Consider the following 127387-nt stretch of genomic DNA (forward strand, 5'->3'; position numbering starts at 1 on the left):
TTCCAAAGATTCAATAAAGGATCTGCACTATAGGTCGCATCAAATACTCTATTTCGGGGGGTTTTCCTACTTAGATAAAATACCAACGTATATATCAAAATCGCCTACTTTTTTGAATGAAAATTTCCAAATATTCCATTAAAACATGTGCACTATACATCACTGAATCTAATAAAAGCCCAAGCTCCCACATCCTCCCCCTCTCGGTTGTTGCTCATAGTCTATATCATCTTTAAATGATAATGCGTAGAAGAAAGTCACGCAGAGACTAAAGAGTTTGGTTGTGTGTTTTGTTTTTTTTTTTCATTTCCTGCACAATTTGAATTCAATCATCGTCTTATCTTCTTCAGTAAAAAAAAAAAAAAAAAAATCGGAATACTTGCCCAAAAAATGCACCAGATTGTTGAATTTCAATTCTTGAAAGCAAAAAAAACAACAACAACAAACAAACAAAAAACTCCCCAGTGTGGGACGAGATATACCCTTGCACCCCCCAACACACACACACGCACACACACACACACACACACACACACACACAAGCACATGCATTCAAGACGGTTGCCATTAGGTATATGGTTTTCAAATAATGAGCAGTAGATTAGAAAACGACGCAACAACTACAGAATTACATTTCTGTTGTTTTGCAATGTTAATAAATAGACAACGTATCGTCTAGCTTTTTTGTTTTATTTTGAATATTCTAAATTTTATTCCATTTAAGTGTTATGGGGGCCAGATAGTTGATTTTTAATTGTCTCCCAAAGTGCAAAAGCTCCCTCGTCTACGCGATTAAACATATCCCCCCCCCCCCCCCACCCCTCACGTTCATGCGACACGACCACTATATACACCTTCATTGAGTTGTTGTTGGCGTGAGCATGTGTGTATGTGTGTGCAGAAATGTGTGTGTGCTTGTGTGTTTTAAGATAGGTTCCTTGCAGGTATAGCTGTCCTTCGATCCATTGACATATTATTGGTTCTGAAAGATGATGACATCGTGAAATTCGCCAAAGTTGAATATCAGGCTAACTTTCAACATCCCCTTTCAGTTTTCAGACCATACTCGTACTATTTCGCTATTCAGTATGATGACATATAAGTATTTCTAAGTCTATGTGTTACTAAATGCTGACGATATGATAGTTATGGCTGAGCCTGCTGACGAACTGCAAACTGCTTTATCAACTGTACACCAGTACCGTGAGCTTTTGAAATTGTCTGTTAACACAAGCAAACAAAGATTTTTTTTTTCTCTCGTAAAAGTGCGCAGATACCCCTAGCTTATACTTTTGGCGATAGTTCCCTTAATGTTGTTTGCAGTTGATGATTATATATACCTCGGAACTACTTTCAATTATAATGGTTCCTTTAATAAAGCTATCAATAAACAGGTTAATCAAGCGAGAAGAGCTATGTTTGCTTTAATTAGCAAAGCGAAGAAATTGTGCTTACCTGTGCGATATTCAGTAGGAGCTTTTCTGATCAGCTTGTTGTTCCGATTTTATTGTATAGTAGTGAAGTGTGGGATTTTCAGAAGCTAGATTGTATATTTCATAGGAAATTAAAACGTGGCACTGCCAAATGCATGGTGTACTGCGAAGTTGGTAGATTTGCCCTCGCAAGTAGGGTGGAGATGCGTATTATTATGGTTAATTTTTGGGCAAAGATTAGTCAAGGTAATAAATCTAAACTCTTTACACCGTCTACAATTTGTTACGAAAACTTCATGAAAACTGTGATTTTCATTCCAGATGGATCTTAAAAATTAACAGTATTTTAGACAAAATGTCACATGGAATGAAAGTCATCATGCAGTGGACCGTAGATTACATAATATAGATTATCAAAACTGGAATGAAGAAGTTAATAGAAGTCGTTTATGTTTCAATTCCAGAATTTTTAAACAGGAAGCTGGTTTAGAAAAATATATGTTAAATTTGGAGGTAGGGGATATGATATCTTTATGTAAATTTCGATAGGGTAACCATATTCTGCCAGTTGCCAAATGTCGTTATTCATCTGATCTACCTCTTGAAATATGTTCGTTGTGTAGCCATGAAGTAGGGCCTACATTATTATATAGGGTGATGAATTTCATAAGTCCATCATTTTAATCAATTCTTGCCTTTACGTGTTTGCTGTTAGAGCTTATATAACAACAAAAAATTATACATCTTTTATCTCTCTCTCTCTCTCTTTTAATGTATAATTTATTTATATTTGTTGAAAAGTGAAGATTGTTGATACTCAAATGTATTTCTTCCATGCCCCTGAAGGTGCAGTTCAACAAATAAAAATCACTGTATCACTGTAAATCACTGTAGGATATTGACTCCCTCAACGTCGAAAACTGGTATAGTTTGAGGTGGTTTTATCCACAGAACTCTTTCTGTGGTTTTATCCTGTCGACCATCGTATCAGAGTCCGGTTGGCAAATTAAGGGTCAGGAAACCAAAGCTAGGGGGTGTTTCATCAACGTTTGACAATCACCAAAGTAACAGTCAGTGACCAGAGCATCTCATCCAATCAAAACCAACTATTCTGCTGAAATTGTCAGCGCTGCTGACCAACGTTGATGAAACACCCCGCAGACTAGTTGTCTGGCTGAGCTGTTCGTAGGCTGGGTGACCTGCCTGTCCTGTGATGTCGATGGTGAGCAGAGCTAGCAGACGACATCATACAGTGGAGAAATGGATTTACAAACCAAGGCCAAGGGTTCCATGAATGTGCCTCTGTTTGGTTGTAAGTGTTCGAATAATTTTTCTTTCTGATCCTTCTGAAAATTGTAGCCAGCAAGCACGGCAGTTCTGTAAATATCGGTGTGCACATTATCGCTATCGATCGTCTTTTGTTGCTCTGAAAACTGACCACTCATTCGGCCTTGGCGCATGGCGGATCTCGTGACTCGATCTTATATTAAATTATATACACTGTAGGCCCATATACGTTAATTTGTGTTGGATAATGCCCCTCACACCCCATTCCTTTTCACCCCGCAAATTATGTCAAACCTTAGTCAAATTAACAGTTATACAGTCTATGTAGCCATATTATGAGCGCGATGTTAACTTTGTCGCTATCCTGGGTTTTAGGGGGCTAATTTATCTTCGGCTTTTAATTCAGCACAACCGCTGCTCGCAGTTAGGAGGCCTAAGTTTAACCATGTAACGTTAGTATTACTAGTCTATTAAGTCCTGAATGTAGCATTACATTTTCACTATTACCTAGTAAAATTATGGCCTAAATTTAGCCCTAACCTATTCCCTAACTAAATTAACCTCATAAGCTCAAACATTAAGTTACCCTAACCCACATTTATATAACAATTCTAACCCTGCCTGTTAAACTCTGACCTCGACCGACAAGTATGTCTAATTCCTCGAAAAACTTCTCATTTATGACAATGACATTTGCTGGGTCAGTTTTTAAAAACTAACCCAGCATAAATGAGAAGTTTTTCGTGGAATTAGACATACTTGTCGGTCAAACTCCAACATTGCAAAGGCCACCTAAATTCAGTCATGTTAATTTGAATGCGATCACTTCACTTTTTTTCAGGTTTAGCAGAGGTGAATTATGTCTAACGACTAACTTCAATTAATTTTACCATTGTATGTCGCCACTACATAAAGTCGCCAGACATTCACATTGCATGTAACGTGCGCCACGATCAGAAATCAGCTGGGGTGAGTAGAGGATTTTTACCTGCACACTGTACACCCAGCACTTGACAAGCACAAGGTACGATAATACGCCAGAGGCGGACTGTACCAGACTGGAAGAAGAAGAAGAAGAAGAAGGGTGACAGATTTTCACGGCTTCAAAAGACATTCCTAGTTCACCTTTTTCCTCCATAAAAACACAAATAGGTGTAGAGTAGAAAGGCCTAATTCATCTCCAATCCAAATGTATTTTATCATATGTAACAAGTGACAAAACCATTTTTAATGCAAGAATGTTTTTGATTTCAAATGGATTTCAGGTGGCAGATTAACACCGGTTGGCCCCTACAAGGGGTGTTGGACAGTAAACTAGAAGAAGAACACAGTTTTTCAAACGCGATGATGCACAATGCATCCTACATGGAAGTGTGTGTGTAACACACACGCTAATAATGCGTGGCGCGTTATGGGCAGCGAACTAATTCAGTGCCTATCATTTGTTCGCCAACCCGGGAGTGCGTAGGAAATACACACAAGTGGTGACTGTCAATATGATAATTGATGTTACAGATCATATATGGCTATGTAACTGCGACCCCCAACTAACCCCAACTAACGCGTAGTATAACTGTGTACAAGGAGCGCCCCGGGGATAATGGCTGTCCTGAAGTCAGAAGCCTAAAATAACGTGTTTAGTTAACACTCCAGTGACACTTATACATGTTAGATCTTGTATTTTATTGTCTATTCTGGAGAAAACAATCCATTAATGCATTGTCATTATATATGTAGCATCCCGTAGCCTGGGCTGTAGTAACGAATTGATAACCCTTCTTCTCCCTAGCCCTACCAGACAACCAGACGCCCGAACACTTGTGTACAGCGACAGGGCTGTGTATAGTTACTTCTCCCTGCAGATGAGCATGAGCAACTGCAATCGACTAGATGCTGGTCTTTTCCTGATGAAAAAATTATACATTAACATGCATTGTACTGTAGTGTTCTTATGAAGTTTAATGAGATGTAGACTCTAGATCTGCTACTAGAAGTTTAAGTACCATACTAGAGTGCTTGATTACAGCCCAGCTGTAGAGGCTAGCCCGACCAGACGCCATGCGACTTCTGTACAGCGGAAGGGCTGTGTATAGAAGTTACCCAGATGCCTAGGTTTTGTTGCACTCTGAATTCCATACTCAGGGATAATATTTTGAGCAAAAATGATTCTAATTATTTACAAAGTCCTGAAAATTATAAGTTTTGCAAAATTTTTTGAATTATTAATTTCAGTTTTGTGAAAAATACTTCAAGTTAACCCCTCTTCAAATGGCTTTTTAATAGGCCCTATTGTTTTGTTGTTGTAAGCTTTCTTTTTCTTTTTTCGCTTGTCAGCTAGTTAAACCCGGAAGTGGCACCAGAAATATACTGGGCCCCACACCCACTTTTAAAATGCAGCATCCGCCCTTGTATGACAGAGCTTATGCTAGTCTACAGAAAAAAATGGGGAAAAAAATGTTAATGTATAAGCTTTGATTACACTTACAGATGGCACATTCCAACTAAAGGGGTTTGACACCATACACAAGTGCCTGGATACAGCTCTGCAGAATGGATACCGCTTGATAGGTGAGTGGTAATTTGGATTTTATTCTTTGCATTTACAAAATACCAAAAGGAGACTCTTGCCAAAAATGAAACTACTTTTGCAGAGCTGCCAACTAATGTGCTATGTTAATTATAATGATGTCGAAGTCTACATATGATGTTATTTTTCTTTCCCTCTACCCTCTATATTTCTGTGCTGATGCAATGATATTTCCACCCTTTGTGTAATATTTTACTCTCAATGTATAACATAGATACTGCTGCAGTGTATAAGAATGAAGAAGACATTGGGATTTGCCTGAAAGAATTGCTTCCAAAGTACGGTCTGACACGAGCAGATGTCTTCATAACAAGTAAGCTCGGTAAGTGACAAGGTAATTGATGTAGCCTTTGGAGGGCACAAGTGATCAAAAGTCAGGAAGACTAGAATACATTGGCAAGACTACAAGAAGTGAGAGCAAGAATCCCATACCATTTTTGTTTAATTTCTACAAAAATTGCCAATAACTGCAATTATTCTGTTTTTGTGAAATCTATAAATTTGGAAAAACAATTTGGTATCAAAAAAAGAAAACTGTTATTGAAAAAAGACACAAATTGATTTCATTCAGAAGCAACGTAATGTGGTTTCACAGTTTCAGAAATGTGTTGTGACATGTGTTCTCTTTAATTTGAACCAAGATCCTGGAGATCAAGGTCCAGGAGCCTATGAAGCATGCATAGAGTCCATGAAGAGACTACAACTGGACTATCTGGACCTGTACCTCATCCACTGGCCAGGGACCAAGAAGTTGAAAGCAGATGATCCCAAAAATGCTGAGATGAGAAGAGAGAGCTGGAAAGCTCTTGAGAGAGCTCATAGGGAAGGTAGTAAAATTGTGATTATGAATTATCATATGTGTATATATATATATATGTATATATATATATATATATATATATATATATATGTGTATATACATTGTATATATATACATATATATATATATGATGCATCACGCATTACCCCGGGGTACCATAGTACCCATAATACCCCGGGTTACCGCGTCGTGTAGCGCCACCTCACGTCCACTGGAGGACAGCCGCAGAGAAATGCATGCATTGTGTGTGCGTGTACATAGTCACTCCCGTGCCACTGCACGATGCATGCATGGCACGCTGTGCTAGCAATAGCATGTGCTTCAGTGCACTGCACTGTAGTGGCTAGCGCCACTAGCTCCAGCACCAAAATAATTTCCACTTTTTGGCAACCCAGGTTACAACCTTTTTAAAAAAACAAATAATTCAACAAAATTACTGATTTTCATTTGGTACCCCCCGGATACCAGTTATGTCATCAGATACATAAATGAATTTTGCATGTATATGAAGGGGGGCACTGTATGCATGGGTGTATGCAAGGGGGGGTCGAGAGGGTCGTACGACCCCCCCCCCCCCCAAAAAAAAAAAAAATTTTCAAAAGGTCCACTTTTTGTAAAGACATTTTTGTTTTTCGAGGACTTATTACCCTATATACAACAGGAAAAAAAAGTGACCAAGTGGTGTTCCAGCAAATTGGCAAAAACCTCGTAAATTTCGTAACTTAGTTTTAATATGCCATAAAAGTTTGCCTTATTTCTAAGCCGCACTGCCATGCCGAAAAAGTCACTTTCGTATGCACCAAATGGCCTCATTTTAAGATATAAGATTCAAAAACTCCCTACCGTCCACACCCTCCCCCCGCTCGGTAGCTCCACTCCCTCGCAAAGGTAAAGGTCCAAAAATTTTGATTACGACCCCCCCCCCCCCCCCCCCCCCCAGAAAAAATCCTTGATACACCCCTGGTATGTGTATGTATTGTAAAATATGAATATGAGTAACTTTGTGTGTAGATCATGTAAATATTGGTAGTCACTATGACAATGACAGTGGCTTCATATAAGTATGAAATGATCAATCAGAAGTGAGAAAAGTAAAGGTCTTATCTTGAACTAGATCTTTCAGTAATCCTGCCATCATTCAATCGACTAAAATAAGCAGATTTCTCCAACACAGAATAGTAATTGTCACTCCATGTCTTTTTTTTGTGTGTGTGTCCTCAACAAGTTTTGTTCATGGGGAAGGTAATTTGTCTGTTACCCTGCTTATATGTTTGCTTTATTATCTTGTAGGGAAATGCAAGCAGATTGGAATTTCAAACTACCTCGTCCACCATATGGAAGAACTATTTATGTATGCAGAAGTCAAGCCTGTTGTAAATCAGGTATGTTTTAAGTTGTGAAAAGTTGTTCTACTGTATGTGCAGTGTATTTGTCCAGATGTTAGCACATGATTGCTTATCCTTATTCTAAATGAGGGCAAATGGTGAATATAGATGGTTCTTAAGCTCATGTTGTGTAATGAGCATGTTGTAATCATATTACAAGAGATTAGGTGTGAACTACCTTCTTTGTAACTCCCAAATTTGTTTGCTTTTCTAGAGACATCAGTACCAGGTATGATTCACAAGACAAAATGTTCAAAGGTAACCATTAGATTTGCTTCATTTGAAAGAAGGCAGATGAGATGCTATCTTCAGTGTCTGTTGACATTGGAGCTATAATACTATAAAAATGTTATTTATAGAAGTGTTCATACATGAGATGACTATCTCGCAACATTTATCATTCCAGTTACCTAGCAGAAAAGGGGTAACTTGTTTGAGCACACAAGTTCAGTTTTAGCCACCTGTGTTCATTTTCTTTTTCACTGTTTTACCAAACTGGAGTAGAAATGTGCCAATCTATACTTCTGGTATACACAAATGAGAAATTTCCTTTTCTTTCACTTTATGACCTGTACTCACGGAGAGACTCTGACTATGGAAATGATGATCTTGATGCATGCTACAAATGATTGACTGATTTGGATGACACTACATGTATTAAACAATGTCAATTCTAACTGTTTTTATGCCTCCGCCAACGAAGTGGCCGGAGGCATTATGTTTTCGGGTCGTCCGTCCGTCCGTCCGTCCGTCCGTCCGTCCCATTTTGTTTTTGTCGATATCTCAAGAACCGTGAGGTGGTTTTGCATCAAACTTGGCATGAGGGTATATCCTGGGGGGATGATACTTTGTTCGGATTTTAGGGTCACGGGGTCAAAGGTCAAAGGTCACAGGTTATTTTGTGAAAAAAGGTTGAAATTTCATGTTTTTCTCCATATCTTGCAAATGGTTCAAGGTATCTTCATGGAACTTAGTATATATGCATGTACCGATGAGCAGTGATTATCTAGGGAAGTTGGGGGCCATGGGTCAAAGGTCAGGGGGTCAAGGGTCAAGGTCAACTCCTCAAAATATCACTACTTTCCTTATATTTATACAATGCCTGAAGGATTTTTTTTTAGAACTTGATGTATGCATGTATAACCCAATATATATTCTGTGGGAAGTTTCTTGCCAAAAGGTCAAAGGTCAAAAGTTCAAAGGTCAAGTGAAAGTGCTAAATTGCACTTCTTCCTCCATATCTCAAAAGTAACTCAAGGTATTATCATGAAACTTACATATTTATACATGTTCTACCTACCAGTGATTCTCTTTGGAACTGTGAGGTCAAAGGTCAAAGGCCAGGTTTAGATAATAGTATTTTACCATTTGATACTGAAATTATACTTTTTCTCAATACCTTGAAAATTACTCAATGCATAAACTTATAAAAGGGTCAAAAGTCAAGTAAAAATCATCAGTTCCCCCAAATACCTGCACTCTGACGTTTTAATCATTCATCCAATTGAACCTAGTTCTAGGAAAGTGAACATTCAGCACATTTGTTGCAAACCTGTCATTTTAATATTTTGCCAATTGTGTGAAACTGTCATCACACATTGTCAAGACATTGTACTATAGACCTACCTGTATTAGGAGAACCATGCATTATGGCGGAGGCATACACCAGTCGCTGTAGCGACATTTCTAGTTTTGCGTGCATTTTGATTTTGCAAATTTTGCGAGCGCCAAGATTCGCGAAATCAAAATGCACACAAAAATTCTTGTCTACACTATATGCATTGAACGCCAGTGGCAATTAACAAAAACTCCATGCCATGGAAAAGGCAGTCAGCTCCAGTTCGCAAAAATTCAGTGCTGCGAATATATCATGTTTTACAGAATCATAACTTGTGGCATTCTTTTAAGTGATGTAATATAGCAGGTTGACAAGGAAACCTATTGAAGGAAATATCTACAGGTCATGAGTTAGTTTGTATATGATGTAATTGTTCACAAAGGGCTGGATTTTCAGTTGTTACTGAAGGTAACCAAATGCAATTCTAGAAAGTGGCAAACATTTGATCACATCACAGGGGAAATATTTCTCCACCAGTTTATATTGTTAGTGGACACAAAGGAGAAAACAAAAATTTAACGTAACTCGTAGGATTGTGGGCAAAGAGAGACACGTGGGAATTTCAAAATAAGTTTCATAATTTTCAAGGATTTTACAGTGCACAGTATCATGTATACCATATTTTCTTGATTTGATAGTCATGTTTACTCAATTGTAAAAATTCAGTGTTTTAGTGTGTTCAAATTTTTGTTACAGGTATTGTTTGGCTAATGATTGCACAAAATATTCAAGGGGTAAACCTTGTGTATGTCACACATGGCAACATTCAAGAATTTGGGATCCTGACTTTAATGACTGTCAAACTGAGAATGTGATATTCTTAACCTTTTAAAACCCTGTGTTTATGCACCTATGTATTTACAGAGTGAGTACCATCCCTATTTGCTGAATGAAGATGTGGTATCATGGTGTCAGAAGAATGGCATACAGTTCCAGGCATACACATCTCTAGGGAAGGGAGAGGTAAATATTGTTCTTGACTGCAGCTTATGAAAGAACTCAAACAGTATATTTTTATGTACCCTTAGATGTGAGGAGAATGTTGTGTTGAATATCAGTAACTGAATTAACACAATATACTGCATATCAATTCCTTGAAGCCCTATGTTGAAAATAAACATAAAGCTTTCAGTCATATTTCACATGAGTGCTGTGGAACAGATCTTTCATTGTTCGATTTCATAGGCCAGACTCTCTTTTTAGCCCACGTCACTGAGATATACATGTATTCTTAGGAATGATGTTGTAACAGTTGCCACTCATGTTTAATAGCACAATGTATATTTACAGGAGTGTGCATTGTAAAAAGTGATAATGAATGCCATATCAAAATAGTGTTTGATAGAGCTCAGTAGTGTAATGAAACAAATGAAGTCAACCCACTGAGCTGAGAAACTATCTTAGGTAAGGTTTAGTGTCACTCTGAGAATTATTACAATGAGTATTTCTACATGGAGATAATTTCCATGGAACCTGACAGCATTATTATCTTTCTCAATACAGCTTCTCAAGAACCCTCAGTTAGTGTCCATCGCAGAGAGAATGCAGCGGAAACCATGCCAAGTGGCCTTGAAGTTTGCTATGCAGGATGGCATTGGTATGTCACAACTCACATACGTATTCGCTACATGTGTACAGTGTACATGACATCATATGTATTGACTGGTGGATTAGGGATGAGCTATTAACATCTTTTAATGAATCCTTGTGCCAACTAAAGGTTGTTTATACACTCTGATCACATAATTGACAAGCTAATGAATTTCAGTGCTTTGACTGGCATTTTGTTCCCAGACACTAGCTATTCAAATATTTATAAGACAACTCCAGTACACTCTACTGCCTTTAGCGGCATGACGCCATTCTTGTCAAGCCTGGCAAAAGCATGAGATCAGAGAAACCGCATGGAGTTAACACCCTCTGACATGCAGGTGAACTGTACATTTCTAGGTCACATGCAACATCTACCATAAACATGTTCTTGCAGTTATGACATGAATGCGATAATACACTCTCTAAATTCTTTGTCCCCCCTATATTTTGTGTTGCCCTCATAATCACTACTTGATCTCTTTCACCGCGAGATAAATCAAATTGACCTTTAATCATTCCATTGTTTCATATGATATTCTCTCTCTCTCTGCCAATTCTTTATCACAGGAGTCCTACCAATGTCATCCAAGCCAGAGCACATCATTGATAACTGTGGTGTGTGGGGCTGGTCACTGTCTGAGGAGGATATGAGAACACTACGAAGCTTGAAAATCTACCACAGATACGCCTGGGATCCCACACCTATTGTTTAGCTTTAATGTTTGGTTTCATCCTCCCTCTCTGCTATGTTATAATAATTTGAGAAAAATTAGACATGTCTCGGGTATATTCCACAAATATAGCAAACATAATACTCAGGGTATTGGTACTTTTTAACCATAGCCTTCTACAATGTGAATCCCACTTAAGAATCAGATTTTCAAGTTTCAGGAACATTTCAAAAATATCAATTGTGTGTTAAAAGTACAGAAATTTGCCTTCCACTGGCATGCAAGATACAAATGATATCATGATATCAAGCTATTCTACATAGTTTGTAGAATATAAAGTAAAACAAGAAAGAAAATGTTGAAGTGTATTTAAAACGACAGTTGGAAGACCACCTGTGATCATGAAGCAACAGAAATTTTTTGTTTGTGCGAGAGTCAGAAATTGTACTTTGTATGTTATAAATCATATGAATAGCATAATTTGAGTGTCCCGCTGTACACACTACGTCACTGAAATTCTATGAAATTCTTCTCACATCCAGTGAAACTGCTGAAGATTCTAATGGAATAACAAGTTCAGTGATTGTTACCAAATGCAAAGTGTCATTTAGTAAGTTGTACGCTCACTGGAAGGGCCTACACCTCGCCACCCCACTTTCCATATAGACAGTGCAGACGAGCACAGGGACAGTGATCACCATTATTGAGGGTTTGAAGCAAAATATCTGCCAGACTAGATAAAAGTAAGCTAACTCGTCACAATAATTGGAGCCGACGCTCAAGCTTTCACATGCAACAGTCATTTATGTGATTGTAAGAACACTCACTCATTTATCATGCTCTTGAGCGCGGATGACGGCATACTTGCCAACTAATAAGATTTTATCAGATTAAGTAAGATTTTTAACATTAAAAATAGCAAAATAAGATTTTCTGTCAGAGAAATAAGATTTTTAAAAAAATATTTAGTTATGCCTTTCATGTGTATTTTCTGAAGATTTGACTGAAAGTAAGATTTTTAACTTCAGTTTGCATATAAGATAAGATTTTTGCAGTCCACAAGTAAGATATTTCATCTTGAAATGTTGGCAGGTATGTGATGGCAGTGAAATACTGTTCAATTCAATTCAATTCAATTTCAGTTTATTCAAAAACCAAATATAGATAACAAGATAACACAAATCGCTGATACAAAAATTCACATGGTTCTTAGGACCCCGAAAGAAGCAATTCAGGCTTGTGAGTGGGGCCCTATACAAGGTACAAATAAGTTGGGACTCACATCACAAAGGCCGACCGCCAATGATGTAAAGTGACATTCCCCATCATAATAATCAGTTGAGTGAACATTCAGATCAGTCACTGAAACCACCGACAGCAGACCAAGGTACCACGTAAGTTCACACACTAACACTACGACATGGCAAGTATATATCAGAACAATCATAATGTGTATACAATGGCAACAGGTAAACCTACATAAAAAAGGAGACCATAAACACACTAAGACACACACACACACACCCACACCCTCACACCCCCATACACAACCACACCACACAGAGCACTCAAAACTAAAGTAGGGTGGCCTATCTACATAACATCAAATAAATGTTTAACATGTAGTTTAACAAATTCATTTCAAATTGTCTAATAGATATTTTTCACACTGAACTTTGAACCTAGAAAATGTTGTACTGTTCCTAATGTCAACAGGTAGTTGGTTCCACTCTTTAATACAAGTGGTCAAGAAAGAATTCAAGGAAACAGTAGTCCTTACATGAGGACGATGGAAGAGGTTTCTTTGACGTGTGTTGTAATCATTAATCCGTGAGTTCAGGGCAAATAATTCTTTTTAACTGGCAAAATTGTGGCACTTATCTTCGAAGCTCAATAATATTCAGATTTTATACAAAATTCTTATACAATGTATGATTTTCAAGACAAACTGGGCTGTTTTGCCTCATTCTGCTTGGTTGTGGTAGTCTTGCAGAGTTCCAAGTATGGAGCGCTCTGTCCTACGTGTACATTTGTGTTCAATGCACTTTCAGCCATTTTACGCAGGGTGGCGGTTTTAGGGCCCCTGGTGATGTGCAGGTACCCAACTATATGATCTTGCATGCACTGTACTACATTATATGTTCAACAAATGCATAATTAGCCCAAGTGCAGTTTTCTTTCTCCGAGGCCAAAGGTCATGATGGAGTAGAATTGCATGAGAGCTAATTATGCATTATTTGCAGTGTATATTGGTTAACAACAGTGCATGAAAGAGCATGACTGTACCATTTTTTATAATGACAAATATTTTTAACATTCACTTATAACATGCCTTAGGTACTATTTCCTTAACACAGGATTTTTTGTGCAAGAATCAAAAAGTATAGTTAATGACTGTGAACTATAGAGAATCAACTTAACAACTGAAACATCTTCTTTTTCCTGCAAAAGTCAGAATATAAATTTTGTTTATTTTTATACATTGTGTATGTGTAAATAGTTCATGATCTTGAATGCACTGTACTAGATTACAGGGGCAGATCCAGGAATTCCTTGAAGAGGGGGCACCTTTACAAAATTAAAGGGGGGGGGGGCGCAGGCACCCCTCCCCTATTTTTTTTCGCTTTATTTCTTTTGTTTTGACAAAAAATAAACGGGGACACATGCCCGGTGCGCTCCCCCGTGGATTCGCCACCGAGATTATAGCTCAAATGCAGTTATTTCACCGAGGCCTATAGTTGGATAGTGACAAAAATACATCATGTAATAATCTTGGAGCGTACTCAATCATGATCACTGTGTAATATTCCATAATCAAGTACAAATCAAGCTATAGCAGTATCCATAGATCTTCAGCATGAGAGTGGATCGCATGCATGAAATGCCTGTACTACCATCATATGATCATATAGGTAGATGCAAAATTGGTGAAAAAACCTTGGACAGAAAAAAAGTCTGTTGAGAAGTTTTGGCACAAGATGTTGAAGTATAATTTAACTTACAAATCAGTTTGTGTTGCTGATATCTCATAAAGATGATATCTTGTCAGAAAATAATTGTACTGAGATAATATTCTATGTCAATTTGTTACAGCTTGTACAGGGCTGCACACTAACCCATTCTTTCTGCCGGTCCGACCTGTCTCTGTCGGACCGGTAAATGCCCCGTTTTACCATTTTTTACCGGTCCGAACAGAAAATTTACCGGTCAACAACGACAATTTAAAAAACATTAAATGACTTGCAAACTTATTTTCTTGGTTTTTTTTTATGGACGTACCCCCCGCCCCCAAATTTACATTGTACAGATTAATATTTTTTTTTAAACCTGCGTTATTTATTGCACAAGAAATTTAAAAAAAGATAAGAAAAAAAAATAGAATGTTTGTTTGTGAATTACAGTGTAAAATGGTAATGAACAAAATCAGATTGTATCAAATGCGTGCAAGTGACTTTTTCTAAACATCGGCGCACGAACTTGCTGCGTAATCTGCTTTTGGTGCTCAGTTGGATTGCGATGATTTAATGAATTATTTTAGCTGTGATATTTTGTGATGCACGCGCTACAAGGGGTTCTTTATTTTTCTCCCGATAAGCTCTTCGCATTTGTGCATGCGTTCTTGAAAGATACACGACATGTAGGGCCGAATCCTTTTTGCGCCCATTTCTACCTCAAATATTAGCGGGATTGTGACGATTTCATAAATTACTTCGGCTGTAATATTTTATGATGCACGCGCCAAAAGGGGTTGAAAATGTGTCCTTTAATTTTCCCCGATAAACTTTTCGAATTTCGTAGGTGCGTTCTGAAAAGACGTTCAACACGGCCGAATTCATGATACTTTTTGCGTCTATTTCAACCTCAAATATCAGCGGAAATGTGGCGATTTCATGAATTACTTCGGATGTAATCTTTTGTGATGCACGCACCAGCTAGAATGGTTGAAAATGCGTTCTCCATTTTTCTCCCCATAATCTCTTCGCATTTCCGTACATGCGTTCTTGAAAGGTATATGACACGGCCGGATTCACGATCCTTTTTGCGCCTATTTCTACCTCAAATATCAGCGTGATTGTGATGATTTCATGAATTACTTCGGCTGTAATCTTTTATGATACACGCGCCAAAAGGGGTTGATGATGATGATGATGATGAAACTGCATTTATGTAGCGCCCTTTATCCGTAGAAACATTCAAAGGCGCCCAGCTCCCACAATGTGTCACACATCATTCACAAAGTTGCTGGAAACTAGGTCTTCAGTTCAGACTTGAAGGTATTGAGGCTGTTGCAATTTCGAAGCTGGGTTGAAAATGTGTCCTTTATCTTTTCCCCGATAAATTCTTCGCATTTCGTAAATGCGTTCTTAAAGTATTAACACGGCCAAAAATCATGATTCTTTTTGCACCTATTGTTTCCTCAACTTCAACGGGACTGCGGTGATTTTATGAATTATCATTCGGCTGTAATCTTTATGATGCACGCGCCAAAAGGGGTTGAACATGTGTGTCCTGTATTTTTCTCCCAATAATCTCTTCGCATTTCGTACATGCGTTCTTAAAAGGTAGGCCTATACGACACGGCCGAATTCACGATCCTTTTAGGCCTTGTACAATGTGTTACCTTTGAACTAATGTACATGCATTATCTCTGAAGCTTTCCCATTTATCATGGTTGTGGATGTCCCAGGGTTCAGTCACATACAACCGTCTCAGTCAGTTCCCCCCCCCCCCCCCAACATTCTCATGATGTCAAAGATCTGATGTGGAAAAAAAATCATCTGATGTACTATGGAATAAATTGTTCATCAAAGAAATAAAAATAAATACACGTAGTATGTTGTGATCATTTATTTACCACAGTAGAATACATGAACATTGTAGTTCAATAGATGCACACTATTTTGTGCATGAAGCATGCAGTGAAATGGGAGTGTTAATATTTGACTTTGACTCAACATCACAAATGCATGATCATTATTCATCGAAAAGAAATCAATAAATCAACTGCAGTCATGAATGTACATGTATTCTATTACTGTAGTATACTTCACATAGTGATGTGAAATTATTTGTGTTTGATATGACTGTTTGATCCACTGTTTTGGAAAGGGTGAATGGTATTGTCCCAGGTTTAATGAAGAAGGGGTGTCATATGACTACTTTGTGTAATCTAAATTATAGTCCCACCTATGCATGCATTTTGATGGGTAAGTGTGATACAGATGCACATGTCTGTACCAAGGCAATGGCCTCTGGATCTGGCGCTCAAATTTTATTATGATCGATATACAAACTCTGTAATACTCTTCTTCAAACCGGGCTCTCACTATATACCTAACCATATAAAGCCCAAGGCCCCCCCCCCCCCCCCCACCATGTTTTCATTTGCCACTCCTACATGCTTTACCCAATTTCAACCCAATTTGGTGACTTTTCCTAAAATTTTATTGCATTTTGATAAGTAATTTAGCTATATCTGATTTTGCTCATTGTCATAGCAACCTTAAACTGACAACCATGTCCATCAGATTTTGTGAAGTAATTATGGTAGTGATATGATCTTATCATTTCCTTTATTTTCATATGACAGAGGCATCAAACAATAAATATGATAAAAATAATTGAAAATACAGCATTTTCAAAAGTTGAAAAATTTGTTTATCATGTTATCAATCTGTAAACTCAAAATTCCAATATCATAGAAATATGAAATGTGATACCATATAATACGAACCTATCCCAAATACGTCTCGTGTATTTAATAAATAGCGCCCCAATATGTCGACCTTGTGAAATTTCAACCATAACAAAGAGTGAAGGTTGACTTCCTTTTCCTTTTCGGCAAATATAAATATGATTGGTGTAAAATAAAATCATTCATTTTGGGGATTAAAGAATATAAAGAAAAACATGATATTTTCGCACATATCCTATGTATTTCTTATACTTTGGTAAATAGCACCCTCAATGGGTGACATTGAGAAATTTCAAATGTTGGATCATGAACGTGTATGTGTTGTTCTGCCAAAGAGATTTTCCCCAGTGGTGGGGAGGAGAAAAATCTCTGTGTGTTCTGCCCATGTGCCAAATATGACGGTGATACATCATATGGGGGCACAATGTGCCCCCCCCCCCCCCTTGGGCCTGGAAGGGGTCGCAAAATAGCTTGGGCTTTATAGGGTTAAAGGGATGGTACAGTATTGGTGGAGATGAAAATAGGGCTTCAACTTTTTTGCGAGATACCAAGAAAACACCTATGAAATAGTACAGAGCATACCATTTTAAGAGGAATTCAAAGTTTGTTTGAAAAAAAAAATCAGGTTTGGAAAAGCTGAAACATCCAAAAACAAAGTAAAACAAATTGATTGTAATAGAATGTGGGTCCCACACTTTATTAGGATTGCTCTGTTTTATCTCGGCCATTTCAAAACCAATTTTTATCAAATAAACATTGGATCCCTCATGGAATTACATGCTCTTTCATATTTCATAAGAAGTTTCTCACTATCTCACCAAAAAATGATAAAAACCTGAAGTTAAGTCTCAACCAATACTATACAATCCCTTTAAAGGGATGGTACGTACAGTTTTGGTTTAGATGGGGCTGCAGGTTTTCAATTTTTGTGTGTATGTTTGTGAGATAATGAGAAACCTTTTATGAAATATAAAAGAAAATGTATTTCTTATACAGGAATTCAAAGTTTATTTGATGAAAAGTGGTCTTGAAGTGGCAATCAAGATGTCCAAACAAAGCGATCCTATTAAAATGCAACAGGCCACAACTTTTTATTGATATCGCTTTGATTAACTTTGTTTTTGGTCATCAAATAAACTTTTAATCCCCCTTTGAATAAATTGTATGCCCTTTAAATTTCATAGAGTGATTTCTAAATTTATGTACAGCGCTGTACATGTTTCTCGCAAGCAATCAAGAGTCACTGCACTCACAGTAAGAGTTCTGTGCACTGCACTACATGTACTATTCATAAATTTGCATGAAAAGCTCTACAGAGGGCGACATCGTTGTTCTCTCCGCCGTGCATTCACAGAACTCTTGCGCAGAGTGCTCTGTACATGCATTACGTACCGCTTTGGAGAACGTTTCGCACACGTTCTGTACTTGACCAACGAAAGACATAGAAAAGCTAGAAATCACTGTTGTTGTTGACCATGGGGTCTTCAAAAAAGCATAAAGAGAAGGACAAGGATCGTGACGGGAAGAAACACAAGCATAAAGATCGTGACAAGGATCGAGACAGAGACCGAAAACATCGCAGTAAACATCGACACCGTGATCGTGACCGACATGCAGAAAAAGACGCCGGACAAGGACTTGAAGCTGGTGAATTGTCTTCACCTGAACACCAACAAAAATCGGACAGGAAACGCCGGAGAACCAGTCCATCTCCTCCTCATGTGCGCATCAAAGTTGAGAAAGATTTAGAAGTAAAAAGTGAGTAGAAAAAGTATTCTAGAAACTTCAGCAAGTCTTGGTTGGTCCACTGCACTGTTACTGTTAATGTATTATCTCTTCCTTTGCGTGTAACATGAATAAGTATATGTGGGACTGAGTAGTGTGCTGGACGACCTATGCAATGCCAATGCAAAATGCATGTTGACTTGTCTTGATTTACCTTACTCAGAGACTCCAACTCTCCCGTTCTCGACGGGAGATCTCCCGCCGAAAGCCTATTTTTGCAAAATCTCCCGTTCTCCCGCTTGAGATTTGATTTCTCCCGCCCTGGCTCCGTGTCTCCCGGTGGAAAGGATTTTTTACTTATTGCTATCGTATGTTGAAAAAAATAAGCCTTAGATAGCACCAGAGAACGTCTAGAACCCTAGGAACTTTGCGCTTCACACACATCAACTTGGAGTCTCCCGTTTGCTAGGGGTTTCGAGCGGGAGAATCCCCAGATCAGAAGGTGCTTGGGGTTGGAGTCTCTGCTTACTTGTATGTTAATACCCTTCACATCACTTTTGTGACCAAATGATTATCTAGGTATGTGCCATAACAATATTTTTAATTTGTTACTAGGTGAGTGTTCTTCAGTCAGATTACATTGTACTTTTTGATACGCCCACAAAAACATCAATTGATCGAAAGATCCATCTCAACTGTTTGTATCTTGTCAGAGATATGTTCCGCAGAGACTGCATCTGGCTTCATGGAATTCCGTAACTGTTACAGAGGAGAGCCGTAAAAGTAAAAGTAAAAAAAAAAAAAGAGGTTAAAAAAAAACTCCGGACAGACGGATTTTTCTGTCTACAGAGTGGGATAGTAAGATGACATCAACTGTCATTCTGTCAAGTGTCTTTCTCTGCCAACCAAACTCCTCATGAAAAGTAAATTTATTTGTATAATTCATATATGATTAACAAAATACAATGTACATTGGAAATGCACATGCCCCTTCCCCTAGACTGAGCTTAAAGGACAAGTCCACCTTCATATATTGTACTTAAGGATTGAGAGAATGCAGCAATATTAATGGAACACATCAGTGAAAGTTTGAGGAAAATTGGACAATCCGTTCAAAAGTTACGAATATTTTAAGTATCTGTGCAGTCACTGCTGGAAGAGGAGACTACTACAGTGTATGATGTCACATGCGTAGAACTATATAAGGAAAATAAACAGAGAATTTCACAAAACTTTACTTTTTGAATAAAATGCACATTTCTTTGACTTGCTATGTTAAGGGTAATATTATTTCCCCTGCCTTCTGAAAGAGAGATGTCGTGTGTTCTTTTGTTGTGCAAGAAAAATGGAAATATGTTGAATTTTCTTTATTCTTTCTATACCACACTCGTGTGACATCACAAGCTATAGTAGTCTTTTCATCCAGCCGTGACTGAGCAGAAACTTCAAAAATTCATAACTGTTTAACGGATTGTCCGATTTTGCTCAAACTCTCACTGATATGTTCTACTAATATTGTTGCATTCACTCAACCCACATGTCTATGAAGGTGAACTTGCATGTTTCTTGCATGACTAAAATACTAAAAAAAGCCATTGCATGGAGACCTGCGAGTCTGAACTTTCAACAACATATTAAGAATTCATGTCGTTCTGCTGCTTGGAGTATTTGTAAAATTGGTAAAATACGTAAATTATTGGATCAGTCTTCCACGGAACGTCTCATTCACGCATTTGTTTCCTCTCATCTTGACTACTGCAATTCCCTTCTTGTTGGTCTCCCTGCTTCAAGTACTGCACCACTTCAAAGAATTCAAAATACAGCTGCTAGGCTTGTGACCCTTACAAAAAGATCTGACCACATTACTCCAGTTTTCCAATCCCTCCACTGGCTCCCCATCCATCAACGTATCACTTTTAAAATCCTCCTTATTGTTTACAAGATATGTAATAATCTTGCCCCATCTTATCTTAAAGATTTAATTTCCTTCCGCTCCTCCACTTCAACCCGTTCTCTTCGTTCTTCCTCCGCTCTCCAATTATCACGTGGTCCCCGCACCTGTACACGTTATGGTGATAGGGCCTTTTCAGTTATTTCCCCACTTCTTTGGAATGAACTCCCTTTTTATATTCGTAACGCTGAAAATGTTGATAGGTTTAAGTCATTGTTGAAAACTCATCTGTTTACACAACCTTAATTTTGCTGTTGTTGTTGTTGCTGTCGTTATCATAATATGTACATAATGCTGTATTTTGTTTTTACGTTATATATATTATTTTTCCTCGATTTGATGCGCTTAGAAACATCAGTATTAAGCGCTATATAAATGTTATTCATTATCATTATCATTATCATTATTCTTTACACACGCACAAGTCAGTCTATGGGTGCGTTTATCAACTCCTTTTCTCGGCAGAAACTGGTTATCCAAACAACTTTCAAGGAATTTTTACGAGTTGATAAACGCAAAGCTGTTTTGAAAGCCCTTTAGGAAAGCCTTTACGAAAGGGTGAGTTTATCAACTCTCCTTTCTCGGCAGAAAGAGGTTATCCAAACAGCTTTCAAGGAATTTTTACGAGTTGATAAACGCAAAGCTGTTTTGAAAGCCCTTTAGGAAAGCCTTTTCGAAAGCCCCAAATTTGTGGCTATCCATACAGATTTCTTAAACAGGTTTTCAGAAACTCTGTAGCTCGTTACATGGCACTCACACTCCCTGGCAATGATTTGATTAATTATTGAACTGTCAGGCTTTGCTACATGACAAGTATACATTGTAAAGTCATGCTTTTATTCATCAGTCATATTGATATAAATCTATATGAAATTGCAAATTTTGTGTTTGTAATCTACTTGAAATAATATCTGTGTTTTGTTTTTTCCCACTTTGCTCCAGAAAATGAAAGGCAGGAAGAAGATGATGGAGGGGGCGGGGCATCAGGAGGTGGCTTCTCTGCTAGTCTCAGTATTGCTGAAACTAAGTAAGTTTGTAGATCTTATGACACAGCCATTGGTACTTCAGTTCATGAAATGACTGTGCCTCCTACATATAGTTTTGTACAGTGCACATTCATGCAGCACTGATACTCATGATACTGTAAAACGAGGAATGTTTGCGTGTATTCAAAATTCACGTATTTCACGAGCGGCATCATTCGCGAATTTAAAATGCACGCCAAAGTTCTTGCCTACACAATACGCTTTGGATGCCAATTGCAAGTCGTGAAAATTTCATGCTGCGAGAATGGCTGTCGGCTCCTATTCGCGAAAGTTTCATGCCGCGAATATATCATGTTTTACAGTATGTTTGTTGGAAAGTCACAATAGACAGCTCTTTTGTTTTTGTTACTTTTTTTTTATCAATTCAAGACTAGTGTCACAGAATGCTCTTGAGTAAGAGATGAACATATGACTACAAAATGTTGCCAATGACTTCTCACCCGTTTGACAAAACACAACAGAGCATGTTATGTTGATTCAGGCTACAACAGTTCAGCTTCTTCAAGAGCATATCACTTTCAAGTGTAGTACAGTGTCATATTTTTTTCTTTCTCATACCATTTTCTTTGATGTTTTTCTCCCACAGCAAAATCCGAGCTAAGCTAGGGCTTGCCCCCCTGGATGTTGGCACCGGTGGAGGTGATGGCGAGCCAGGAGAGATTGTAGAAGAGAAGAAAGATGTCCACAAGCCTGCCATCAATATTTCTGAGGTGAAGAAGTCTGAGGCTCTGAAAGAGAAGATGGCCATCATTAGAGAGAAGAGATTAATCAATCAAAGATTGCAGTAAGTAAATTTATTATTTTTTTTTTTTGGATCAAGAGGTAAAGAGGTATATAGTGTATCCCAAACAGGACATTGTAATTATACTCCCATAAAAAACAGCAGCAGTTTGAGAATAGTAACAAGACTTTCTTCCACGTACTTGTGTTTTGAGGAAGATGCATACATTGTTGTTGACAGTGTTGAAGAGAGGGAAAGTTGTACTGGTGTTGCTACTACCTCAGTGTTCCAGGTTTCACACTCAGCCGGGTTAGACGAATTTTATAATTATGTTTTTTATCCCATGGAATCAAAACATTAGATAACAGAACATATAACAAGCAAAATAATTGTGTGCTTTTCTTTTGTGCTCGTTTCTGGTCATACAAAGTGCATTAAAATTATTCACATTGCAAAATTTCCACTTTTACAGTACTACAAATTGTTGACTATATTGAGATATTGAATATATTGAGTTATTGAGATAATAAAAAATACCCTCACCTCCTTATCAAATACTCAAACAGGCATGTTTTTTTCTCCCCCCCCCCAAAAAAAAAAAAAAAAAAAAAAAAGAGAAAAAAGATAAGAAATCTGTGAGTTTTCAGGACTAGAATTCAGAAATTTGCAGCCCTGTTCATTTTGAAACTGTGAAAAGTGAAAAGAGTGAAGTACCCTTTGGTTAATGTAGTTGTCTTCCATTCTTTCCTTTGCTGCTGTCCAGTAAAGTGAAGACGATAGCTGATGACGACGATGATGATGATGCAGCAGCGTGGGTCGAGCGCATGAGGAAAAAACAGATAGCCAAGGAAGAAGCTGCCAAGAGAGTAAGAATCTGCTTTCTGCTGTTATGCTGAGATGCTCTTAGTGGTATAATTGATTGAAAAGGAAAATAATTAGGCCTACAGATACTTCACCAAAAGAAAGCCTCGTAAGCATTACCCTGAAGTACCTGCACAATTAACAATAGACCTTGGGTACTCATACCAACGAAAGGAAAAGTATCTTTTTTTTTTTTCTAGGTTTTCGAAATGCATCAGTGATATTGGATGAAGCATTCATACATTTGGTAACTGATTGTCCAGTAGTTCAAACAAATGGACAGCTTTACAGGATTATGTTCCAAGTAGACAAAAGCGTAGAATGAAAGCTCTTGGTATGAATCATGATGACGCAAAGGAGTTTTTGTTGTGATTACTATTTTTAAAGGGAAGTATCTCAATGATTTTAGACATTGTTGGCTAACAAACTGATAAGCCCAACTATCAGGATGCAGACCGCAATGCCAATTTCATATGTTTTGTAAATTTGCTAGATTCTAGGCAGATGTTACATCATCTGTGACTTCGTTGTGACATCATCAAGCCTTGGTGTCCATCATTCTTCTGACAACTTTCTAAATGCTGGTATTGTGGCAATGTGCATAGATTTGCCAGTAACATATTTCTGTATGATTTGTATACTTGCTTAATACTTTGTACTCTCTTTATTATTCCTTTACAGGCAAAAATGCTTGAAGAAATGGATGAAGAGTTTGGCATTGGCAGGATCGTAGAAGACGAGTTTGGAAAGAGCAAAACACAGGATGTAAGCTTTACTTTCTTCAAGATAGTAGTCCCCAGGACATATCTGTGTCTTTAACAGAGAGCAGTTACTTGAACTCAATTATGGTGAGAGCTCAGGCGATGGGTTAGCAAAACTCATTTGGATGTATTAACAATCCAGTGTTCTTACAGAGGCCAGTTCTGCTGATTTTGGTTGAGTAAGTTATGCTATAATGAATGCATAGACTATATAGTACAGTGGTAGTATATACAATAGTACAGTCACTGTTGGCAGTACTTGCAATTTGTGTGTCAAAATAGTTCCTGAAGAGTTTGTCCTGCCTTGTCAAAAGAGGATTTAGAGAAAAGATACATGAGATGACCCCATCATAATCCCATGTATGCATATCTGTAATGCAGTTTGATGAAAAGCTGCGCCAAATAAAGGTAGTGTGGCATTGAAGAAAATAATGAGAGGGTGTTAAAGCTGTATTATCAAGTGATTAAAAGCATTAATCAGGATTCGACCCTGACTTTTTTGTCTGGTGGCCCAGTTTGGCCTCTAAAATTTTCAAATATGACAGTTTGGTGGCCTGAAATTAAAAGAAATGTGGAAATTCCTTTTGAATGTTAGACGCCCGATTGGGCCACCAAGAAGGAAATTTGGTGGCCAAACATTAACTTTCAGTGTCCCTGGGCTAACTGGCTAATGTCGAGCTGTGCATAAATCATAAATGTTGATTTCGTCAAAGCTTTCAAGATACATTTATGTGGCAGATCCTGTGGAACAAATGATTTTGAATATTTGCTGGCAACCCTTCACAAAGTGAGACAGTAGTGTGTTATTGTTTGTTTGTTTTTTTGGTTTTTTTTTTTTGGTTTTTTTTCTGCAGGTCTACTCTTCAAGACATTTAGGAGGCTTCAAAGTGGAACATTCCAAAGACAAGTTCAGGGAGGGCCAGAGTGTAATTCTGACCCTCAAAGACATGGGTGAGTCTAGTCTTAGATAAAAACTTGTGGATCTTTATTGAGTATCAGACAAACAGAATGGATTTGCAGTCAATTCTTTGTGGGCATTATACCTGCTATGCTTCTGAACACCTGAATGTCAAAATTTAGTGACATGTATTTATCCATTTGATTGATTGATTGATTGATTGATTGATTGATTGATTGATTGATTGATTGATTGATTGATTGATTGATTGATTGATTTATTCGTCTATTTTTTTATTTATGTATTTGCCCCTAACAAACTTGCTTTTCAAAGTTTTACAGAATATTAGTTAAGAAGCAAAATCCCTGTTCAGTGGTGTTGTTTAGATTGTTGGCTTCGATTGTTTGTCGCAAAGTTATTGAGGAAAGAGTTTGTGGTCCTCAACTGTTGACAATGGTGGGTTTTGTTTTGTTTTTTTCATTTACATAAGAATCAAGAATCCATTGAAATAATGATAATATCCACTCAAATGCATGCATGATCTAACACAGATGCTTTGAAGGAGGATGAAGAAGAAGTTCTGGTCAATGTGAACATGGTGGACAATGAGAGAGCAGCCAAAAATGTGGAGCTGAGGAAGAAGAAGCCAGACTACAAGCCTTACGAGGAGGATGAGTTTGATGAGGAAGGAATGGTGAGTGAACAGACCCTTTAAAGTTGTATCCCACATGAGTGTAGAGGTTAATGGAACTGGCTTCTGTATTGACAATGGTCAGTTTAATATACTTGTTATCACATCTGATGTTAGAAAAAAATCACAAGATTATATGCATGTTATCACTGAAATTTTTGTGAGATTTGACAGATAAACATTGGCTAACTATAGCAGGAAAGATTTTATGATTTTATGGGCAATACATCAACTCATTGAACTGAAGGAATGGCATACAGTCACATGTTTGCTACAACAACATTGCTAAAAAAAACAACAACACTGCATCATTTCCAATCTACACTAAAGGTACGCTTGTATATGCAGGTTTTTTGTTTGTTTGTTTTTCCCCCCTGGACTGGTATCTGCAACAGATGCAGCAATTACTGACACTAGTAAAGTGATATTCTATTATTGGCTACTCAATGAAGTGAGTGTATGTAATGGAAATGCTGAAGAAAGTTTCATTGTCAAAGAGGGAAACCTTTATGCGAGAAGTGACATCATCACAGAAAGTAGCGTGCCGAAAGCCTGTATAAGTGCATGTGCGAGTTTTATTCTCACAATCCAGCCTCCCTTCCTGTTTTTTGACCCCCTTTTGCTCACCGTCAGTTTAAGCACAAGTCTCTCCTCAGCAAATATGATGAGGAGATTGAAGGGGAGCAGAAGAAGTCGTTCCGGTTAAACGCCGGGGGCGGTGCCAGCCTTGCACACGAGGACCACATGGCCAAGATTCGCAGCGAGCTCCAGAGGAATAAGGTCAGTATGATATCCCAAGAAGTACCCTGGTACAGTACTGCTACTGCATGTTTATGGACCTGTTGGGAAAAGAATATAAGTGGCCAGTGTGCAATTGATGTTCCACCCACCTGCTGTTAACATTTCCTCAAAAGCAGTCATTGCTTTGATATTTAATTTCCCTGTAATGTACTCCAATTTTGAAGGAGTAGAAAAGAATAGAGGCTTTTTGCTGAGTACAACTCTTCACCCATAACAGAAAATCAAGAGAGAAAGTCAGCAGTCATTCTGCCAGCTACTGAAAATCTGTTAGAATGTCAGTTTTTGACAAAGAGAGTAAGTGCATATTTTATGTCTCCTATTGTGTAACAGCAGTTGACATTGTTTGCTCTTAATTTTTGATGTGCCATTGGTCTGATATTAATCTCCAATACTATCTCTGAATAAGCTCCTTCCCTACCCTATGAATCAATAATTGGTGCTTATGTGTGCCATGTGAACTTGATGGTGCCTGTACATACTCCCCTGGCTCCAACAACTTAATCCCACACACTGACATATTTGTGCTGTCACTTCACAGATGATTTATATTGGTTGATACCTACCTCATACCCACAGGTCAGCTTGGACATGAGGGCGCCAACCCTAGCCTCAGAGTACTACTCTGTGGCGGAGGTCGAGGCCTTCAAGAAGCCAAAGAAGAAACGGAGGAAGCTGAAGGCAAAGTCCATCGCAGACGAGCTGGTCCCTGAGGCTGACACAGGAAGGGATCATGGCTCGAGGTCAGTGGTCAAGTTTTTTTGTTTTGTTTTGTTTTAATTTTTTTTTAAAGAGCAGAAGGAAGAATTGTAAAAATGAAACACAAAACTTCAAAGCAAGTGTACAAGTTTTCTAACAAAAAGAAATTTGGTGAAGAGATAGGCATAAAGCAGTGAATGACTGTGTGGCCATGGCATCTTAGCAGAGCTGCCAACTAGTACTGATTTCAGTAATTTCTACTGAAGGTTACAAGCAAATTACTGATTTTAGAAGTCATTGTCTGTGATGTATTCTATTAAACTGTCAACGATTATTAATTTTTACTCCATAAAGGTGCAAATTGCTGATTTTCAGCCATCAAAGCTCTGAGAGGCGTTTACAAAAGTTGGCAACTCTTTCTTAGTGCATCCATTTTTCAAACATGCTTACTACGAATATAACTGTTTGTGGAAGCTGTGGAAGCACATTGAGCTGTAAGAATTCATAATGTTCTAATGTTACTTCCAATTTTTTTTTAGACCTGTATGGTTTCATTTGTTTAGTTCGATTTTACTCACATGAGCCAACTTTAAACAGTATGAAATTGTACTTTCAGTCATGCAAGTTGGGAGAGTATTTGGCTGGTAAAGTTTAGCTATTCAATGCATGGCTGGCAGTCTTGTAGTATATGGTGAAAGCGTCAATGAGCATGTTTCTACTGTGAGCACCTCGCATCACCTTGCGTCACCTCGCATCACCGCGAATTTTGTCCCCCGCATGACCTCGTATTTTACGGCCACTCGAGCTGTTTCTACTGAGCGATAAAATACATGGTGATGCGAGGTCACGTGCTAAATGCAGTGAATCCGGAAGTCGCGTATTTTCAGGTCACTGGTAGGTCACTGAATTTCGTTTTGTCTTTCCATCCAAAATGTCCCTTACCAACATTTCCTGCCACTTGGTTATTTGGAATCGTTGCAGATCGAGGGTCCAGTTAATGCTCTCCCCGGGCTCCGACATACTAACATTAGTATTCCAGCGAAAATGAATTAGGGAATCTAACACTTCGAGATGATACAATTTTATGGGAAAATGAACGCAATGTAAAAATCAGAGTATATAGTATAATAGGCTGTTGGGCACGCAAACAATAGACGATGAATGCACGCAATTCACAATCATGTACCACCTCATATACTGTATTTAGTAGGAGTTGGTACAAGGCATGATGCATGCAAAACTACGGTCGCTGTGTACACACTGGTGTCGGAGTGTGCGATGAACCGATTGAAAAGCGCGGGGCGAAAGCTCCCACTAATTCAAGACTTCCGGTACACTGCGAATTTCGCTACCCGGTGTGTTTCTACTGAAAATCGTCCCTCGCATCACCGTACATCGCCCACCTCAAAAGGTGGACGACGGAGCACCTCGCATCACCGCGCATTGGCCACTACCCGATCTGTTTCTACTGAGGAAAAATCTGAGGTGTCGCCGCGCATCACCGCGTACCACCGCGAATCACCTCGCATCGCCTCGCATCACCTCGAATTTTCACTGCTCAATAGAAACAAGCTCATTGGCCCCATCATTGACAGTCAGTCACAGGATGAAAGCCGCTGCAGAACTTTGCTCCAAAAATCGATGGGACTGTGTAGCTTATGAGGCTAGAGCTAGTGGAAATAGCTGAAATACATAATATATAATTACAAGAAATATTTCAAGACACAAGTACAAGTTAATTGAAGTGCCTTCATTGTTACTTTTGCTGGTGGTTAAAACTAGTTATTATTAACCCCTGCAATGTGCTCTGCTTACAAAGATAGATAGTTTCTCGCTGATAGTGGGTAAATTTGGCTGAGACTGATGTGCTGCATTGCAATTTACAGTTAGCTTGAATTGATAAATGTTGGTATAACTAGCTGTGTTCCTATCTTCTTGCAGGGGCGGCATGAGAAGAAGGATACGAGATGGAGACGAGGATCCTATGTATGGAAGTGGGGCAAGAACTGACGGTGGTCATGATGCTATGGACATGGATGTCGATTTCCCAGATGCAGACCAAGGTACATACCTGGATATACCTGACATAATCCCAACATATGAGTGGCTGGATTGTTGTATGAATGTATACTGTAAACGTCAATATATTCACGTGATTAATTTTTCGTGCTGAGCGGCTCAAAAACATATTCGCGAGACGTTGAATTTGCACTGCAAAATTGTCAACCCATTCACAATGTGCAGAGAAAATTGTGAAGATATTTTCACGGGTTTTAGAATTCGCGCTAGCCAAAAGTAGCACGAAATACATGAAAATTAATGTACCGCACAAATTTCTGCGTTTACAGTATGTGTGATCAATATTCAGACCAAGCAGTGCATGGTGTTTAACATAGTCCTAACATGTATATAGCCGATTTTTTTTTGTCTGTGTACCCATGATCTACATTGTTGTTGTGTAGTAGTAGATTAGCTTTGATAACTTGTTGTGTGTAGCCATGATATGTGTTTCTGTGTATGTGTCTGCATGTGTGCGTGGGTGTTTAGGGTGCAGTAAAATCAACATATAGGGTAGGTTGCAACTGATTGACAAATTGCCCTATATCAAGGTAAATAAGCACTGAAATGATCAGTGTTTTAGTAGTGCCCATGATGAAAAAATCATGGGCGTATATACTCAAGTAGGATTCAAACCTACAACCTCCTGATCTCTGGACAGGCGTCATCTCCACTGTCCGGAGATCAGGAGGTTGTGGGTTTGAATCCTGCTCGAGTATGTACGCCCATGATTTTTTTTTTTTAATCATGGCTACTACTAAAACACTGATCAATTCAGTGCTTCCTTACGTTGATGTAGGGCAATTTGTCAATCGGTTGCAATGAAAACATCTCGACGGAAGAATTTCATGAATTTGAATATAGGGTAGGTGTTTTACATAATGTTGGCATGTTTGTGTGTGTGTGTGGGATGGGGAGTTAGATTGTTTGTGTTTTGTGTTGGTATCAGAGTAAAATGTTTAAGGCTGATGTGTGTTATTTGACAAGAAGGCCTATTACTTCCCAATTTGATAACTGCAGCTCCAATTGAGTTTGGATATGCCAGAGAAGATGACAATATCTGGGGTGAAGTGATTGAAGATGAGGCGGAGAAAGAGCTTCACAATGTGCTAAACAAGGCCAGGAGACTCAAGCAGAAGAGCAAGGTGTCGCAGAAGGTAGAGGATCAGGTAAGGAGAAAATATTAATTTTTGAGCAATATTTTAGTTGATGAATGTCATCAGTGACAGATGATGTTTCTATCATCGTTTTGTTTTTTTTACTTTTAATGATGCACTTGACAATGAACTTTACGAATGATGTTTGTTCTACCAGTTTTTAGCATGATGGATTTCTCTTTCAGGAAGGAGACTTGAGAGAATAGATGACAAAATTGTAATATTTCAACTATAGTCTCTTGAGAACGAAAAAAGGAGGCATACAGCATAGAAACCTAAAGAGTGGGTCGATACATTTTAATTTTTAAAATTGATGAAATTCTTTTGTCAAGTTGTTTTTATTGTAACTTATTGACAAATGGCCCTCCACCTATGTAAATAGAGTTGTTTTTGTTTGTTTCAGTTTGTTTGATCAAGTCAAGTCATTGACCTCCATGTATACCACATTTGCTACCAATGCATGGGTTTACTCCGCCCTCTCGCCCAGGTTGCCAGGGTAGTAGCAAACATTAAGACAGAGCCTGAGATGCCGATGGAGGAGCCTTCATCATCTATCTCCATACCAACATCGAGTAGAGGGAGCAACATCGTTCTCAACTCCACCTCCGAGTTCTGCCGGACCCTTGGTGACATTCCCTCATATGGTGAGGCGCTGTTGTAGGCACACCTTGGGAAGAGATTCTCATTTACAAATGATAAAGGTGGGGGAGGGGTTAAACAGAAGTGGTCTTATGGTACATTCTAAAATACCAGCTCTTAACCATGTACTTAGTAAGGGGGGGGGGGGGGGGGGGGGGCAGTTGAATGGGATTATTACAGTATATTGTGTGCATCTATGAAGTTGCTGCCAAACCAGACAAATATTCAACAAGCTATAATTTCAATTGTGTAATAATGGCATTCTTTCAGTGGCAGATAGTTTTTGAAGTTCTCAGACATTGCTAGGATGATGCATATCTTTTGGTGTGTGCTGAAATCACTGATTTTTCTCGGAAAAAAAAAAAAAGTTTTTTGTTATTTCATATTCTTATACTTTAAGAACATTGATTCCTTCATGAGAATTCAGGCAATACATTGGTCTTCTTGAGTACAAAGCAGGGTGTGATTTCTGTGCAGGTATTGCCAGGGGATGATTCCAGTCCTCAAAATTGAATAGCAATTTTTCTCAATGGACATATATTATTGACAAAATGGTATGCAACTCTATGTAATAAGATTACTACATGAATGAAACTTTGTATAGCAGTCATATCCAAATGCATAGCAAATTGCTATGCAATACTAGGAAATTTTTTCCTGTACTCATGGTGACATGGCCATTTTTTTTTCTTTTTTTTTTTAGTGGAGTCATAAAGACTCATTATTTTGATGAACTTTCTCTGTTTTCCTTCATTTGAATGGTGGACCATTTCAGGCAAGTCTGGTCTCCGTGACGAGGATGAGGAGAACCTAATGGACTTTGAGAAGGAGGAGCAAGGAGAGAGGATGGAGGATGAGGATGGGGAGGATGCAGCGGGGGCCTGGAACACCGTCAACCTTGACCGGGATGAGGCCAAGAAACAGGAGGTACGTCAACTCAATCTTCGGCATCCACACACTCTAGGCACTGTGCAGAAACCCATTGGTCATGTTACATGCATACACAAACAATACAGTGGTTTGTAACATTGAGTTGAGTCGGGGATGAATGGGTGGACAATTAAAGCATGTGTTTGCTTAACTTTCAAGTATTAGAATTATATCAATATCTCTCAGAATTTTGTGCAGACCTACAAAAGTGTGTTTTATTTGGTAGTGTTGGTGATACCAGGTATGATATTAATTGTTATTTTTTACATTGCCAATTTCATACAAGCAAGCTTGTTCCCTGCACAGAGAATACAGTGGGACCTCAATTATCCGGCCACGTTGGGACTAGCAGGTCTCTGGATCATTGATTTGGCCGGATAAGAGAGTTATGCTCAAATACAGCACTTTCTAGCATATCATGCTAGGGGTGTACATATGTTATTACCAATTCACTAATGTTATGATTATCTGCATTTCATTGTTATGTTTCATACTTCATGAATTGACACCGAAGTAAAACTAAATATAAATGAAATATCCCTACATGAAATTGTTTGTTTGATTGATATTGGCCAACAATTGGATCGATATTGCAACTTGTCGAATACTGCTGCTGTATTGCACTGTAATCACTGCCGTGCACTCAGTGCCAGTGACAAGAGTGGCACCAGTCATAGCCATCGTCTCACGAACTGACTGAAAAGTTAACGTCCGCTGCGAAGATTTGAATATGTCCCGTCATGTATTCTCACAATAATAGTTGAACCTGTGTTTGTTTTGAGTGAGATTGGCACTAAAAAGAAATGTCAGGCAGTCAACGTTAGGATGACAGAGAATCTGAATAATTGATGGCTGGATGATGGAGGTCCTACTATACTTGCATTGTGTGCCCCCCTCAGCAGGAGTACACCACCATCACCACCCAAAACTACACCGTAGAGGACAAGAATTCCATTGAGCAGAATGGCATCAACTGAGCAGTTCTCCGCTCTGACCTCATCTAGTTCTGTTGCAACTAAAGGGTGTTATTCACTAATGACATAATGCAAGACATTTGTGTTGTTGACACCAGGTATGATATTAGTTATTGTTCTCTGCATTGCCAATTTCATACAAGCATCTATGTTCGCCGCCTTGAGAATACTTGTATTGTTTGCCCCCCTCAGCAGGAGGAGCTGGGACCAGTGCTAGACGATGAGCCCACCCTGCAGACTGGTGTCGCTGGGGCCCTCTCCCTAGCAACCAAGAAGGGTTATCTGATCAAGGAGGAGGAGAAAAAGCCAGGTGCAAAGTACACCACCATCACCGCCCAGAACTTCACTGTGGAGGACAAGAACTTCAAGTGAGCATACTATTGTCAGCAGAGCAATTCTGCACTGTGACCACATGTAGTAATTGTACCAGCAGAAGGGTATTGATCAGTAATGACAGATATTTCAATGTAATTATGATATATACTCTTCATGAGATTATCAATTAAGAGATAAATGTTGTGCAAGATAAACTTGGACAAGTACAGGAGCAATGGATGGCAAGCGCTGGGATTGGAAATAAAATTGAAGATATACAGTGTATATATAGTATGGAATCAAAGAACTGTTTTGACCTACCTTGAAATATCCCAGTAGTACTTATAGCTGTAAGTGTAAATGAAATGGGATACATTCTCCTCTCCTTGCCAGTGATATTGATGCCAAGTACAACAAGCATGATCGCTACCGTGGCCCTCTGATGGATTTCAAGGAGAAGTCGGGCTACAAGCCAGATGTCAACATCACCTACACTGATGAAACAGGACGGTCTCTCAACCAGAAAGAGGTATGAGGAACCAAGTGTCTTTTCTCCTCATTCATTCTTATTGTGTCTGAGGCAAATACATTGAACATTGAAGGAAGTTTGATGATGTTTTGTCTATAATGATAACAGTCAGAATCCTGTGAAACCCCTGTGTCAGAACAGAAGTGGTTAATTTGGGAGTGGAAGAAAAATCGCTGTACACCTGTCAAGGAAAAAAAAAAAATCAATTCCCCCCCCCCCCCCCCCCCTGTTTGGATGATCTTGGGTGGCAGTAATGCAGTCATCTTTTCTTCTTAAAAGCATTCATACACCAAAGCTGCCCTCGACCATGAGATGTTCACAGATATGATAATGAATGATGAGCACGATCAGAATAAAAGATTTCATGAATGATGGAATGATTGTCAGAATGCCATCCCAGATTATTTTTTCAACTAACTCTACCAAAGCAGTTTAGTCATGATGAAATAAATCAACTGTAACAATATAAATGTTCTCCATTATATTGATTTTTTCATACTCTGTTGGAATAACCCCCAGGCCTTCCGAGTCCTGTCTCATCGTTTCCATGGCAAGGGTTCAGGCAAGATGAAGACAGAGAAGAGAGCTAAGAAGATCCTTGAGGAAGAGGTAAGTTCTTCTCTAGTCTTGGTGCAAGACTGAACATTTCTCACCCAAGAACTTACTCTAATATAAGTGGTTTTACAACTTCATTGTACATATGTACAGTGAGCATTGAAGAGTTTTACTTAGATGTCTCAGTTTGCCACAGTTCAATTTCTGTCATGTTGGCTGATGAAGTGCTTCCTGGTATTTGATGTCATGATAATAGTGTAGGCATTATACTTTGCAGATACCATGCATTACACAAGAAAATGTTACAAATAGTATTTATACATCATATGGCACATCATATTCATCACAAGCCATTGATGTCACCAGAATTATTCTTCTTCTGTATCTCACCTTAGCCAATTCAGATAGTAAGGATAAAAGTTTTAATCAGTATCTAATAATCCACACGAGAAAATCTGGTATGTTCAGATAGACAAAAAGCCCATATTTTTTTGCAGTGTAGATGATCAACAATCTTGGTTGTTATCACGGAATTAATTGCACTTCATGTGAAGGCTAGTTAATGTGGGAAAACTGCAAGAAAAACCACTCATGTTCTCAGTCTTAAGTGGCGGATATAATGTATTATTGGTGAAGTCCTTGCAAATCAATTTTCATGATAACACAGAAATTCACCATGCTTTTGCGTAGATATCAAAAATAGACTGTTGACCTGTCCAAAATTGACATTCCGTGGGATCTAAGTAGATCCCATGACCTCAGCATGTCAGTTGACAAAGATTGACAGACTTGTTTGTTTGTGTGTGTCTATCTTCCATGTGGTATTGTAGGCCATGAAGAAGATGTCCTCCACAGACACGCCTCTCAACACTGTTGCTAGGATGCAGGAGAAGCAGAAGAATCTTCAGTCTGCCTACATTGTGCTGAGCGGTGGGAGCAAGACGATGACTGCGTGAGTAGCCTTGCACTAGGGCTTAACCAAATAATGATTGCTGTTCAATGCGTTGCTCTTCAGAGCAAAGTGTTCAAAGCAAAATAATGAGGGCCATTCTTCTATCTGTCAACCTTGTGTGTGTATGTATGTGTAATAAAAGGCTGCAAGCCTTATGCAAATCAGAGAAGATGGTTTAAAAATCCATTGATGTATCAGTCTTCTATTCAAGCTCTGTCTTTTGTCACCTATGCTAGACTTTTGCTGAGCTAAATCTGGACATTAAATTCCATAGTAGTGTCGCTTTGTATACTCATGGCTGTCAGCTTATGACTAATCACCTCAGTGATTTCAGATATTGTTGTGTAATTTTCCTTTGTTCTTCTACAGCCACAGCATCACGAAATGAGGATGTCCGTACTTCACCAAGTACGCGTTTCAACACGGCAAGGAAAAGAGTATCGTGTTTCCAATCACAAGGATTACCGGTACCCCAATGTACTCCAACATCATCTTTGCCTGGAGAGTGGAGGGAATAATAATATTTCCTGGTGATATTGTGCAAGGGAATCTCAGCTCCTCACTTCCACTCCTTAAAAAATAAATCAATACTTGGTATACCATCAGATTTCAGGATGAAATAGATCTGTTATTCTTGATTTGTAACTTTACCATATGATATTTGTGAAGTTGGGAAATGAGATTAATCCGCTGAAGACAGACTGATATTTCTATAACATGCATTTCCCATGATTTACCCCAGCTCAAGAATACTCGGGACTAGTCTTCACCAGGTTAAAAGGATCATGGGGTACACCTGTAATTGTCTTCTTCATTTTTTTTTTTTTTTTTTTTTTTTTTGGGGGGGGGGGGGGGGAGGGGGAATTCGGAAGGAGGGAGAGCAGCGTACATGAGTCCTTACAAGTTATTTGCTTGTGCAGTCAATACTGTCATATAGCCATGGTGACTTTACTGTGAAAAGAAATGATATCAGCAGCCATTTGATGAATTCAGTGCTGCCATTGTTTGATTTTAATGCATTTTTTAATCAAAAGTATTCTTAGAACTTTTGAAGTCAAGGAAAGAAAAAGAGGAATAGAAGAAAGCAGATGAATTTATTATGGTTAGGACTATTTAGGCAAATTACCTGTGTCAGGTTAGATGGGGCTCACTGAGTATTGTCATAAAAAAAAGGTCAGATGTCTTTTATTTCTTGTGAAAAATAATAACAAATATTCACTGCTCTCCTCTCTAATTGTGGGGTTCTGAGGCCAAAGCTAAGATGAGTTACATCTAAGAAAGTAGACCTCACCTACCACCCACATCAAAACTAGAGGTCTACTGTCAACTGTCAACTTTCGCAAATATGGACTTCACACTCATGTAAATGGGTTGGAAGAAGGACTTATGTCAAAGGAAAAATCTATGGTTCTCATGCTTGTCTCCTGCTTCAACAGGATGTGTGTGAGGTCCTTTTGCAACTGAAGAGGTCAAGCTTATGATTCCAGGCGCACAGGTCAGAGAGAGATGCAAGGGTCTGTGACACCTTGCTGTGATTGGTCAGAGGAAACCTGACTAAGAATATGAAAAGAGTTGGTAAAACTCTTCCAACTTGTATGTTTACAAATTACTTTTTAGATTCTTGATTTCAGTTTTCATTAAGACATGTAATAATTGTCATGTACATGTATATGAATAAAAAGAGCAAGTTGTAAAGATTGTATAGCATTGTTTGATTCATACCTGATGGTAATCCTGCTTCTTGCTTGGTTGTATTCGGTGTAGTGCTAACCAGAGACGCAAGTCATTATCTGCTGTGAATAAGCCAGTTCTGGGTTCCGCTTTGTGCATGAGCAGAATAAGGTCATTTGTACCCACAGAGCATGTTTGTTTTTAAATTCAAGTAATCATTGTAGATAGTGCTTGCCAGCAGTTCCACCCAACAGCTAAAGTGGTATTTAATTTGGCAATATCAATAGAAAAAGATTTAAGATACATACAGTGAAAGATAATGAACAGATGCTTTCCCAGGTGTTAATAATGATGGACCATTCATGTCACCTTGTCTACACAAGTTAATCCGTTTGTATGCACGTGACTGATGAATTCCATGAATTGCTACGTCAGGCAAGCTAAGCAAAATTAGCAAAGTGCCTAACCGACTGAGAAAAAACAGAAAGGCCATTTGTACCCATTTGCCCATGAGCTAATTCCGAACTGGCTTGATTATGTTGCTTAATGTTTGTTTGTTTGTTGTTGAAATTTGTACATGTATTCTCCTTGAGTGTTCATATGAACTATAGTAATTGTGTCCATATACAAGTACATGTACATATATAATGTGGTGTATTGATGGCCTTTGTGTGGGGCATATGCAGGGGCTGATCCAGGAATTCTGTAAGGGGGGGGGGGGGGGGGAGCGTGCGCCGGTTGGGCCCCCCCTCTGGATCCGCCACTGGTATGTGTGTTGTTACACTAATTGTTGTGTTCTTCAGCGATTTTTACATATAAATGACAAAGTATAACGAATGCAATATATATAGAGAGAGAACATGAAATAGTACATGATAAATAAATAACTGAACATGCATGCAAAGTCAAACTGAAAAGAACAATTGTATAAAAACGTGGCATAAAACCGACTCAATTGTGATGTTAAAAACTCCAGAAACCTTCCCTGTTGCTACGTTCCTAGTCTCATCCCCCCCCCCCCTCAGCCCGCGATAAACTGAAGCAACTCAAACCAACTCGCCCTAAAATACAACACAAAAAGCAAATCTAACACACGCGAAAATAATATCACTGATTTTATCACCTATAAATTTCTTTCTAAATTCCACCAATATTGCACATAATCATTTTACAAATTCTGAGATATAAAATAACATATATGATCATTGTAACTATACATCAACTTGCCAGAAAAAAATAAAATGATTATAAGGGGAGGATTAACTGTAGAGAAAAGAAAAGAAAAAATAGAAAGGAAAAGGAAGCGGAGGTATAACAGCTCATGAATAACATATATCAAACATATCGTCTGCTATTGCATGATAAATCCCAAAACTGTAAAATCCCCGGATGAGGTGATGATGACAATGACCCATCCGTGGCTATGAAGATAACAATGATTATGGTGGTGAAGCTTATAATGAAGATGGCGATAATGTTGATAATATGATGATGATGATGATGATGATGATGATGATGATGATGAAGGTGATGATAATGATGGTGATTTTAAAAAAGGGATATTCAGTGCAGTTTTACCCCTATCATCTTCATTAATTCCAATAAACCCCTTAGCAACTAAAGACTGCACATAATGACCCACTGCTCCTTGGAAATACAGCAAATGCCGCCCCACCCCGACAACTTTCCAAACCATGCAAAATAAATCACCACATGTTTACCCTATCTATCACAATTTATCCATTTAAAAACCCAAGACTCCACCATCATCATCAGTATTAAACATTTTCCCCGTGAAAACATGTAAAATGCACTGTTATTCCCGATGGATATGCACGCTCGCAATTAAGAATGCATTTGAAGGTGTCTTCGGGAAATATATTTTCAGCCTTAAGAAGCACAGATCAGAACACTCGAAACAAAAACAAAAAATCGAGTGTATGTGATAATATTACAAGAATGTTCACAATTTACTCGGTCTTTCCTTCCTTGAGTTCATCTGAACTGCAGCTGTTGAAATTACAAGATAAACCGAAAACAAGGAGTAAAATGGCAGTAGTTGGCCTAGTAAAACTGTAGCAAGCGTAGGCAGATCATATTCATTAATTGTGACTTGGGTCTAGAGTACCAAATTCAAGGAAGGCGTCTTGTCTATAATACTTTCACAACTTTCACTGCACTCGAATCTGCATAACATCCGCTTTATGCCCACGCATTATGACAGCGCGGGCGTAAGTGTCGCTGTATCACTAATCAATCATGCAATTACTGTTTATCATGGGGTAGCTATAATTCGATAGCATGCTCGCGTGCCTCTATATGCTTGTTGAATGAATTAAAAAAAAGAATAACAGCAATCTGTTCCTCGGTGCACCGTTAAGTTTCACTTTGGGCAACACACGTGTTTATCAATCTTTCATTTATCAGGCGAACCTATTACGAAAAGTAAAAATGCACACAACCATTGCTCTCGTCACCACTGCGTGGCGATGACGTGTTTTGAAGTTCCATCATTTTGCGAGTTATGATGGTCATCATCAAAGCCAAAGTTAATGACTGGAAGGAAAGTTGATAATGACATTCCCTTTCACTTTCTCAGATGACTCAGTATTGGAAGCCATATGAGATTTTTTATTTCTTCTTCTTTTTTTGCAACAAACAAACCCTCTTCGAAAATAAAAATTACGACTGCTGCCTTTGTAATGGTCACGTACATTTTCCGGGCATCACAGCTATTATTATCGCACGATTACACCATTTTCATTGTCACTGACACAATGTCCTTGTCGTGAATATAGGCCCATCATCACTATACTTCCTTACGTTCTTAATACTGGAGCGTCAAAAGAAATGAAAACAACCCGTACATGTACAAATGTTTACACTTTACTCCATGTTTATAATATAACCTGTCATGGAGTCGAAGAATATAGTGTAAATAACAATGTGTAGAAGTTTGGACAAACAGGGGCCTCGGGGCTATGACATTTTTTCCATAAAACGATCTGAATTCATAGCTGGATAATGCTTTATCGTGTCGTGGTCTACCTGAACGGCTTATAATCTTTACCTCCATTCCAATGATTCTAACATATCATGCAGGCTCGACACTAACCTTTTCTTTGTCTGGTGGCTCGTTTGGGCCACTAAAATCTTTGAATTTGAATTTGACAATTTGCGAGAACATCCCGGTACAGATCAATGACTTAGGGCTGCATATCATATCGAAGCAATGTGGAAACGTATAGATGGGTGTGGATTCTTCGTATAATGTATACCACAGTCACGAAAACTATATGAGTGTTGTGTCCACTGTCCTACTGCAAGGGCGTATATCACCAGTACTCAAGAATACTCTGAACTCATTTGCAAAATCAGTTGATATGACAATATATATTCCATGCTTTAACTGATTGCGCCAACCAATTAAATTTCAGAGTGCTCACCCGAGTTTTGCAATATTGTTTAGTATTGTCTTTACGGACATATGAAATAAAGACTATAGGTCAATTGTATAATCCTATCATATGCTGCAGACGGAGTTCAATATCAGCATTTACAGCTAAGCCGTTGAGAGTCAAGCTCATTTTACTCCCCTGAAATCAGTTGCACCTTTAACTCACACTCCTCTAACGTATATTTGCATGAAAATATGGCCAGAACGATGAAATAGAGGGAAATGATCCACAAAATGTGCCATGCACATCAATAATCACAACGACATTCACAACTTACATGCTTTCGTTTTATTTTACTGTCCCGGCCTTCTTAACTTCTTTGAACGAGAGAAGCCGTTACCAAAGTTCTCATCATAGAACAAACTAATCCTTGCTATTTCGTCAAAGAGCTGATGAATTCATAGTGTAGATAGACAACAGCCTTTTGATTTCCAGGCTTTCCGTCCTTCACTTTCACCATGCACTGTAACGTGAAAACACGATACAATGACACACAAAGCCACATCCCAACCCATATGCAACAGGACTGTTTTCCGCTCACGAAATCTAGCTGCAGAAAGGAAACATGGACTAATTATGTATATGGCAGATGACTCAAAGATGTGCTAAAATGTTATGAAATAATTACGGGTTTTAAGACACTGAAAAGAGACTGGTTTTGACTCACTGAACACTCGCCAACCATTAATTGGAAAGATACACTGAACTTCCCCAAGTATGTAAAGCATAATTGTTTAATCGATTCATTAAAAAAAATCATCTGTTGATTCCAAATCAACACACATACAATTTAAGTCAACGGAAAGAAAAAAAAAATAATGTATTGAGATGAAAATGTGTTTTTCTTTAATCCGGAATCAAAGAGTACTATATAACTTTCCCTGTTCAAATATCGGATGAAATTCATCATTTGTTTTCTCTCTTTCAACGTATTGAGTTTGATACCTCGTTCAAAGGCCATGTTGCGGCATCGAACAAATACATACCACAAAATAATACGATTGATGATATTGGTAACTTCCAACTGGTTAGCATCTTGAGAGCCTCGTGCCATAGAAATAAATTTGATTTAAACAAATAAGTTGCAAATTAGCGTTTACATTGGAAGCAGGAACATTTCAGAAACGATCAATGTAATGTACGATTTTGTAATGTTGTCGTTTTCCTTGTCAATATTTCTCCCAAGCCATAAAATATGCATATACATGTAACTATATACATCATGGTATTGCTATGATATATCATTTCCTTAAATAAAATGCAAGTAGGCCTATAGGCCTAAATGCTAATCATTTCTTATAAACGAATAAACGAATATAACACGAAATTAATGGTAATTATTGTTAATGACTAATTAGCGGACTGACGTGAAATTAAGTAAATAAATGTAATAATTGAAGCAGCACATAAGGCTGAACTGTGCGATTTTTAAAACATCAAGAACATTTTAGCTTGTCAACATAGGCTCAATAGTGTGATAGCCTTATTGTCTGCACGAATAGCAGTAGACAATGGGTGGATGCTGCTGTAATCGTAGGTTATCGTCAAGTGTTCTAAACTCTCTCATATCAATATGATATATTTATATGAGACAGAAGACAATATATGTTTGAAATTGTAATGTTTAGGACACTGAATAATAACCTACATAGGCCTAATTATGTATGGATAGATAAACTCAATGAATAGGTAACGATGAAGAAAGGGGAGAGCTTGGGGACGATCATTCTGTATGCCATCAAGTCATACTTGCGGGATCATGCACAATGAGTGGGGTTATTTCCCTGTTATCTTACAATTTTAAAGGGATAGTACAGTATTGGTGGAGATGAGAATTGGGCTTTTAACTTTTTGTGAGATAACAAGAAAATACTTATGATATAGTACAGAGCATACCATTTTAAGAGGAATGCAAAGTTTATTTGATGAAAATCGGGTTTGGAATGACTGAAACATCCAAAAACAAAGTAAAACAAAGCATTCGTAATAAAGTGTGGGTCCCACACTTTATTAGAATTGCTTTTTTGGATATCTCAGCCATTTCAAAACCAATTTTCATCAAATAAACATTGAATTCCTCATAGAATTACATTCTCTTCCATATTTCATAAGAGGTTTCTCATTATTTCACCAAAAAATGTTAGAAACCCCAAATTAGGTCTCAACCAAAACTGTATGATCCCTTTAAACTCGTGTACAGTGTTTCAGATACCATGAGGAAACTTTGTCGTCACTTTAACCCTTTTAAGTCTGCACGTTTGTATTTTTCTCCTGTCCCTCACTTGAATAATCATTTTTATTTTTCATGAGCAAAACGTTATCTATACCTTCAATGTTGTGCAAACAAATCTGTTCAGGGCTCAGGGACGTCCCCCTCTGGGGTTACAACAGCAAGGCAAATATCTATCCCCTTGACTTATCAAATCGAGTCATACAGCCATGTACCTTATAACAAAGAAAGATCCATTCAATTCTCTACGTGCGCTCATACAATGGCTCTATACAAACAAGGCCCACCCTCTGTCACATCATGATTGGTACAGCCCAGGTACAACTCTGGGGAATACCCATACATTCCCTTCAATCTGCCATTAGCCTTCTTTTTCAGGTACGTTCATCAGTTTTCTTGATTGACGTCATATACCATTATTGCAGCAATTATACGACGTCGATTTTATATATATACATATATATATATATATATATATATATATATATATATATATATATATATATATATACATATATATATATATATATATATATATATATATATATATATATATATAATTACATATATATATACATATATATATATATATATATATACACACACACACACACACACACACACACACACACATATGTATATATATATTTTTCTTTTTTTGTTAGGGGATTTTTTTTTTAAACGATATAAGAGATATTATCTCCCATTGTTTCCTCTCATTAAGATGGTACAGTGCATGGCCTGTCATGATATCAATGCCTGGCATCCAATGCTGCAGAAGCAGTATATACAGCATGTTGAGGTCATTTATCTCCAAGTATAAATGGTCTAATGCATACACGTTTTGGGAGATGGCGCATTCGCTTGGCTCATTTGCGAACTGTTCCGAGCTGCAGACTAAATTAATCTGATGTTGAGCCCCTCCCCTCCCAATTGCATCCAAGTCTCATTACAAAACTTGCACGAACACAGATAAAGATAAGCGCACACACACACACATACATACATTTTTTTTTTATTGTCAATAATTGTTATTTGATTTCTATGATTGTACATGGCAAAACATTCATCTTGAATGTATGCACATGATATATAATCAACAATGATTGATCAACAACAACAAAGTCAGTGTTCATGACCCGAAAGACATAACATACAGCTGGTATTTGTACACAAACTTAGAGGTAACTACACAAAAGAAAAACATATCCTCCCATGTAGTCTCACCCCCCCCCCCCCCCCCATGCAGTTCTAGAAGTCCCTGCTCACATCACATCCTACACTGCAATAACTTATATTTATCATACAAACTCCATAATATATTCATACTCTGTACTGACAAATTTAATCACAAATCATAGGCATTAGCTGTAAGCAGCAAAAAAAAAAATAGTTGTGAGAAGCCACAGGAAAAAAAGAAAAATACATACACCTTTACACACGCACGCACACACACACAAAGTGCTACTTTTCATCAATCTGAAATACAGATCAGTTCATACTCATGTTGAATTATTAATCATCACTCATACATAATTTATATCAAGTTATGATCCCTCATCCCCTCCCCCCCCCCCCACAACATTACAAAAATTCAAAATCACACACTTTTTAATATACATAGCAATTTTGTATCTAAGTAAATCACTTTGAGACAATATAAATAACATATTATAGTATCATTACACAACATTGCACAGGACAGACAGTATTAACCTGCAAAGGGATTTTCATTGTGCCTACATTGCACTCATCTGAATGAATAATTACACCAATGCTTAATTCATCTTTAACATGGGATTACATTAACATGAATACGAGGGACGAACTTGGGAATTATTTCATCCCATCACATACACGTCTGAATAAAGTACTGTAAAACACACATGGGCAAATGGCCGGATTTGGGACATTTGATGCAAGGATCAAGATCAGAAGTGAATATCAAGGTACAAGACACGAGGCAAATTGACTCGTGACCACACAGCCTTATTTGTGTGTTTTTTCCCTTGGGCAAATTAGTCTGCATATCAAGGCTTCTGTGTGAATTTAAGTGAGCAGAGTCCCATGACAATACCCAATTCTGTACGAACTCTGTATAACTGGAGGAGAAAAAATATAAATATTTGATTATTCAGCCACATTAGACAATTCTGCAGAGATCTGCAAAGAATACTTCATTTTGAGACACTTATTTGGAAATACTCACACTATGTCATGGCATTCTACTGAATTCATTGCATACACACAGATTGGCAGTGGCAACAAAGGTTCAGCCAGTAATTTTGAGCTTTCTCAGGAATTCGTCTTTTCTCTCTCTCTTTTAAATTCACTGTTACCATAGTCAGAGTTCATTATAAAGGCAGGTGTAGTAGAAGTTTCAGCCAATTACTTCAAGGAATTTCCAGCATATAAATATTCTTTTCTCTCTTGAAAATGTACCCGAACTCAATGATCCGTAATGTGTACATTAAGCAGCAACACCCTGTTAAGTCATTCTCACATCATTAAGTAGTGATGACAGATGTGTACCTATTTAAAGAAAATCAGAATCTTCTCCTGCTCTTGAGTACTACAGAAAATGATGTTAGTTTCAGAAGTTGCCGTGAATAGAAGCAGTTCTAGAGTGGCAAGTCTTTACAAACAACTACTAACTCATGCAAAACTAAAATGCAAACGTCATATGATGATTGATGATACTGTGCCATGACTCGTGTACACACTGTCACTTTGCTCCACACAGCAATTGTACAAACTGTGCTCAAGTTAGACGAGGAGTGCGATCGGATATTACTGCAAACAATCTAGCATAATCATATACTAGTACATTGAAATTCACAGTTGTAATTCTGCCACCACGAATTTTCGATGTCATTCTGCAGATAGTGCCGAGATGCAGTCGAAATGTCATTACATCACCCAATACTACTACAACTGTGATAATACATGTGAAAAGATCGAGTTAATTTTTCTTACAACAAAAGATTGCACATTTACATGCATCTTTAAACTCATGATCCTACTGTACTGAAAACCAAAATGTACATAAATTTACAGATGCTTTGTGTCATACTTGTCAATAAATTACTACATGATAAATATACAGGTTTCTCTAGTATTTACAGATATCAAGGTAAGTCACAACAGACAAAAGACACAACACTTAAGACAACATAATATTGAATCATTTTTTAGCTACTTCTCTAACATAACTGAGCTCACATGAAACAGAACATCACAAGTGCTGACAGTTCCTTGTCCCACCTATCAATGTACAGATACAGAGAGAAGATGCCCCCAAACTATTTCTTGGCACTAAAGGATGAACAAGCTTCTAGACACTTTCAACTCCAATCTACACAGAAATAAACTTTACAGAGAAATCACACAAGAGGGTGGACAAGCCCAGGATGATGTGGCCCGAATGGTCATAAATATACCACTTAAAGAGTTTACCATTTAGACACATACGTAGAAAAAGAGCCTTACCACATGAGGGATCACTATCAAACAAGTCACTATCTACATTTTCACTACTAATTCTAAAAGCACGAATCACACGTAACTAGATATTTATGTGCATAAGATCTCTCAATTGAGAGTACAAAATCATATCAGTGTAAATATTACACATCTCATCATAGGTCATTCACTCTATGACCAATGGCATCACTTGGCCTAAGGTAATATAAATTTACATCATTTTTTCTTCCCTGCTCAAATAATGAGCTACATAGTAATGTATAATACAAAGTGACAATATATTTGTCCACTGCTTATCAGGTGAAAACTGGTACAGTTTACATAATTGGTTTAAAAACAAAAAGGAACACAAACTGTCTAATTCTTAAAGCATGGCCCATTTAGAAGCCGTCTCAAGAAAAGCAGTGGATTCCTGCTGAGGTAGTCATCATCTCTGAGCCGCAGAGTACGCCCGAAGATATCACCCGAGGACAACAGCATGTACTCTTCGCCTTCTTTCAACTGAGAGCACAGCGTCTGCGGTGGGAACACAAGGGTGTCGATCTGGACATCACTGTTGCGGGGGAGCGGGTGGTGGACGTCTCGGACTAGCACCTCTGATGTGCTGGCACTGATGTTAGCCACGGTGAAGAGAAAGGAAAGGGTCTTGGTGCAGTCGTCACGCACTTTCCGCCATGCAGAGTCCCTTGATAGTCCTTTGCACAGAGGAGCTATAGCTGCATGGGGCAAATAAGTATACAGTAAGTGTATTTAAATGTCCTGGCGTAAACAAAGTGTGATACAGGACAATGTGAGAGACTACAAGCAAGATTTTTTTTTTTCAATCGACATTGAAAATTGCAAACATGGTTCGATAGACCACATAATTTCCTCCTTCACCCATTAGTTTTTTTGCCATGTCTATCTTTCAAGGTGTATACGGGGAATATGTTTTTTTTTTTCAAATTGATGCTACGCTTTTTAATCATAGCCTAACTACCACACATGTTTGATCAAAATGAGACAATTTAGGTGGTTCACAGAATCAAAAATCGTAAGCCACAAACACTGGTTGATGTTTGAGCAACTAGGTTTTTTTCTTCCCTTGAAATGTCAGGTTTGATTTACTCAAAATGATTCCACTGGGCCAACTTCATGTCATGTTCTTATTGACATGATACATGGAAGTACCATAGACATTGGCCATAGTTTCCAAACTCCTCAAAAGAGAGGTGGGAAACCAATCAGATTTCATCCCCTTTAAATGAGCCTCCTTGTCAAATTATTCTTTTTGAATCACAATACCTGCAAATTATCTCTAGATTTAAACTATGACATTTCAGTGATTCAGCTCTTACAATTACAACATGGTGAAGGACATACAAAATTGTCTTACAAAGGTTATCTGACCTGAGTGAATACATGGTGTACAGTAACTCAATGACTAAAAAGTAAACAAAATAAAACAAAACAAAACAAATACATATGGATGTGTGGAGAATGCAAACACATTTTCAAACATAAAAAAAGCCAAAAGTGAAAAAACATTCAATTCACTCAGTAATTTTTCACAAAATGTTCACAGTGTGCAAAGTGAAACAAGGACATAAGAGGGATACAAATAAGGAAAAATTGAGGCAAATTCTTCCATGATGCACATAAAATAATACCAAACTGCATAATTTGTCATAGTATATGAAAATATATTGTGCAGAATTGCAAAAGAAAATTGCAATACCTTGACATTTTCCAAGGTCCATGTTTGGTTTGAAACCTTCTTTGCAACATCTCCTTGACAGACCCCTCTGAAAATTTGTGACACGGCCATGGCTGCAGCACATTTCTGTCTGTGGGTTGAAGGCTCTGGTTCGACAGCACTGGCTGCGGCCTGCGCGGATAGGGCGGAGACGACCACCACAGCACAGTTGTTGTGTCTTGGAGTATGTTACATTGTTGCAGTATTGCAGGATTTCTCCCTCCTTGCAAATGGCCTCATCAATGGCGTAGACTTCACCACTGCAGCAGCCGTGTGTAAGGGGGTAGTACTCTGTCCGGTTACACAGGGGCCAGCCATTCTCGCCGGACTCTGCATCACAGGATTCAATCCGCCGGTTGATGACCCTCCCTGAGGGACAGCATGTGGTGTCATCACCATGGATCTTCATCTGGACTTGATCACTGCAGCAAAACGTTGAAGGATCTGTTATGGCTTGATTCCCGCAGCATTCCACGATGCCATTGTAGAGAATTCCATCGCAGCATGTTTGGTTGGCCGAGTCTGGATGAGATGAATTGCAGAAGGCATGGCGAGCTTCACCTTCTTTCCCAAGGACAAACTGCTTGCCCCCGGTGGTGAAGCACTCTTGAGTCTTGGGATCATAGGATGAATGGCCACAGCACTCCCTCCCTTCAGTACCTTCGTACAGCACTTTGTCACAGCACATCATGGAGTCAGTCCTGTACACCTGTTTCCCACAGCAAGCATTGCCCTCTGTCATATCGTATCTGAAAAAGACAAAACACAGAATATATTTGAGCATCGGTCACAGCATGTACCAACACCAACTAGGCGACATTCAATTTGACACTGTAATTCACCCAAGAGAAAGAATCAAAGAGCCTTACTTTAAAAAAAAGAAAAAGAAAAAATATAGATGTAAATGAACAATTTCTATTTCTCTGGCAAACCACAATTGCTAAGAGGACTGATACTTTACATCATTGCTTATATCTTCAACAGTCTTCAACACTACCTTTCACTGAGTTGTACATGGTGCTATGAATCAAGCTTCCAGGTGAAAAAAAAAGGTATGTTCTTGTGACATTTCTTGACCTCAGGGGGTGCCATAAACAGGCAATGTTTGATAAACATAACACAACTTGAAGAGTGCATGAGTTGAAAAGATTGTGTCAAGGACGTCTTTAGCTCTCTTTGCCAGGACTACTACATATGACAGTCTTTCGAGAAGCTCTTATTGCACAAACAATATGATTGCATTGTCCTGATGCAGATGTATGCAACCAATACTCAGCAGATTAAAAGGTTACATGCACAGGAAATATTTCAAAAGACTGAGTATATTCAAAACTATCACTTGAAGCATACAGTGCATGCAGTGAGCATATATGCAGTGATAACAGATTAAGGGTCATAAGGCCCTTATGAAAATTAAGTACATGTTGAATTTGGCCCCTAGAGCAATCATTCATATTGGAGCATGGGAAGAGTCATAGAATCTGACATACAGGCAGACATACAAATACTGGCACAAGATGGCAGAGTCATGATTCTCACTGCGGCAAAGTCTCACCTGAATCCATCACAGCATTGTTCATTGAGTGGGTTATAGAGCTCTGTGCCGCAACATTGCTCATGATCATTGTTTCGCCTCCTCTTTATCATGTCACAGACAATCTCGTCTGGCCTGTGGACAATCCCATGCTCTTTAGAGCATTCTGTGTCCTCCGGCGAGCGTCGCTGCAACCTTCCTCCACAGCAGGTGATGTTAGAGAGGGTGGTGTCGTATGCCTGCCCACGACAGCACGCTGTTGTAGACACGTCGCCATCATGAACTTGGTCCAAGCAGCAAACCTGTGATGTGGGATTGTAGGCTGCGTAGCCGCAGCATCGGCCGCCTTTCAGTGGCGTTCCTGCAAATTAGGAAGGATGGCAAAACTCAAGTTAACAACAGCATCATCATTTCTAATGTCAATATAACAAGTGATTTACTACATGAACAGCCTCTGAATTCTTGTGATTGTATTAATGGAATGACATTCTAAACTTAGTGGTGTTTTGTGTAATAAACAATACAGGAGCAGCCACTGCACTACACATAAAGAAATAATCAAATCATCTAGTTTCAAATTAGTTTTCCTGAACCAAGATAAAAACATCACATCAGTTATTTTCAAACTTCATAGAAATATGAAATATTAAAGCAATATAATGGGCACTCCAACCCATCTTTGGTGGGAAAAAAGGGAATGGGTGGAAGCCTGTCAGAGATGGTACCTAAAGTTATTCAACCTGTCTAGTCTTTAACTCCATGTTAAAGACACACAACAGCCAGGTCTGCTTTACCTGGAGTACTGTGGATGATGCCGTTACAACAGGTCTGTCCAGGACCAATGAGTTGCCCCCCACAGCATTCCTGCTCACTCTCGTCATACTGCACAGGCTGCTCAACGCCACAGAATCTAATCCCTGGTGGGGCACCATATGGCACCAGCTCGTTGTCACGGCAACCAAATTCACGGTTATCATACCATGTGAAGCCACACTCCCTGCAGGAATACATGACAAGAGAACCATTTCACTTTCTGATGGAAGAAGACCATACATGGCAAGAGGGAGACCAAACAGCATAATGACAGAAGAACAATGTAGACAGAACAGTACGACCAAGGACTATAAAACCAGTCACATTGGCAGCAGGAAACTTTTGCTAATTTGCAGTCGGTGAAAAAAAATGGTGTCATGACCTTTGCTCATGCAACATTTTGGTCTTATTCTCTCCAAGGACTTGAGGTCCAGGTTAACATTGTGATAGGGTTTTAGATTTAGTTTGATGTGAGGATTCGGATTAGGGTTATGTTTGTGGATAGTATTTATGCTTGGCTTAGTGTGCAGATATTTCATGGGAGCATTGTTGCACGAGTGGATGTCATGGAACAGAAAAAAAAATAATTCTAGTATGCTTAATGCACTAGCATTACGAATTGTGCAGAAAAATTACTTTCAGGTGCATTCTACTTTTGTGAATCTCGGCTCCTTGTAAAATCTACAAAAGTTTCATGAACACAAAACTTTCTGGTTTTACAGTATACCTGATAATTCAAAAATATCTAGAAAGAAAACAATCACACTTCTGTACAAATGGAATAATTTGGGCCAGTGAGAGAAAAAAAAGGCCCTCGCATAGTAAAAACTATATCTATCAACAAAATGTCCCTTTAGAACCTGGTATATCAGAGGGCAGCAGGTATTGCTGTCAGTGGTTTTTAATAAAGACAGGGTCCTTTGGTAGATGAACAAAAAAAAATTGAGAGGCTAACCAGGGTAATGAGACTGTATTATCATTATCAGATCTGATATCATACCGAGCATTAGCCTTGGGAAATGGCCAGATCCGGTCTGTGATGCAACTCTCTGTTTCACTGTTGTACACAGCCACATCCTCACAGCACTGCAGAGGTCTGAGTTCCTCATCGTAGCGGGGCAAGACCAGAATGTCTCCGCAGCATTGCTCCATGTAAAGAGTGTAAACCTGTCCGTTACAGCAGCCCTGGTGCTCAAGCTCATAGACGAAGCCGTTACATAAGCCTTTTCCTTCTACTTTTGGCATTATGTATCCATCTCTGGTGCAGATCTGGAATTTTATTTAAGAAAAAAAATGATGTCTACATGGTGTGAAAACTCATTCACACATGTCAACTGTCCTGAGAATGTTGCAATGATTTGATCAGACATTTTGGAAACTGAATGTGCCTGACTGCAACATTGGAATGACTATCAGGAAAGTCTTAATTGTGCAGAGTTTGATGTCATCCTATGATATACTTTTTCATAGATGCCTCCCACTAATTGGTTGCACATCAACATTCTTAAAACTTAAAACAAAAATGAGCACTTCAATTCCATTGAACTGATTACGAAGGACTTTCTCATGCATTTTTACAGGATCACTATTACCTAGTGGTAGCCATGTAAATTTCAGTTCATAAAAATACATACTGTATCATCTCCATGGATATTAGAATGAATGTCATACCATCTCTACCGACTGAAATCATCACTTCCTCTAATTAACATGAATGATATACCTCGTACATGTCATCTTCACAATAAGGATCATTACCTCTTTCTGGCTGTTATATGTCTGTCGAAAATTGGCTCTATTCTCTCTGTGCCATGGTGCACAGACTGCATCATCATCAGGCCGGCTCTCAGTCAGATCCACAATTTCCTGCAGAGGATAATCACAGAGTTGCTTGCCCGAAATTGGAATCTCTGTTCCACAGCAGAGTTCCGGTGCGTCCGGAACATTCCAGACTTTGTCATAAGAGTAGCCATACACAACTGTGACAGAAGAGAGACAAAAGGAAACATGAGGATTTCTCTTCATTTTTCAACCACCTCTGACCATAATACTACACATATAGATACCACTGGGCATCAACATCCCCAGTTTCAATTATTTTCAGTGCAAGCTTGATTTGTGCTTGTATAACTGGGACAAATTTAAATGATTTTGGTGCGGGCAGTGTGAGAGAGATTTTCATAGCCCAGAACATAATACTATGTTTCATCTTTAAAACAGAAGCAATGATATATCAATTGGCATACACACAAATATTTTTGCACTCACTGCTTCCCATTGAATACCTGGGCAATCTTGATTGGACAATTAAATACACATCTTCATAGCAGCTGGTAGCATACAAAATTGTCTGAGCGTTGTCAAGTATTTTGTATTTGATCAGTAAAGTGTGCTATTGGAAATGTGGTTTTTTTTTACTGAGTAAGAAACAAAACCATAAATACCTGATATGAGAGGTATGTATATGTCATCTTGAACACTACATCAGATCAAGGTAAACTTCTATGCGTGTCAAATCTATCTATGCAGGAATTTGTAAATCATTGTATCTACAAGATGTCACAGCCGTATCTAGAAACATGGTTTTGAAGTAGATATTCCAAGATATGGATGACTCCTCTAGAAGTTTAACTAACCTTGACAGCAAGTCTGCACTGAAGGGTCAGTCAAAATGACCTCTGTCTCACTGACCAAACAGCATGTTCCTCTAGTACCATCAAAGACCATGGAATAGGAATCATCAGGGTGATAACAACAAGTCTGAGTGTGTGGGTCATACTGAGTCGCATTCGCCTCGGAGCATATCATCGACTGCTTGTTTATCTTGTCGACGACATCACCATTTATGCAGAATTGAGTTGTAGTTCTGTAAGAAACTGTACGATAAAAAATAACATTCATCAGCATATATCTGCAAATGATGGGGATAAAGGAAAATTTTAAAAAAAAATACAAAAGAAAGGAAAAGTACCAAAGATTTTGTGAAAAGTTTATTTTTATGACAAACAAAGCTAAAGACATGTGTCTATTGTCAATCAAACGCAACAAATTTCATGAATTTGAAGTACATGTATTTCCCTTTATCTAAGAAATATGGGCATTTCAGTCACAATACTCAACAATCAATGCACTTGATATTTTAAGAAGTCCTAATATCTCAGTTCATGTCATTTTCTTTCATATCTCGTAAATGCTGATACACTCAAATAACTAATACACAACTGAATACTTGAAGCATTTTCATCCAACTGGACAGAAAGAACAAAGAAATGTTGATGTTAGGCTTCCAAAGGGAAAAAGAAATTGGATGAAATTTATGTGAAAGCAACCTTGTTTCATCGCAGTTCCCATTATATTAAAATCATTGCAGAGATGACACAAACATATGATAAAATAAAAGATTACGCACAAACAATTCAACCATGATACAGTTAGTGTAGTGAAATTTCTAGTAAATAGATATAGTCAAAACTGTCATAATGGCCACCTGTCTACAGCAGTCACCTGCTGTATACGGCCACTGAAAAAAAATCCCCAAAGAGAAAAGCCATGTGAATAATCCTGTCTATAGTGGCCACCTGTCTACAACGATCGAAATAATTCACAAAACTTATCCAATAAAGACTAACCTGACCCACAGCAAGCTGAGTCTGCATATTTTGGAAATGTGATGTCGTTGCAGCAAATCTGTGATGTTTTAGGATACAGGTCTCCACCGCAAATGTGCCATAGATTTCCGACGCCATAGACTTCGGGGAAACCCAACCTCTTTATGCTGCTTAAGCAGGAGGAGTTGGCTGGGTCATATCCAGTCACGCCACAACAGCTAAAAGGCGAGGTGAAACTGGAGTCCGAGCAGCAAGGTTCTACGTCAGGATTGAAAGGCCTTGAATATCGGCCTCCGCAGCACTGGTTTTTTCCTTCAACAATTGCATGCAGGTCTCCTCCACAGATCAGATGGGTTGTAGGGTTGAACACATTCTCTCCATGACATGCTGTTGGCCCATCTCTTGGATGTGCTTGTCCCTGCATTTGAACAGAGGAACAACATTGATAACAGTAAGACTGATCCTATGGCATTGCTGAGATCACTTAGGAATGGAAAGAAACCCGGCTCGGGGTAGCCTCAGCACACATATATAAGGAAATCAAGCAAACTCCCTCAAGGACATACAAATGTACATGGTATTTCTATAACTGTGCATTCTGACATCTATAGAAGGAAAACTTAGTGAAACTGTGGAAATCACAAAGGCAGATACTTACATCACAGCAGATGCTGGTGGAATTGATCCATGTGTCGCCACAGCACTGTGCCTCTCCGAGCAGGATTTCAAACTCTCCGACTCGATGGACGAGATGACTGCCTTGGAAGGGGCAGCAGAGCTCTGTGCTCTGGTCATACGTTTGAGTGGCTCCACAGCAAGAGCCAACGCCGTTGACGATGCGTCCTCTGCAGCAGGTCTGATGGCTTGCATTATAATATTCTCTGCCACAGCATTCATAGCCTAAATGAAAGAAGCACACATATCACTGGTTAGCCTTGGTTAAAATAAATTTCATCCTCACACAGTGAAATAATGTAATTGTAATAAATATCAATTCTCTCAGTTATCTGTGTGTGTGTATGTGTGTCTGTCTGTCTGTACATGTGAGGGTTTTAATTAATGGCTTCATGTTTGTTGCAGCAACTAGACTCTGGTGGTTATTATAGACAGATTGAATTGCAATATATGATCACCACAGCCTCATATCAGTGAATAGTACTGAAAGTGCTGGAAATGATATAATTATTACTAAAATACCTGGTAATACAATAATAATACATAATATCTATCACAATGAGCTGACTGTTGGGATAACTATAAGATTGTTTGAAGTACCTATCCCAGTGACGGATCCAGAGGGGGACACATTGGGCGCATGCCCCCTCTATATCTTTAGTTAAAACAAAAGAAATTTTAAAAACGGGGTTTGTGCCCCCTTCAATTTGTGCCTCCCCTTTATGGAATTCCTGGGTCCACCCCTGTATCCTTCTCCATATTGGTACTTGAAAAACAAAATATTCCTTTAATATCTCTCTCTCTCTCTCTCTTTCTCTTACATACATATGTACGTGCCTCATGCCTTCCACAAAAAGGAAGATCTTGGAGAAACATGGCTCAACTCACCATCTTTTCTTGTATGATTTGTGTTGCCACAGCACACTTTGTCTGCCGTATCAATGACTTTTCCTCCACAGCATGCTAATCCAGTACCGCTCTCAAGCTTTGCCCCGCCACAGCACTCCCACGTGCCATCAGCTGGCAATAAATCAGACCCACCTAAACAGAGCCAGTGAGGGGGTAAGTCATTCGAATACTTTTTAATCATTCATCCAATACGTTTTTTATAATAATACAGAAAAACTGAACCTGCATGGAAAACAAAATGCCTTTGAATTCAAGTACAGCCCATCAAAACTGGTCAATGTGTGAGAACTTATGATCTTATTTGAAACAGGTCATTACAAGCTTCATATCATTTACAGACAAGTATGCCAGAATATATTTCTACTTGATTGATCACCAGGCAGCCAAATGGAGTGAAAAAATTCCCCGTATCTATGCAATCTTAATATAGGACACATAGAATCCTTTCTTCTGATTAACACACAAGATTTGCAACAGAATATGGTACCAGTACATACAGCAGTGGCAGATCCAGAGGGGGGTGCAGTGGGTGCGCGCCCCCTCTTTATTTGTTGTTAAAACAACAGAAATGAATGAAAAAAATGAGATGAAACCCAGAAGTAGCACCAGAAATATTGTTCGCCCCCCCCCCCCCCCCCCCCTTACAAAATTCCTAGATCCGGCCTCCCCTGTACAGTGCGATTCTTAAGCATAGATAAACTTTTATAGCTCTATGAAAATGTGAACCTCCATGAAAAATAGCTGGAGGCAACGAATGATGGAATGTACACAGTAAACAGTGCACTTACAGCATGTAAAGCGTCCGAGTTCTTGAGGAATCAAGTGGATACGGCTGCCACAGCATCGCTCCCTAGTGACATTGTAGGGGAATCCTCCACATATCTGGCTTGCAGCTATGTTGAAAAGGAAAAGAAGCCCAAATTACTTGTACCTGTATGGATTAACACATCATTCTGAAAAAGTATCAATTCTAGCCATTTGCGAGCACATTTGTATTTTGCATTGGATGGACATCTTGATGTACCATACCAGTACAGTAGGCCTACATTAAGATGTGAAATGCTATGTAAAACAATGACGGAACACTATTATCCTATACTACAAGTATCATGATGTGCAGAGATTTTGGAGGAACGTGGAGGATATTCATGTATTAAGATTTCAGGGTGTTTGTATGTTTGGAATACATTACAAAATTTGCATATGATGCCATAATTAAATTGGGGCCTTGTGATTGACCCCTGTTCTGTGTTTGGCATAGATGTGCTCACAAAGGGTATCAAGTCAATATAGTCAGATAATTTTGGCATGCTCATGAATATTAACACTACAGCAAGCACCAACATAACTAACAAACTTTGTAAATTCATGAATGGGCTCAGTTTATAACAAGTGCAAATAAATCAAATGTAAGATTGTGTCAATCTCATGTTGCACTACAGTACATGGTACATAGTGCGCCATTTTCTGAGTCGTTATACTTCCATGGGCGATTGTATATAGGATTAGAATTAAAACAGAATTCATGCTCAAGTCTGTATGACACAGGACCATCAAATGATTGGTGGCAATTGTTAACCCATTGAGGACGAGTCCTGAGTATACTCGGGCAGGTGTCTGTGGGAAATGTGTGTTGTAGCAAAATCAGTCTGTCCACAACAGGTTAAATGGAGTCTGTCGAGAGATGAAGTTCCTAGAGCACACATAACCACACACAGACAGACAGACAGACTGACTGAGACAGACATTAGACAGACAGCTAGTTAAGGCAGGATATCAAAATGAGCCACACAGGGCAGAAATAAAAAATGGTGGTGATATTGAAAGAGCTGGGTGAGAAGAGACTTCAACTAACATTAGCTGATGGGATGGGGAAAGACATTGTTCTGTGCCAGCTTCCGCACGCCAGATGCAGGCATTGTGGTTAAACTGAGACAATCTTGAGGATCATAAACAATATCTAAGTCAGTTCCCGTCTGAAAGATACATAAATATTATGAGCGAAAAAAAAAGAGTGTCCTTCATGCTCACTCCTACAAAATATCCCCTGAAACTTCCTTTGGCCTTTAATGTGATGGACACTAAGGCCTGCACCCATAGATGGCGCTGCCAGATTCGTTTCCGTACGTGACATATACACGATCTATTCAACAAAAAGGTTTATGTTAGACACCAGTTTTGAAGCATATTATATATAGGACAGCGTTCACTGTTTTGTTTAGTTTTTTCTTCCACAGCTTTTCGTCTTGGGAAATGAAACATCATGATGCATGTATCGTATTCGTAGTAGAAGAGGGCTACATGTATTTCATGTACCGTTGTCGGATTTGTTTATGTTAATCGCGACGTAAAGTTCATGCGTGAACAACGTCTATAGCGACAGGATCAGATCGCGTGAACCAGCAGCATCTACGCCGCGCCTTTGGTGAAACACGCATTTCGCGTTAGAGTATACAGTACAGTACAAATACAGGTTGTAATACATTTTTCATTCGTGTACAGACCAGGGACGTGGAAAGAGAACCATTTTAGGTATCGAATACACACTCACGACTCACCCACCAGCAGACGATCTAGCCAAAAGATCAGATTCCAGTGATGGTGCAAGCAAATGTTATATCATCGAGGTAAGCAATTTGAACAGTAGTAGATTGTAATGCACATGATATGCACGCAAATAATCACTTATTAGTACCCAAGGTCAGTCAACGTTCAGCAAATTTCACCTTTGTTTGTGTGTCGAGGGTGAGTGCACAGCGGCAGTCAAGACGTCATTTCGTTACTCTGCGATGCATAAATTTGCAAGCAGAGCGATTGCACATCGCCAACTGAGCAAGTGATCGGGGAATCCCCGCAGGATTTCGCAACGCGTGTTCCAACCAATAAGGGACAGTATCAAGGAGTGATATTGTTACGTCACTGAAAGCTGGCTTTGGGCTCTTGCTCGGGGGAGGGGTGGCAGGTAAGTTGTAAATTTCAATCTACACTTTTAATTTTATTCAAGGCATGTCATACTATTTTTATGATAACATTCTCCTCGTTCTATCTTTGCTGTTCTCGAAATTGATGTGAGAAATAGCTCAATTATGTGTTAAATGCTTAATCATGACTAAACACATGTAACACAGTTATACACTTGAAGCGACAGTAGTTATTTTATGGTACGCATCACGAGGGGACTACAGAATAATGTTTATGATGGATGTGTGTGTGTGTGTGTGTGTGTGTGTCTGCGCGTGTTTAATTGAATTAAACAAGCAAAACAGAGTAATGACTATTCTCGTGTGATAGTCACGCAGGACAAGAGAATGATTGACCTGCAAACAAAAATGCTAACCGTGAGGCTAAAAGCGGAATATACCTTGAGGGATGAGCCAAAGTGCTAGAAATACTGGCACTGCCACGAGCAGACGATACCACTGCGCCATGAGACCTGTCGATGTTCTACGCTTTGCTCAGATTTCAAAATACTATTAGTTCTCCGAGAGTGGTGTCCGCTTCGCTGTACTTCACGAGAGATGATCACTAATTGAGACGACACTCGAGCGAAATTTATTACCACTCGACAGTGTCAAGTTTTTTTGTTGTTGTTTTTTATGCGGGCCATCCCCGTGGCCTATGAAAATGGTAATCCCCTAAATTTAGGGCATCTGGACGTTACTTCATTCTTAGCTATGATATCACTGTATGACTGCCTACGTCATGTGCTTACAGCCTTTGTTGAAAAAACTTGATGCGTTTCTGCAATGTTGATCTGTTTAATAACTTGGGGGGGGGGTTGGGGTGGGGCGTGGTGAGGATCGGGGTAGGGAGCTGAGAGAGATATTGACCTGAAATAAACCATCATGTAGATTTCGTAATGGTTTTGCACAGAGGTAATCCACCGGGACAGCTTTATTTTTATTATGTGGCTTTATAGAAATATGAGTTTTGACGTCAATAGCATTAGAAACAGTAAACATACAGTTTGCCTTTCAGCGCTTACTAGAAGTGTATATTCACGAGAAATAAGACACGGGACGATGCTATGCATTTTTGTTCATGCTTCCCAGAAATGGCCGCACTCATACACCGATTGGCATATTTTATCGTATATAATGACCTGAAACTCTTTTTGATGCGAGTTTACTTGCATGATTCTCAATAATTGATGTGCTTTTTACCTGTATTGGAGATTAAAGGGATGGTATACCATTGGCTGAGATGGGGATCAAAATTCTAACTTTTTTTTGCGAGATAATTAGAAATCACTTATTAAGATATCAATGAGAATACAATTCTTAACTGTCTAAGAGGAATTAAAAGTTTGATGAAAATCGGTTTTGAAATGGCTGAAATTTAATTTTTTCTCACATTTCACAACCGATTTCATCAAATAAACCGTGATTGTTCTTAGAATTGTGTGTTTCAAAGTTTCATAAAAGTGTCTTCTAGTTATCTCGCAAAAAGTTAAAACCTGAATCCCACCTCAACAAAAACCATGCCATCCCTTTAATAGTGATTCTTTTGAATCACAGAAATATGAGCTACAGTAGAAAGACGCTTTCCCTAATTGATCTTTATGACAGTTTTGTTATTTTAGTATTGTAGTCTTTCTGTCATACCGCGATGGAGTTGGGCAATTTTGGATGTTGGAACGATTTCTCCTTCATAAAGGATGGCACATCGTAAATAAAAAGAGATACATCATAGTTCCCAAGTGGACAATTTTTTAATCGTCCAGAACTTTTAGACAGTAGGGACTATAGTAAAGAGGCGAGAAAAGTTTCGGACTTTTCAAAATTGTTTGCCAGAGCTCAATGCGATTCCAGAGTGGTTCAAAAATAAAACTATACGCTGAAGGCAATTGCCACGACTGATCTCAAGATCTAATGAGAGCGCTACGATTACCCCACGATCTAGACCACTATTTCATTCATGGCAAACATTGTGTGATGACAGAAACCAAAATTCCACGATCATGGCAGCTCTTGGTATCGCCAATACGCAACAAAAAAGAAAAAAAAAGCTTCTTCGCACGCTGCAGAGCCCTGTCACAGTTGCATTATGGGTTTCCTCTTAAGCACTGTCGCTTCCGGTTGTCTTGCGCGTGTCTCAGTTCCCATGCGATTCAGTGCAATTTTTGTCTATTTTTCTTCGGTTGCTGCTTTTTCTTCAGCTAGAATTAAGCTGGGGAAAAAAAAGCTTACAACTTCTTTTTTTTTTTTTTTTTTTTTTTTTGCAGTCAACAGAGTCTTGATTTTCTACTGCGAGGCTTCAAAGTGTTTGTCACAATAATATGATGGAAAGCGGAGAAATCCTAAACAAAATAGAAAAAAAAATATTCCTGGGTTAAGACGGAACGTGACCTGAGTGCATCCGCAGCCAAAACCGGTTGCAAGTTTGTCCTCTGAGCTATCCCATAGGATGCTCGCATTGCGGTACCCATTGGCGACACCTATTTTTGGCGTGCGAAGCATCGCAAGGGACCGAAGGCCTTGCGTCCGCTCCAAACCCAAAGGAATCGGCAACGAGTATAAAGTTCCATGGGGCAAAGCCGTTTTAAGTCAAACCATAAACATCATGATTGACAATCCGTGGTCTTATCCACTGAGCTATATACAACAAAACATTACTATGCAGATGATTAAGGGTACACTTTACACTGTTTCTTCGAGAAGAAAGAAAAATAAAGTGTGATAATAATCCCATTTTGTGACGGAATTTATTGTCATTAATGTCATGCTCATCGTTGCTATCGAATATACATCAAGCGTGTTGTTTTTGATGCGAATTATCAGTTCTAAACAGACACTACGCTTTTCGTATTTCAGTCATACATAGTAGGAATCACTACACTGTTATTTGAAATCAACCGGTCAGAATTATGTACAGGGATTGGAATATAGTCCTTTGATTGTGCTGATTTTTTATTGCGAAGTTGCCCGCTTCATGATCCCACATTATGTATCCGGCCTTCCACATTTGCCCATTAAAATATTCTTGTCGGTTGTATCAAGGAAGTATCAGATAACACCTTGGCTTTATTAAATTGTGGTCATGAAAGGAGTGAGAATTAGCTTATTCTACAAAATGTCTCGGGAGAACCAAATGATGCCTTCGAGTGTAAACAGCAGTAGGATATTGACTGTGAGCGTAGATATCTGTGAACTTTGCTCACGGTGTCATTCTGTATCTATTTGGCTAGCGCCGATTGTAGTAGTTTCGAATGCCTGATGTTAATTGCAAACGAGTTGAGTATGTATCGAATAAGAACGAATGATGTCCAAAATGTGTACTCTAATTCACAAATGCCAATCAAAGCTGCACTAAATGTGTCGAATGATACACTCTAGAATTTATGCAAATTGATTAATCACTTACCTGGGCAAAAGCGAAATAGAACCCCAGCAAGCAAACACCACCACTTATTCATCATCGGGCTTGTTTTTTCTTATACTCTCCTGTGTTTTCTGTGCAAACAACTTTAGCTCAGATTTCTTGGTGCAACAGTTTCGAGGGGTTTGACTCGTGCTGTCGTTCTGATGAAGACTAAAACTTAAATCTCTCTCCCATAGATGTTTCCCTCCTTTTATGACACTCGATAGGATGCGAACACCACGTTTACTTCGGTCAGAATAATGAAGGCGACTTTTTATCGGCGCATCATATTGTACGGTGGTGATTCATTTAGGAGTCTATAAATAGCATACGCGGGATATCCCCTCTATCGCAGCTGAGTATTCCACATCGAGTGAGCGTGCGGTGCTAACGAGCTTTCGGTTTGCTTATATTGGGATACGCAGGCTGGTTCAGTTGGTTAAGAGCTCGTCGCTAGTGATCGGAAGTCTCGCGCATTGCATAATGCATATTTCAGTCTCCCACGATGAAGAGATTTTGTCCGCTGTTATTCTCCATTATAGGATAATTTCACTTGTCATTCTGTTTCCCTTAATTCTATTGTCCTTTATCCGTCAATTTTTATCTACTTTCGCTGCTGTTTCATTCAGCATCTCCGCAAAACCAGATAAGCTGAAGGAACAATTGCAGACGAATATCATGAACTAAGTGAAAGTTTTCACAAAGTATATAATTTTTACAGAAGTTAACCCCCCCCCCAAAAAAAAAAAAAAATCTTTTCACTTTTATCGTTTACATATAACCTTTCGATATTATGATGCTGAGAAATGTTGATTTGAAAAAAAAAACCGATTTACAGTAATGCATGCTAAAAGCGTTTATCTTTTCCCCTGCATTCGCAATGTGTCAGATTGATAACTGAAAACAAAAAAGTGTGAAAAAATCTGATGATCATTGATTGCATTACTGTTTTGGATATCGGAATACTTTGTGGTCTTCTATGGTCATAATCTTTAAATATCAAGAGTCAAGCCTTTTTGCACCCCTATATTAACCTGTTTTATAGTGGAATTAGTGAGCACATGAGACAAGTGTATATACAAGAAGTTTTGAATGTAGGCTATGTCCCATGACATCTATCCCAATCATATTGACCTCTATCTGATGTCAGTAGGTCTACGTTGATCAAAATATACATCGCAGATTTTTTATGATTTGATTCCTTTTTTTTTCTCTCTCTCTCTCTCTCTCCACCCACTAATGTAAGAACTCCTTTGCCTTTCGTGATGCCATCACTGGATGGTAAAGTCAGTTGAAATAAGCATCTCAAAATAAATGCCTGCCAGCAATCACCTAATCTTGACTAATGTACCAGCTCGTATACAAACGAGCAATATCACATAATAAAATCTCAAAACCTGTTCATTATACGATGATCAATTGCTTTGTGGAAAATGTTCCAAGAATGAGAGGAATATAATGAAAGGTGTGGAATTATGTGTATATGCAAAAGCCCTCTAAAAGTCCTGCAATTCCAGTTTGATGTATCATATTTCGCAACTACATCACTTCATTCAAGTGTGACATCACAAGAAAGCCTGCAATTTTTTAACAACTATACCATAACAACTCACTTGTTTATATTGATGCATTCCTGGAATGCATATTGACGACTGAGTATAAGGAAAGCTCAAATGTGAAAATTTGAGCACAAGTGTTGTGTTGTGTCAAACAGTACAATCCCCATTGTTTTGTCTTTTCAGGTTAGGCAGGTGCTTGAAAAAAAATGCATTGCGAAATTATCGTTATATTCCAGGCTTCATCCATGAATCAAGATCTTCAGTAGTATCTGCAGATTAAAGTCAAAGATAAAGGTTGACCAAATAATCATCTATATGTGTAGGAAATGGGAGTTTTTGAACGTGCTCACATGAATTAGCAGTGCTTATTCCACAGTGGTCTTTTCATCGACACAGTACATTATCAAAAGCAGAATAAATTTTGTTGTGACTTTTCACTTTTGACCTGTCCCCATATTCAGTTGTTTTGCACATCAAGGTATGCCCAATCATGGCTAGTGATAGCCAGGTGTCATTTTAAAAATAATTAATCAGCCTTTCTTATGATGTCATATGTAATGAAGATGAACTTTAATTGCAGAACTTATTTTGAGGAGTAATGTGAAACCTCAATCTTGCTGAGCTGGTGTACTTGGTTATGGCTATGTAGGCCTATACCACAAATATTGCCAAAATTTCCTCGTTACAACAAAAGAAAATGAAAGGAATGGGACCTGCCAAATTACCATGTCATATCAGATATCTCACTTATCCGATCTATCATTGTCTGACCTCTGATAACGAGATTCCACTGTTATACTATAACAGAAAGGTGTAAAATGATCCAGGGAGGTGAGCACACCTCCCTGAATAATCTACCTCCACGGTGCTAGTATTTCTTCCGCCGGCAAACCGTTAGGGTGAGAGAAGGTGACTCTCTCCGGGGACCTGTCTTATAAAGACTTGTGATAGAAATCAATCATAAGTTTTGTGTGTGCTGCAATGCAAGTTGCGATTGATTTGGGGACTTGTGATCGATTTGAAGGCTTTATAAGACGGGGCCCGGGACACAGTGTCCCCTTGAAAAACGAAGACGCCTGTCTTGAAAATGATGATAACAAAATGTCTTCATGACGTGATGGTTCGTATGATATTTCTTCTTATTGCAATGTTTTGACAAAAAATATAGAAACCAATAAAAGTCTTCTTTTATAATGTATCTATACAGTGGCCCATAAGATACTTGGATCTGATGCAGTGCAGTGATGATATTGGTTTTCCCTCGTGTCTCCGACTGACCCTAACCTATAATGCGTTGAAAAACAACGACGACAACAACAACAACAACAACAAAACACACTACATCAATCAAACAGTGATTCGCAACGTAACGTGAGACGTTTTCGTTGTTCAATCCTTGTAGAAAAAGAAAAAAAGACACGTTTCCCTTCTCAGAAACATCGTCATTGAGCCCCGATAATGTGTAAGTCTGATGCATGTAAGTATGGTTGTCCATGCGGGAACTGATCCAAGTTCATCAGAGATTTAAGACCAAAGCTATTGAACTATACCGTATAATCATCCAACAGTATTGAGTGTATATCAATTGACGGTTTACATGTTGGATCTCATATAGGATACTTCTGTACTTATCGCGAAACATAGCGATACATTAAAAGTGTTAGATAGATGAATAAAACAACAAATTGAAGCAGAACAGTATCAAAACTGAAACAATGCAAAGAAGAGACAGAATGATGAGGCATCAACCTCTTTTGAATATACTATTTCAGGAATTTATCTAACAAGTCTCAACAACTCTCGCTTGACAGACAGGGTATACTTGTAAATGTCGATTGAAAGCGAAATTGGGTTGCACTGTCTTGAAAGTGTCATTTCAAGGTATGAGACAGGCGTATTTTACTATACCACTCACTATACATCACTATTACAATCGCCCACCTACTGACGTCCACGTTAATGCAAGTTGGATGTGCGGCGCAAAGGAACTGTTTCAGTTGCATTTCTTCAGAATTTGGAATGACGAAAAGCTTTTGATTCAAACATAAACATAAGTGCACAATTCTAAGATGATCGTCTATACAATATACATGTTATTTTGGTAATGAAATGAATTACTTCATAATAATTAGCTCTTCCTGTCTAGATTCGTACACAGAAAATTATGTAGTATAGTAACGATAATAATCTGTCTCCAGTGTGTGTTTCCTTTATCTGTCATTACCGATATATAATCATCAGTAAGATTTTAAAAAAAAAGTTTTAAAAAGTGGAGAATGCATGACCTATATTCGGGAGGCAAAATAAAACGTTAATTTTCTCCTATCTTTGCTATCTTTTTTTATCTTGTCTCATATTACTGGAAAGTGATTGTGAGTTAAGAGAATACACATTCCTATTTTCATTCATTGAAGGTGTAAAGGAGATACAAGTTGTTGTTTTTTCGTCCAATTTTTGTCATCTCTTCATTCAGTTTCAACAACTTCCCATTCAACTCAGAGAATCTTACTGCTTTAAAGTCTAATCTGAAATTTTGTCAAATTATCATCTTTCATACATTCTTTTTTGTTTTTGCTCTTTGTCAATCAAAGTGAGGAATTAAGCATCCAATTAAAATTCATCAATTTTCAAACGTCATGATAAAAGAGAATACTAATTGGCTTACCTCTTTCGGAATGCATATATATATATAGGGAACATATTGCCCTCGAGACAGATTGTGTTTTTGATAAAACGAAAAAAATAATTGCTTTTAGTCTGATTGTCTATATACACCGCCTATAATAGTGACATTACGAATTGTTACAGTCTTCATATCCAACGATTCCAGTACTAAGACGACGAAAAATTCTTAACTCTTGAATGGATTGTCCTATTTTTCCTCAAACTTTACACTGATATATCCTGCTATAATGCCTTGGATTAAACCACACATGTATATTTGGATTTCAATACCCTTTTAGGAAGTTTTGCAGTGATGAGAGGGAAAGACAAATGCGAATGGAATGTGTTTGAAGGATGCTCGAATCAGGCTTTTGTGAATGCAAAAAGCTGATGTGTATTTTGTTATGTTTATGTGCATTTACATCACGTGGAAATGCCGATATGTGATGCAGTGTCATATGAAGTTGTAGAGCTCAGAAAGTCAACACTCCGGCAATATCGAAACCAGATAGAACAACAGTCTGATCAGTGTTATTTTTTCCTACTGTACAACGCTTGTTCAAAAGTCGGACAGGCTTATCGACAAACTCTTGTGTTTGTAGAGATGACAAGTGTGTCATGTGTGCTGAAACTGAAGTTGTTGACTCGAAATACTGGAATTATCATACGATTTATACGCGATGCACCCGATCAATGTAAGAAACAGGTTACCTTACTTTGGTTCAGAGTGGGGTGGGTTATAGGAGCGATTAATAATACCTCATTGCTTGTACATCTGTCCCATTTTATGATGGCTGATGTTAACTACAAACGAGTTTAGTAATAACAAAACTAATGATGTCCAAAATGTTTCTCTAATTCAGAAACGACAGCCAAAGTTGCCCTCGTCGGAACACATAATGAAGCAGACTTAATGTATAAAATAACGCACTCCAGAATTTATGTAAATTGATTTATCACTTACCTTGGTAACATTGCAGCAGAAGAGCCACAGTAAGCAAAGTCCACCACTTCTTCATCATCGGTTTTTATTCCCTTCTCTCTATCTCTCTCCTTTTTTTTTCCTGTGTAAACAAAGTTAGTTCAGATTTCTTCGTGTAACACTAACAGATTCAATGGACTTCACTCGTGTTGTTGTTCTGACGAAGACTAAAATTTAACTAGAGATTGTAATTTGTCATCACTGACAAATTAAGGTGATCCGATTTTTTTTTATCAATGATTCGAGTCCTGATCGCAATAGGCATGACCATACAAGTTTCATCTGTGTTTAGAGACATTGGCCGTGTGATGTTTGCATTCTCATTTAGAAAAGGGAGTCATATCTGCCATCTTTGGTACCAAATTCTGTATACACTGAATAACGAAGATACAGCAATGAATACATATGACCTTTGACCCACCTTTGCACTCCCAAGATTGCATCTGATGAAATAGTGGTTATTTTGTGAAATGATTCTCGCGACATCGTCTATACGTGTGAAAAATATGGGAAAGATAGGACAGGTATTCACTAAGATACAAGATGAAACATTTATGACCTTTGACCCTAATTTACATACCCAAGATGTTGTCCGATCTAGTAGTTGTTATTTTATGAAATAATGTTCGAGACATGAACTAAACATGTGCAAAATATGGGGGTGATAGGGCGTGTTTTTCTTGAGTTATTGCAAAGAAAGTTGCAGAAAGAAAGAAATATCTCAATACATAGAAGATAAGCTTTAATTTCAACCAATTTTTTATCGTAATTCCGACATCGTATGAAAAAACGAAGGAAATGAAACGATAGCGCAAAGTCTCAGCTACAATATATTAAAATCTGGGAGAAATTCACCGAAGGGTAAGTGAGCTAGTGCTCGATAAAGACAATCATGTCAATTTTCACATTAAAGAAAATTCCCTCCCATAGAGATAACACGTCATAACGAAGATACAAGAAGAAGTACATATGACCTTTGACCTCAATTTGCACAGACAAGATGGCATCTGAGTAAAAAGTGATTATTTTGTGAAATGATCCTTGTAACATGGTCTTTGCGTGTGCAAAATATGGGAAAGATAAGACATGTATTCACTAAGATACAGGGTGAAACACTTATGACCTTTGACCCTAATTTACATACCCAAGATGGTGTCCGATCAAGTAGTTGTTATTTTATGAAATAATTCACGTGACATGAACTAAACATGTGCAAAATATAGAAGTGATAGAGGCCGTTTTTCTTGAGTTATTGCAAAGAAAGTTGCAGAAAGAAAGAAATATCTCAATACATCGAAGATAAGCCTGAATTTCAACCCAATTTTTTGACGTGATTTTGACATCGTATGAAAAAACAAAGGGCACACTTACGGTAGCGTAAAGTCTCAGCTACAACATATTAAAATCTGGGAGAAATTTACCGAAGCTTAAGTGAGCTAGTGCTCGATAAAGATAGTCATGTCAATTTTCATTTCCAGAAAAACTGCACTCCCATAGAGATAACACGTAAACTGGTCAAATTTGACAAGATTACTTTTAATCCATTTTTACGAGGTGATACCGTTATCCAATCAGAACACTGTAATCTTATGTTTGAATGAACATTAAATAAGCTACATCATACTGAAATCTGGGTGAAAATTGACAAAGGACTAGTGAGATACGCTCGAATGAACTTGAAATTTGATGACGTCATTTTGAAAATTTACTTTTTTTACTTTATTAAGAAATTTGATATCTTTTAATCATTTTGTCAGCGTTGCCAACCCATGAAATGACATGTACAACTCATCAATTTTCAAAATATGTATAGAAAATGGGGGGTCACCGTCCATCCTGACGAGTAAAATCGGATTTAAAATTGGCAGTTTTTGGCATAGTTGTACTGTATATCGCCATTGACGCGCGCGCGGAATTTCAACTTTGACGGGCCCGTATGACGTCATATTGAGTCGGATTGACTTGAAACTTGGTAGAAATATTCCTTGACATTTCAGGCAGCCGATACGTGTGAAAAAACGGGAAATTTCAATTGCATATAAGCTGTGCGTGCGTATATGCGCGCGCGCGTACGCGTCCGTCCGATTTTTTCAATTTTTCAAAAAATGCTCCAAATGGTCTGAAACGTGTGCAAAAAAAATTTGAGCTCGATTTGAGCATACAAATATTTCAACGCGCGCGTACGCGCACGTACCAAGAGAAAATGTGAATTTTGAGAATATGAGTAGAATGCGCATAACTTGAAATATATGTGACGTAAATTTCATTGAAAAACTTCATTCCATTAATGAGATATGACTGAAAATGTGTTTTCATATAATGACGTCATAGTGACGTCACGGTCGACTGATCACTTTGATTTTAGTTCGATTGCCGTCTTTGGGACACGATACATACATGGTATAAGTTTGAAATTGATAGGCAGAGTACTTTCTGAGCTAACCTCTGCACAACTTTTGGGGAGAAATAAAGAAAGAAGAAGAAGACTAGAGATTGTAATTTGTCATCACTGACAAATTAAGGTGATCCGATTTTTTTTAATCAATGATTCGAGTCCTGATAGTGCAAAGTCTCAGCTACAACATATTAAAATCTGAGAGAAATTCACCGAAGCATAAGTAAGATAGTGCTCGATAAAGAGAGTCATGTCAATTTTCACATCTAAAAAATTCCCTCCCATAGAGATAATACGTCATAGCGAAGATAGAAAAAGAAGTACATATGACCTTTGACCCCACTTTGCACAGACAAGATGGCATCTGAGTAAAAAGTAGTTATTTTATGAAATGATTCCTGTAACATGGTCTTTACGTGTGCAAAATATGGGAAAGATAGGACATGTATTCACCAAGATACAGGATGAAACATCTACGACCTTTGACCCTAATTTACATACCCAAGATGGCGTCTGATTAAGTAGTTGTTATTTTATGAAATAATGTTCGTGACATGAACTAAACATGTGCAAAATATGGGATTGATAGCCATTGTTGTTGTTCATCTATTGCACAGAAAGTAGTAGAAAGAAAGAAAAATAAAGAAAAAAATATGTTATTTTATAGAAATTTGAAGGAGAAGCATAAAAAAATCAGAAAAAGATAAAGTTAGGAAGGGAGATTAAGACTAACTAAAGAAAAAGAAGAAAAAAAGTGTTTAAAAAAATGAAAAAAAAAATATTGGCAGGGGTGAGCCTCGAACCAGGGACCTTAGGATTACGAGTCGGATGCGCTATGCAATGACCTATTTCATGCTCCATAGGCCCTGTGTATTAAGCAAAATGACGCTGCATCGAAGCCACGTGCCATTTTCAACCAAGTCTTTCGACGTGATGCCGACGTCGTATGAAAAAATGAAGGGCACACTTACGATAGCCCAAAGTCTCAGCTACAACATACTAAAATCTGGGAAAAATTCACCGAAGCAAAAGTGAGCTAGTGCTCGAAAAAGAGAGTCATGTCAATTTTCACTGCCAGAAAAACTGCTCTCCCATAGAGATAACACGTAAACTGGTCAAATTCTACAAGGATACATTCAATCCATTTTTACGAGGCGATGACGTCATCCAATCAAAATGTTGTTTTTACATTAATGAAAGAACATTTCATAAGCTACAACATACTGAAATATGGGAGAAAATTGGAAGAGGATAAGTGAGATACGCTCGAGTAAACTTGTAATTTGATGACGTCATTTTGAAAATTTACTTTTTTTACTTTATTAAGAAATTTGATATCTTTTAATCATTTTGTCAGCATTGCCTACCCATGAAATGACATGTACAACTCATCAGCTTTCAATATATGTAAAGAAAATGGGGGGTCACCGTCCATCCTGACGAGTAAAATCGGATTTAAAATTGGCAGTTTTTTGGCATAGTTGCACTGTATATCGCCATTGACGCGCGCGCGGAATTTCAACTTTGACGGCCCCGTATGACGTCATATTGAGTCGGATTGACTTGAAACGTGGTATAAATATTCCTTGACATTTCAGACATGCGATCAAAGTGAAAAAACTGGAAATTTCAATTGCATATGAGCTGTGCGTGCGTATATGCGCGCGCGCGTACGCGTCCGTCCGATTTTTTCAATTTTTCAAAAAATGCTCCAAATGGTCTGAAACGTGTGCAAAAAAATTTTGAGCTCGATTGGAGCATACAAATATTTCAACGCGCGCGTACGCGCACGTTTTAAGAGAAAATATGAATTTTTAGAACATGAGTAGAATGCGCATAACTTTAAATATATGTGACGTAAATTTCATTGAAAAATTCTATTTCATTGATGAGATATGATTGAGAATGTGTTTTCATATAATGACGTCATAGTGACGTCACGGTCGACTGATCACAATGATACATTAGATTTGCCGTCTTTGGGACATGATGCATACATGATATAATTTTGAAATTGACAGGCAGCGGACTTTCTGAGCTAACCTCTGCACAACTTTTGGGGAGAAATAAAGAAAAAGAAGAAGAAAGAATCCGTACAGATACAGAAGGTGATCCGAGAGGATACTCGGATCACCTAACTAGAGATTGTAATTTGTCATCACTGACAAATTAAGGTGATCCGATTTTTTGTTTTATCAATGATTCGAGTCCTGATCGCAATAGGCATGACCATACAAGTTTCATCTGTGTTTAGAGACATTGGCCGTGTGATGTTTGCATTCTCATTTAGAAAAGGGAGTCATATCTGCCATCTTTGGTACCAAATTCTGTATACACTGAATAACGAAGATACAGCAATGAATACATATGACCTTTGACCCACCTTTGCACTCCCAAGATTGCATCTGATGAAATAGTGGTTATTTTGTGAAATGATTCTCGCGACATCGTCTATACGTGTGGAAAATATGGGAAAGATAGGACAGGTATTCACTAAGATACAAGATGAAACATTTATGACCTTTGACCCTAATTTACATACCCAAGATGTTGTCTGATCTAGTAGTTGTTATTTTATGAAATAATGCACGAGACATGAACTAAACATGTGCAAAATATGGGGGTGATAGGGCGTGTTTTTCTTGAGTTATTGCAAAGAGAGTTGCAGAAAGAAAGAAATATCTCAATACATAGAAGATAAGCTTTAATTTCAACCAATTTTTTATCGTAATTCCGACATCGTATGAAAAAACAAAGGAAATGAAACGATAGCACAAAGTCTCAGCTACAACATATTAAAATCTGGGAGAAATTCACCAAAGGGTAAGTGAGCTAGTGCCCGATAAAGACAATCATGTCAATTTTCACATTAAAGAAAATTCTCTCCCATAGAGATAACACGTCATAACGAAGATACAAAAAGAAGTACAATTGACCTTTGACCTCAATTTGCAACGACAAGATGGCATCTGAGTAAAAAGTGGTTATTTTATGAAATGATCCTTGTATTATGGTCTTTGCGTGTGCAAAATATGGGAAAGATAGGACATGTATTCACTAAGATACAGGGTGAAACACTTATGACCTTTGACCCTACTTTACATACCCAAGATGGTGTCCGATCAAGTAGTTGTTATTTTATGAAATAATGTACGTGACATGAACTAAACATGTGCAAAATATAGAAGTGATAGAGGCCGTTTTTCTTGAGTTATTGCAAAGAAAGTTGCAGAAAGAAAGAAATATCTCAATACATCGAAGATAAGCCTGAATTTCAACCCAATTTTTTGACGTGATTCCGACATCGTATGAAAAAACAAAGGGCACACTTACGGTAGGGTAAAGTCTCAGCTACAACATATTAAAATCTGGGAGAAATTCACCGAAGGGTAAGTGAGCTAGTGCTCGATAAAGATAGTCATGTCAATTTTCATTTCCAGAAAAACTGCACTCCCATAGAGATACCACGTAAACTGGTCAAATTTGACAAGATTACTTTTAATCCATTTTTACGAGGTGATACCGTTATCCAATCAAAATATTGTAATTTTATGTTTGAAAGAACATTAAATAAGCTACATCATACTGAAATCTGGGTGAAAATTGACAAAGGACTAGTGAGATACGCTCGAATGAACTTGAAATTTGATGACGTCATTTTGAAAATTTACTTTTTTTACTTTATTAAGAAATTTGATATCTTTTAATCATTTTGTCAGCATTGCCACCCCATGAAATGACATGTACAACTCATCAGCTTTCAAAATATGTACAGAAAATGGAGGGTCACCGTCCATCCTGACGAGTAAAATCGGATTTAAAATTGGCAGTTTTTTGGCATAATTGTACTGTATATCGCCATTGACGCGCGCGCGGAATTTCAACTTTGACGGGCCCGTATGACCTCATATTGAGTCGGATTGACTTGAAACTTGGTAGAAATATTCCTTGACATTTCAGGCAGCCGATAAGTGTGAAAAAACGGGAAATTTCTATTGCATATGAGCTGTGCGTGCGTATATGAGCGCGCGCGTACGCGTCCGTCCAATTTTTTCAATTTTTTCAAAAAATGCTCCAAATGGTCTGAAACGTGTGCAAAAAAAATTTGAGCTCGATTTGAGCATACAAATATTTCAACGCGCGCGTACGCGCACGTTTTAAGATATAGATGAATTTTGAGAATGTTAGTTAATGCGCTTGACTTGAACTATATGTGACGTAAATTTGATTGAAAAATTCCATTCCATTAATGAGATATGAATGAAAATGTGTTTTCATATAATGACGTCATAGTGACGTCACGGTCGACTGATCACAATGATTTTACAAGATTTGTCGTCTTTGGGTCACCATACATATATGGTATAAGTTTGACATTGATAGGCAATGCACTTTCTGAGCTAACCTCTGCACAACTTTTGGGGAGAAATAAAGAAAAACTAGAGATTGTAATTTGTCATCACTGACAAATTAAGGTGATCCGATTTTTTTTTTATCAATGATTCGAGTCCTGATCGCAATAGGCATGACCATACAAGTTTCATCTCTGTTTAGAGACATTGTCCGTGTGATGTTTGCATTCTCATTTAGAAAAGGGAGTCATATCTGCCATCTTTGGTACCAAATTCTGTATACACTGAATAACGAAGATACAGCAATGAATACATATGACCTTTGACCCACCTTTGCACTCCCAAGATTGCATCTGATGAAATAGTGGTTATTTTGTGAAATGATTCTCGCGACATCGTCTATACGTGTGAAAAATATGGGAAAGATAGGACAGGTATTCACTAAGATACAAGATGAAACATTTATGACCTTTGACCCTAATTTACATACCCAAGATGTTGTCCGATCTAGTAGTTGTTATTCTATGAAATAATGTACGAGACATGAACTAAACATGTGCAAAATATGGGGGTGATAGGGCGTGTTTTTCTTGAGTTATTGCAAAGAAAGTTGCAGAAAGAAAGAAATATCTCAATACATAGAAGATAAGCTTTAATTTCAACCAATTTTTTATCGTCATCCCGACATCGTATGAAAAAACAAAGGAAACGATAGCGCAAAGTCTCAGCTACAACATATTAAAATCTGGGAGAAATTCACCGAAGGGTAAGTGAGCTAGTGCTCGATAAAGACAATCATGTCAATTTTCACATTAAAGAAAATTCCCTCCCATAGAGATAACACGTCATAACGAAGATACAAAAAGAAGTACATATGACCTTTGACCTCAATTTGTACAGACAAGATGGCATCTGAGTAAAAAGTGGTTATTTTGTGAAATGATCCTTGTAACATGGTCTTTGCGTATGCAAAATATGGGAAAGATAGGACATGTATTCACTAAGATACAGGGTGAAACACTTATGACCTTTGACCCTAATTTACATACCCAAGATGGTGTCCGATCAAGTAGTTGTTATTTTATGAAATAATTCACGTGACATGAACTAAACATGTGCAAAATATAGAAGTGATAGAGGCCGTTTTTCTTGAGTTATTGCAAAGAAAGTTGCAGAAAGAAAGAAATATCTCAATACATCGAAGATAAGCCTGAATTTCAACCCAATTTTTTGACGTGATTCTGACATCGTATGAAAAAACAAAGGGCACACTTACGGTAGCGTAAAGTCTCAGCTACAACATATTAAAATCTGGGAGAAATTTACCGAAGCTTAAGTGAGCTAGTGCTCGATAAAGATAGTCATGTCAATTTTCATTTCCAGAAAAACTGCACTCCCATAGAGATAACACGTAAACTGGTCAAATTTGACAAGATTACTTTTAATCCATTTTTACGAGGTGATACCGTTATCCAATCAAAATATTGTAATTTTATGTTTGAAAGAACATTAAATAAGCTACATCATACTGAAATCTGGGTGAAAATTGACAAAGGACTAGTGAGATATGCTCGAATGAACTTGAAATTTGATGACGTCATTTTGAAAATTTACCTTTTTTACTTTATTAAGAAATTTGATATCTTTTAATCATTTTGTCAGCATTGCCACCCCATGACATGACATGTACAACTCATCAGCTTTCAAAATATGTACAGAAAATGGGGGGTCACCGTCCATCCTGACGAGTAAAATCGGATTTAAAATTGGCAGTTTTTTGGCATAGTTGCACTGTATATCGCCATTGACGCGCGCGCGGAATTTCAACTTTGACGGGCCCGTATGACGTCATATTGAGTCGGATTGATTTGAAACTTGGTATAAATATTCCTTAACATTTCAGACATCCGATCAAAGTGAAAAAACTGGAAATTTCAATTGCACATGAGCTGTGCGTGCGTATATGCGCGCGCGCGTACGCGTCCGTCCGATTTTTTCAATTTTTCAAAAAATGCTCCAAATGGTCTGAAACGTGTGCAAAAAAAATTTGAGCTCGATTGGAGCATACAAATATTTCAACGCGCGCGTACGCGCACGTTTTAAGAGAAAATATGAATTTTGAGAACATGAGTAGAATGCGCATAATTTGAAATATATGTGACGTAAATTTCATTGAAAAATTTCATTCCATTAATGAGATATGATTGAGAATGTGTTTTCATATAATGACGTCATAGTGACGTCACGGTCCACTGATCACAATGATACATTAGATTTGTCGTCTTTGGGACATGATGCATACATGGTATAATTTTGAAATTGATAGGCAGCGGACTTTCTGAGCTAACCTCTGCACAACTTTTGCGGAGAAATAAAGAAACAAAGAAGAAGAAAGAATCCGTACAGATACAGAAGGTGATCCGAAGGATACTCGGATCACCTAAAAAGAAGAAAGAATCCGTACAGATACAGAAGGTGATCCGAGAGGATACTCGGATCACCTAACTAGAGATTGTAATTTGTCATCACTGACAAATTAAGGTGATCCGATTTTTTTTTAATCAATGATTCGAGTCCTGATCGTAATAGGCATGACAATACAAGTTTCATCTGTGTTTAGAGACATTGGCCGTGTGAGGTTTGGATTCTCATTTAGAAAAGGGAGTCATATCTGCCATCTTTGGTACCAATTCTGTATACACTGAATAACGAAGATACAGTAACGAATACATATGACCTTTGACCCACCTTTACACTCCCAAGATGGCATCTGAGGAAAAAGTGGTTATTTTGTGAAATGATTCTTGCCACATCGTCTATATTCGTGTGCAAAATATGGCAAAGATAGGACAGGTATTCACCAAGATGCAAAATGCAAAGTCTTAGGTACAACATAAAATCTGGGAGAAATTCACCGAAGGGTAAGTGAGAGCTAGTGCTCGATAAAGAAAAGCATGTCGATTTTCACATTAAAAAAAAAATCCCTCCCATAGAGATAACACGTCATAACGAAAATACAGAAAGAAGTACATATGACCTTTGACCTCACTTTGCACACCCAAGATGGCGTCTGAGCAAAAAGTGGTTATTTTGTGAAATGATCCTTGTTACATGGTCTTTGTGTGTGCAAAATATGGGAAAGATAGGACATGTATTCACCAAGATACAGGTTGAAACATTTATGACCTTTGACCCTAATTTACATACCCAAGATGGTGTCTGATCAAGTAGTTGTTATTTTATGAAATAATGTACGTGACATGAACTAAACATGTGCAAAATATGGGATTGATAGCCATTGTTGTTGTTCATCTATTGCACAGAAAGTAGTAGAAAGAAAGAAAAATAAAGAAAAAAATATGTTATTTTATAGAAATTTGAAGGAGAAGCATAAAAAAATCAGAAAAAGATAAAGTTAGGAAGGGAGATTAAGACTAACTAAAGAAAAAGAAGAAAAAAAGTGTTTAAAAAAATGAAAAAAAAAATATTGGCAGGGGTGAGCCTCGAACCAGGGACCTTAGGATTACGAGTCGGATGCGCTATGCAATGACCTATTTCATGCTCCATAGGCCCTGTGTATTAAGCAAAATGACGCTGCATCGAAGCCACGTGCCATTTTCAACCAAGTTTTTCGACGTGATGCCGACGTCGTATGAAAAAATGAAGGGCACACTTACGATAGCCCAAAGTCTCAGCTACAACATACTAAAATCTGGGAAAAATTCACCGAAGCAAAAGTGAGCTAGTGCTCGAAAAAGAGAGTCATGTCAATTTTCACTGCCAGAAAAACTGCTCTCCCATAGAGATAACACGTAAACTGGTCAAATTCTACAAGGATACATTCAATCCATTTTTACGAGGCGATGACGTCATCCAATCAAAATGTTGTTTTTACATTAATGAAAGAACATTTCATAAGCTACAACATACTGAAATATGGGAGAAAATTGGCAGAGGATAAGTGAGATACGCTCGAGTAAACTTGTAATTTGATGACGTCATTTTGAAAATTTACTTTTTTTACTTTATTAAGAAATTTGATATCTTTTAATCATTTTGTCAGCATTGCCTACCCATGAAATGACATGTAAAACTCATCAGCTTTCAATATATGTAAAGAAAATGGGGGGTCACCGTCCATCCTGACGAGTAAAATCGGATTTAAAATTGGCAGTTTTTTGGCATAGTTGCACTGTATATCGCCATTGACGCGCGCGCGGAATTTCAACTTTGACGGCCCCGTATGACGTCATATTGAGTCGGATTGACTTGAAACGTGGTATAAATATTCCTTGACATTTCAGACATGCGATCAAAGTGAAAAAACAGGAAATTTCAATTGCATATGAGCTGTGCGTGCGTATATGCGCGCGCGCGTACGCGTCCGTCCGATTTTTTCAATTTTTCAAAAAATGCTCCAAATGGTCTGAAACGTGTGCAAAAAAATTTTGAGCTCGATTGGAGCATACAAATATTTCAACGCGCGCGTACGCGCACGTTTTAAGAGAAAATATGAATTTTGAGAACATGAGTAAAATGCGCATAACTTTAAATATATGTGACGTAAATTTCATTGAAAAATTCTATTTCATTAATGAGATATGATTGAGAATGTGTTTTCATATAATGACGTCATAGTGACGTCACGGTCGACTGATCACAATGATACATTAGATTTGCCGTCTTTGGGACATGATGCATACATGATATAATTTTGAAATTGACAGGCAGCGGACTTTCTGAGCTAACCTCTGCACAACTTTTGAGGAGAAATAAAGAAGAAGAAGAAAAACGAGAGATTGTAATTTGTCATCACTGACAAATTAAGGTGATCCGATTTTTGTAATCAATGATTCGAGTCCTGATCGCAATAGGCATGACCATGCAAGTTTCATCTGTGTTTAGAGACATTGGCCGTGTGATGTTTGGATTCTCATTTAGCAAAGGGTGTCATATCTGCCATGTTTGGTACCAAATTTTATACACTATAACGAACAAACAGCAACAAGTACATATGACCTTTGACCCACCTTTGCACTCCCAAGATGGCATCTGATGAAATAGTGGTTGTAATTTGTCATTACTGACTAATTAAGGTGATTATTCGATTTTTTTTTTTAATCAATGATTCGAGTCCTGATCGCAATAGGTATGACCAAACAGGTTTCATCTGTGTTTAGAGACATTGGCCGTGTGATGTTTGGATTCTCATTTTGAAAAGTGAGTCATGTCTGCCACCTTTGGTGCTGATTCTGTATACACTAGATAACGATGATACAGCAACAAATACATATGATCTTTGACCCACCTTTGCACTCCCAAAATGGCATCTGAGGAAAAGGGGGTTATTTTGTGAAATGATTCTCGCGACATCGTCTATACGTGTGCAAAATATGGGAAAGATAGAACAGGTATTCACCAAGATACAAGATGAAACATTTATGACCTTTGACCCTAATTTACATAACCAAGATGGTGTCCGATCAAGTAGTTGTTACCTTATAAACTAATGTACGTGACATGAACAAAACATGTGCAAAATATGGGGGTACTAGGGAATGTCTTTCATGTGTTATTGCAAAGAAATTAGCAAAAAGAAAGAAATATGAAAATACATCGAAGCTAAGCTTTCATTTAAGAGAAGTTTGTCGATGTGATTTCGACGTCGTTTGAAAAAACGGAGGAAACATTGCCGATAGCGCAAAGTCTCAGCTACAATTCATATTAAAATCTGGGAGAAATTCACCGAAGGATAAGTGAGATAGTGCTCGATAAAGACATTCATGTTAATTTTCTTTTCAAGAAAAACTGCACGCCTATAGAGATAACTCGCAAATGGGTCAAATTTTACAAGGTTACCTTCAATCTATTTTTACGAGGTGAAGACTTCATCAAGCGAAAATTTGATTGATTAAAACTTATAGAGCATTAAATAAACTACAGCATACTGAAATCTGGGTGAAAATTGGCCAAGGATAAGTGAGATACGCTCGAGTAAACTTGAAATTTGATGACGTCATTTTGAAAATTTACTTTTTTTACTTTATTAAGAAATTTGACATCTGTTAATCATTTTGCCAGCATAGCCATCCCATGAAATGACATGTACAACTCATCAGCTTTCAAAATATGTAAAGTAAATGGGGGGTCATCGTCCATCCTGACGAGTAAAATCGGATTTAAAATTGGTGGTTTTTTGGCATAGTTGCACTGTATATCGCCATTGACGCGCGCGCGGAATTTCAACTTTGACGGGCCCGTATGACGTCATATTGAGTCGGATTGACTTGAAACTTGGTAGAAATATTCCTTGACATTTCATACATTGGATCCGCGTAAAAAAAAACGGGAAATTCTCATTGTATATGAGCTGTGCGTGCGTATATGTGCGCGCACGTGCGCGTCCGTCAATTTTTTTTGAAATACTTTAAATGACCTGAAACGTGTGCAAAACAATTTTGAGGTTGATTGGAGCATGTTAAAATTTCAACGCGCGCGTACGCGCTCGTTTAATATGAACGTGAGTACATTTTATGAAATATATCAATAGAACTTGACTTGAACTATATGATATATAAATTTCATTGACAAATTCCATTCCGTTAATGAGATATATATGTAAACGTGATTTTAGATAATGACGTCATAATGACGTCACGGTTGACTGATCACAATGATGCATTAGATCTGTCGTCCTTATGACATGATACATACATGGTATGAGTTTGAATGTGATAGGCGAAGGACTTTTTGAGTTAACCTCTGCACAACATTTGAGGAGATATAAAGAAAGAATCAGTACAGATACATAAGGTGATCCGAGAGGATACTCGGATCACCTAATGAAGCTAAGCTTTGATTATTTTAGCCGAGTTTTTCGACGTGTTTTTGACGTCGTATGAAAAAACAGAGGAGCCATTACGATAGCGCAAAGTCTCAGCTACAACATATTAAAATCTGGGAGAAATTCACCAAAGGGTGGGTGAGCTAGTGCTCGATAAAGACAATCATGTCAATTTTCACATCTAGCAAAATTTCCTCCCGTAGAGATAACACGTCATAATGAAGATAAAGAAGGAAGTACATATGACCTTTGATCCAACTTTACACAGACAAGATGGCATCTGAGCAAAAAGTGGTTATTTTGTGAAATGATCCTTGTAACATGGTCTTTACGTGTTCAAAATATGGGAAAGATAGGACCGGTATTCACCAAGATACAGGATGAAACATTTATGACCTTTGACCCTAATTTACATACCCAAGATGGCGTCTGATCAAGTAGTTGTTATTTTATGAAATAACGTACGTGACATGAACTAAGCATGTGCAAAATATGGTGTTGATAGAGTATGCTTTTCTTGAGTTATTGCAAAGAAAGTTGCAGAAAGAAAGAGATATTTCAATACATCGAAGATAAGCTTTAATTTCAACCAAGTTTATTGACGTGATTCCGACATGGTATGAAAAAACAAACGGCACACCAATGATAGCCCAAAGTCTCAGCTACAACATATTGAAATCTGGGAGAAATTCACCGAAGCATAAGTCAGCTAGTGCTGGATAGAAATAGTCATGTCAATTTTCATTTCCAGAAAAACTGCACTCCCATAGAGATAACACGTAAACTGGTCAAATTTGACAAGGTTACTTTCAATCCATTTTCATGAGGTCATGCTGTCATTTAATCAAAATTGTTTTATTACGTAACTGATAGAGCATTTAATAAACTACAGCATACTGAAATCTGGGTGAAAATTGGCCAAGGATAAGTGAGATACGCTCGAGTAAACTTGAAATTTGATGACGTCATTTTGAAAATTTACTTTTTTTACTTTATTAAGAAATTTGACATCTGTTAATCATTTTGCCAGCATAGCCATCCCATGAAATGACATGTACAACTCATCAGCTTTCAAAATATGTAAAGTAAATGGGGGGTCATCGTCCATCCTGACGAGTAAAATCGGATTTAAAATTGGTGGTTTTTTGGCATAGTTGCACTGTATATCGCCATTGACGCGCGCGCGGAATTTCAACTTTGACGGGCCCGTATGACGTCATATTGAGTCGGATTGACTTGAAACTTGGTAGAAATATTCCTTGACATTTCATACATTGGATCCGCGTAAAAAAACGGGAAATTCTCATTGTATATGAGCTGTGCGTGCGTATATGTGCGCGCACGTGCGCGTCCGTCAATTTTTTTTGAAATACTTTAAATGACCTGAAACGTGTGCAAAACAATTTTGAGGTTGATTGGAGCATGTTAAAATTTCAACGCGCGCGTACGCGCTCGTTTAATATGAACGTGAGTACATTTTATGAAATATATCAATAGAACTTGACTTGAACTATATGATATATAAATTTCATTGACAAATTCCATTCCGTTAATGAGATATATATGTAAACGTGATTTTAGATAATGACGTCATAATGACGTCACGGTTGACTGATCACAATGATGCATTAGATCTGTCGTCCTTATGACATGATACATACATGGTATGAGTTTGAATGTGATAGGCGAAGGACTTTTTGAGTTAACCTCTGCACAACATTTGAGGAGATATAAAGAAAGAATCAGTACAGATACATAAGGTGATCCGAGAGGATACTCGGATCACCTAACTAGAACCGGAATTTGTCAACACTGACAAATTAGGTGATCCGATCTCTTCGAAAATCAATGATTTGAGTCCTGATCCAAATATTCATGATCATACAGGTTTCATCTGTGTTGACGGAACATTGGCCGTGTGATGTTTGGATTCTCATTTAGAAAAGGGAGTGAGACCTGCCATCTTTGGTACCGAATTCCGTATACACTAATGGAAATACAGAATGCAGTATATTTGACCTTTGACCGCACTTTGCACACCCAAGATGGCATCTAAGCAAAAAGTGATTATTTCATGAAATGATTCTTGTAACATGGTCTTTGCGTGTGCAAAATATGGGAAAGATAGGACATGTATTCACCAAGATACAGGATGAAACATTTATGACCTTTGACCCTAATTTACATAACCAAGATGGTGTCCGATCAAGTAGTTGTTATTTTATGAAATAATGTACGTGACATGTACTAAACATGTGCAAAATATGGGATTGATAGCCATTGTTGTTGTTCATCTATTGCACAGAAAGTAGTAGAAAGAAAGAAAAATAAAGAAAAAATTATGTTATTTTATAGAAATTTGAAGGAGAAGCATAAAAAAAGCAGAAAAAGATAAAGTAAGGAAAGGGAGATTAAGATTAACTAAAGAAAAAGAAGAAAAAAAGTGTTAAAAAAATTTTAAGAAATATATTGGCAGGAGTGAGCCTCGAACCAGGGACCTTAGGATTACGAGTCGGATGCGCTACGCAATGACCTATTTCATTCTCCATAGGCCCTGTGTATTAAGCAAAATGACGCTGCATCGAAGCCTCGTGCCATTTTCAACCAAGTTTTTCGACGTGATGCCGACATCGTATGAAAAAATGGAGGGCACACTTACGATAGCCCAAAGTCTCAGCTACAACATACTAAAATCTGGGAGAAATTCATCGAAGCATAAGTGAGCTAATGCTCGAAAAAGAGAGTCATGTCAATTTTCACTGCCAGAAAAACTGCTCTCCCATAGAGATAACATGTAAACTGGTCAAATTTGACAAGATGACTTTCAATCCATTTTTACGAGGTGATGCCGTCCTCCAATCAAAATGTTGTAATTATATTGATGAAAGATCATTTAATAAGCTACAACATACTGAAATCTGGGTGTAAATTGGCAAAGGATAAGTGAGATACGCTCGAGTGAACTTGAAATTTGATGACGTCATTTTGAAAATGTACTTTTTTTACTTTATCAAGAAATTTGATATCTTTTAATCATTTTGCCAGCATCGTCAACCCATGAAATAACATGTACAACTCACCAGCTTTTAGAATATGTAAGAAAAATGGGGGGTCACCGTCTATCCTGACGAGTAAAATCGGATTTAAAATTGGCGTTTTTTTGGCATAGTTGCACTGTATATCGCCATTGACGCGCGCGCGGAATTTCAACTTTGACGGGCCCGTATGACGTCATATTGAGTCGGATTGACTTGAAACTTGGTAGAAATATTCTTTGACATTTTAGGCATCCGAGAAGTGTAAAAAAACGGGAAATTTTCATTGCATATGAGCTGTGTGTGCGAATATGTGCGCGCGCGTACGCGTCCGTCCAATTTTTTCAATTTTTCAAAAAATGCTCCAAATGGTCTGAAACGTGTGCAAAAAAAATGTGAGCTCGATTTGAGCATACAAATATTTCAACGCGCGCGTACGCGCACGTTTTAAGAGAAAATATGAATTTTGAGAATATGAGTAAAATGCGCATAACTTGAAATGTATGTGACGTAAATTTTATTGCAAAATTCTATTCCATTAATGAGATATGAATGAAAATGTGTTTTCATATAATGACGTCATAGTGACGTCACGGTCGACTGATCACTATGATTTTACTTGATCTGTCGTCTTTGGGACATGATACATATATGGTATGAGTTTGACATTGAAAGGCAGTGCACTTTCTGAGCTAACTGCTGCACAAATTTTGGTTAGAAATAAAGGAAAATAAAAAGAAGAACTAGAACCGGAATTTGTCAACACTGACAAATTAGGTGATCCGATTTTTTTTTTTAAAATCAATGATTCGAGTCCTGATCGCAATAGGCATGACCATATACAATGTAGGTTTTATCTGTGTTTACAGACATTGGCCGTGTGATATTTGGATTCTCATTTAGAAAAGAGAGTCAGGTCTGCCATCTTTGGTACCAAATTCGGTGTACACTATAACGAAGATACAGAATGAAGTATATTTGACCATTGACCCAACTTTGCACAGCCAAGATGGCATCACATTCTGAGCAAAAAGTGGTTATTTTGTGAAATGAATCTTGTAACATGGTCTTTGCGTGTTACATTCATATGCTATACAAATCAGCACAAAGTACACAACTGTAATGATGAAAAATGGAATGCACATAAGAAAGCCTTAAATGGCTTGTAAGACTGTGCATACCTAATAATGTATAGAAACAGATTTGAACTGAGAAAACAAACAAGCAAAAACATACAGAAACAAACAAACAAACAAATTAACATGGTCAAAATACATAAGGATATCACCCAAAATCTAAAAACGATACTTTCACATAGAACTTCAGTATAAACTCAGAAGAATCTTTTTATACTGTTTTTTAAAAATATTATGAAATTGTACATTAAAAACATGGTTCACGTTCAAATCCTTCCACAATACAGGTCCAGTATACCGTAATGAATATTTGGACCTATCATTTGAGAAAGACCATCGGTGAATCTGGTAACATGATCTAGTATAATGAGTGTGAAGATGTAGTTGATTCTTCCTGAAAAACAGATTTTAAGGGAGAAACCCTCACATCATCATGCACTATTAATGGAGTATCTGTATATAAAGTATCCGAGGTTCCGTTGTCTTCGACCACTTGAGTAATCAAACTATTACAAGGCTCAAACATTTGGGGGAAAAAAAGTAAAAGAAAAGAAGTGCAAAAGTTATACAGAAAATCAGAGATATACAAGTGTGTACATATAATTCAAAAAGAAAAAAAAATACACAAAATTCAACAAGTTACCCAATATCTGAGTGCCTATTTGGGATCAATTTAGGCCCATGTCAAAGCTTTCCAAGTCACATTTACTAAGGATGGTCTTCTTTATTGTCTTTCTGTTTGTTGCTGGCAACAAAGTTTGACGGCTGGGATGTCGCGATGTCGTTGCGGGGGGGCAACACGATGCGATCTGTCAAGATCATTGAGAGTAATGGGCACATCGAGCTGGTCGGAACAGAGCTGGCGGATGAGTTGGTCTGTGTCTTCTAGTCTGCTCTCTTTGACACCATGGAACTTCAGGGAGTTGCGGTGAGAATATTGCTCTGCTTCATTCATCGTCAGTTTGAGATTGTTGACAGCTGTTGCTTGATCATCAAGAGCGGTGGTGAGACGTTTTATTTCAGCATCTTTTGCTTTGAGGGATACTTCCAGGTCAAAGATGCAGCCATCATGTTGATCGGACTTCTCCTTGAGACTGGTGCACTTTTGCTCAACTAGGTCAAGGCGCTGGACAAACTTTGTTGTTTGTTTATTCATGGTTTTCTCAACAGCTTCTTTGATGGCTTTAAGGAAATCAGGACTCTGGATATACTCTCCAAAAGCCTGAATGATTGCTTCAGTACTTGTGGCTTTCCCTTTGCGGGTCTCCATATTGGGGTATCAGGTGCGACAGACAGTGTGACAGTAGTACTGGAATCTGGAGTGATGACTATTAGTACGGTGCTATACTCGGTGACGAACAGAAATGGCGAGGTCAGGCATACTGACTGCAGAGAAGCAGCCAGTGGACTGTAGCTGTATTAAATCCACATTGGCACTCTGAGACTATGATTGTAGAGCATAAGTCAATTCATCTTCACTTCGAGGTAGGTCTAATACTCTTATATATCGTCACGTGAAGAACACTTGTGATAGTCATTTGGTGATAATCACGGGAGGTTTTGAGTTCTGAGAAGATGAGGCTTAACTTCAGATGTCACATGAGATACTCAGTAGTCTACAAGCAGTGTAGCTAGGCGACTGAAGTACGTACAACTTGCTTGCACATAGCATTCAGCACCGCTACAGATATAACACGTATGCACAGTACACAGTTCAGTAGCCGTAGGACATGTATATGTAACAGTAACACTCAGTATCAGTTTATCCAAGCACACTGTGCATTGACATTGATTAAGTTCAGGGTTTCCACGGATATAAGGCTGAGAGACACAGGTCACTGTAGCAAGAGGGCATGTAATATTGGTCCTGTGGTGTATGCAATATCAGAAAAAAACTTACAGCAGATCGTCATTGTCACTGCAATTTCTGCATGATGAACTGGTGGTCCATGACACGAAGATGAATGTGTGGGACTATAGCGCGAAAGACTGTTGTTTGCAGCGGTGTTTGCAGCAGGGACAGAACCACAAAATTCATGTTCAGCAGGTCCAGATGCATGAAATCACAGATAAATCAGTTGCATTATGTCTTTAGCTCTCAGAATGTGAGGCAGAGGCACAGCGATGGCATGTCCATCCGTGAGATTGTGATTTTCTGGCATACATAGGCATACACAGGCATACATAGGCACACATACGGTTAATATGGTGAAATCGGTGAAATTCACCGAAAAGGGTACATGTACGTACGTGAGCTACTGCTCGATAAAGACAATCTGTCCTCCGTAGACAGACGGAAGGTACCGGTACCAGTACCTATTGCTGTGTGGATATTCTTAACCACTGTCTCTATGGAAAATTGGGTGAGGTACCTCACCCTTCTCGATTGCGTCTAATTCACTGCCCTAGGTCGGCAAATTTAAGCTTGTACAGTTAAATCAACTATTCAAGAATAGACTTCACACACCACATTAATGAATAATCCAACATTTCGGTCGAATTTTCAACGTAAAACACACATCAACCAGCCTGTTCCGTCGTCACGTTCAAACTTGTTTGAATGTAAAAAAGCTGTCAGAAATTTGGTTTACAACGACGTTTGATCTGTGCGCGATGCTCCACACAGGAGCCGGGATCATTGACTTCGGTGTGTATACGGAGGGGATCCGTGATACAGACCGATCTTTCGGTCAAGTATTCACCAAGATACAGGATGAAACACTAATTTACATACCCAAGACGGTGTCCGATCAAGTAGTTGTTTTTTTATGAAATAATGTACGTGACATGAACTAAACATGTGCATAATATGGGGGCGATAGGGGCTGTTTTTTTTTAGTTATTGCAAAGAAAGTTGCAGAAAGAAAGAAATATCTCAATACATCGAAGATAAGCTTTAATTTCAACCAAGTTTTTTGACGTGATCCCGACATCGTATGAAAAAACAAAGTGCACATTTACGATAGCCCAAAGTCTCAGCTACAACATATTAAAATTTGGGAGAAATTCACCGAAGTATAAGTGAGCTAGTGCTCGATAAAGATAGTCATATCAATTTTCATTTCCAGAAAAACTGCACTCCCATAGAGATAACACGTAAACTGGTCAAATTTGACAAGGTGACTTTCAATCCATTTTTACGAGGTGATGCCGTCATCCAATCAAAAGGTTGTAATTATATTAATGAAAGATCATTTAATAAGCTACAACATACTGAAATATGGGTGTAAATTGGCAAAAGATAAGTGAGATAGGCTCGAGTGAACTTTAAATTTGATGACGTCATTTTGAAAATTTACTTTTTTTACTTTATTAAGAAATTTGATATCTTTTAATCATTTTGCCAGCATTGCCAACCCATGAAATAACATGTCCAACTCATCAGCTTTCAGAATATGTAAAGAAAATGGGGGGTTACCGTCCATCCTGACGAGTAAAATCGGATTTAAAATTGGCGTTTTTTTGGCATAGTTGCACTGTATATCGCCATTGACGCGCGCGCGGAATTTCAACTTTGACGGGCCCGTATGACGTCATATTGAGTCGGATTGACTTGAAACTTGGTAGAAATATTTCTTGACATTTCAGACATCCGATGAGTGTAAAAAAACGGGAAATTTCTATTGCGTATGAGCTGTGCGTGCGTATATGCGCGTGCGCGTACGCGTCCGTCCGATTTTTTCAATTTTTCAAAAAATGCTCTAAATGGTCTGAAACGTGTGCAAAAAAATTTGGAGCTCGATTTGAGCATACAAATATTTCAACGCGCGCGTACGCGCACGTTTTAAGGGTATAGATGAATTTTGAAAACACAAGTAGAATCAACTTGATTTGAACTATATGTGACGTAAATTTCATTGAAAAATTCCATTCCATTAATGAGATATGAATGAGAATGTGTTTTCATATAATGACGTCATAGTGACGTCACGGTCGACTGATCACTATGATTTTATAAAATCTGTCGTCTTTGGGACATGATACATATATGGTATGATTTTGAAATTGATAGGAAGAGCACTTTCTGAGCTAATCGATGCACAACTTTTGAGGAGAAATAAAGAAGAAGAAGAAGAAGAACCAAAGAATCCGTACAGATACAGAAGGTGATCCGAGAGGATTCTCGGATCACCTAACAAAGAATCCGTACAGATACAGAAGGTGATCCGAGAGGATACTCGGATCACCTAACTAGAGATTGTAATTTGTCATCACTGACAAATTAAGGTGATCCGATTTTTTTTTATCAATGATTCGAGTCCTGATCGCAATATTCATGACCATACAAGTTTCATCTGTGTTTAGAGACATTGGCCGTGTGATGTTTGCATTCTCATTTAGAAAAGGGAGTCATATCTGCCATCTTTGGTACCAAATTCTGTATACACTGAATAACGAAGATACAGCAATGAATACATATGACCTTTGACCCACCTTTGCACTCCCAAGATTGCATCTGATGAAATAGTGGTTATTTTGTGAAATGATTCTCGCGACATCGTCTATACGTGTGAAAAATATGGGAAAGATAGGACAGGTATTCACTAAGATACAAGATGAAACATTTATGACCTTTGACCCTAATTTACATACCCAAGATGTTGTCCGATCTAGTAGTTGTTATTTTATGAAATAATGTACGAGACATGAACTAAACATGTGCAAAATATGGGGGTGATAGGGCGTGTTTTTCTTGAGTTATTGCAAAGAAAGTTGCAGAAAGAAAGAAATATCTCAATACATAGAAGATAAGCTTTAATTTCAACCAATTTTTTATCTTAATCCCGACATCGTATGAAAAAACGAGGGAAATGAAACGATAGCGCAAAGTCTCAGCTACAATATATTAAAATCTGGGAGAAATTCACCGAAGGGTAAGTGAGCTAGTGCTCGATAAAGACAATCATGTCAATTTTCACATTAAAGAAAATTCCCTCCCATAGAGATAACACGTCATCACGAAGATACAAAAAGAAGTACATATGACCTTTGACCTCAATTTGCACAGACAAGATGGCATCTGAGTAAAAAGTGATTATTTTGTGAAATGATCCTTGTAACATGGTCTTTGCGTGTGCAAAATATGGGAAAGATAAGACATGTATTCACTAAGATACAGGGTGAAACACCTATGACCTTTGACCCTAATTTACATACCCAAGATGGTGTCCGATCAAGTAGTTGTTATTTTATGAAATGATTCACGTGACATGAACTAAACATGTGCAAAATATAGAAGTGATAGAGGCCGTTCTTCTTGAGTTATTGCAAAGAAAGTTGCAGAAAGAAAGAAATATCTCAATACATCGAAGATAAGCCTGAATTTCAACCCAATTTTTTGACGTGATTTTGACATCGTATGAAAAAACAAAGGGCACATTTACGGTAGCGTAAAGTCTCAGCTACAACATATTAAAATCTGGGAGAAATTTACCGAAGCTTAAGTGAGCTAGTGCTCGATAAAGATAGTCATGTCAATTTTCATTTCCAGAAAAACTGCACTCCCATAGAGATAACACGTAAACTGGTCAAATTTGACAAGATTACTTTTAATCCATTTTTACGAGGTGATACCGTTATCCAATCAGAACATTGTAATTTTATGTTTGAAAGAACATTAAATAAGCTACATCATACTGAAATCTGGGTGAAAATTGACAAAGGACTAGTGAGATACGCTCGAATGAACTTGAAATTTGATGACGTCATTTTGAAAATTTACTTTTTTTACTTTATTAAGAAATTTGATATCTTTTCATCATTTTGTCAGCATTGCCAACCCATGAAATGACATGTACAACTCATCAGCTTTCAAAATATGTATAGAAAATGGGGGGTCACCGTCCATCCTGACGAGTAAAATCGGATTTAAAATTGGCAGTTTTTTGGCATAGTTGTACTGTATATCGCCATTGACGCGCGCGCGGAATTTCAACTTTGACGGGCCCGTATGACGTCATATTGAGTTGGATTGACTTGAAACTTGGTAGAAATATTCCTTGACATTTCAGGCAGCCAATACGTGTGAAAAAACGGGAAATTTCTATTGCATATGAGCTGTGCGTGCGTATATGAGCGCGCGCGTACGCGTCCGTCCAATTTTTTCATTTTTTCAAAAAATGCTCCAAATGGTCTGAAACGTGTTCAAAAAAAATTTGAGCTCGATTTGAGCATACAAATATTTCAACGCGCGCGTACGCGCACGTTTTAAGATATTGATGAATTTTGAGAATATGAGTAGAATGCGCTTGACCTGAAATATATGTGACGTAAATTTTATTGAAAAACTCCATTCCATTAATGAGATATGACTGAAAATGTGTTTTCATATAATGACGTCATAGTGACGTCAAGGTCGCCTGATCACTTTGATTTTAGTTCGATTAACGTCTTTGCGACACGATACATATATGGTATAAGTTTGATATTGATAGGCAATGCACTTTCTGAGCTAACCTCTGCACAAATTTTGTCCAGAAACACACAAAGAAAGATTCCGTACAGATACAGAAGGTGATCCGAGAGGATACTCGGATCACCTAACTAGAGATTGTAATTTGTCATCACTGACAAATTAAGGTGATCCGATTTTTTTTTATCAATGATTCGAGTCCTGATCGCAATAGGCATGACCATACAAGTTTCATCTGTGTTTAGAGACATTGGCCGTGTGATGTTTGCATTCTCATTTAGAAAAGGGAGTCATATCTGCCATCTTTGGTACCAAATTCTGTATACACTGAATAACGAAGATACAGCAATGAATACATATGACCTTTGACCCACCTTTGCACTCCCAAGATTGCATCTGATGAAATAGTGGTTATTTTGTGAAATGATTCTCGCGACATCGTCTATACGTGTGAAAAATATGGGAAAGATAGGACAGGTATTCACTAAGATACAAGATGAAACATTTATGACCTTTGACCCTAATTTATTTACCCAAGATGTTGTCCGATCTAGTAGTTGTTATTTTATGAAATAATGTACGAGACATGAACTAAACATGTGCAAAATATGGGGGTGATAGGGCGTGTTTTTCTTGAGTTATTGCAAAGAAAGTTGCAGAAAGAAAGAAATATCTCAATACATAGAAGATAAGCTTTAATTTCAACCAATTTTTTATCGTAATTCCGACATCGTATGAAAAAACGAAGGAAATGAAACGATAGCGCAAAGTCTCAGCTACAATATATTAAAATCTGGGAGAAATTCACCGAAGGGTAAGTGAGCTAGTGCTCGATAAAGACAATCATGTCAATTTTCACATTAAAGAAAATTCCCTCCCATAGAGATAACACGTCATAACGAAGATACAAAAAGAAGTACATATGACCTTTGACCTCAATTTGCACAGACAAGATGGCATCTGAGTAAAAAGTGATTATTTTGTGAAATGATCCTTGTAACATGGTCTTTGCGTGTGCAAAATATGGGAAAGATAAGACATGTATTCACTAAGATACAGGGTGAAACACTTAATGACCTTTGACCCTAATTTACATACCCAAGATGGTGTCCGATCAAGTAGCTGTTATTTTATGAAATAATTCACGTGACATGAACTAAACATGTGCAAAATATAGAAGTGATAGAGGCCGTTTTTCTTGAGTTATTGCAAAGAAAGTTGCAGAAAGAAAGAAATATCTCAATACATCGAAGATAAGCCTGAATTTCAACCCAATTTTTTGACGTGATTTTGACATCGTATGAAAAAACAAAGGGCACACTTACGGTAGCGTGAAGTCTCAGCTACAACATATTAAAATCTGGGAGAAATTTACCGAAGCTTAAGTGAGCTAGTGCTCGATAAAGATAGTCATGTCAATTTTCATTTCCAGAAAAACTGCACTCCCATAGAGATAACACGTAAACTGGTCAAATTTGACAAGATTACTTTTAATCCATTTTTACGATGTGATACCGTTATCCAATCAGAACACTGTAATTTTATGTTTGAATGAACATTAAATAAGCTACATCATACTGAAATCTGGGTGAAAATTGACAAAGGACTAGTGAGATACGCTCGAATGAACTTGAAATTTGATGACGTCATTTTGAAAATTTACTTTTTTTACTTTATTAAGAAATTTGATATCTTTTAATCATTTTGTCAGCGTTGCCAACCCATGAAATGACATGTACAACTCATCAATTTTCAAAATATGTATAGAAAATGGGGGGTCACCGTCCATCCTGACGAGTAAAATCGGATTTAAAATTGGCAGTTTTTGGCATAGTTGTACTGTATATCGCCATTGACGCGCGCGCGGAATTTCAACTTTGACGGGCCCGTATGACGTCATATTGAGTCGGATTGACTTGAAACTTGGTAGAAATATTCCTTGACATTTCAGGCAGCCGATACGTGTGAAAAAACGGGAAATTTCAATTGCATATAAGCTGTGCGTGCGTATATGCGCGCGCGCGTACGCGTCCGTCCGATTTTTTCAATTTTTCAAAAAATGCTCCAAATGGTCTGAAACGTGTGAAAAAAAATTTGAGCTCGATTTGAGCATACAAATATTTCAACGCGCGCGTACGCGCACGTACCAAGAGAAAATGTGAATTTTGAGAATATGAGTAGAATGCGCATAACTTGAAATATATGTGACGTAAATTTCATTGAAAAACTTCATTCCATTAATGAGATATGACTGAAAATGTGTTTTCATATAATGACGTCATAGTGACGTCACAGTCGACTGATCACTTTGATTTTAGTTCGATTGCCGTCTTTGGGACACGACACATACATGGTATAAGTTTGAAATTGATAGGCAGAGTACTTTCTGAGCTAACCTCTGCACAACTTTTGGGGAGAAATAAAGAAAGAAGAAGAAGAAGAAGAAGAAAGAATCCGTACAGATACAATAGGTGATCCGAGAGGATACTCGGATCACCTAACTAGAGATTGTAATTTGTCATTACTGACAAATTAAGGTGATCCGATTTTTTTTAATCAATGATTCGAGGTCTGATCGCTATAGGCATGACCATACAGGTTTCATCTGTGTTTAGAGACTTTGGCCGTGTGATGTTTGGATTCTCATTTAAAAAAGGGAGTCATATCTGTCATCTTTGGTACCAAATTCTGTATACACTAGATAACGAAGATTCAGCAACAAATACATAATTTAGGCATGACCATACAGGTTTCATGTGTGTTTAGGGACATTCGCCGTGTGATATTTGGAATCTCATTTACAAAAGCGAGTCTGACCTGCCATCTTTGGTACCAAATTCCGTATACACTGTAACGAAGACACAGAATGAAGTATATTTGACCATTGACCCCACTTTGCACAGCCAGGATGGCATCTAAGCAAAAAGTGGTTATTTCGTAAAACGATTCTTGTAACATGGTCTTTGCGTGTGCAAAATATGGAAGAGATAGGACATGTATTCACTAAGATACAGAATGAAACATTTATGACCTTTGACCCTAATTTACATACCCAAGATGGTGTCTGACTAAGAAGTTGTTATTTTATGAAATAATGTACGTGACATGAACTAAACATGTGCAAACTTTGAGGGTGATAGACGCTGTTTTTCTTGAGTTATTGCAAAGAAAGTTGCAGAAAGAAAGACATATCTCAATACATTGAAGATAAGCTTTAATTTCAACCAAGTTTTTTAACGTGATCCCGACATTGTATGAAAAAACGAAGGGTAAAATACGATAGCCCAAAGTCTCAGCTACAACATATTAAGATCTGGGAGCATTTCACCGAAGCATAAGTGAGCTAGTGCTCGAAAAAGATAGTCATGTCAAATTTCATTTGCAGAAAAACTGCACTCCCATAGAGATAACACGTCATAATGAAGATACAGAAAGAAGAATATATGACCTTTGACCCCACTTTGCACAGACATGATGGCATCTGAGCAAAAAGTCGTTATTTTGTGAAATGATTCTTGTAACATGGTTTTTGCGTGTGCAAAATATGGGAGAGATAGGACATGTATTCACCAAGATACAGGATGGAACATTTATGACCTTTGACCCTAATTTACATACCCAAGATGGTGTCCGATCAAGTAATTGTTATTTTATGAAATAATATACGTGACATGAACAAAACATGTGCAAAATATGGGATTAATAGCCATTGTTATTGTTTATCTATTGCACAGAAAGTAGTAGAAAGAAAGAAAAATAAAGAAAAAATTATGTTATTTTTATAGAAATTTGAAGGAAAAGCATGAAAAAATCAGAAAAAGATAAAGTTAGGAAAGGAGATTCAGACTAACTAAAGAAAAAGGAAGAAAAAAAAAGTGTTTAAAAAAAATTAAAAAAACGAAACTGGCAGGGGTGAGCATCGAACCAGGGACCTTAGGATTACGAGTCGGATGCGCTATGCAATGACCTATTTCATGCTCCATAGGCCCTGTGTATTAAGCAAAATGACGCTGCATCGAAGCCACATGCAATTTTTCAACCAAGTTTTTCGACGTGATGCCGACGTCGTATGAAAAAATGGAGGGCACACTAACGATAGCTCAAAGTCTCAGCTACAACATACTAAAATCTGGGAAAAATTCACCGAAGCATAAGTGAGCTAGTGCTCGAAAAAGATAGTCATGTCAATTTTCTCTGCCAGAAAAACTGCTCTCCCATAGAGATAACACGTAAACTGGTCAAATTTTACAAGGATACTTTCAATCCATTTTTACGAGGTGATGACGTTATCCAATCAAAATGTTGTTTAATATTAATGAAAGAACATTTCATAAGCTACAACATACTGAAATCTGGGTGAAAATTGGCGAAATTTAAGTGAGATACGCTCGAGTGAATTTGAAATTTGATGACGTCATTTTGAAAATTTACTTTGTTTACTTTATTAAGAAATTTGATATCTTGTAATCATTTTTTTCAGTATCGCCAACCTATGAAATGACATGTACAACTCATCAGCTTTTAGAATATATCAAGAAAATGGGGGGTCACCGTCCATCCTGACGAGTAAAATCCGATTTAAATTTGGCGGTTTTTTGGCATAGTTGCACTGTGTATCCCTATTGACGCACGCGCGGAATTTTGAATTTGACGGGCCCGTATGACGTCATATTGAGTCGGATCGACTTGAAACTTGATAGAAATATTCCTTGACATTTCGGACATCCGATCCGTGTGAAAAAACTGAAAATTTCTATTGCATATGAGCTGTGCGTGCGTATATGTGCGCGCGCGTACGCGTCCGTCCGATTTTATCAATTCTTCAAAAAATGCTCCAAATGGTCTGAAACGTATGCAAAAAAAGTTTGAGCTCGATTTGAGCATACAACTATTTCAACGCGCGCGTACGCGCACGTATCAAGAGAAAATGTGAATTTTGAGAATATGAGTAGAATGCGCAAAACTTGAAATAAATGTGACGTGAATTTCATTGAAAAACTTCATTCCATTAATGAGATATGATTGAGAATGTGTTTTCATATAATGACGTCATAGTGACGTCAAGGTCGACTGATCACTTTGATTTTAGTTCGATTGCCGTCTTTGGGACACGATACATACATGGTATAAGTTTGAACTTGATAGGCATAGCACTTTCTGAGCTAACCTCTGCACAACTTTTGGGGAGAAATAAAGAAAGAAGAAGAAGACTAGAGATTGTAATTTGTCATCACTGACAAATTAAGGTGATCCGATCTTTTTTTTAATCAATGATTCGAGTCCTGATACTGCAAAGTCTCAGCTACAACATATTAAAATCTGAGAGAAATTCACCGAAGCATAAGTAAGATAGTGCTCGATAAAGAGAGTCATGTCAATTTTCACATCTAAACTAGAGATTGTAATTTGTCATCACTGACAAATTAAGGTGATCCGATTTTTTTTATCAATGATTCGAGTCCTGATACTGCAAAGTCTCAGCTACAACATATCAAAATCTGAGAGAAATTCACCGAAGCATAAGTAAGATAGTGCTCGATAAAGAGAGTCATGTCAATTTTCACATCTAAAAAATTCCCTCCCATAGAGATAACACGTCATAGCGAACATAGAAAAAGAAGTACATATGACCTTTGACCCCACTTTGCACAGACAAGATGGCATCTGAGCAAAAAGTGGTTATTTTATGAAATGATCCCTGTAACATGGATTTTACGTGTGCAAAATATGGGAAAGATAGGTCATGTATTCACCAAGATACAGGATGAAACATTTATGACCTTTGACCCTAATTTACATACCCAAGATGGCGTCTGATCAAGTAGTTGTTATTTTATGAAATAATGTTCGTGACATGAACTAAACATGTGCAAAATATGGTGGTGATAGGGTATGTTTTTCTTGAGTTATTGCACATAAAGTTGCAAAAAGAAAGGAATATCTCAATACATCGAAGATAAACTTTAATTTCAACCAAGTTTTTTCACGTGATCCCGACAACGTATGAAAAAACAAAGGGCACACTTACGATAGCCCTACGTCTCAGCTACAACATATTAAAACCTTAGAGAAATTCACTAAAGCATAAGTGAGCTAGTGCTCGATAAAGATAGTCATGTCAATTTTCATTTCCATAAAAATTGCACTCCCATAGAGATTACACGTAAACTGGTCAAATTTGACAAGGTTACCTTCAATCCATTTTTTCGAGGTGATGTCGTCATCTAATGAAAATTGTGTATTTAATTTATGAAAGAGCATTTCATAAGCTACAACATATTGAAATTTGGGTGAAAATTGGCAAAGGATAAGTGAGATACGCTCGAGTAAACTTGAAATTTGATGACGTCATTTTGAAAATTTACTTTTTTTACTTTATTAAGAAATTTGATATCTTTTAATCATTTTTTTAGCATCGCCAACCCATGAAATGACATATACAACTCATCAGCTTTCAGAATATGTAAAGGAAATGGGGGGTCACCGTCCATCCTGACGAGTAAAATCGGATTTAAGATTTGCGGTTTTTTGGCATAGTTGCACTGTCTATCGCCATTGACGCGCGCGCGGAATTTCAACTTTGACGGGCCCGTATGACGTCATATTGAGTCGGATTGACTTGAAACTTGGTAGAAATATTCCTTCACATTTCAGACATCTGATCACAGTGAAAAAAATGGGAAATTTCTATTGCATATGAGCTGTGCGTGCGTATATGCGCGCGCGCGTACGCGTCCGTCCGATTTTTTCATTTTTTCAAAAAATGCTCTAAATGGTCTGAAACGTGTGCAAAAAAATTTTGGGCTTGATTGGAGCATACAAATATTTCAACGCGCGCGTACGCGCACGTTTTAAGAGAAAATATAAATTTTGACAATATGAATAGAATTCGCTTGACTTGAAATATATGTGACGTAAATTTCATTTAAAAATTCCATCCCATTAATGAGATATGATTGAGAATGTGTTTTCATATAATGACGTCATAGTGACGTCACGGTCAACTGATCATAATGATTTTACTTGATCTGTCGTCTTTGGGACACGATACATACATGGTATAAGTTTGAACTTGATAGGCATAGCACTTTCTGAGCTAACCTCTGCACAACTTTTGAGGAGAAATAAAGAAAGAAACAAAGAAAGAAGAATAAAGAACTAGAGATTGTAATTTGTCATTACTGACAAATTAAGGTGATCCGATTTTTTTTTCATCAATGATTCGAGTCCTGATCGCAATAGGCATGACCATACAGGTTTCGTCTGTTGTTAAAAACGTTGGCCGTGTGATGTTTGAATTCTCGTTTAGAAAAGGGAGTCATATCTGCCATCTTTGGTACCAAATTCCGTATACACTAGATAACGAAGATACAACAACAAATACATACGACCTTTGACCCACCTTTACACTCCCAAGATGGCATCTGAGGAAAAAGTGGTTATTTTGTGAAATGATTCTTGCGACATCGTCTATACGTGTGCAAAATATGGGAAAGATAGGACAGGTATTCGCCAAGATACAAGATGAAACATTTATGACCTTTGACCCTAATTTACATACCCAAGATGTTGTCCGATCAAGTAGTTGTTATTTTATGAAACAATGTACGTGACATGAACTAAACATGTGCAGAATATGGGGGTGATAGGGCGTGTTTTTCTTGAGTTATTGCAAAGAAAGTTGCAGAAAGAAAGAAATATCTCAATACATAGAAGATAAGCTTTAATTTCAACCAAGTTTTTTATCGTGATCCCGACATCGTATGAAATAACAAAATGAAATTTAACGATAGCGCAAAGTCTCAGCTACAACATATTAAAATCTGGGAGAAATTCACCGAAGGGTATGTGAGCTAGTGCTCGATAAAGACAATCATGTCAATTTTCACATTTAAAAAAATTCCCTCCCATAGAGATAACACGTCATAACGAAGAAACAAAAAGAAGTACATATGACCTTTGACCTCAATTTGCACAGACAAGATGGCATCTGAGTAAAAAGTGGTTATTTTGTGAAATGGTCCTTGTAACATGGTCTTTGCGTTTGCAAAATATGGGAAAGATAAGACATGTATTCACTAAGATACAGGATGAAACACTTATGACCTTTGACCCTAATTTACATACCCAAGAAGGTGTCCGATCAAGTAGTTGTTATTTTATGAAATAATGTACGTGACATGAACTAAACATGTGCAAAATATAGAAATGATAGGGCGTGTTTTTCTTGAGCTATTGCAAAGAAAGTTGCAGAAAGAAAGAAATATCTCAATACATCGAAGATAAGCTTGAATTTCAACCGAAATTTTTGACGTGATTCCGACATCGTATGAAAAAACGAAGGGCACACTTACGGTAGCGTAAAGTCTCAGCTACAACATATCAAAATCTGGGAGAAATTTACTGAAGAGTAAGTGAGCTAGTGCTCGATAAAGATAGTCATGTCAATTTTCATTTCCAGAAAAACTGCACTCCCATAGAGATAACACGTAAACTGGTCAAATTTGACAAGGTTACTTTCAATCCATTTTTACGAGGTGATACCATTATTCAATCAAAATTTTGTAATTTTATGTTTGAAAGAACATTAAATAAGCTACAACATACTGAAATCTGGGTGAAAATTGACAAAGGACTAGTGAGATATGCTCGAATAAACTTGAAATTTGATGACGTCATTTTGAAAATTCACTTTTTTTACTTTATTAAGAAATTTGATATCTTTTGATCATTTTGTCAGCATTACCACCCCATGAAATGACATGTACAACTCATCAGCTTTCAAAATATGTAAAGAAAATGGGGGGTCACCGTCCATCCTGACGAGTAAAATCGGATTTAAAATTGGCGGTTTTTTGGCATAGTTGCACTGTATATCGCCATTGACGCGCGCGCGGAATTTAAACTTTGATTGGCCCGTATGACGTCATATTGAGTCGGATCGACTTGAAACTTGGTAGAAATATTCCTTGACATTTCAGACATTCGATCCGTGCGATAAAACGGGAAATTTCTATTGCATATGAGCTGTGCGTGCGTATATGCGCGCGCGCGTACGCGTCCGTCGATTTTTTTTTAAATGCTGTAAATGACCTGAAACGTGTGCAAAACAATTTTGAGGTTGATTAGAGCATGTTTAAATTTCAACGCGCGCGTACGCGCTCGTTTAGTATGAACGTGACCAAATTTTATGAAATATATCAATAGACCTTGACTTGAACTATATGATATCTTAATTTCATTCAAAAATTCCGTTCCATTAATGAGATATTGATGTAAACGTGATTTCAGATAATGACGTCATAATGACGTCACGGTCAACTGATCACATTGATACACTAGATCTGTCGTCCTTAGGACATGATACATACATGGTATAAGTTTGAAAGTGATAGGTGGGGGACTTTTTGAGTTAACCGCTGCACAAGATTTGAGGAGAAAGAAATAAAGAAGAAGAAGAAGAAGAAAGAATCCGTACAGATACAATAGGTGATCCGAGAGGATACTCGGATCACCTAATCAGTACAGATACAGAAGGTGATCCGAGAGGATACTCGGATCACCTAACTAGAGATTGTAATTTGTCATCACTGACAAATTAAGGTGATCCGATTTTTTTTATCAATGATTCGAGTCCTGATCGCAATAGGCATGACCATACAAGTTTCATCTGTGTTTAGAGACATTGGCCGTGTGATGTTTGCATTCTCATTAAGCAAAGGGAGTCATATCTGCCATGTTAGGTACCAAATTCTGTATACACTATAACGAAGAAACAGCAACAAGTACATATGACCTTTGACCCACCTTTGCACTCCCAAGATTGCATCTGATGAAATAGTGGTTATTTTGTGAAATGATTCTCTCGACATCGTCTATACGTGTGGAAAATATGGGAAAGATAGGACAGGAAAAATCACAGGTATTCACTAAGATACAAGATGAAACATATATGACCTTTGACCCTAATTTACATACCAAAGATGTTGTCCGATCTAGTAGTTGTTATTTTATGAAATAATGTACGAGCCATGAACTAAACATGTGCAAAATATGGGGGTGATAGGGCGTGTTTTTCTTGAGTTATTGCAAAGAAAGTTGCAGAAAGAAAGAAATATCTCAATACATAGAAGATAAGCTTTAATTTCAACCAAGTTTTTTATCGTAATTCCGACATCGTATAAAAAAACTAAGGGCACATAACGATAGCGCAAAGTCTCAGCTACAACATATTAAAATCTTGGAGAACTTCACTGAAGGGTAAGTGAGCTAGTGCTCGATAAAGACAATCATGTCAATTTTCACATTTAAAAAAAATTCCCTCCCATAGAGATAACACGTCATAACGAAGATACAAAAAGAAGTACATATGACCTTTGACCTCAATTTGCACAGACAAGATGGCATCTGAGTAAAAAGTGGTTATTTTGTGAAATGATCCTTGTAACATGGTCTTTGCGTGTGCAAAATATGGGAAAGATAGGACATGTATTCACTAAGATACAGGGTGAAACACTTATGACCTTTGACCCTAGTTTAAATACCCAAGATGGCGTCCGATCAAGTAGTTGTTATTTTATGAAATAATGTACGTGACATGAACTAAACATGTGCAAAATATGGGGGTGATAGGGCGTGTTTGTCTTGAGTTATTGCAAAGAAAGTTGCAGAAAGAAAGAAATATCTCAATACATAGAAGATAAGCTTTAATTTCAACCAAGTTTTTTATCGTAATCCTGACATCGTATGAAAAAACGAAGGTTAACGTAACGATAGCGCAAAGTCTCAGCTACAACATATAAAAATCTGGGAGAAATTCACCGAAGGGTAAGTGAGCTAGTGCTCGATAAAGACAATCATGTCAATTTTCACATTTAAAAAAATTCCCTCCCATAGAGATAACACGTCATAACGAAGATACAAAAAGAAGTACATATGACCTTTGACCTCAATTTGCACAGACAAGATGGCAACTGAGTAAAAAGTAGTTATTTTGTGAAATGATTCTTGTAACATGGTCTTTGCGTGTGCAAAATGTGGGAAAGATAGGACATGTATTCACTAAGATACAGGGTGAAACACTTATGACCTTTGACCCTAATTTACATACCCAAGATGGTGTCCGATCAATTAGTTGTTATTTTATGAAATAATTCACATGACATGAACTAAACATGTGCAAAATATGGAAGTGATAGAGGCCGTTTGTCTTGAGTTATTGCAAAGAAATTTGCGGAAAGAAAGAAATATCTCAATACATCAGAGATGAGCCTGAATTTCAACCCAATTTTTTGACGTGATTCTGACATCGTATGAAAAAACAAGGGGAACACTTACGGTAGCCTAAAGTCTCAGCTACAACATATTAAAATCTGGGAGAAATTTACCGAAGCTTAAGTGAGCTAGTGCTCGATAAAGATAGTCATGTCAATTTTCATTTCCAGAAAAACTGCACTCCCATAGAGATAACACGTAAACTGGTCAAATTTGGCAAGATTACTTTCAATCCATTTTTACGAGGTGATACCGTTATCCAATCAAAATGTTGTAATTTTATGTTTGAAAGAATATTAAATAAGCTACATCATACTGAAATCTGGGTGAAAATTGACAGAAGACTCGTGAGATACGCCCGAATGAACTTGAAATTTGATGACGTCATTTTGAAAATTTACTTTTTTTACTTTATTAAGAAATTTGATATCTTTTGATCATTTTGTCAGCATTGCCACCCCATGAAATGACATGTACAACTCATCAGCTTTCAAAATGTGTACAGAAAATGGGGGGTCACCGTCCATCCTGACGAGTAAAATCGGATTTAAAATTGTCATTTTTTTTGGCATAGTTGCACTGTATATCGCCATTGACGCGCGCGCGGAATTTCAACTTTGACGGGCCCGTATGACGTCATATTGAGTCGGATTGACTTGAAACTTGGTAGACATATTCCTTGACATTTCAGGCAGCCGATAAGTGTAAAAAAACGGGAAATTTCTATTGCATATGAGCTGTGCGTGCGTATATGAGCGCGCGCGTACGCGTCCGTCCAAATTTTTCAATTTTTCAAAAAATGCTCCAAATGGTCTGAAACGTGTGCAAAAAAAAATTGAGCTCGATTTGAGCATACAAATATTTCAACGCGCGCGTACGCGCACGTTTTAAGGTATAGATGAATTTTGAGAATATGAGTAGAATGCACTTGACCTGAAATATATGTGACGTAAATTTCATTGAAAAACTCCATTCCATTAATGAGATATGATTGAGAATGTGTTTTCATATAATGACGTCATAGTGACGTCACGGTCGACTGATCACCATGATTTTAGTTCGATTGCCGTCTTTGGGAGACGATACATATATGGTATAAGTTTGACAATGAAAGGCAATGCACTTTCTGAGCTAACCTCTGCACAAATTTTGTCCAGAAACAAAGAAAGAAAGATTCCGTACAGATACAGAAGGTGATCCGAGAGGATACTCGGATCACCTAACTAGAGATTGTAATTTGTCATCACTGACAAATTAAGGTGATCCGATTTTTTTTATCAATGATTCGAGTCCTGATACTGCAAAGTCTCAGCTACAACATATCAAAATCTGAGAGAAATTCACCGAAGCATAAGTAAGATAGTGCTCGATAAAGAGAGTCATGTCAATTTTCACATCTAAAAAATTCCCTCCCATAGAGATAACACGTCATAGCGAACATAGAAAAAGAAGTACATATGACCTTTGACCCCACTTTGCACAGACAAGATGGCATCTGAGCAAAAAGTGGTTATTTTATGAAATGATCCCTGTAACATGGATTTTACGTGTGCAAAATATGGGAAAGATAGGTCATGTATTCACCAAGATACAGGATGAAACATTTATGACCTTTGACCCTAATTTACATACCCAAGATGGCGTCTGATCAAGTAGTTGTTATTTTATGAAATAATGTTCGTGACATGAACTAAACATGTGCAAAATATGGTGGTGATAGGGTATGTTTTTCTTGAGTTATTGCACATAAAGTTGCAAAAAGAAAGGAATATCTCAATACATCGAAGATAAACTTTAATTTCAACCAAGTTTTTTCACGTGATCCCGACAACGTATGAAAAAACAAAGGGCACACTTACGATAGCCCTACGTCTCAGCTACAACATATTAAAACCTTAGAGAAATTCACTAAAGCATAAGTGAGCTAGTGCTCGATAAAGATAGTCATGTCAATTTTCATTTCCATAAAAATTGCACTCCCATAGAGATTACACGTAAACTGGTCAAATTTGACAAGGTTACCTTCAATCCATTTTTTCGAGGTGATGTCGTCATCTAATGAAAATTGTGTATTTAATTTATGAAAGAGCATTTCATAAGCTACAACATATTGAAATTTGGGTGAAAATTGGCAAAGGATAAGTGAGATACGCTCGAGTAAACTTGAAATTTGATGACGTCATTTTGAAAATTTACTTTTTTTACTTTATTAAGAAATTTGATATCTTTTAATCATTTTTTCAGCATCGCCAACCCATGAAATGACATATACAACTCATCAGCTTTCAGAATATGTAAAGGAAATGGGGGGTCACCGTCCATCCTGACGAGTAAAATCGGATTTAAGATTTGCGGTTTTTTGGCATAGTTGCACTGTCTATCGCCATTGACGCGCGCGCGGAATTTCAACTTTGACGGGCCCGTATGACGTCATATTGAGTCGGATGGACTTGAAACTTGGTAGAAATATTCCTTCACATTTCAGACATCTGATCACAGTGAAAAAAATGGGAAATTTCGATTGCATATGAGCTGTGCGTGCGTATATGCGCGCGCGTACGCGTCCGTCCGATTTTTTCATTTTTTCAAAAAATGCTCTAAATGGTCTGAAACGTGTGCAAAAAAATGTTGGGCTTGATTGGAGCATACAAATATTTCAACGCGCGCGTACGCGCACGTTTTAAGAGAAAATATAAATTTTGACAATATGAATAGAATTCGCTTGACTTGAAATATATGTGACGTAAATTTCATTTAAAAATTCCATCCCATTAATGAGATATGATTGAGAATGTGTTTTCATATAATGACGTCATAGTGACGTCACGGTCAACTGATCACAATGATTTTACTTGATCTGTCGTCTTTGGGACACGATACATACATGGTATAAGTTTGAACTTGATAGGCATAGCACTTTCTGAGCTAACCTCTGCACAACTTTTGAGGAGAAATAAAGAAAGAAACAAAGAAAGAAGAACTAGAGATTGTAATTTGTCATCACTGACAAATTAAGGTGATCCGATCTTTTTTTTAATCAATGATTCGAGTCCTGATACTGCAAAGTCTCAGCTACAACATATTAAAATCTGAGAGAAATTCACCGAAGCATAAGTAAGATAGTGCTCGATAAAGAGAGTCATGTCAATTTTCACATCTAAAAAATTCCCTCCCATAGAGATAACACGTCATAGCAAAGATAGAAAAAGAAGTACATATGACATTTGACCCCATTTTGCACAGACAAGATGGCATCTGAGCAAAAAGTGGTTATTTTATGAAATGATCCCTGTAACATGGTCTTTACGTGTGCAAAATATGGGAAAAATAGGACATGTATTCACCAAGATACAGGATGAAACATCTATGACCTTTGACCCTAATTTGCATACCCAAGATGGCGTCTGATCAAGTAGTTGTAATTTTATGAAATAATTTTCGTGACATGAACTAAACATGTGCAAAATATGAAGGTGATAGGGGCTGTTTTTCTTGAGTTATTGCAAAGAAAGTTGCAAAAAGAAAGAAATATTTCAATACATCGAAGATAAACTTTAATTTCAACCAAGTTTTTTTACGTGATCCCGACAACGTATGAAAAAACGAAGGGCACACTTACGATAGCCCAAAGTCTCCGCTACAACATATTAAAATCTTAGAGAAATTAACTGAAGCATAAGTGAGCTAGTGCTCGATAAAGATAGTCATGTCAATTTTCATTTCCATAAAAATTGCACTCCCATAGAGATTACACGTAAACTGGTCAAATTTGACAAGGTTACCTTCAATCCATTTTTTCGAGGTGATATCGTCATCAAATCAAAATTGTTTAAAACATTTATGAAAGAGCATTTCATAAGCTACAACATATTGAAATTTGGGTGAAAATTGGCAAAGGATTAGTGAGATACGCTCGAGTAAACTTGAAATTTGATGACGTCATTTTGAAAATTTACTTTTTTTACTTTATCAAGAAATTTGATATCTTTTAATCATTTTATCAGCATAGCCAGCCCATGAAATTACATGTACAACTCATCACCTTTCAGAATATGTAAAGAAAATGGGGGGTCACCGTCCATCCTGACGAGTAAAATCCGATTTAAAATTGGCGGTTTTTTGGCATAGTTGCACTGTGTATCCCCATTGACGCACGCGCGGAATTTTGAATTTGACGGGCCCGTATGACGTCATATTGAGTCGGATCGACTTGAAACTTGGTAGAAATATTCCTTGAAATTTCGGACATCCGATCCGTGTGAAAAAATTGAAAATTTCTATTTCATATTAGCTGTGCGTGCGTATATGTGCGCGCGCGTACGCGTCCGTCCAATTTTTTCAATTTTTCAAAAAATGCTCCAAATGGTCTGAAACGTGTGCAAAAAAAATTTGAGCTCGATTTGAGCATACAAATATTTCAACGCGCGCGTACGCGCGCGTTTTGAGATAAAAATGAATTTTGAGAATATGAGTAGAATGCGCTTGACTTGAAATATATGTGACGTAAATTTCATTGAATTATTCCATTCCATTAATTAGATATGCATGAAAATGTGTTTTCATATAATGACGTCATAGTGACGTCACGGTCGACTGATCACTATGATTTTACTTGCGCTGTCGTCTTTGCGACATGATACATATATGGTATAAGTCTGACATTGAGAGGCAATGCACTTTCTGAGCTAACCTCTGCACAACTTTTGAGGAGAAATAAAGAAGAAGAAGAAGAAAAACAAAGAATCCGTACAGATACAGAAGGTGATCCGAGAGGATACTCGGATCACCTAAAAAGGGGGGGGGGGGGGGGGGGAGGGGTAAAATAGTTACACCCTATGTAGTATTCCTATCTTGTGAAAAGTGAGGGCCCGAGGCCAAAATGAACTAGAGATTGTAATTTGTCATCACTGACAAATTAAGGTGATCCGATTTTTTTTTATCAATGATTCGAGTCCTGATCGCAATAGGCATGACCATACAAGTTTCATCTGTGTTTAGAGACATTGGCCGTGTGATGTTTGCATTCTCATTTAGAAAAGGGAGTCATATCTGCCATCTTTGGTACCAAATTCTGTATACACTGAATAACGAAGATACAGCAATGAATACATATGACCTTTGACCCACCTTTGCACTCCCAAGATTGCATCTGATGAAATAGTGGTTATTTTGTGAAATGATTCTCGCGACATCGTCTATACGTGTGGAAAATATGGGAAAGATAGGACAGGTATTCACTAAGATACAAGATGAAACATTTATGACCTTTGACCCTAATTTACATACCCAAGATGTTGTCCGATCTAGTAGTTGTTATTTTATGAAATAATGTACGAGACATGAACTAAACATGTGCAAAATATGGGGGTGATAGGGCATGTTTTTCTTGAGTTATTGCAAAGAAAGTTGCAGAAAGAAAGAAATATCTCAATACATAGAAGATAAGCTTTAATTTCAACCAATTTTTTATCGTAATTCCGACATCGTATGAAAAAACGAAGGAAATGAAACGATAGCGCAAAGTCTCAGCTACAATATATTAAAATCTGGGAGAAATTCACCGAAGGGTAAGTGAGCTAGTGCTCGATAAAGACAATCATGTCAATTTTCACATTAAAGAAAATTCCCTCCCATAGAGATAACACGTCATAACGAAGATACAAAAAGAAGTACATATGACCTTTGACCTCAATTTGCACAGACAAGATGGCATCTGAGTAAAAAGTGATTATTTTGTGAAATGATCCTTGTAACATGGTCTTTGCGTGTGCAAAATATGGGAAAGATAAGACATGTATTCACTAAGATACAGGGTGAAACACCTATGACCTTTGACCCTAATTTACATACCCAAGATGGTGTCCGATCAAGTAGCTGTTATTTTATGAAATAATTCACGTGACATGAACTAAACATGTGCAAAATATAGAAGTGATAGAGGCCGTTTTTCTTGAGTTATTGCAAAGAAAGTTGCAGAAAGAAAGAAATATCTCAATACATCGAAGATAAGCCTGAATTTCAACCCAATTTTTTGACGTGATTTTGACATCGTATGAAAAAACGAAGGGCACACTTACGGTAGCGTAAAGTCTCAGCTACAACATATTAAAATCTGGGAGAAATTTACCGAAGCTTAAGTGAGCTAGTGCTCGATAAAGATAGTCATGTCAATTTTCATTTCCAGAAAAACTGCACTCCCATAGAGATAACACGTAAACTGGTCAAATTTGACAAGATTACTTTTAATCCATTTTTACGAGGTGATACCGTTATCCAATCAAAATATTGTAATTCTATGTTTGAAAGAACATTAAATAAGCTACATCATACTGAAATCTGGGTGAAAATTGACTAAGGACTAGTGAGATATGCTCGAATGAACTTGAAATTTGATGACGTCATTTTGAAAATTTACTTTTTTTACTTTATTAAGAAATTTGATATCTTTTAATCATTTTGTCAGCATTGCCACCCCATGAAATGACATGTACAACTCATCAGCTTTCAAAATATGTACAGAAAATGGGGGGTCACCGTCCATCCTGACGAGTAAAATCGGATTTAAAATTGGCAGTTTTTTGGCATAGTTGCACTGTATATCGCCATTGACGCGCGCGCGGAATTTCAACTTTGACGGGCCCGTATGACGTCATATTGAGTCGGATTGATTTGAAACTTGGTATAAATATTCCTTAACATTTCAGACATCCGATCAAAGTGAAAAAACTGGAAATTTCAATTGCACATGAGCTGTGCGTGCGTATATGCGCGCGCGCGTACGCGTCCGTCCGATTTTTTCAATTTTTCAAAAAATGCTCCAAATGGTCTGAAACGTGTGCAAAAAAATTTTGAGCTCGATTGGAGCATACAAATATTTCAACGCGCGCGTACGCGCACGTTTTAAGAGAAAATATGAATTTTGAGAACATGAGTAGAATGCGCATAATTTGAAATATATGTGACGTAAATTTCATTGAAAAATTTCATTCCATTAATGAGATATGATTGAGAATGTGTTTTCATATAATGACGTCATAGTGACGTCACGGTCCACTGATCACAATGATACATTAGATTTGTCGTCTTTGGGACATGATGCATACATGGTATAATTTTGAAATTGATAGGCAGCGGACTTTCTGAGCTAACCTCTGCACAACTTTTGCGGAGAAATAAAGAAAGAAAGAAGAAGAAAGAATCCGTACAGATACAGAAGGTGATCCGAAGGATACTCGGATCACCTAATAAAGAATCAGTACAGATACAGAAGGTGATCCGAGAGGATACTCGGATCACCTAACTAGAGATTGTAATTTGTCATTACTGACAAATTAAGGTGATCCGATTTTTTTTAAATCAATGATTCGAGTCCTGATCGCAATAGGCATGACCATACAGGTTTCATTTGTGTTTAGAGACATTGGCCGTGTGATGTTTGGATTCTCATTTAGAAAAGTAAGTCATGTCTGCCATCTTTGGTACTAATTCTGTATACACTAGATAACGATGATACAGCAACAAATACATATGACCTTTGACCCACCTTTACACTCCCAAAATGGCATCTGAGGAAAAAGTGGTTATTTTGTGAAATGATTCTCGCGACATCGTCTATACGTGTGCAAAATATGGGAAAGATAGGACAGGTATTCACCAAGATACAAGATGAAACATTTATGACCTTTGACCCTAAATTACATAACCAAGATGGTGTCCGATCAAGTAGTTGTTATTTTATGAAATAATGTACGTGACATGAACTTAACATGTGCAAAATATGGGGGTGATAGGGGCTGTTTTTCTTAAGTTATTGCAAAGAAAGTTGCAGAATGAAAGAAATATCTAAATACATAGAAGATAAGCTTTAATTTCAACCAAGTTTTTTAACGTGATCCCGACATTGTATGAAAAAACGAAGGCACACTGGCGATAGCGCAAAGTCTTAGCTACAACATACTAAAATCTGGGAGAAATTCACCGAAGGGTAAGTGAGCTAGTGCTCGATAAAGACAACCATGTCAATTTTCACATTAAAAAAATTCCCTCCCATATAGATAACACGTCATAACGAAGATACAGAAAGAAGTACATATGAATTTGACCCCAATTTGCACAGACAAGATGGCATCTGAGCAAAAAGTGGTTATTTTGTGAAATGATCCTTGTAACTTGGTCTTTGCGTGTGCAAAATATGGGAACGATAGGACATGTATTCAACAAGATACATGATGAAACATCTATGACCTTCGACCCTTATTTACATACCCAAGATGATGTCCGATCAAGTAGTTGTTATTTTAGGAAATAATGAACGTGACATGAACTAAACATGTGCAAAATATGGGGGTGATAGAGGCTGTTTTTCTTGAGTTATTGCAAAGAAAGTTGCAGAAAGAAAGAAATATCTCAATACATCGAAGATAAGCTTTAATTTAAACCAAAATTTTTGACGTGAACCTGACATCGTATGAAACAACGAAGGGCACAATTACGGTAGCGTTAAGTCTCAGCTACAACATATTAAAATCTGGAAGAAATTTACCGAAGGGTAAGGGAGCTAGTGCTCGATAAAGATAGTCATGTCAATTTTCATTTCCAGAAAAACTGCATTCCCATAGAGATAACACGTAAACTGGTCAAATTTGACAAGATTACTTTCAATCCATTTTTACGAGGTGATGCCGTCATCCAATCAAAATTTTGCAATTTTACGTTTGAAAGAGCATTAAATAAGCTACAACATACTGAAATCTGGGTGAAAATTGGCAAAGGATTAGTGAGATACGCTCGAATGAACTTGAAATTTGATGACGTCATTTTGAAAATTTGCTTTGTTTACTTTATTAAGAAATTTGATATATTTTAATAATTTTGCCAGCATTGCCACAGCATGAAATGACATGTACAACTCATCAGCTTCCAGAATATGTAAAGAAAATGGGGGGTCACCGTCCATCCTGACGAGTAAAATCGGATTTAAAATTGGCGGTTTTTTGGCATAGTTGCACTGTATATCGCTATTGACGCGCGCGCGGAATTTCAACTTTGACGGGCCCGTATGACGTCATATTGAGTCAGATTGACTTGAAACTTGGTAGAATTATTCCTTGACATTTCAAACATCCGATCCGTGTGAAAAACCGGGAAATTTATATTGCATATGAGCTGTGCTTGCGTATATGCGCGCGCGCGTACGCGTCCGTCCAATTTTTTCAATTTTTCAAAAAATGCTGCAAATGGTCTGAAACGGATGCAAAAAAAAAATTTGAGCTCGATTGGAGCATACAAATATTTCAACGCGCGCGTACGCGCACGTCTTAGGGTATAGATGATTTTTGAGAATATGGGTAAAATCCGCTTGACTTGAAATATATGTGACGTAAATTTCATTGAAAAATTCTAGTCCATTAATGAGATATGAATGAGAATGTGTTTTCATGTAATGACGTCATAGTGACGTCACGGTCGACTGATCACTATGATTTTATTAGATCTGTCGTCTTTGTGACATGATACATATATGGTATAATTTTGAAATTGATAGGAGCAGCACTTTCTGAGCTAATCGCTGCACAACTTTTGTCCAGAAATAAATAAAGAATCCGTACAGATACAATAGGTGATCCGAAGGATACTCGGATCACCTAACTAGAGATTGTAATTTGTCATCACTGACAAATTAAGGTGATCCGATTTTTTTTTTAAATCAATGATTCGAGTCCTGATCGCAATACGCATGACCATACAGGTTTCATCTGTATTCAGAGAGATTGGCCGTGTGATGTTTGGATTCTCATTTAGAAAAGGGAGTCATATCTGCCATCCTTAGTACTAAATTCTGTATACACTAGATAACGAAGATACAGCAACAAATACATATGACCTTTGACCCACCTTTACTCTCCCAAGATGGCATCTGAGCAAAAAGTGGTTATTTTGTGAAATGATTCTTGCGACATCGTCTATACGTGTGCAAAATATGGGAAAGATAGGACAGGTATTCACCAAGAAACAGGATGAAACAGTTATGACCTTTGACCCTAATTTACATACCCAAGATGTTGTCCGATCAAGTCGTTGTAATTCTATGAAATAATGGACGTGACATGAACTAAACATCTGCTAAGTATGAGGGTGATAGGGGCTGTTTTTCTTGAGTTATTGCAAAGAAAGTTGCAGAAGGAAAGAAATATCTCGATACATCGAAGATAAGCTTTAATTTCAACCAAGTTTTTTAACATGATCCCGACATTGTATGAAGAAACGAAGGCACACATTCGATAGCGCACAGTCTCAGCTACAACATATCAAAACCTGGGAGAAATTCACTAAAGGGTGAGCTAGTGCTCGATAAAGACAATCATGTCAATTTTCACATATAAAAGAATTCCCTCCCATAGAGATAAAACGTCATAACGAAGATACAGAAAGAAGTACATATGACCTTTGACCCCACTTTGCACAGACATGATGGCATCTGAGCAAAAAGTAGTTATTTTGTGAAATGATTCTTGTAATATGGTCTTTGCGTGTGCAAAATATGGGAGAGATAGGACATGTATTCACTAAGATACAGGATGAAACATTTATGACCTTTGACCCTAATTTACATACCCAAGATGGTGTCTGATCAAGTAGTTGTTATTTTATGAAATAATGTACGTGACATGAACTAAACATGTGCAAAATATGGGATTGATAACCATTGTTGTTGTTCATCTATTGCACAGAAAGTAGTAGAAAGAAAGAAAAATAAAGAAAAGGATACTCGGATCACCTAAAGAAGAAAGAATCCGTACAGATACAATAGGTGATCCGAGAGGATACTCGGATCACCTAATTCACGGTTCCCGCGATGTTCCTCTCCTTTTATATCGTGTGGCATCCTCGGGGACATCGCGTTTACTTTGCCATCACCGATTGTCCGCGCAACGCATTGCGTGATGAATCAAATCTATTAATAGCATGCGGGATATCCCCGTCCACTACAACGGAGTCCTGACAGTACAGTGTGTATAAAGCGAGTGCACACGTGCATGCGGTGCTAGTAAGCTTTCGGTTTGTAGACATTGGATACGCATGGCTCTGTTGATCAAGCTATAGTCTGTAGTTTTGCGCATTGCATAATGTATATTCCAGTTTTCCAAGATGAAGAAATTATGTCTTCTGTTATTTTCCATTTAAGGAGTAACTTCACTTGCCACTCTCTTTCTCTTTTATTTTCTTTAATTTGGCCATTCGTATCTGCTTACTCTGATTTCATACAGCATCAACTTGAGCAATACGCAAGACCTGTTCTATAAGCTGAAGGAACAATTGCAAGTGAATATCATGAACCCAGTAACAGTTTTCCCTAAGGAAGTTGAACTTTCCAAATAGTTTAAGTCTTTGGGAAAACTAACAAATAGAAAGTCCATCTTTGCACTTTTATTGTGTACATAGCCTTTCAAAATGATGCTTGTAAATGTTAATTTGAAAAAAAAAATCGATCTACAATGATACATTAAAAGTGCTCCTTATTTTTTCCTACTTTCACTGTATCAGATTAATATCTAAAGAGATAATTTTGTGAAAAACATCTCATGATCATTAATTGCATTACTGTTTTGGGTATCAGAATACTCTGTGGTCTCTTTATATGGTCATATTTTTAGATGTTTTAAGACAACCTTCTTTGCAATCCTATATTTTCATGTTTTATAGTGGAATTAGTGAGCTTACGACATATGTTGTTGTTGTTGATGTGAAGAAAAGAAGAAAGAGAAAAAGGTGGGACCCTATAGAATAAATAATACTGACATGAAATTAGACAATGATAGATCTTAAAGAGATCAAACATTGTCATTAGATATGTCTCCTAGAGGGAGCTCATAATATAAGTCTCCACGAGGGAGCTCATGATAAGACAGGTGTTAAGAAATGTTCCCTGCATCCATATTAACCTCTACTGATATTGATAGATCTACGTTGATCAAAATATATATCGCAGAGTTTTAATAGTTTAAATATATTTTTCTCCTTTTTCTCCCTCCACTCACTAAGTGTAAGTGCAACCTCCCTCACTTATCTTATATTTTCTCTTTCTTTTACAAGTGAGCTGCCTCGCGTAAACTTGTCAATGTGTGTATGTATATATATATATATATATATATATATATATGTGTGTGTGTGTGTGTGTGTGTGTGTGTGTGTGTGTGTGTGTATGTATGTGTGCGTACTATTCTGTGTCTCTTTACTTTCTCTCAGGTATTTTGCCCAGTTTTTTTGTTTTAGTTTTGCAATTGACTGATTTTTTTTTTCAATGAGGAGACTACATATACTATGGACAAGACCTGCTTTTTAGCAGGTCCCGTCCTTTGTACAACTTTGTATTGAAATTTGCCATAAAACTTACAAAATGTGATATTTGTATCTTTGTTCACATTTCCTTGTGTTTTTTTTAATTGTTATACTGATTTCGTGTCATTGTGTGTATTCAATGTTTCATTGTATATATATTTTGTTGGAGATGAAAGAATTGTGAACTTGATTTAGATCTGAAGAACTCTCTTGCCTTTCTCTATGCAATCAGTGGTAAAGTCAGTTGAACTAAGCATCACAATGCCTGGTTTTATGCATCTAATTTGGGATAATGTCCCAACTCATAGTAACAAAATAAACAATATCACAGAATAAAACCTCTGAGCCTTTTTCATTCACGAATATGATGACCATTATAATTGCTTTGTGGAAAATGTTTCATGATTTAGAGGAATTAAATGAAAGGTATGGACTTGTATTCGAATGAAACCTTAATCTGGCTGATGTGATGCGTTTGGTCATGGCAGTGTATACCACGATGTACTGATATACTTATTTCAGCTGACTTTATACACGTGATGACATCACGGAAGGCAGGAAACATTTTCGAGGGGTTGAGCTCAGTGGGAGCAACATAATCATGAAGATTGAATTAAAGAAAACATGATGCGCATTTCAATCAATGAAGTCCTGACTTTGTAATGTGAAGATCTATTCCTCTAAACTGAGGTTATCATTTGGACACAAGACCGGATCTGGAGTGCATGTCAAATGTGTAGCACGCAATTTGAAATTGTTCCATGCAAAACAACGCCCAGGTTTCAATTCATTGTCTCTTGTACAGAATTTTCAAGATCTATTTGTATGATATAGAGAATTGACAAGTGAAAGCTAGTGTCTTCGCTATGTTGTTGAAGTGTTTCAAAACCCACACGTATTTAGTAGCCTCATTGGAGAATTGTGTCATTGTAATGTTGGCTACTTTACATGGGACTGAAGACACAAAATTATTCAAGTTATAAATGTTATAAAAAGTTCAGTTATTAATTTTATAATATTATTTTTGAATTATTCATTTTGAATAGTTAACAGTAAAGAGACAGAATTTGATATCAAAATATGCTTAATGTTAAGATTATTCGAGTTTTCATCATATTCTTTTTACTCCATCTAAAAAAAAATGAATGGAGTAACTGTCAATAACGTATCCACCCCCATTAGCACCATCCCTCAGAGAACTGCACAACATTCCATTCATTTACAGGGTATGGTGGAGGGAAACCTCGTTATTACGTGCCGCTTATATTTAGGACCACTCAAGTTTCCTCGTTACAACAAAAGAAAATGAAATGAATGAGACCTGCAAAATTACCATGTTATATCAGATATCTCGCCATGTTGTCTGACATCTTTATAATGAGGTTTCATTGTAGGAAGGTGTACAATAATCTACCTCGACGGTGCTAGTATTCCTTTCGCCGCCAAACTCAGTGGAGGGGAGTTAAGGTGACGCCCTCCGGGACATAGTGTCCCCTAGAAAAACAAGACTCCAAGATGATAACAAAATGTCTTCATGTGGTAATTCTTGTGATATTTCCTCATATTGCAATGTTTTGAGAAGAAAAAAAGTCAATAAAAGTCTTTTATTATAATGTTTTTTCTAATTGTTGCGCATCTAAAGTAGGCCTACTTGGCTCTGATACTTTTCATGTGAGAAGATTCATACAGTAAAGACATGATAATACATTGTAGCAGATTTATACCTTCAACATTCGCAATTTTTAGTCATGCCATCCGCTTGCTTTGATAACATTAATTTTCATTGTTTTTCCCACGGATACATCGTCTTTATATATACCTGCACCGCTGAGGCACGAATCGGTCTATGCTTAGAAAGAGTTCCAGTGTGATGAAGCCAATATTTCTTTTCTTTTCTTTTTTTTTTGGGGGGGGGGGGTGGGGGAGGCATAGCACAACCAGCTCAGCTTGGGAATGTATAAATTGGTTATCCTCTAAATCAGCATAATTCACGTAATGGTAAATCATAATTTTGAGGAGGCTTATAAAACAATATCATATACTAGTTGGAGATTATACCCGATACACAAGTATTATGTCTGCTCATGCATGGACAGCAGCAATTGAATCTGAAAGCATACAAGATACCACCAAAGAAACATTTTGCATCTTGCCTTTTTCATCACAAATTATGGAGATTGCTTCACTGTAAAGTGCAGTAATGTTGTAATTGGTCTTCCTCGTGTCTTTTCCTTGCCCTAACCTTGTGTTAAAACAAAACACTACACCGATCGAACAGTGCAATTTCAGTGTAACGTGAGACATTTTCGTTGTTTCACCCTCCTTGAAAATAAAAAGAAAGCATACTGTGTATTTCCCCTCTCAGAAATAGCGCTATAATAGCGTTTAAACTCGTCACTGAGCCCTGATAATTGTGTAAGTCTGATGCATGTAAGTATGGTTGTCAATGCTGGAACGGATCCAAGTTTATCAATGGTTTAAAACCAAAGCTATTAACTGTCTACTGCATATCATTTGATTTAGTACGGAGTGTATTTCATGTAGTGGTTTACTGCATGTCGGATCTTATTCTTCTGTACTCATCTTGAGAGATATAACTGATACTGTGAGAAGATTACAGAGAGAGAAGAAATTGATAAGAATCAGAGGCTGTTCTCCGCTCATCAGGGAGCACGACGAAACGAGACGAGGCGCAGAGTCCTGTAACATGATACAATCTATCCGTCATAAATATATACCAAATCACTTACGTAAGTATATATCAAATGAAACAATTAATGGGTAGGCTTTATATACTCGTTACGATTGGCAATCCTATATTAGCTTGGGTAATATATGAAAACAACGCTAGACAGATGGATAAAGCAACAAATTTAAACAGAACAGTCTCAAAACTGAAACAATGCAAGGAAGAGGAAGATGAGGCATCAATTTGTTGTGAATATATTTTAGGAATTTAACTAACAAGTCTCAACGACTCTCGCTTGACAGACCACTTTTGGTGTCGATTGAAAGCGAAATTGGTTTGTACTGTCTCGAAAGTGTCATTTCAAGGTACGGAGAGGCGTATTTTACTATACCACTGACTACATCACTATTTACACGAATTACAATCGGCCGCCTACTAACGTCCATGATAATAATGCAAGTGGGATGTGAAGCGCAAAATAACAGTTACAGCATTGTTATAGCTTTTTTTTTCAGAATTTTGAATGACGAATAGCTTTTGATTGAAACATAACCACCAAGCCTGTGCACAGCAATTATTATCAGATGATCGTCTATGTGTTAAATTATGGTAATGAAATGGATTACTTCATAATTAGCCTTTTCTGTATCGATAGATTTGTATCCAGAAATTCACTGCCAGCATGTCATGGCCAGTCTAGTAATTATCTGTTTCCAACTAATGTGTTTCCTCTTGTGTTGTCCGGGCCTTATGAAGACACCACTTCCGTCTTTGCGGATTTATACTTGCTACTTTTTAACTCGTCAATTAATAAAATGGAACGCATGCAATGGCTTATAGTCCTGTGGTAATATAAGACTATTGATTTTTCTACCTTGTCTGGTATTATGATAAAGTGATTGTGAGTTATCAGTAGACACGTTTCTACTTTCGTCTCTTCAACAGCCCAGCAAAAATAACATAATGAGATGAATCTGCCGCTTCAATTATTATTGTCTACAAATTGATTTAACGTTTAGTGGAGATACCAGTTTGTTTGGTTTTTTTTTCAGTCCATTGTCATCATCTCTTTATTCAATTTCAACAACTGTCCAGTCAATTCAGAGAATCGTACTCTTGTAAAATCCAATCTTTTGTTTTCTCGAATTGTCATCTGTATTCGTTTTGTGTTTTGGTCCTTTTGGGTTTTTTTCTTCGTCAATCAAAGTGACGTAAGAATTAAGCATTTAATTCGTCCATGCTCTAGCGTCATGACAAAAGTGAATACTTGGCTTATATTGTGTCAGAATGCAAGGGGAACGTTGCCTTTGACATTATGTGGGTAACAAGTGGAAGGAATGTGTTCTTTTTAATTAAAAAAAAAATCTTTTAGATATTGCCTTTTTTTTTTCGCTTGGCGACATTACGAATTATTACGGTCTTCATATCCAACGATTGTATCGTACCAAAACGTTAAAACAAGAAATCTTAACTTTCAAATGGATCGTCCGATCTTCCTCAAACTGCACTGGTTATATTCTGCTCATATCAATGTTTGCATTCTGAGTTTTATTACCCTGCAGTTTTGACGCTGAGAGGAAAGGCATGAATGTATGTACTGAAGGACGCTCGAATCAGGCTTTTGTGAATGTAAAAAAAGCTGATGTGTTCTGTGTGCTGTTATGTTCGTGTGTACATTTTGTATTTGCATTGATCATAATGAAGTTGTAGAGCTCAGTCAACGCTTCGACAATATCGAAACCAGCTAGAAAAACAGCCTGACAGTGTATTTTTTTTTGCTACTGTACACGCTCGTTCAACAGCGTTCAAACTCGTTCAAACTCAAGTTGTGTTTGTTCAAACTCATGTTGTGTTTGTTCAAACTCTTGTTGTGTTTGTAGAAATAACAAGTTTGCGGGGTGTGTTGAAACTGAAGCCATCGACTCTGAGATATTGGAATTCTCATACAGTTTTTATACGCGTTACACCCGATCCCTGTTACCAACAGGCTACATAACTGTTTCGAGATTGGATGGGATTTATCCACACAGTGTGATTATTTAAAGTATAATACCCCCGTATTCATCAGACATAATAATATACTCATCGTTTGTCTGTCCCTATTCATGACGTAGACTTCGTCTCATTTAGAAGGTCTGCTTTTAATGAGCTTATGAGAGTGCCCAATTAATAAACGGACGCGTGATAATTATATATCTGACTTTTTGTGTGCTCTTCGTCTGGATATGTGAATTCTGACACCGATTACCTAATATTCTCTCTATAGAATGCCGATCCGGTTTCTTTAGTGGCGGGAAACTTAATCGGGACCTGCAGGAAATCCGCGCAGTGCATGCATGCTCCTCGAGCACAGAATATAACATTCTAGCATGCTACGAAATATCACCATTTTGGGAGTTTTGATTAGGTGTAATTTGACAAACTCTATCTACAAGGTTCCAGTCTCCCCACAACCGCACTATATATTGATTTTTTTTTTTTGTCAATCGTATACATACCATAAAACGAGTTGAATTTTTTACTCTAGGTGTTTATCCCGTGTTTGATCCTCCTCTTGCCTTTACAATTACAGATATCCGAGTGCGCACGTTCGCAAGTTCTGCTTGTTGGTTATTTTTTGTAACCTGTATATCGTATATTATAGTCTATAATGACTATAGCATGTCACATACATGTGCTTTTGGTCATACACTTCTGTATGGAAATTAGAATTCTCAGCGCACAATGAAAAGTTAAGAAAACACATGTTGCTGATTTTAGCTGCAAGAAATAATTTTTTGATGTTTTCCCCATTTTTATTGTTCCTCTTAAAATGACACAATCACTCCATGACATTAGTGACAGCACCGGAATCATCTAACTAATATATATTGACATGAGTGGCATTGTGGACATATGAATCCAACTATGAGATGAATTACCTGAGTGTGCACTGTTGTTGTTATCGACTTCCGCTGACGTTCGTGTGTTCAACACAAGTCGCAAAAGTACGTCATAGTAATGTCTATACCATCTGCAACCCATTTCAGCTCTTGAAAACTTTCACTTTTAGCTGAAATATTGGTAGATTGTGGATGATTTTCTTACAGTGTTAACATTCACTCGTAGATGCGTCAACTCTCTGTATCTGATAACGAAAACTGTATTTCACAGCAACGAGCACAATACCCGGGCATGTAAAGTACACTTACCTTTCTTTTCACTCCCTCGACGCTGTCTTGGATAGCCACCATGCATGCATGGTTCCATGACATTTGCTCTTGCGACAATTGCTGCCGTGGGTTAATATTTGCACGCTCAGCCAAACATAAATTATACCCACAAACTAAATCCTAATCCTCACATCAAACCAAACCTAAAACCCTATCACAATCCTAACCATAACCCACAGTCCTTGGAGAAGGTAAGACAGGAGCAATTGTCGCAGGAGAAAATGTCGAGTTGCCATTGCAGTAACCGGTCACCGTATATCTCAAATTTAAGCGAAAGCAAAATTAATGCACATGACATGTGTACGAAAATGCAGGATCTAATTTACCTTGTCGTGTGACATTATAGGTGAAACACTAATTCTAATCCAGAGAAATATTGGACCTACTGCGGTATGTCTGAAATTCTTGCCTCGTATGGCAATGGCAGTTCACGATGTCTAATAAGACACCATGCCTCCCTAATTTCCGAGGTGGTGATGACTGGGGTCAGCACTACCTCCCTGCTAGGGTGGTGATGGCGCAGAAGGTGTGCCATTTTACACCTGGTTGTCAGAATTGAATTGATATTCAAAACAATGAGAACAAGTGATTCGTTGTGGTCTTCTCCGATTCCTGATTTTTTTTTCTACTTTTGATTTGGCGTTAGTAAAAACATGTAGGCATATATATCACATCACCTGTATTCTGTATACATTATTGATTGCGAAACGAATGCTATCTGTTGTTCGAGATTTCTTGACGTTCGACCTTCGCACCTCTTATCTTGCTGCACGTCCTTTACAAACTCTGCCATGTATAGCGGCCGGGATTGGGCAACGGAGGTGTGAAATATTTGTATTTTGTTATCTTTTATTCTTTATAGCTTTTATATATCTCATTGAAAAAAAAAGTCGAACTGAATTCTTGCATAAGGTCATTGATAACCTCTACAACTAGAAGGGCTTATCACCTCAAAAGAGTTCTGAAACTTGTGCTCTTTCATTGATGTATATTAAATGTACAAAATTTTATGAGTTGATCATTCCAGCCACATGGTTGACGAAAGTCACGTTCCACATAATAATAAATAGTAAAAAAGTTTGAAAGATACACAATGTTTGTACATTATTATTTCAAAGTAAAATAGGCCAAACCTGTTCATATGCGGGTTATCAAGTCTTAAATTCCTTATTGTTCCAATGCATTCGCTGATTTAGAAAAGAAATTGTGTTAGTATAGTCATGCAATTTGCCAATTGAAAAAAAAAATCAAGGTTCGTGAGGGAAACATTTGAAGTTGACAATTGGTAGACCAGCAATATAGAACTCTCACAAAAATATATTATTTTCAAAAGGAATCATTACAAGGAAGTTTCGATATTACCATGTTCTCTATTCCTGGCAAAGAACATGCAACAAACAAATTAAAACTGAAAAAAAAAAATCGCTTATGTCATTTTAACAAAGACAAAAAAAAAAGAACGTATTATCTAGAAATGTCAATAGTCTCGGCTTTATGTTGGCAAACCTTTATTGAATCTCTAGTTTTTTACACATGCCTTGCGATCTTCCGAAAAAAAAAAAACTAATTGTAGACCACTCGTTTTTGTTTCCTTTTCTAATGTCTATCTGTGGTTTGTTCTTCCCGCCAGTTCCGTTCTCGTTTTCGTTCTAGTCGACCCTTGTTATATCAGGGAGGGGTCACCTCCCTGGTTATATATAGTCCTTTCTCTATGTCCGTTTCGTCTGACGTCATAATGTCAACATTTTCGCACATAGAGTCCTTGACAGATCTCGAGATGTCCTTATCTTCTGGAGTAATTTACAGAATTTACAAGTTAATGCTTTTCTTGTGGATTTCTCTTTTCCGTAATCAGTTTTAAAAAACATATAATTTCAATCGCTTACTTGTTCATTTATCAAAATATAAAGACAAAAATTGTTATACCTACTAAGTAATTGACATTTGTGTGATTGGAATTCTTTACTTATGTAAGCGTTATGTATATTACCTTGTATTACTGTATAATGGGCATTAAGATTGTTTGAATTGGATTGGATTGTATTGTATTGCATTGCAATGAATTGAATTGAATTGAATTGAATTATTTTGAGTTGAATTAAATTGAATTGAATTCATTTGAGCTGAATTTTATTGATATGCAAAAACAAAGAGAAGGCAGGAGAGAGCTCGAAAGACTTGCAAACCAAACACACCCGATACATCTATATAGGAGAAATGACACGAGCCAACGTGGGTAATAAACTGCATTACTATAGCTTGTAAGAAAAGTTCAGGAAAACACACATAACTCCAAGTTTAATCTAGATGAAAGAAATTTATCAGGAACTATCGTATGATAATGGGGGGTAAACTGTAAAGACTAGTGTGCAAAATATTCAAGAAATTAGTGGTTAACTAACATATCGTTTCCTCTAGACTTTTGTGGAGTGATAATTGTACTCGTTATTTTTGACTACTTGTTATTGCGTGTCTCTAAAAGGCATCAATTTGTTATTATCTATCTTACAAAACTTATTGGTAATGCGTTATATACTTCACTTGTAGCATGGAGAGGTGAATATCCAAAGTAGGCAAAAAGGGGGGGGGGGTCGGAAGCTGAAGATAAGGATACTTATTTATTTTCTGAGGTTGAAAAGCGCGCGTCATTAAATTTTATCCGTAGTATACTAGAGTAAGTCCGTTCCTGAAATATCTTAAATGCATCGGAATGAACGTCAAATCCGTCGAAATTCCTATCCATGGTCGTAATTATTTCTATGGTCTCCCCGGACAGGCAAAATGTAGAGTACAGTGATGGGAAAATATTGAATGTTTCACGTTTTGTCCCAAGTTCAGAGCCGCACTGAAGTGTGCCTAACCGTTGGGGAAGTACCTGAGTGTATTTTAACGCAACCAATGACGGTTCTTTCATTTTTTCTGTTGACAAAAGCATGTGACGTCAAGGCATTGTTCACCCCCCCCCCCCCCCCGTTCACCCACCCGCCAATACAGACAGGGATAGCAATCAGCAAAGAATCGAAATGTATTTTTCTCCGTCTTTTCTTTGCATAGACCAGCCGAGCAGAAAACGAAACGATCATTAACTCCTGTTCGCATTGATTTGCCCCGGATCCAAAGCGGCGTACACAACCATGCAGGGCAGTGCATTTTGACGTCAGTCGCAGTTATCATTCTGATTAGAATCCGCAAGAGACCTTGCAATACACTCATTACTCAATTGCATTCACCAACTTCTCAAATGTGTAGTGATTACCATAGTGACGTTTACATCCAATTAATGTTTTATCGTCATTTTAGGTATCAATGATTTTACACAGAACGCCGCACCCTCATCATATTCCTTCCTTTTTCCTGTTTATGACTCTTTCTTAAGAGGAAGGGAATTGCATGGGATTGTCTTTTTTTGAGGGGGGGGGGTGTTACACTAGAATGGACATCATTACTATAGATAGCGTTGTGCTCTTATGTTAATAATATTCTCTCAATGGAAGTGAAAGGTGAAGGAAATTGCGTACCAGCAGTGAAGACATATACGGCCTTGAGGACCAATAGTGATGCAAATTCATCGAGATAAAAGCTATTGGTATTCTTCAAATCGCGAAAATAATTTGCCATGCTTGTGCTGTTTGTAAGGTAGATAGACACTGCTTGAATGTACGATGGCTCAGAGTTTGGTCTTTTCACCAGCCGCTGGTGTAGCCAAGCTATTTAAACCCGTAATTATAGTGCCAATATCTTGAAGTAGTATTCTCCATTCATGCCATTTGCAGATACTTTTACTAACAAGGTTTACATTAGCGATTATGTAGTTATAGTGGTCAAACGAATGAGGTCAAAGGGCAAACAACGATAATGATGGTGAATACTATTGAAGATTATGCTGATGGCGATAATAATATGAATGATGATAATAGTACAAACTTAGTAAAACCTTTCTCAGCGCCCACCTATACCTTTAAACTGCTCTACAAACTCAATTGATGGGGAGATATCCTTTGTATAGAACCTTGCCTACAGCGACCACCTGTCTTAAAACGCAGCCAACGGCCACTTATTTGCCTTCTTGATATTCGTTTGGGGAGTGGCTGGTAATTTTCTCTGGTATCAGCAGATTTTTTATTCTTTCTTTTGATATAGAGTCCCGAGGGTATATGCATTGCTATATGCACAATATTATCACGCCTCGCTTTTTAGAATCAAATAACTATTCGCTCGAGTTTGAGGCTAGAATAGAGACTGGGCGCTGTGAGCAAAACTTTTTCGAGAGCTTCCATAGAAATAATCATAATGATATAGTGTCACATTTTCATTTTCCACGTTGGCGCTGAGAGTTCTAGGTAGTAAACATGCAGCTTCTGTTTCATTATGACTATATATTCCAGGATGTTATTGTGTAATTTTGCATGAAAAATCAATCGGAAACAATATGAAGTCAATATACAGAGTATGAATCTTTTTCGAAGAAAAAAAACAACAAACAAACATGTTATATATTAAGAAAAGTGAGACTTTATATTATGAGTCACAGACAAAGTGAGTTTGAGTTACTACCTACATGATTATTTACTTTATTACAGACAAAATAATGATTTGCAACATTTTATGGTAAGTGTATAACATGACACATTGAGAACACCCTGGATGACTTGCAGTCGAGGGCTTTTGCCACTTACAAGCATAGCACTCAGTTTCTAGAGCGCGTTAACGTCCATAATGTATACGCTCAATCCAAACCAAATATAGAGCAAGACATGAATATAGACTACACCACCAAAAATCTACGCCTCCGGAACCAAATGGATGCTACTACGCCCTGCTTCATATTAAACCAAAGGTAAAGATCATGTCCGTCCGGAAGGTTTTCCGGAGAATTAGATTTCCGGAGAATAGAAAATAACTTGAAACTAGGAATGCTTATCGTGAGGAGGAAAACCACAAGAAAATAAAACAGTGCGCCCGATGATCGGAAGTGATAATTTGACGACATTCATCTAAAAGAGAAACTGTTTGCAGGAAAAAATAATGATAATAATAGCTAAACTTTCGGCACAGTGCGGTTATAATCATGACGTTGGCAATGGTTATACGTGTACCAGTGATAGCGGAATATCGCTTGATTCCGTGAATTGCCTTAAAAGGATATTGTCTGACTACTATTCTGACATAAGGTAAAAAGTGTACAATTAACGATGAAAGAATGATTATCATAAGTGTTATCATTTGTGTGAACAGAACTATCGTGTAAGCATGTTCATAATTTCCATTGTCTTGATGACTATTTCAGTGCATCGAAACGGATGCATAAACACTAAAATGACTTTAAAATGTATAAATGTGGCGTCTGTGACATTTTATGAATGTGTGTCAATGTATAGACATTTATACAAGAGTTCTGGGCCAACAAAGATCTCTCTGCTATACCCCTCGCCTGTCAGATGGCAGGGGAGAGGCGGGGTGGAGATGAGGAGCATCAGAGTGTTGGGGTTCAATCTTTCGTATTTCACACCGTACGATACCGAGAGCGTGAAGGAGTCAGCACGATGACCCAACCATGAAACTAAATAATTTTCATGGAAGTGGGGGTTGCATCGTGATGTCCACGGTCCTGCGGCTTTCTACGCGTATCGATAGTCGGGGTAAGGTCACACAGAAGAGTGATCGTAGCAAGTTCTTTGTTCAAACAGCTATTCATAGTTTGGTTTCAGTGGTTTTCGATTATTGTTCCTCATGCCCACGAATATCCGCTATAACAATAATGAGAGGAAATGTCAGACGAATGCAATTGCCGAAGAGATGAAAGGGCGTTATATTTACACTGGTCACGACTAAACCCTGTTTCCGGTATCATAAGGTAACAACGATTCGTGTCTGTCTGGAAGAAAATACCTATGAATGCAGAGCAACGTATGGCGCGATACGAAACTACATACAACAATAATGCAGCTCTAAATACATCAAGTTACAAGCTTCGTGTGTTGGAGGTTTGGATGGAAACCGTGGCAAGCCTCCAAGAAATACGCACGGTGGTGTCAGCAATTTGTCCTCTTTCGTCGACAGAATCAAACAAAATCAAAAAAAGATTTTGTCATTTCGCGATTAGTCGACGTGACATTTTATGTGATCCTGACTGATGCTGACTCTACGTGAGGTTTACTGTAGGCTTTATGTTGTACATAATCATTGACTGCTTTCCCTGGGTATTTTGATACAATATTGGCCCAGGGTTCTCAGGGGTGTCTATACATCCCAAGGTCCAGTAATATCCACCCCCACCCCGAATATGCCCCGAATTAAAGCAGCTCATATCTGTTCAATATCTTTTTATACCGAATTAAATCAAATTAAATTTTACTTCGTCGATCGCGCTGGCCAATTCACACATCTGCCATGCGAGACATTGCGATCGCATATAAGTTTCCACTCACACATGCCTTATATGACATAGCCTATGTCATAAGTCAAAGCCAAATCTAAGGGCTTGTTTATGGAAATGATCTTAAAGAGACGGTTCCTAAAATTGTCTACCAAGATTTGCTTTATTTCAGAAGAAAGTCGTAAAAGGCATGTCATGCTGTCAAGGAACCAGTGAAAACCAAGAAGTATGACGAAAGGAATATTATTATCCTCAGGGTCAGTACGTTCAATTACACTTTCGTTTTGTGTTTT

General features: G+C 37.6%; 4 protein-coding genes across 4 annotated transcripts; 2 read left to right on the forward strand and 2 right to left on the reverse strand.

The window, feature by feature from the left end:
• Nucleotides 1-2712: 2712 nt before the first annotated feature.
• Nucleotides 2713-11436, forward strand: LOC139738234 (glyoxal reductase-like). The gene is made up of 8 exons (XM_071648890.1): nt 2713-2745; nt 5208-5288; nt 5522-5629; nt 5949-6134; nt 7418-7509; nt 9995-10093; nt 10634-10727; nt 11291-11436. Exons 1-8 carry the CDS (start codon nt 2724-2726, stop codon nt 11434-11436), a joined length of 828 nt encoding a protein of 275 aa, XP_071504991.1. The 5' UTR covers nt 2713-2723.
• A 7059-nt stretch (nt 11437-18495) lies between these two features.
• Nucleotides 18496-35737, forward strand: LOC139738233 (U4/U6.U5 tri-snRNP-associated protein 1-like). The gene is made up of 18 exons (XM_071648889.1): nt 18496-18847; nt 21708-21792; nt 22398-22595; nt 23296-23398; nt 24075-24158; nt 25009-25105; nt 25604-25746; nt 26377-26523; nt 27121-27284; nt 29182-29303; nt 30319-30467; nt 30943-31099; nt 31870-32021; nt 33191-33366; nt 33707-33842; nt 34362-34451; nt 35228-35349; nt 35719-35737. The coding sequence occupies exons 1-18, from the start codon at nt 18565-18567 to the stop codon at nt 35735-35737; spliced, it is 2427 nt and encodes an 808-aa protein (XP_071504990.1). The 5' UTR covers nt 18496-18564.
• Nucleotides 35738-48115: 12378 nt separating this feature from the next.
• LOC139738213 (uncharacterized) lies at nt 48116-52932 on the reverse strand. The gene is made up of 7 exons (XM_071648869.1): nt 52910-52932; nt 52032-52252; nt 51274-51542; nt 50255-50457; nt 49482-49821; nt 48230-48675; nt 48116-48186 (listed from the first exon to the last, which is right to left on the reverse strand). The coding sequence occupies exons 3-7, from the start codon at nt 51516-51518 to the stop codon at nt 48116-48118; spliced, it is 1305 nt and encodes a 434-aa protein (XP_071504970.1). The 5' UTR covers nt 51519-51542; nt 52032-52252; nt 52910-52932.
• Nucleotides 52933-54175: 1243 nt separating this feature from the next.
• On the reverse strand, nt 54176-56350 carry LOC139738235 (uncharacterized). Its single transcript, XM_071648891.1, has 4 exons — nt 56254-56350; nt 55445-55597; nt 54540-54781; nt 54176-54299 (listed from the first exon to the last, which is right to left on the reverse strand). The coding sequence occupies exons 2-4, from the start codon at nt 55445-55447 to the stop codon at nt 54227-54229; spliced, it is 318 nt and encodes a 105-aa protein (XP_071504992.1). The 5' UTR covers nt 55448-55597; nt 56254-56350; the 3' UTR covers nt 54176-54226.
• Nucleotides 56351-127387: the final 71037 nt, after the last annotated feature.

Source organism: Diadema antillarum, unplaced genomic scaffold (assembly GCF_040938485.1).
Source record: "Diadema antillarum isolate AM-2024a unplaced genomic scaffold, OU_Dant_1.0 seq00000731_RagTag, whole genome shotgun sequence".
NCBI lineage: Eukaryota > Metazoa > Echinodermata > Echinoidea > Diadematoida > Diadematidae > Diadema > Diadema antillarum.

Excerpts from the sequence above, each read along its gene's own strand:
- LOC139738233 (XM_071648889.1), top strand. The coding sequence starts at position 18,565 with ATGGGGTCTTCAAAAAAGCATAAAGAGAAGGACAAGGATCGTGACGGG. Across the intron at positions 21,793-22,397 it reads CTCAGTATTGCTGAAACTAA|CAAAATCCGAGCTAAGCTAG; the intron begins GTAAGTTTGTAG and ends TTTCTCCCACAG. Across the intron at positions 31,100-31,869 it reads TGGTGACATTCCCTCATATG|GCAAGTCTGGTCTCCGTGAC; the intron begins GTGAGGCGCTGT and ends GGACCATTTCAG.
- LOC139738234 (XM_071648890.1), top strand. The coding sequence starts at position 2,724 with ATGAATGTGCCTCTGTTTGGTT. Across the intron at positions 7,510-9,994 it reads TCAAGCCTGTTGTAAATCAG|AGTGAGTACCATCCCTATTT; the intron begins GTATGTTTTAAG and ends ATGTATTTACAG. Across the intron at positions 10,728-11,290 it reads TGCTATGCAGGATGGCATTG|GAGTCCTACCAATGTCATCC; the intron begins GTATGTCACAAC and ends TCTTTATCACAG.
- LOC139738235 (XM_071648891.1), bottom strand. Across the intron at positions 54,300-54,539 it reads CCACCAGCATCTGCTGTGAT|GGACAAGCACATCCAAGAGA; the intron begins GTAAGTATCTGC and ends GTTCAAATGCAG.
- LOC139738213 (XM_071648869.1), bottom strand. The coding sequence starts at position 51,518 with ATGCCAAAAGTAGAAGGAAAAGGCTTATGTAACGGCTTCGTCTATGAG. Across the intron at positions 48,676-49,481 it reads CAATGCTGTGATGGATTCAG|ATACGATATGACAGAGGGCA; the intron begins GTGAGACTTTGC and ends TGTCTTTTTCAG. Across the intron at positions 48,187-48,229 it reads CGAGAATGGCTGGCCCCTGT|TGGTGAAGTCTACGCCATTG; the intron begins GTAACCGGACAG and ends CGGCTGCTGCAG.